General features: G+C 35.5%; 2 protein-coding genes across 2 annotated transcripts in view; both read left to right on the top strand.

The window, feature by feature from the left end:
• LOC136031519 (filamin-A-like) overlaps positions 1-23,827 on the top strand; it is a gene marked incomplete in the record, with an annotated part of 349,909 nt that extends 326,082 nt beyond the window's left edge. The window contains 8 exon segments of the mRNA XM_065711189.1: positions 3,551-3,832; positions 7,366-7,530; positions 10,299-10,538; positions 13,844-14,037; positions 15,271-15,499; positions 17,024-17,239; positions 19,518-19,724; positions 22,723-23,827. Of these exon segments, the coding sequence (XP_065567261.1) occupies positions 3,551-3,832; positions 7,366-7,530; positions 10,299-10,538; positions 13,844-14,037; positions 15,271-15,499; positions 17,024-17,239; positions 19,518-19,724; positions 22,723-22,910 (1,721 nt within the window).
• Positions 23,828-37,779: 13,952 nt separating this feature from the next.
• LOC136031518 (peroxidase-like) lies at positions 37,780-141,940 on the top strand. Its single transcript, XM_065711188.1, has 14 exons — positions 37,780-38,124; positions 55,320-55,527; positions 72,586-72,767; positions 85,627-85,775; positions 90,109-90,320; positions 93,801-93,974; positions 98,893-99,086; positions 100,372-100,561; positions 113,396-113,741; positions 119,298-119,454; positions 123,267-123,437; positions 124,433-124,631; positions 131,691-131,799; positions 141,754-141,940. The coding sequence occupies exons 1-14, from the start codon at positions 38,089-38,091 to the stop codon at positions 141,830-141,832; spliced, it is 2,406 nt and encodes an 801-aa protein (XP_065567260.1). The 5' UTR covers positions 37,780-38,088; the 3' UTR covers positions 141,833-141,940.
• The last annotated feature ends 2,239 nt before the right edge of the window (positions 141,941-144,179 follow it).

Here is a 144,179-nt window from a genome sequence, read left to right as displayed (position 1 = left end):
GAATATCTTTAATCTTCTGAAGTTCAACAGAAATATGGGTGGTAGACTGAAGAACTTTCGCTGCTTTCAGTTGGAGATTATGTAAAGGTGTAAGTACAGATGGAAATGTTGACATCCACACTGACGAGCAGTAGCATAAATAAGGGTAAATAAGAGAGAAATATAATAGACGAAGGATAGAGAAAGGAAAGACTCGCTTCAGCTTTCGAATAATTCCAAGGCCTCGAGAAACCTTTAATCTCATTGACTCAGTATGCCGTTTGAAAGATAGATTTTCATCCAGAAGTATCCCAAGGAATCGAATAAACCGGTCAGCTGGGCGGGATATGGATCCCTTGTATGTTTTAAGCTCTGTCACTGTAGGGCAGCTTTTGCCTATGCGGGAGAATATAAGAAGAAATGATTTTTTTTACATTCAAAGCTAACAAATTTGCATCAAACCAACGATATATATTTTCTGCCATCAATTGTAGCTTGAGGATAAGAGATGATTCATCAGGTGCTGCAGCCCCCAGGGTGGTGTCGTCGGCGAATGCAAAGAGTTCTTCATGTTGACCAGGCGTATCCAAGGCTTCAACCACAGCATCTCCTTTCTGGCACAAATGACAACAGAAATCAGATCGTGGGTTGCTAAATAGTCGATAGAGGTCGTTGACATATATGAGGAAAAGGGATGGCCCAAGAACTGAGCCTTGTGGCACTCCATATTCGACTGGAATATGCTCATCAGAAGCTTCAACAGCAATGAATCGGCCAGTTAGGAATGAAGAAAACCAGGACAGAGCTTCTCGTCGAACACCTTAATGTGATAACTTACCAATAAGTATCTCGTGTGTGAGGCTGTCAGAAGCTTTCTTCACATCAAGGAATATTGCCGCAGGGATAAGGCCGAAGTCTAAAGACTGTCGTACAAAATGAAGAAGCATATTACATGCGTGTTCTGTTGAGCACTTCTCCCGAAAACCAAATTGGTGCCGATGAAAAAACTTCTTCGCGTCTAGGAAACTCAGCAAACGCTTTAGCATAGCCTTTTCAAATATTTTAGAAAAGACAGACAGAAGAGATATAGGCCTATAGTTCCCCGGGTCCTCCCGGTCACCTCCTTTAAATAGTGCTATCACTCGGGCCAACTTGAGACGCTGAGGGAAGAATCTGTTTGATTAATTTGGCAGGAATTTGGTCGAATCCAGATGAAGAATTTTTCAATGACGAAATTATTGTTATCAGTTCCTGCTCCGTAACTGACTCAAGAACCATTGACTTTACACAGGAAGGACCGAGGAACTGCTTCCAAGTTCTAGAACTTGAAGAAGGAACCACACCTAACGCCGTTGTTTTCCCAACCTCAGCAAAAAATTTAGTCATCTGATGTCGTACTTGGTCTTCATCCAAGAAAAGCTGATTCTGAACACTAAGTGATTTAGGGAGCTTTCTAGGTCTTGCCGATGGTTGCGTAACTTCCTTAAATACATCCTAAGTTTTCTTAATATTTTTGCCGCAATCCGCAAACCTTCGGAAAAAATATGTAATTTTAGCTTTTCGAATCAGAGTTTTAAGCATCTTCCGGTATAGTTTAAAAGTCTCTAATTTAGCATCACTTGGTCTGTTCCTATACTCTTTCCAAAGGTTCTGCTTTCTCTTTATTGACTTTAGTATTCCAGCTGTAGTCCATGGGGCTATGGGTGTTGATCTCTTAGAAAGACTTGGTTGGGGTGTTCGGCAATGGTGGATAAATTTCTTCTTTACTGTTTCATAAAAAAAATCAAAAGCCTTATTATAATTTTCTAAGCTCACCCTCTCAGGTATTGTAAACTCCCATGACGTAGTGAATAAATCATCTTTGAGCTTTTCGATGTTTGCTGGTGTATATCGGAATCTTGGTTTATTATCAGGGACTATTCGGCGGGCAGACCGGGGGAGTGGAATTAAAACTCCTACTGGAAAATGATCCGATGTATCTGATAGTAGCACTTCATTTTTTACAGAATGCATAGATGAGAACACATTGTCAATTAAGGTTGCAGATTGGTTTGAAATTCGTGTAGGGATATTTATACAGGGAGTTAACCCAGACGAGATTACTAGTGCCAGTATATCACAAGCCTGACTCGATGACATATCCATCATGTCAGCGTTAAAATCACCCATTAAAATTATTTCTGCCTTTTCAGACAATACTTTCCCAAGAACAATCTCTAATATTTCCATAAATTGTTTCATTGATCCGCTTGGAGATCTGTATATTTCGCTAATTATTATCTTTTCATTGGAGCTAGTAGCCAATTCTATGAACAAAGATTCAAATACCCGTTCAATGTTTATAGACAGATCATCTCTTCTTACAACTGCCAGATTACTCAATATATAAAATCCTAGCCCCCCCTTTTTTGCTATCTTTCTATTTAAAAATATTGAATTATATCCGGGTATATCCATAAGTAGCTGGTTCTTTTCATTTAAAAAAGTTTCACATAAACCAATAATTCCAGGGCGAGAATTCTTACATATAAGCTGTATATCATCCAGGGAAGAATTCAGCCCTTGAGCATTCAAATGCACAACCCGGAGGACATCCTCCCACCGAGCCCCAACATCCCATAGCCCAAACTCCTCCACAAAATTACTATCAATAATATTACCTAAATTTTCATCAAAATTCATATTCGGTGTTCTTCCTATCGGGTTATTCAAAATGTCATTAAAATTTACTCTACGACTTTCATATTCATCTAATTTCCTTTTCGTGAGATTAGCGTCAGTCCTCGATGAAAACTCAATACTTTAAGAAGTGAAAACTCACTTTTTAAGGCAATAACAATTTCAGTGATTTAAATACTATAAAAACTACGCATAAACCAACTAGACACATAATGACTGGAAAATGTAGTTAGGAATAGTGACGATAGTAAAAATTGAATCTCTTTCTCCCGAAAATTCATTTTGTGACCAAAACAGCTTTTCTAGGTCAGAATTGTCATATATATATATATATATATATATATATATATATATATATATATATATATATATATATATATATATATATATATATATATATTTTAAACCGTTTAAGGAATAATAAAGGCAAGTAATTAATGAGGACTTTTTATAGACATTTGGTTGGCTGAAATCATCTTAAGCAAATATTTTGACTGTCCCCACCCAGACCGATCCAACGGCCATCGTAAACAAATAATGAATAAATAAAAAAATACAATTATTGACTATTGAGAATTTGCTTTGAAATATACCAAAAAAAATAACATTGAAAAAAAACTTAGCGTCATTATTCTAGCCGATTTGATAGTTGAACAAGTTTTATATTTCAAATTTGAAACCAATTTTTAATTTTAATTTATTTCATGTTTTTATTTTATGTGTGTTTTTACTTGTGAATAGATTTGCTTGTAAATGCTTGATGTTAGTCATTATCTTTATAGCACCATCATTTCTTATATTCTTACTCTTATATAATTTTTTTTTTTTTTTTTTTTTTTTTTTTTTTTTTTTTTTTTTTTTTAGTTTATACACCGTAATTTTTATTTTCCAGGCTATGGTGGACTTTCTCTTTCAATCGAGGGCCCTTCAAAGGCCGAAATCGACTGTAAAGACAATGAAGATGGCACCCTAGACATTTCGTATAAACCAACCGAGCCTGGCTATTATATTATCAATCTGAAGTTTGCTGACCACCATGTAGATGGCTCTCCATTTACAGTGAAAGTTACTGGTGAAGGTTCAAATAAGCAAACCGAACGAATTAAGAAGCAAAGAGACGCAGTTCCCATTACGGAAGTAGGCAGTAAATGTAGACTTCAGTTCAAACTGCCAGGTATATTGACTGAATATTAAATTTAAAATGTTAGGGGTTTTCTTGAGGAATTTTCTTAAGACAGACTTCTAATGAAAGAACAACTTGTGCAAAAATATGGCGTGATCTTGCTTTCTGTGTCTACACCGAAAGAAGGTTTTGTATGGCTAGGTCACGCTTTACGCATAAAGAATCATAGGCTCCTGAAAATTGGTCTCTTTGGATATTCATACGGGGCTAAACGAAACGCAAGACGTCCTTGGATCGAGTTGGATAATTCCGTCTGGAATGTTTGAAAGGAAGTTGAAACCTTAGGAGAGGGAGTAGAGAGTGAATCTTTGAACTGATTAGGACATAGGGTGGGCGTTTACAGCTGTATCAGCCTCTTGTCGCTTGGGGAATTCGTGGGCTGTAAGTAGTAGTAATATTAGAAGGTTCGGAAAAAAGCCTTTTTTGCCAGAAATGACTGCTATATTTTGGTAAACCAAAGGATTCTGTCATTTTATTGTTGTTTTTTTTTTGGGGGGGGGGGAGGGGAACTGAAAAAAATAAAAAGGCTTCGTCCCAATATTTGAAGTTTGGAGCAGAAACCAACTTCAATTCAAACTGCCAGGTAGAAATAGTGAACGCTAGATCTATTAACATGAAAAAAAATGCTAAAGGTTTTCCGGAAAAATTTTGTGAGGATAAGCTGAATGAACGTTCATCATACAATAGGACGTGCAAAAAAAGGGGGTTTTGGTTCAGTTTCTAGGGTTATACTTAAAGAAACTTTGAAATGGTCTGGTCAAATTTTAAGGAGAAAGTTTGAATGAATTTTCGGAAGAAGGCTACTGAAAATTAGGCTTTTCGGCTATCCATTTAGGACCCAAGGGGGAGTAGGATCCTCTTATTAAAGGAAATTACTTCAAGGAAATTTGAACTTCGTGGGAAGAAGTGAAGAGAGAAACTTTCAACGGATTGGGATGTAGGATGAGGTTTTGCAGCTGCGAGCCCCAGGCTACTTTGGTGCTGCTGCGAATTGTTAATAGTAGTAATATTAAAGGCTTGGAAAAAGCTTTTATACTATAAACAAGTTCATATTTTACCCCCTAATAATACAAATAATCTCACTATTAGTGCCTGGGGGGCTGAATGAATGGAGGAGCAACGAGATGCTGTCCCTACTAAGGAAATGGTAAAAAGATGTAGATTTCAATTCCAACTAGGGGCGTCTTTTGGGGGGGGGCAGTCGCCCCCCCCCCCCACCACAAATAATTTGAGAAACAATTATAATATATACCATGGCCCCTGACTATCCGGATATGGAGCCTTCTTCCCCCTCCCCCCGATAAAAATGCGGGAAATTCGCCCCTGATTTAAACTGCCCGGTAAGTTGAATCAAAGATGAAATACATAAATTATCTTATATCTACCATATGTCACGGGTATAATATATTTTTGACCGAAACAGAAACAACCAGGATATTTGAAGATAAGGACATTTGTTTCTTTGGGTGAAGTGAAATCGCGCTGCTGAAGTGGCAGTCAACTTCAAGCAGAACCTTGAGTAAGAGCAAGTTTGGATGTAAGCTCGAGTAAGGCTACTCTGATTCCCTCCTCTACAAGATAGTTTGAAAAATAAAACAAAAGTAATTCTTAAAATCTTCGAAAAAAATATATGACGATTCTGTTTCCAAAATTCTTTTTGTCAAATCTGTGATTTAATATATATAAAATATGTGGAATCCAAGTAATCCTTTTTAACGCGTGGGAAACTAATTCAAATTTAAATTTGAATCCTCTGGTGACGATATCAATCAAATCTTAATATTAAATCAAAGGAATATAAATTTCTCATATTGAATAAGGAAGTTCATGGACCTCATCTAAGAGAATGGAGAAGTGTAAAAGGAAACTCAAGGACTTTAATAAGGGACTGATGTAAATTAAAATACAGGTCTTCCAGCGCTAGTAATATTCTAGTTCTACCCACCATATCTCGAAAAAATTCAAAACAAGCTTGATTTTAAACTATTGAAATTTTAACTAGATGTCCAAGTTTTTGTGAAAAAGCTTATAAAATAGCATTGTGTTTTTTACTGTAAAGTAGTCAGGCCTTACTTAAAATACAGAACGAAAACAAGCCTATTATTACCTTTTGGCTAAAGTAGCTGTGTTATGTTGGATCAATCGTAAAGCAAAACCCAAAAAGGTATGTAATAAAAAAATGTGCTAGATTTGTGATTAATTGTATGATTTTTCGAGGGTAATGGGCTAGATAAAAGTTTTTTTGTTTTTTTTTACTGATGAAGTTGAGTATCTACTTTTTTCACTCTCCTATAATTTTTGTCTCCAAAAGATAAGAAGTAATTCAATGTCCATTTGATGCTAATCATAAACTTGGTGGTGGCGAACTGTAAGTAAAGAGTGATTCGGTGCAATAGTAACCGAAACTCTAAGAAACGAAATTTGATGACAATTCCAAGTATATAAAATTCATCAAGTTTAATGTTACCTATCGAAAGCTACCATCCTGAGAAAATTTGCCTGATTTACCCTTTTATGGTGGAGACACCTCCAAAAAGTCAAACGGTCTTAATGAAAATTACGCCGTCGGGCTCAGCATATCATAGGATCTCATTATAGAGGTATCAAGCTCCCATCTACATAAATATGGAATTTCGTATTTTTGCCAGAAAAAAATCACGGATGTGTGTTTTTTTGTTATTTTTCAGGAGGGCTGCCCTCTCCTCAACCCTCGCTTTTACGCTAAAGTTTGACTTTGTCGCAGTTCTTTGGGAAAGACTGCTCAAACACAAAGGCTATTGAATTTGAACGAGAAGTGGTTTTAAAGAACTTTAAGACTTTAGCTCACAGGGTGAGAGATGAGGACGGGACAGCCCCTCCCCCTCATATAAGAAATAATTTATGTTGATATTTAGTTTTAATATAATATATAATAAAATTTAATGTATATATATAATGTATATATATATATAATATATATATATATATATATATATATATATATATATAAATTTATGCATATGAGCAGTCTGGCCTCAGTATATGCTCGAATGGCTCATAATAATAAAAAAAACATATAATTTACTTCATCTAAGCATTAACCGCTCAACGTTTTACTGAATGGCAGCCTAAGCGTCACATCACACTTTGTTATTATTATTTTTTTTGTGGAAGCCACGTGGCAAATGCTTGCTTTTTAGCCATTTATCTGGGGGGGGGTAAATAAAAAATATATCCTTGAATGGGATGAGAGTTCAGTTGTAAAGGATTTAAAGGAACGTGGAACTTCGTGGGAGGGAGTAAATAGTAAAATTTTGAATAGGTTGACACGGAGGAAGAGTGTGAGCAACTTTGTTTGCCCCCAATGGGCTTGGTGTGCAAGGAGTGTTTGGGGCATGTTTTATGGTCCAGAAATAACCAGGACTGTTTTTTATCTTTTTCTCCAGGTATTATCATTTATTTATATTTGTTTTTTCAGTCTTCTACTGTTTTAAATTAGTCACTTAGTTTTGGAAAAATAGGGATCGTTTTTATCCGTTTTTCAGGTGTTACTCCAAAAGATTTAAGCGCTACTGTTGCCTCTCCGAAGGGAATTGTCGAGGACTGCTCCATAATGCCAACTGATGACGATGGTTTTGCTGTAGACTTTGTTCCAAAAGAACTTGGTGTCCACACAGTTTCTGTCAAATTCAGGGATGTTCACATACCAGGTTAGAAATTCACTGGTAGACCTATTTACTTCACTTTAAATTAAAGGTCAATTTGTATTATTAATCTCGATCGCGTTTCGATTTCGACTTAACTATATATTTTTCTTTTTTCTTTTTTTTTTTGTATGATTTCAGTGCAGTTAAGATTTGAACTGTAATTACATAATTGTAATTAAATTAATGCAAGGAAAGAAATATTATGACTAAAGCAGAAGAATAGTGGGATGAAAGTAAAATTCAGTTACGGTTAAAAACACAACAATTCTACAATGTAACAATGATAATTAATTAAATGACAATTCCAGTCTAGTGCTTGACTGGAGCTAGTTTTATTTTTCGTAGATATTTGTGCCAGAGTACATTTTCTTCAGGGTGTAATTCCTCAGGGGGATGGGGGGGGGGGGGTATTATTTAGTCTCCATGCTATGGCGTTGGTACTACTAAAAGGACCTATCCCTATTTGGAACTCCTATTTGTTTAACCATGATATGGCCAATTATAGAAATTATTTAGAGGACTAACTTGTAACAAAGTTTTTTAAGGGTTGGAAAAATCCTTGTTAATTTTTTTCGGAACATTAAAATATTGTTGTTTTTTTTTGTTTTGTTTTTTTGTATGTTTACATGCTATGGCCAAATATAGAAATTAGTTAGAGAGGGCTAGCTTGTAACAGATCTTTGAAAGGGAAAATGTTGAAAAAATCTTGGTTAATCTTTTTCAAAAAATAAAAAAAATTGGGTATTTTCTTTTGTATGTTTACGTAGGAGGGACTATAAATGTCTGGTTCAAATTTCTAGTATTTTCAATCTTATTGGTTCTTTAGTAACAAGTGGTTGTTCACTTGTTTTGCATAGTTTCACTAGCTTTAATATTAGTAATGCAATTTTAATAATAGCTGTTTGATTAGAATCGGTAATAAGGAGAAAAATTATCAGTGTAAAAAGTGTACACGAAAATTGGGACGAGAATATATTTTGACTGTATGACTACTCCAGTCTAATAATAAACATGTATTTCCAACCATACGATATTACCTAATTGAAAAGAACAATATTTTATTGTGATAGAACTCTATTATAAGGGGTGTCATTGGGGCGGGGGCAGCTGCCCCTCCAAATAATGAGGAAAGAGTAACTATCATATATCCCATGCCCCTTGACTATCCGGGTATGGACCGTTCTTGCCTCCTTCAGCATAAAAATGCTGGAGATTCGCCCCTGTTTATTACTTACCTAACCAGTGTATTTACCAAAGAAATTAAGAACGTCATCCTAATAATGCAAAGACGCTGTTTTTGCTTATCTTTTGCTCTATTTATGTTAAAAGAACTAATGTTGTAAGTAATTTTCTAAAAAGAATTTACGCCCCCTGGTTGGGATTTCCAAAAAAAAACATATTTATAAAATATTCTAAATAGATGTGTATATCTCGTTAAAAATATCGTGGAGTAGGGTAACAACGGCATCTTGAGTGAGATCCTGTTCCGGAAATCTGACTGTTTATAAACAATCTATACTATATTTACGGAACTATGACGATTTATGTTAAAATCAACATTATTTGTAAACAGTACTGTAAGTTTTTCAAAGTATTAATGATGGAAATTGTCTGATTTTACTATAGCCCTGAAGGGTATGTAAATCTGTTCCTTTTCTTTGTCTTGATTTATGAGTCAGATTGTACTACCGAAATTATTATCCAATAAGCTACTCTTTACCCTTAGCTCCTTTAGATTTTACCTTTTTAGTTTTTCTTCATAATTGCGTTGGTGAGGCCTAGTCATCTGAGTGAGGACCAACGACAATTGAGTTAGGAAACATGCTTGCGTGTTTTCTACTGAACTTTGAACTTTGGATCTGAGTCAAGTGCTACAAAACTTATGTAATGCCCATAGTCATGTACGGCTGTCCTGTCTGGCACCCATCGCTCACAGAGAAACACAGAAGTCAGCTTGAAACAATACAGACAAAAGCCTGCAAAATAATTCTTGGATCAAATTACAAAAACTTGAGCGAACTCAGGCTCCCAACCCTGGATGAAAGGAGGCAGGAAACGCTGATGAAGTTTGGAGCTGACATCCTGAAGTCCCCAACGCACTGAGATATCCTGCCCCAGTTTACTTCAGTGACCCACGCACACAAGACGAGGCTGGCAACTTTTAAAGGGGGAAAAGAACTGTTAGAATGCCCGCCTACACACTCAACGACTAGATTTTTAAACTCCTTCGTTCCATACTACGTGAAGCAATACAACGACAATATCGTCAAATCGAACTGATGGCTCATCATGTGTGTTCTTTATGTTGCGTCTTTTTGCGTTTTTCTCTTTTTTGTTTGACGATACCCATGTTATTGCATTGTGATAAAGGGAAAGAATAAAGATTATTTATTTATTTATTTATTAAATGAAATAAATTATTAAATGAAATAGTGCACGACACAGAAAATAGTGTTATTGTGCAAATAACACTATTAAATGAAATAGATTATTAAATGAAATAGTGCACGACACAAAAAAATAGTGTTATTGTGCAAATAAAAAATAATATTGTGCAAATACCAAGTTATTAGCTGAAATTTGTATCTTTGAAATATAGTTGTTTTTTTTTATTTACTGGTTGAGGTGAAAGATAATTTTAGATGTATTTTGAGTGAGTATCTTTGATTTTACTACAATTAATTAGCAATGTCAATCGAGAATTAAGGAAGCTGTTATCATCAATTAATTTCATGTTTTGTAATCCATATTTTCTAAGTACATCTTTCTAGGATCCCCTTTCCAATTCACTGTTGGCCCACTCAAGGAATCTGGGTCCCATAGGGTCAGGGCTGGAGGTCCGGGTCTTGAGAGAGGAGAAGTAGGTGAATCTTGTGATTTCAACGTATGGACCAGGGAAGCTGGTGCTGGCTCATTAGCCATCTCAGTCGAGGGACCGTCAAAGGCTGAAATCGATTTCAAGGATAGAAAAGATGGCTCTTGCTACGTTAGCTATAAAGTATCCGAACCAGGTATTTTTTTAAAATTCATATTAAGGAGTGTGGGAAACCGGTAAGAGTAACATGTAAGTAAACCTTGGAGAAAAAAAAATGTAAGAAACGTAAGATAACTATTAGATGAAGTCTTTAAATTTTTGAATTTGTGATTATAGAGTAGTTAGCTCCTTCCGACTGCTAAATTTTGACGATGTATTTCTTCTTTTTTTTTATTTCAGCATTGGTGCTTAACTTTTATAGTCTAAACAATCCTAAAATAATCAATCGAAAAAAATCTAGTTTTTTCGAAGGAAAAGGTTAGCGGTAACACCTTTGTTTGTTCAACGATCAGAAAAAAAAACAAAAAAAAACAGAAATCAGTTTGTATTGAAGTCACTATTAGGTCCTAATTAGAAATTAAATAAAAAAACAAGTTTTTTGAAATGAAAGTAAGGAGCGACATTAAAACTTAAAACGAACAGAAGTTACTCCGTATATGAAAGGGGCTTTTCCTCCTCGACACCCCGTTCCTTACGCTAAAGCTTTTATTGTTTTAAAAAGTAGAGTTGCGAGAAAGAATCAAACTTTAGCGCAAGGAGCGGGGTGTCGAGGAGGAATTTTTTTTTGGCTAAATGGCTTTCTCTTAGTTTTGATCAGACGATTTTGAGAAATAAGGGGTGGGGAAGGAGGCCTAGTTGCCCTCCAATTTTTCGGTTACTTAAAAAGGCAACTAGATCTTTTAATTTTTAACGAACATTTTTATTAATAAAAAATATACGTAACTTAAGAATTAATTTACGTAACAAACTTTTATATTCTTATATTTTTGATTATATATATGAGGGGGTTGGTCCCCTCGTTAATACTTCGCTCTTCACACTAAATCTTGTTTTGTCCCAATTCTTTAATAATGACCCCTGAATCAGAAAGGCCGTAAAATAAATAGTTGAAATTACTTAAATTTTTTTTAGCATAAAGAGCGAAGTATTTATCTCCTCCTAAATACCTCGCTCTTTATGCTAAAGTATAGAACCCCTCATATGCGTAATAATATCTGTTCGTTTTAAGTTTTAATGCTTCTCCTTACTTTCAATTGAAAAAAAACTTTTTCATGTTTATATTTTCATATGTTTTTTTTTAATAGTAATGCTAGAAAATCCTGCGCCCTTTTCATTGAATTTCTCTTCCCCCATGAAATATTCCTCCAAGGAAAGATCCTCCCATATAGCCCCCCCCCCCTGAACCTCACACCCAAACCAAAAAAAAACCTGATAACGTCAGTGAACTTCCCAGTAACCATTACTGTATGTAAACATTTGTCAAAGTTTGTAACTTGCAGCCCCTCCCCCAGGGACTGTGGGGGGTAAGTCATCCCCAAAGACATAGTTATTATGGTTTTCGACTATGCGGAACAAAATGGCTATCTCAAAATTTTGATCCGTTGACTTCGGGAAAAAAATAAGCGTGGGAGGGGGCTTAGGTGCCCTCCAATTTTTTTGGTCATTTAAAAAGGGCACTAGAACTTTTCATTTCCGTTAGAATGAGCCCTCTTGAAACACTCTAGGACCACTTGGTCGATACGATGACCCCTAGAAAAAAAAACAAACAAACAAACAAATAAACACGCACCCGTGATTTGTCTTCTGGCAAAAAATTCGAAATCCCACAATTTTGTAGATTGGACCTTGAAATTTTTTTCTGTAGGGTTCTATGATACGCTGAATGCGATGGTGTGATTTTCGTTAAGATCCTGTGACTTTTAGGGGGTATTATCCCCTATTTTCCAAAATAAGGCAAATTTTCTCAGGCTCGTAACTTTTGATGACAAAGACAAAATTTGATGAAACTAATATATTTAAAATCAGCACAAAAATCCGATTCTTTTGATATATCTTTTAGTATCGAAATTCCATTTTTTAGAGTTTCGTTTACTATTGAGCCGGGTCGCTCCTTACTACAGTTCGTTACCACGAACTGTTTGATACATCCTTTAGCTCGTACTATCTACTATTTTTTATTGTGCAATACGTATTTTATAAATCTGTATTTTAAACATTTGCTTGAATTTGCGATTGGTTTTCGTTTCTGTAACTACCAAATTTGTCATCTATACAAAAATATAAGTAAGTTGCCAATATTTTATGAGAGAGTGAAAACAATTAGTAAATTTGACAGAGTTTTTTAGCAAATTAGCCATTGACAATTAGACAATTCAATAACTAAATATAAATTCAAACCCTTTTTGTTGGGACCGTCAAAAAACGTTTTGTGACTATCATTTTTTTTTTTTTTTTTTTTAATACTCTTATTCAGTTTGAAAGGAAATGAAGTTTTTTATTGTAGATGTCATTAAAGCCGAATTGACATTTTTATTTCGTTGATCTTTTTTTTGACCATTTATAGTTTACGAATGTTTTTAAAGAAACGAGGACAGTGCAAATGAAATCTGGTTATGTTCGAATCAATTAAGTGGAAAGGTAAAAATTCGTATTCGTCTTTGATCAATTAAGATAAATCGGGGATTCAATTTTTATTGAGAAGACCTCCATTTGCAGTTTTGGTAGTAAAGGGTGCCAAATTAGGTTGTAACGAAAGTGCATCTGTCTTAACGAATTAGCAGAATTGTTAATGTTCGAATTTTTTCGGACGGCAGTATTTTCAGATTTAGTTAAGTTAGTTTTGCTTATATATCGACACGATTCAACGCTACAACACTGATAAAAATGTGTCACAATTCTTAAAACCTGATAATTAAAAAAAAAGAAGAAAAACTTGAAAAAATCTTAGTTTTCAGGTACGAATAGACATAAGATGACATCAGGAAGGGCTAAAAAAAAAATATTTTGAAGTTCTTTGTACTATAATTTAAGTTTTTATATTTATCAACTGAAACTTTTATGCAAAAAGTTTTATTTTATGACTACTAACTTTATCTACGTAATTTTTTTTTTTCTAATTCAAATTTACTTCATGTTTAGTTAAAATGACATCATTTCAAGATGAATATCAAATGCAATTCAAATTTATTGAGTTTCTTACTGTTATGTTTTCTTTTTCTTGTGATATCATTTCTTGATGTACATCAGGTGAAAATCAAAATAGTTGAATTGAATGTCAACTTTTTCTTAACATAAAAAATTAGTTAGTATCATAATATTTTGTTCTTGTTGGACTGAAGACGAGTTAATCCCTTTTGACATCATTTCTAGCATGAATAGGAACTTTAATTAATTGGATACGATTACTTTTTTTCTTGAATATCCTTAATATAATCGAGCATGCTATTAATTTGCGTTTTGTTAGATTGAAGCCAAGATAACTTTTTATGACATCGTTTCCAGGTGAATACCGAGTTGGAATAAAATTTAATGAGCTGAATATCCCAGATTCGCCTTATCGTGTTTATATAACCCCAGCAACTGGAGACGCTCATAAAGTTGAAATTGGACAGTTTCCAGATCAAGGTGTAAAATCTGGAAAGCCTCAAGCCTTTATCGTTAGGAAATGCGGAGCACGAGGAGAATTTGATGCAAAGGTAGGCTCCAAGCTCATGTTCTTCTTTGAATTACTGAGAAATTTCCATTGAGAATAGTCGCCAAAAATTTATACATAAGACTAAAAATTATTTTACATAGGTATTATTCGGTACATGCATATGCACATTATTATAAAGAATAAATTTATTACAATACCGGATTTTTCTATAAATTATTAATTATTCCCTATTTTAAGTTTATTATAATTCTCTATTATTTCCTGTAATTCTATATTTTCTTTATCTAAGATTATTTTTTAGTCTTCTTTGCTCGTAAATAAATGGTACAAATAAGATTATTTGAAAATGAATGATGCAGATTGGCTGCAGTAACTCAGAAAGCTTTATGTAACGAGAGATAAATTTTACAGGAAAGAGGAGAAACTAATGCTGGCTATATTGACTATATTGACTAAAAAAAAGACGTTTCCGATCTTAAGAGTTTTGTTACACACATTCGTTTCTAAAAAGAGTTTTTGACTAGGGTTCGAAGATACGGTACAAGTCAATAAGACTGCTGGTAAATCAAAAGAATGCTGACCTGAGTCTGATAAAATGTATCCTATAGCGTCGTCTGAAATAGCCCAGCCAAGGTCAGTTCTAAAGTGTAAATTATAAATAAAGAATAAGAGGAAATTTTGTATGTCATAAAACAAAATTGAAAAAAAAAAACCTAAATATCGACAAACATACAAAATACTTAAAGATTCTGAACCCCTGCTGTCAGGGAAAAATTATTTTTTTAAGTACTAAGGATATGAAAAAATTACATCTTAACCTCCATCCCCCCTGGAACCATTTAGGTAAACTTTCACTTGAAAATTGTGATCTTATATGATTTTTCCTTTGGTTGTTTCAAAATTATTAGCAAAGTACCACATGTTGTCAATATAGCCAGGTTGAATCGCGTAAAAAAGTTACGACTTTTCAATGCTTTTGTTTGTTTTTTTTGTTTTGTTGTTTTAACTTGTCATTTGCCGGTTTTTCATCCATTTGTTTTTGAGTTTGGGGCCCTCTATTACTAACAATTTTATAAATGCACTAGAAGGTCTTGTTCGTTAAAAAAAAAGATTCCCGGTTTTTCCAAATTTGAAGATATACATAGTTGTTTAAGTATCTGCTTAACCAATTTTAGAAATCGTATTTTATTGTCATTGTCCTTGGTACTGAAATACTTTTTATTATCGGAATTGCTTTTTATGATAGTTTGTTATATTTATCCGCGATTTTTAGGTTGTTTCACCAACTGGCACTGAAGATGACTGCTTTATTTCGCCTATTGTTGAAGACGAAACCTACTCAGTTCGATTTCTGCCTCATGAGAATGGCATTCATTACATTCATGTAAAGTTTAATGGCATCCATATCCCAGGATCACCCTTCAAACTAAAAGTTGGCGAGGAAGATTGTGACCCTGCGGCTATTAAAGTTAAAGGGGATGGTATCTCTAAAGCAGTCTCAGGTAAGAAGATACTTATTTTTTATCCTACGTTACGCTGTTAAAATCCGTGTTCGACTAGCATTTCATAGCTAAACCTGTTTCTGAACTCACAACTTTCAAAATTGAGTTGATGCTCCTTCTTTTGCATTTTCTTGCAGATTAATTATGGTTGCAGCTGTAGCTAAAACCTATTAGAGAACGAACCACGGCCCATAGTAATCCAAAATAATAAAAAAATGTGTTTAAGAAAAAACTGGCTAGCGAGTAAAAATTGTAATTAGTACCTGTTTTTGGAATAGTAGCCATTATCTCCGTTAGTTTTACATTGTAAAATAGCCTATAACCCCTAAAAATAGTTTCAGACCAAAACAAAAAGTAGGCGATTCGAATCGTCATGGCCAAGAAAATTTTATTAGGCTCTGCCTGTCTTACTGTCATATAGTTTGTTAAAAATAATTTGAATTTGTAGTAGATTATTGATAGAAAATTTCTATTTATTTCATTCTTTATTTTTGACTTGTTCCAAATATTTTTTTTTGTAAGTGCTCTGCATGCATCAAACTTTTTTTTCCTGCTAGTTGAATATTTAAATATTTAAGACTAATTATGGAAGTGGTAGTAGTCAGGACATATTTGGACCTGACATAGGAAGAACTTGTGTCATGCGATTGAGAATCTGGCTCCTCTGAAGTGGCTTTTGACATTTTTTTTAGCTTAAGCATAGAGTGAGTAGTCATAACCAGTAGGTGGTTATATGTAGAATCATCGAATGATGGTGATAGAGTTATAGGTAGTGTGATGTTGCTAGAGGCAGGGTGATTTAAATACAGAGAGTAAAGAGTTGACCGATTCGGAATATGTAGTGGTGATTTAATCTCAGCTCTCTTCCTCAGAAGGAGACCCAATCCATGGCTTCTCCATTATGGCCCCTATTCTAGCTTCTCTGTTCTGGTCCAAGGAATTGGCATTCCTAATCGATAACAAGTAGTATGTTGAGTGATCGGGGGAATATTGAGTTACGTAACTGGTAAAGATAGTATCATGTAGGTGGAGGGAAAATGGTAAATATAAAGTTCTTATTGTTTCTTGAAGACACTCAGAAAACCCAACAAACGGAAAGGAACCTGGATAGAATTTCTTGAAGTGAGTGAAGTAGGGAATTTTATATTTTAATGTTTCCTTAAGAGAGGGACAAAAATTTCACTGTCGCCTTCTGGGTTGTTGGTACTATACTCCTTTTTATCTGTAATTAGAAAATAAGATTTCTATGATCTCAGCAAGATTTTAAGACACATCATGGCTTTCTTTTTCTAAATTTATAAGTACCTTTTTGAACTAATTAAAAATGTATAAATCATGATTTAGCAAAATACACCTCTTAAACCTATAGGTTAAAGACCTATAAACCTATAGGTTTAATATAAGACTATAAGACTATAGGTTAAAGACCTATAGTCTTAAAACCTATAGGTTTAAGACACTTTTTGTAAGCCTCATTTCAACATTTATTTATTTCTAATTGTTGTTCATTTCGTTGAATTTCAGGTCACAAATCTGAATTTATTATTGACACAACTGGAACAGGAACAGGGACGCTGGCTGTGACAATCGATGGACCTAGCAAGGTTTCAGTCAACTGTTCAGAAGTAGACGAAGGGTACAAAGTACGCTACACACCATTGTTGCCTGGAGAGTATTATATTAGTATCAAATATAACGGAGTTCATATTCCTCTATCGCCATTCAAAGTCATATGTACAGGTAGGTTTTGGATGCTGATCTATTTTACCCTGATGAAGGCTAAATTTTATGCTTTGTGCCTCTAAGGAGCAAACTTGAAAAAGGGGGAGGGGAAGATTTCTTTAGGTTCCAGTGTCAAGCATTATATTATTCTCATGGACTTACTCACAAAGTTGAGGGTCAGACCACAAAGAGCCAGTACCTCCATCCCCTATGTCCATCTCCCACCCCCATCTGGGCTACAATAGCCGCTGGGTTAATCTTTCCTCCCAGTTTGATATTTTAAGAAAGAGCTAGCCTATTTTTATTCCTTTGTTGACATGCCTTCCTTGGTAGTATAAAGTTTTCCGCCATAATTTCCTCTCATTCTGAGAACCCCACCCGTCAGCTTCAGACCGGGTTGAGCAGGTAGAACTCGTCTCATGAAAAATAAGGGGAGTGTTCACCACCAACTGCCATCCATTTTTGGCAAGCGGCACTAGACCCTCAGAATCAGTACTACCAAATTAACTTATTTCTCCCATCTCGAATCTCTCTTTAAGGATCTGTTCCCTGAGTATTTTGCTCCCTTCAACGATCTTGCGCCAAGGGTGGCGCTTCATATGTCCAGGGCTCTCTTACATTATTTTTGCAGCAATCACTGTCTTCACTTCTTCCAATCTCTGTATCGGTACTCCACAAAATGCTCTTCCTTGTGGTCAGGTACTGGGCAGGACGAACAGCGGCTGGTTTGTAGCTAGAATTTTTCGTAATTGTGTCTATTGCTGTGAAGAGCGACACGAGAAGTGCGTCATTGTTACCCCCGTCGAGTGCTTTATGAAGTTATAACCTGGTATGAAAAGTTAAAATCATCCTAGACGTAGATTGTGCGGATGATTTGACAGTCCTTGATAAAAATGTTACAAAAGGAAAGAATTTAGAGTATCTGAAGTCCTGGGCTTAAGAATAGGTTTAAAAATTAATTTTTTAAAGACTAAGTTGCTTAGGCTAGAAATAAATGATGGTGAAAAGACGCCTTAAGATGACGAGAAAATTACTCAAGTGTATCGCTTCACTTCCCTGGATAGTATTATTAGTAAAGATGGTGAAGACGTATCGTGTACAATAGCCAAGGCAGTGTGCTTTTTTCTCAGTTGAAATTTTTTTGGAAGAATAGAGAAATAGATCTACTCACTAAGTTTATAATTTTGGAAGCCAAAGGTTTTGGAAGATGTGTTAAATATTTTCAAGAAGAATTGTCTAAGAATAATTTCAAGTAGTCGTTTAACTGACCTTTTATCAAAAGCGTAGCCTGCACGAAAAATTTAGTTCGGTTCTACCCGCTGTGTCTAGTCTAAGAAAAAACCACTAAAGCTAGGCCATATCTTGTTGATGAAAGATAACCGATTGTCAAAGATTGTGCATCTTCACCATCTGGGGCCAAATCGATAGGCTCATCTGGGGCCAATGTGCATCTGGTACTGATAAAAGATCACCGATTGTCAAAGATTGTGCATCTTCACCATTTACCTGGGGTTAAACGATAAGCAGGTCATCTCCAAATATGGTTTGAAGAGGTCAAAAGAAAGGATTTAAAGGAAAATTGAAATTTCGTGGTAGGAAGTTGATTTACTCAGCTGTGTTGGTTTCAGGCCCATTGGGCATACAGGTACCTGTAGCTTTATCCAGGTAGTTGTAAGATATACAGGTATTTGTTGGCCTTCATATCTGGCAAGCTGCCAAGGGATAGGATCTTCACTATGTTCATCTTGTCTAAGTGACTAAGTCCTCCTAATATTACTTTACGAACCTTTTCTTACACACTTAACTTTGAAAATCTTCAAAATTCATCTGCTTTTCTTATGCAGAGAAATGGGTAGAAAATTATCTTTTGATTTCAAAATTTTTGCTATATCTTTGGTTTTTTCCTTTAAATCCTGTGTCTATTCAGGGTGGCCTACTGGAAATCTTCTATGTTTCTGTCCAACGCTTATCTTTGATACCTGTAAATCTTCTGCTGTTCTGTTTGATTTCTATCTTTGATGCCCATAAAATTTTCTTTGGGTAAAAAATTATTTGTTGATAAAACTAAAACAAACCCGAAAAGAATTTGTTAGGTTTATTCATCTCTAGTAAATTTATGTCTTGTGCCTTAACGCCTTTCGAATTAGTGCAACCGATATTCGGATTCAAATGAGAAAAAAAATAGAAATAAAAATAAAAAAGAAAGAACGAAAAGCAATAAGACAGAAATGAATAAATGATTGAAGAAACGTTGAGAAAATAAATACAACTTTTGAAATTCTTTACTCTGTTACAGGAGATAAACTCGCCGAACCTGGAGTTCAAGAGACTTCAAGCGTCGTAGTTGAAACTGTGAAAAAGTATGCCAAGGGTCAAGCGGCCCCCAAGAGTATATTGCCTGTTTTCAAATCCGATGCTTCTAAAGTGGCTTGCAAAGGCATGGGATTGAAGAAGGCCTATCTGAATAAGCAGAATACATTTTCCGTTCAAGGTGCTGAAGCAGGTAATATACCAGCTTACTTCTTTGATGTTATTGATATTGTAAAGGCAAGTTAGCGATGAAGTTGGGGTTCAAAATTTAAATCTGGTTGTTTAAGGCAGAACGGGCTCTCAAGGAATCTTCCTATACCTCACATCTTAAACATTGGGAGTTTGTCTGACGTTCCTGGATTAGTGATTTTGGCGGTTTTAGTTTAACAGATAGAAAAAAATCTGGTGAATATTTTGACCTAATATAATCTTAAAGCCGACAATTATTTTTTTTATAATTCCGAAATAATTATAAAACTTCTTTCAGGTTTGCATTCTAAACTTGAAACTGTTGTTGTGGGGTATCAAAAAATAGAGCAAAAAATATTCCATTCAACAATCAGAAACTTATTTCTATAATATATACTTGCTGGCTACAGTCCCTTCAAATACTTTACATATTTGTGTTCCGAAGTCAAAAATTCCCCTCAAAAGACTAGATGCAGCTGTAATCGGAGCGTGTGAGAATGCATAAATTAGACCAAGGGACTAATCACCCGGATTGTTCTTGAACGATTCAGTGAAATATTAGTTAGTTGTAACCGGTTTAAACAGAGTCTGGAGAATAACTAGCGTACAGACACCAAACTGCCGGCTAATGAATATGCATTAAAAAAATTACATTGTATAAATAATTACAAGAAGAATTGTTAAGGATAACCTGCGCCTAATCGTAATTAAGAGTGAGAAACCTCTTAAGTTCAACCTTCTCATGTTTTTTTAGTTGAAGCGACGAAGAAAACTGATAACTTTGTCTTTGACCGAGTTGCTGCCTCTGAAAAAGAATTGACTAGAGAGTAAAATGCTTGGACTTCCGCTAGGCCTTAAATTGGTTAGAAACTTAGACAACCATATATGTGTTACGAAAAATTTGGAATTCAGTTTTAATGAAAGAATAGTTCCATAAGCTGTTTTGCAGTTTTTGGTAGTAGCACGCACAAGTTTCAAAAAGAAGAAATGTGAGTGAAAAATCAGTAAAAAAAAAAGTAAGCAAAAACCATTTAGCACTAAACAGTTTAAGAAAGCGTAGCATACCTTGGAAAATGTAGCTCTCATTTGGGAAGTTTAACCAGGACTCAAGTGTTTTTATGTGGATGGCCCTTGGATATAGGTTTGAAATATTTATTTAAGGTTAAACATCCATTGTCGTGCGAACAAAAATTCTCTACTGTTCTATGTGTTGTTTGTATTTATGTAGTGAAGGTCTCCTGTCATTGAAGCCATCATGTGGCGTTCAAAGAGAGGCCAAAGGACCATCTGTTTGACCTTTAATTCGTTACGATTCTAGCTCGCATCCCTAAGTTGTGTGTTTCTATGCAAGATTAGAACCTTTCAAAGCTTTTGGTTGAACCTAGACCTTAGACCAAATGTTGTTGTTTAAACCTGTCTGAAACGACGTGAAAATCAAATAGTAATCACCAGCACAATGAAATGCATCCTACTCTACTCCTGAGTGGCCCCCTTCACAAATCCTTTAACTTAACTTTTTAATAAAATAAATAAATAGAGATAACATGGTTTATCTTGAATATGAAATGGAATTATACCTTAAGATTGTGAGTCAAAAGAGCACTTTCTAACTTTTTAAGATTGTTGAACTGTTGCAATCAAAAATAAAAGATACAAACAAGGGAGAAAAAGAAAAGATAGTCCTTTTTCTATTATTATGGAAGAGTTGAAGAGACAGGGAGTAGGAGTGTGGGAGCTTCAAAGAGTTACAGTATGAGCTTTAATAGGAGAGAAAGGGACAGAGGGAGTGATACCGATTGAAAATGACGGATAAAAGCTACAGAACAGGGTTGTCAATTCTTAAGATTCTGTGACAAGATGCTGAAATTTCAGTCGGAATATTTTGGTTTGGCAGTTGTGGCCCTGTTTAAAGCGTTTCCACTGTTTGGTAAGCAGCATACATAGCAAACTATTGAAAAATTATAAAAAGACTTTTTATTAAACTTGAATTTGGAATTTGTTACTTTCATGCACAGGCAGAATGGAATCTTTGGTGTAAATAGTAAATTGAGTAGCTATAGATAAAAAAGTAAGGAATGGAGAGAAAAACAAATAGGCTTTTCTTTAGGTTTCAATCTTCATTACATACGATCGAGAACGGCTGGAATTAGCGTCATGATAGGACCTCAAATCACTCAGTTATTCGAGCTTCTCAAATCCTAGTAGAAATTTTTGACAACATTAACCTTCAACTAAATTAATAGCTTTCATATGTGCTGCAAACAAGCTTGTCACGAACCCCAAACATTGTTTTCAAAGACTACATTCATAGCTAGGTCCTCGAGATCCCTCTCCTGAGAGGTGGGAGGTATTTTTACGAGGCATTGCTTTCTAGACTTTTTCTACTCTGCATAGAATTTTGGCAGATTTAGAAGGCGCGGACAGGTCCTAATGAAGAAAATATGCCTCTAGACGACCTTTGAGGAACGGTTGATACTCATGTTAATAGGTCTTTCTTTCATTGAAATATATTGATTCAATATACCTTCTTTTTTTTTCAGAATGTGTGGTTGCAACAAAAATACGCTATTAGTTAATTTTCTTTTTTTTTGTGTTGTTGAGTTTACACATTCAACAAAGTCAAATATGTTTATGCTTTGTGGAAGACTGAGGAATTGCAAATTAGAAATAATAATCTTCTTCGAGAAGTCAATTCTAGTCATCTCCTTTGGGAAGTGGTAAATGGAAATTTCTTCTGTGTTCATTGGTTTGCAAAAATTTTTATCACAACTGTTGAGTTGAATTGACGCATTTTTGTTTCTTAGAATATTGATGTAAGAAGCACTTGCGTGAATATTTTAATTGTAAGATAAAACTTGGGAATGAACATTTAGTCGTCTATAATATGTCCAGGTTGTTTGTTTACACATAGTTGTAAAAACACAATTATCTCTTAATTATAATATTTATGAAATGCATGTCTTGTCACAACAATTATATATTTAATTTCTATAAAATTCTAGGAAATAACATGCTATTCTGTAGTGTCTATGGTCCCAAAGGTCCTTGCGAAGAAGTTTTCATCAAACACATCGGAAGAAATAACTACAACGTTAATTATGTTGCTCGGGATAGAGGCGAGTATATCATTGTTCTCAAATGGGGAGAAGACCATGTTCCTGGCTCCCCTTTCAGAGCCGAAGTGTTTTAAGCGTTTCTTTTCTTCAATAATTTATTAACTTCAACAATACTATCAGCCGATAGTGACTCAAATGTGATAAGTTACTGTTAGTTTGTTGAAGATGAAGGAAGCCGAGATAAAAAGTAGAATAGGTAGTAAGAGTTGTATGTTTTCTAAGCTTTGTGTGGGTGACAGGACGCTTCGTAAATTTTGCCATCTAATGTCTGAGTTTTCAAGTAGATATTTAACGGAGCTAGATTTTTTTTTCTGTTTATTAGTGTTGATTTTGAGAAGTTAATTTATGTTGTTTCGGTTTTTTGTCTTTTGACTGCCAGTGAATTTATTTTTTCGTTCTTTTTTCAAAAATTATATAAGACAAATCTTTTCAAATTATATGAATCAATATAAAAAATAGACGTAATGCCACTTTGGGATGGATGTTTGCAATAAAAATAATATATAATAACTATATGTTACTTGGTATTAATGTCAACTTGGCAACATGTATTTTGACATAAGTTTCAGTATCTTATTTTGTATGTTTTTCAAATGGGTGATTTTTCGATCCCCTGTAGAAAGTTGACCTATGTTGCTGTCTCATTGTGGCAAAACGAGTTTATTTGTTGTGTACGCTAGTTTTCAAATCTCAAGTTTATGTCTTATAATCTATTCAGATAAACTTTTGCCTTTGCTTTATGTTAGAAAGCCCATGTTTCTTGGAAGTTTGTGTCAATCATTTTTTTCTGTATGCTATAAATCGAAGTATTACATACATGGTAACCAGTGAATTATAAGAGAGTGCCTATGAATTCTTGTCCAACCTGCTTTTAGTTTCATTGTAACTGCTTTCTGTAGGCTGTAGGATTCCTAATTTATTTAAACTAACCTATGCATTAAAGCCTGTTTGCATCTATTACTGTTTTCAATAAAGAAATTGCTTAAATAAACCGCTTTAGGTGTACGGAGATTTTGTTTTCTCTATAGTGAGTTTGATTTAAGGTGAAACAGACGAATGCTCGGGGGATTATATCGAACCTTAGGTCCAAGGTTACCGGAAACAGACGTTGTCTAAACAAAATCTGAAGATATAGTGCCATTTTGGGTAATTCTATTGATACTGCGTCATTGCAACCCACGTCATCAGACAGTTCTACTATAACATCACTTATAATTATAGCCTATGATTATGACGTCACTCATCTTGCATACGAAAATGCAGGTTTTTTGGTCAAAAAGCGATTTATTTTTTAACATTATGTTTTGTTAATTTCAACAGCAAGAAATGTAACAATTTTCTTTAAAATTAGCCCTTAAACATCTCTCTATGAATTTTCAGTACCCCAATGGCAGTAGAGAAAAAGAAAAAAGACACATCAGTGCTACACATGTAAAAAAGAAATTTCCCTTGTAGCTCAAGCCAGGGGACTGAAGGTTTTCAGCCACGAGAATTCCGGGGCTATTTTTTCAAATTCTTTAGATTTGTTTTCAAAATAACATTTCGCTATTAACACTAATTTAAATAGTGGTTACGATTCCTGAATCAGCTATAGATGGCCCTTTTTCACTCACTTGCCATTTTTCTTTTAAACTGCGTTTTTGATTTTTGGTTACCATGGTCCTTGGTTCGTCCCATAACAGAAGAGGTTTTGTCCCAAAAAAGTGACGATATTTTTTTATATGTTCCGCAAAGCAACAATTATAGAGTCAAAATGCAAATTGAATTAGAATTATTGATAACATTTTTCTGTTGCGTCCCAGTCTGAGGGGCCATACTGACCAGAGATATGCCATTTCTCCCTAAACTTATATGTGTTTCTAAACAAAAGAAACCGTTATTTCACACCATTTATCCAAGAGCAACTAAGATTTAGAATATTGCATAGTTGCGAACCAGTTAAAAGTCTGGAGGTCAATGGATTCTCGTGTGAAATTGGAGGGGAACCTTAAGTATCAAAAGTATATTTTAAGGCTTCTTTTTTATTTCACTGAGAGGTAAATTTGGTGAATATGATTTTTACTCTGTATGATTTATAATCTAGCATATATTGTGGTGCTTTTCACATTTGTCTGAATAAATAGTGGAACCACTTCATGTACATACTTTGTAACTGCTTGAAAGTATAAGGATCTTCACTGATAACATAATGTCGTCTTCTTGTCTCCTTGTGGAAACACTTGAGGTTCATGATATGTTTGTATCCTCAACTCAGCTGTTGAATTTAGAGGCTGAAGCAGAAATTTGGTAAAAAGTGAACCATAGTCATGAAATATGCGCTATACCCTGATGATAGGAGCGTGTACCTGAGCTATAGTATGAACTCTGGCGGTCAAAGACGCCCTAAAAACCATTGTCTCTCAAGAAAAATAGGAAAGTACCAGCTTCGTCATGAAACATGTCGCAATCTTTGGTCGATCGTTTACGGGCACAATGCTAAAAAATCTAATCACATATCGTTGAAATCTGCAGCAAATGTGACGCTGTGTGCCTCAAAAAGAACTTTAACGTTGGAGCATTATTGGTAGCTTAAGGTTCAGGCGGAGAAAAGATCTTTTTATCCACGAAACGACCGTCGTTACTCTCGTTGTAGGCCCTCGGAGGGATCAGCTATTATTGCTAGTGCAGTTTTCGGTTTTCAAAAAGTTGAGCCTTGCGAATACCGTAGCTAAGATTCCAGGAGCTAACAAATCTGTCCTGGTAAATTTTTTATCTTGCCACAAATGTGAACCCTGTGCCCTCTGGACAAACTATGTGTTAATCTGATTAATTCTTCAATACGTTCAGTTTCTTGAAAAAAAAATTAAATCTAAAGTTTTAGTCTACAGAATTTGCTAGTATTGATAATAGGAAGGAGTTAGCCCACTTGACCAAAACAATCAGCAGTGGGGGGGGGAGGCTGACATCGTCTAGGATTGACTGGAAGATTTACTGCTGATAGCAATTATCTTCACGACTGGGTATTCGGTTTAAACGGTAATAGTAAAAGTAATTTGCAAAGGACTAGAATCATACGCAGTACAATTGCGCTGCCTAAGTAAAGAACGATGAGGGCACAGTGTATTTTTTTCTTTTTTGTCATAGACAAGGGCACTTTGTATCGAAGGAGTTGTCGTAGAAGCTTCGAAAGGGGCTTATTAAATTTGTAATTGAAAGGGATAGTGCCCTTTTCGATATTCGAAAATGATTGGAGGGTAACTAGGCCCCCTCCTACGCCCACAATTTCCACAAAAATCCAATCAAAATTTTTGAGATATCCATTTTGTTCAGTGTATTGAAAGATCCGGGAATTATGTCTTTGAGGATGTCAACCCCACAGCCCTCAGGGCAAGGGCTGTAAGTTATACCCTGGAGGAAGAATAAAGTTTGGAAGGGGTTCGTTGGATTGGTAATCAGAAGCTCTAGTTACTTTTTTAAGATTCAGAGTGATCGGATGGTGGAGGGTAAATATTAAAAGTAGAATAGCCAAGGCCCGGATGCTTTTTTTTAGTTGGAATGCTTTTGGAAGAAAAGTGTGCCAACCAAGATCAAATTACTGGAAGCTGTTGTGATGACAGTGGTCGAGTAAAGAGAGCTGCTCAAGGCAAACGACTGTCAGAAAAGCCCTCCTGTCTCAATCTGGCCAAACCTGATGTGAAATCAATAAATACAAATTTTGTCCGGAGGGATAAATCTTGAGATTTTCGAAGAAAAATTAAGAGCTACACTTAAACAGAATTTTCGTGACAGCAGAATTAAAACTGTGGACGAACATAATTTATTCTGTTGAACTTCCGAATTAATTTTATCGTTTCTTCTCCCCAAATGTCTGTATATAGCCCCAGGTTGTATATATAATATCTCTGATCTCGTAAAGTTCCTAAAATATTGCACACCAAGAGTTGATTCACAATGGCGATCAATGTCATTTGAAAAGTCCAATAAAATCGGCAAGTTTTCAATAATTCCTTGAAATGCTGGGGAGGGGGCTCTTAAATCAAGATATACTTTAAGGGATTCTGAATATCCACAAACCTGACGTAATAAACCCAAATAAAAAAGTTTGCGTCAATTTTTTTCCACATTAACGTCCTCTTTATACAACTTTCACAAGCAAATAATTAAGTTTATAAGCCGATTTGATGCAGAAATCTTTGATTCTTTTTGGTCTTGGTGGCAATAATAGACAGTCAAGAGAGGTTTCTTTCAAACCACATACAAAACTAAATTTTGGCTCTAAAATACGTCAAATGAGAAAAGTTTTTCTTACACAGACAACATTAAGATTTTTCTAACCTGTGTGCAGTCTTTGGTGCATCCCCAAACTGTCCGAGTGAGAAAAGCATTTCTAACATAGATCATACCTAAACGGTTTCTCACCTGTATGCACTCTTTGATGTGTGTTCAAATTTGCTGGTTGAGAAAAGGTCTTGTCACATACATCACATTTAAACAGTATATTACCAGTATGCAGTGTTTGATGTGCGTTAAAACTGCTTTTTTTGCGAAAAACTCTGCAAATGTAGAACATTTAACGGCTTCTCACCAGTATGCACTCTTTGATATGTATTCAAACCGCCCATTTGCAGAAAATCCTTTTCACGTACAGAATATTTAAAAGGCATTTCATCTGTATGTACTCTTTGATGTGGGCTCAGATTTGCTGGTAGAGAAAAGGTTCTGTCACATACATCACATTTTTTCCCCTGTATGTAGTTTTTGATGTGCATTGAAACTGCTCTTTTGCGAAAAACAGTTTCGCACATGCAAAACATTTAACCGGCTTCTCACCTGTATGCACTCTTCGATGGTTGTTTCAATCTTGATCTCGAGAAAACGTTTTATCACATACATCACATTTCAGCAGTTTCTCACCTGTAGGCAGTCTTTGATGATTGTTCAAACTGCTCCTAAGCAAAAATCTTTTCTCACATACAGAACATTTAACGGCAGCTCACCTGTGTGGACTCTTTGATGTACGTTCAAATCTTGCATATGAGAAAAGGTCTTATCACCTACCTCACATTTATATGCTTTTTTCCCTTTATGCGTTCTTATATATCTTTCCAATTTTCCATGCTTTTTACTTTACAGGCGGTTTTTCAAACATGTTTCCTGATTTTCTAGGTCTTTAGCTTCAGATTCCGATGTAAATGAATTTGAGGAACCACTCGTAGAGCTAGTGACGCATCTCCCTGTAAGTGCAGTCCAGACATGTGTGGTGAAAAGTTACCTAAAAATGTTAGAAGCTTCCAGAGCTAAAAAAAAATGACGTAATATTTTTTTGTAGGTTTTAACATATAATTTTACTTTTGATCTTTCTTTTCTCACTCTTGGTGACACTTGTATTAGATTTTAAAATTAATTATTCTAAGTAAAATGAGAACGATCAAAGAGCAGATATTGTCTAGGATTCATCTGCCCATTTTTACCCTAAACATCAACCTTTTAGAGACAGGGCTAGTTCAAACAAACATAAAATGTTCGAGTTAACTCTCAGCTGTCATGTCTGGCCCACTCTCAACCCCTTTTCAATAGGTAGCACCTAAACGTGTGCTCTGAAATCATCCTGTATAAGCTGCCTTTTTCCTAAAAAAAAATCTATTCCAAATCCAGCAGCCTTGGTCACTCTGTTAAGTTCAAAACAGAGATTCTTGAATTTTTTTCATTTTAAACATTTTTTCCTAAGTAGGGATCAAACGGTTAGACGCATCTACATCCCAACTAGCAGTATAATAGGGTTATAGATAGTGCAGCTATCTTGATTTTTAAGAATTTCTGCTAAAACTCTAAGGGCTCATACTTGACTGTCAAGATCAACCCCGTGTCCGGTTCAACCCCGATCTTGCCTAAATTTGAACTTCATACTAAATTAGAATTTCTCGGTTAGTTCGTTCGGAATACGAAGTAGATTCGTATGAAGTTAAAATTCCCTACTGTAACGTATCGAAAGTATATGTCATTAGTTATTTCATACAAAACTCGTTTGTGCCTGCACCATTAAAAAGAATTCAAAGTTGGCACCATCAGTGTTGTAGAACAATAAAACGAAATAAAATTTGACACTTTGAGAAAATGGAGGACCAGTAAGTAACAATTCACAGTTATGTTTTTGTCATTTTTATGATGAGAAGTTGCCAGCTTTTGCTAGCTAGTATGCTATTACTAGCCCCTGTAGTAGCATAATATTTGTAGGCATGAATATATAATGAGTCGGAAGTACTAGACATGGGACTGCCTGTGCAGAATTTCGACTCTTGTTGACGGAAGAGCATCGCCAAGTGCTGAAAACCATGTTGTAACCAAGATGGGCCCAGGATTGCACACAGCCTCCATTCATGCTGGAGGTCCCAGGGACTTCTTGCTGTGCAGTTCTAAGCCGGCTTAAGCGCTTCGGCGTAGACTTGAGAAGATATGTAGATCCCCGTCCTGCACTGGTATCCGGGATCATTGCTTTTCCTGATGCCAAAATAATTTCAGTGATTTAAAGAACATGAAAATTGGAACTTAGGATGTTACGACGTTAAAAAAATGACAATCCTATTACCATTTTGACTGACGAATTCAGACAGTTCGAACTGGACTTATTAGGAGTTTCAGAAGCTTATATCCCAGGGGTAGGAAGCATGAAATTAGAAGACACAGAATTTGTTTACTCAGAAGGAAGGATGGGGTAAATAGACAGGGAGTAGGGTTCATGATGAATAAGAAAGCTGCTAAGTCTTGTTTAGGCTGGGAATGTATTAATAATAGAATACTAATTGCTCGTTTTATGACAAAATAGTTCAGGGTATCAGTTATAGTAGTATATGCCCCTGTTGAATCGACTGACGGAGACACTAGTGACTCAGATGAATTTTACTTAGAGTTACGGGAGCAAATAGACAGGGTCCCAGGTAGACATATGGTGTTTTTACTAGAAGATTTCAACGCTCAGTTGGTTAGAAATAGAAATAGATGGTATCGTAGCCTAGGTAAATTTAGTATAGGAAAAGAAAACAGTAATAGCTACAGACTTTTGCAATTTTGTGGGTATAACAAAATAGTTAGAACCAATACGGTGTTTGGTCATAAATTGACATGGTACTCACATGATGGTAAGACAGCAAACCTTATTGATTATGCTATAGTAAATTATTCTATAGGATCAATACAAAATACTAGGGTATATAGGAGTGCTGTTATTGATGTTAAAAAGTAAAGATCACCATCTAGTAGTATCTAGGGCTATTTAAAGCTGAAATTTCGGAAGGGAAACTACCTCTCAGGAAGTTATGATGTTGACAGACTCCAGGATGAGGATTGGTGAGAAACTTTCCAAAAACAGTTGAATACTAAACTTGATAATTTAAAATTTGACAATATGGAAGATGGTTGGAATAATTTTATGGAATATAGTATGGTAGTAGAATATAGTAGAATATAGTGGAATATAGTGGAATATAGTGTCTTAGGGAAGGAGGTTAAGACTGTAGCTAGGAATATTAGTGAAAAAGTTTTATGTTTAATAGAGAAGAGAAGGGGTTTGTACAAGAATTATCTGAGTGATAGATCGTATGAAAATAATAGGAATGCAAAGAAAGTAGAGAAAGTATTTTAATACTTTCTCTGCCACTGGAATTTCAAACCTGAGTTTCTTCGTTACTTTTTAAATCCAATGGGACTCGTTATATTCTTCTAGCTGTATAGTTAATATGAATTGTTCTACAGAAAAAGATTAAAACTTTTGACTGAAGCTGCACAATTTGAATTCCATATTTTTGTTTGAATCTACTGTTTTAGTAAATTAATAAGTAATAGTAAAAATTTCTAGTCGGCTGCTCAGTTTATAAGAACTAATTTTCGGCTTGTTTCAAATTTAACTAGAAATCAAAATAACAGACGTATTTATGTATTAATTTATGTAGATTTATGTATTATAAATGTAAATAGTAAAAACTATATTGAGCTCTATAGTTTTAAGGCCTATTGTGATGATTTTTCAAAAACAATATTTGACAAACCACTTTCAATTGAACATTTGAAAACGTTCATATAGGACAATGATTCCCAAACTTAATTAACCTACCTCCCCCTTTCCAGCAAAATATTACTCAGGGCCCCTTGGATTTTTTTTATTCTAATAGCAGTTAATAAGGGATATAAATATTATTGTATCTTGTGAGAAGAGGAATTGGCAAGTAAAAGACTAATTTTGATAAAGATCCATTATTCTAACAAATAAATCATCAAACTTTTCGGGAAAAACTTTTTCCATCGTCAGTGGTGTTCTAATTTTCTGGGACTGCAAGTCAGTATATTGAATTTCCATTTATGTATAAGTAAAATATAACATGTCTTTAAAATTCGATATGCGACTTGTGGTTTTCGCAATTAGTATATCACTGATGATGGGAAGATGTTTTCCCAACACGTTTGATGGTTTATTTATTAAATAGTGATTATTTTCAAAATTTATCTCTTACTCGTTAGTTCCTCTTCAGTCTTTACTTTACATTACATTACTAATAAAAAAATTCGTAAAATAAAAACATGCATTACTTCAAAAACGTTCAGAAATTAAATAAAAAAAAAAAAAGTTTTTTTTAACTACAAGTAAGGAGCGACAGTAAAACTTAAAACGAAAAGAAATTACTCCGTATATGAAATGGGTAGTCCCCTCCACAATCCTTCGCTCTTTACGCTAAAGCTTTTAATTGTTTTAAAAAGTAGAATTGTGGCAAAGAGTCAAACTTTAGTGTAAAGAGCGAAGGATTGCGGAGGGGACTACCCATTTCATATACGGAGTAATTTCTGTTCGTTTTAAGTTTTACTGTCGCTCCTTACTTGTAGTTAAAAAAACTTGTTTTTTTTATTTAATTATTTAAATAAAATAATTAGTATATCACTGATGATGGGAAGATGTTTTCCCAACACGTTTGATGGTTTATTTATTAAATAGTGATTATTTTCAAAATTTATCTCTTACTCGTTAGTTCCTCTTCAGTCTTTACATTCTGTGCAAGAATGCTAAATTATTTTACATCATTGTTGGATGTACGTTTTTCGTATAATATAGTAAAGAAAATTGTAACTTAAGAACATCAAAGTTTGAAATTATGAAAATATTTATTAAATTCAGAATAAGGGTGATACAAAGAAGTATCTTAGATTGTAAGACCACAAAAACGGTTTGGCAAATATCTGAGCATGGGAACAAGTAAAAAAAATTTAAACTTAGTCCCTATATCTTATTTTTGGTCACTGAAATATTATCCTGTACATTTTATTCTAAAAAAAAAAACTGTTCGAGATATACCTTCCTTGTCAGAACCTGAGGATCCCGATTCCTGGGTACCATATTCAAATTTAAATTGTCCTGAAATGGTGGGTAAAGTAATCAAAGGGATATCTTCAAGTTTCGGAGTCAAAAACTGGTTTGGAATATAAAAAAGCTTCTCACTGTCACAAGGTAAACCATCTTCATCTTATAGAAACCAAGTTAAATTAAACGGACATAAAAAAAATTTTTAGCTGTAAAGTTTGCTAAACAAATCCAAGTGCCCTTTCTTTTTAGTCATTCAAAAAATATAAATATATAGATGTTTTATATACATCGTATGTATACTATTTTTTTTTAATCGTTTTCAAAGTCTGCTTTTTACAAAGCAAAAAAACTATAAATTCATGGAAATTCATGAAAATTAAATATCTTGGATAAGGGTAAATTGAGGATAACTTATTGAATAAGAAAAAATTGAATATTGAATAGAAAAATGACAACAGAATGAACATTTTAAAGTTTTGCAGTAATAAAAATACACGAATATAGAAGTTCGTTAAGAAAGTTAATTCGGAAGTTAGGTATTTTATTAATAAAAACGTTTGTAAAAAAAAGCAAAAGTTCTAGTTGTTTTTTGAAGTAACCAAAAGATTGAAGGGCAACTAGGCCTCCTCCCCACTCCTTTTTTCCCAAAGTCGTCCAATCAAAACTAAGAAAAAAGCCATTTAGCAAAAAAAAAACAATATGCAAATTTCGTTCTAAGTATTCATGTGCGGAGAGCCAAAACCAAGACATGCATTAATTCAAAAACGTTCAGAAATTAAATAAAAAACAAGGATTTTTAACTGAAAGTAAGGAGCGACATTAAAACTTAAAACGAACAGAAATTCCCCAGTATATGAAAGGGGCTGTTCCATCCTCAACGCCCCGCTCTTTACGCTAAAGTTTTTCACTGTTTTAAAAAGTAGATTTGAGAGAAAGAGTCAAACTTTAGCGGAAAGAGCGGGGCGTTGAGGAGGGAACAGCCCCTTTCATATACAGAGGAATTTCTGTTCGTTTTAAGTTTTAATGTCGCTCCTTACTTTCAGTTAAAATCCTTGCTTTTTTTTTATTTAATTACGTAAGGAGCGACCCGGCTCAATAATAACCGAAAATCTAAAAAACGGAATTTTAATATCAATAGTAACATCAAAACAATTGCATTTATTGCTGATTTTAAATATATAATTTTCATCAAGTTTAGTTTTACCCATCAAAAGTTACGAGCTTGAGAAAAATTTGCCTTATTTTAGAAAATAAGGGAAAACACCCCCTAAAAGTCATGGAATTGAAAATCACATCATTAGATTCAGCCTATCAAAGAACCTCACTATAGAAGTTTTAATTTCCTATGTACAAAAATGTGGAATTTTGTATTTTTTGCCAGAGGACAGATCACGGATGCATTTTTTTTTATGGGTGATTGTATCGACCCTGTGATCCTAAAATGTCGCAAGAGTGCTCATTCTAACGGAAATTAAAAGTTTTAGTTCCTTTTTTAAGTGACCAAAAATTGAAGGGCACCTAAGCCCCCTCCAACGCTTATTTTTTCCCCAAAGTCACCGGATCAAAATTCCGAGACAGCCATTTTATTCAGCATAGTCAAAAAACCTATTAACTATGTCTTTGGAGAAGACTTACTCCCCCACAGTCCCCGTGGGAGGGACTGCAAGTTACGAACTTTGACCATTCTTACATATAGTAATGGTTGAAAATAAGCACATTGGAAATTAGCTTATTTATTAACTTTTTAGCTTATTTTTTTTTTATTATTATTATTTTTAGCTTAATTTAGCTTATGCGTCCGAATTTATCAGCACACCTGACGATTTTAATGGCATATTCTTTATATCCTCCCTCCAAACTCAAAACCTTAGCTGCACCCCTGTTATGTAGTTCTTTTCGATTCCTGTTTAGAAACAAGAATGGTTACATTCTTGCAGAGTTAAATCATTTGGTCACTGTTTTTACCCTGTTTTTAATTGTAATGTCACTCTTTTGGTACAGCAATCAAGAAAGTTAAACTGTCAAGGTGTTATACCTTGCTATGAGGTGTTATACTACTACAACTACTAACAACTCACCGCAGCACCTATCCACCTGAGGCCAACATATCTACGCACGCTTCTCCTTCTTCCGAGTATATTCAAAGCCTCCCTCTTTACACCCTCTCAGGAAGTTCCTATTTCCTTTAAATCTTTCTTTGTGGCATCTTACCATCCCAAACGAGGACGACCTGCTTTCCGTTTAGCCCTAGACGGTTGGCCAAAAAGAATTTGTATTTTTGTGTATCATGACCTAGATTTGCGCTTTGCTTATACAGAACGATTCTATGTACAGGGTGATGGCTAAGGCACAACAAAAAAGAGGCAGTTTTTCAAGGAGTTTGAAGAATAGGGTAGAAGAGAGAAAGATCTAGAGTTGGGTGGAGATAAAAATGTAGCGACTACATTATTGTCATAAGAATTGGCCATTATTAACAGGAATAATTTCTTCAGGTAAAGATACCTGTTATGGGGTAAATTATCAACAAGAGGGTCTTGGGCTAGATCATCACCTATATTTATTGAATTTAATATTTTACTCAAATCAGTAGAGTATCTCTCAAACCGTTTCAATCTATCAGACATATCAAAAACATTACTTAACAAAATAATTTTCTTTTTTTACTACTTGCCAAATAGTATCCAAAAGCATGAGACATAGTGAAAAGCGCGCAACATACCGGATCCTCTGGTGATGGACATAAATTCGAAAAGATCAAAGGCTCGATACCAAACAATGGTGCTGTAAAAGGAGAAGCAGCAGAACAAGAATTTTGCATTTTTAAAGATAGATAAAAAAGAAAACGGAAAAAGAAAGTACACTGAAACAAAAAGAGAAACAGCGGAATAGGGCACATGGAAAACAAAATAATAATTCGCGTAGATAAACAATAAACTTTACTAGTCCAATGCAATTAACTGAAGATACTAAAACAAATAGACACTAATTAAACAAGAGATCAAGAAGATGCAGTAGAAACTTTTGTTTCAAACCAAACATCAGTCCCTTTGTGGCGCACTCTGGAAGATACGATTTCACCTTTTGATTTCATTTCTTTAGCCGCCCCAAGCAATTCAATTCTTCGAGAATTCAATACGGGCGGCAGGTCCGTACATATAACAATACCGCTAGATTTAAGCTTGCCAACTTTCGACACAATCAACTCCAGTTCTCTCTCACAGCCGACCGAGATAAAAACAGACAGGCTTCGTTTGCTGTTTAGACTCGTTACCGCGTTGACGCGAATCAGTAACATTTAACGACCGAGGAGTGATGCGATAGCATTTCTTCAGATTGATAGGTTCTGTGACTTCAAGTTTGTTTCTAATAAAGTTTTAAACTGAAACTTCAATTTTTTCGGAAACTTTTTCTTCGGGAAGCCCGTGAATGAGTAGATTAAGCTTTCTTTCTTTTACTTCAAAGGCTAGCAGTCGCTCTTCCAACGATTCTGATTGGGTCTTTTGGTCATCTAGGGCTAACTCAAGCTCAGAAATTTTAAGGTCTCGCAACACAGCCTTATCCTTTAGAATTTTAATTTCTGCCGAAATTGAGTCAAGCTGTGTAGAAACTTGAGCTTGTGCCGTTAGGATTTTGTCCAACTTCTCATTGATCAGCTTCTTGAATTGCTCAAAGGACGACTGGGTGACTGCTGACATTGTAAAATTTCAGCTATAATCTGCGAAGAATGAACAGTATTAGTCTTCCATTATTCTCTTCCGTACGCAAAATAACAAACACTTTTCTTGAATATGGGCAGGCCCACGATAGAAGTGGCAATCACAGTTGGAAAGGTGGCCCAGTGGAACGGGAATTGCGGGACACGGTACACCTTTATAATTATGGTCCAATGCCACTGAATTAAAGCCAAAGTTTGTTCAAATAAATCGTAAAAAGTTGACGATTTTCAAAAATGGAAATAAATTTTGTGTGGTCACCAGTGTTGACGCTTGTGATGGGGGAACTGCCCCTCTCCTGCTTGCAAATTAGGGTTACATTAATGTTTTATTATACCGCTTAACGTCTACACTCTTTGAATGCTCAAAGATAATAATATTTCTTAATCTCTTACTGTACTCAATGTCACTAGTTGCGCAATTCAATTAGATTTGGAGTTAAATCCAGTTTATGTCCTCACAGTTCAAAGACCAAATCAATACTGACAAGTTACGAACTTAGCCTATTGTTGACATGTAGGCTAGTAATAGTTATTGGGAAGCCTACAAACTTTTCGGGAGGGATTTTTTCTAGTGGGAGGTCAGGAAGAGGGGGTTACGTTGGAGGAAATTCAATGGACGAACTTTATATGGGGGAAAGTTATTTTCTATGAAATGGGCACCGGAATTCCCAGCATTATTTAAAACCCAAGCAAAAATTAAATAAAAAACAAGTTTTTTCAATTGCAAGCAAGGAGCAAAATTAAAACTTAAAAATGACAGAAATTATTACGTATATGGGGGTGTTTGCCTCCTCGTCAATACCTCGTTCTTTACGCTAAAGTTTTCTTAGTACTTTCTAAAGAGATATTTATTCAAATTAAACTTCTGATTCAGGGACCATTTATAAAGAATCGGAACAAAATTCGAACTATAGCGTAAAGAGCGCGGTGTTGACAAGGGGGCTGAGATCCTCTTATACGTAATACTCTCTTATTTTTAAGTTTTAATGGTGCTCCTTATTTTCGGTAAAATAAAAACGTGTTTTTTTTATTATTTAATTTATTTAAAAAGCGGCCTGATTCAACTGTACACTGATTACAGCCCACTTATTCAGTAATAGTAATACAATCGAAGGCAAATGCAGTTGAACACTGCAATCGATCATTGCAAATTCAACAGTAGCAATATTATCAAAATCAATTGCAGTTAAACATTGAAATCAAATATAACTAACCATCTGGTTGTTAGTAGCTTGTATAATTGCAGCTTTGTGAATGACAATAGTAGGCCGATGTGTGTCACCAGCTTTTTTCGGTAGAAAGTGTTTATTAACGGCTTATAAACAAAATGTATTTGTAAAATAAATTATTTTAGGTGGAAATAAACATTTGTTTCAACTAATGACAAAAAAAAAGAAAAATGCGTAATATTAAGTGATGATGGGACTTGATGTAGCCCCTTACTTAAATTAGATTAATATTTTAGATTTATGTGCAAAATTTATAGATATTGATTTTAGATATTTCCAAAAAGAAAACCATTAATTTTTGTATGCAAAAATAATTTTCCTCATAATGAACAAAATGCAAAAGTGTATTTCGGTGTCTAAATAAAATTGTCTGCTCTAAGAAAATAAGAATTTTTCTATACAAAAAGCTTTTAGTGACAGATTTTGCAAAATAAAAAGTAAACCAATGGCTTTGATAACGAGTTTCTTATTAACGTGATTACATGATACTATGATTTACTCAAATTATATCTTTGCCTGATTTTGCCTGGTTAGAACACCCCCTCCTACCGTGACAAATATCCTTGTTTGCATCTCCTCCTACTGAGAGAACCTAAATGCAAAGCCCCTTTTATGAAATTGATCGGTTTTAGAAACATTTTGCTTTGCGAACATTTGCCAAAAAAAATTTTCGTGACTTCGGTTCTGTTGGTTTGAGCTGTTAGGCTGCTTTTTTGTATAGATGTATATAATAGTTTTGAATATAAATAATTAGATAGAACAATGCACTAATACTTGGAGACCAATCTTGCACATTCGAAGATTCCTTAATATGATCTAATCGTAAAAAAACTAGTTACAAAAGTAACTACCGGGAATAAACCATTGTCTTGCTTGGTTGAGCATCTTTAGAGAACCACGAGTTTTCGTGATTAAGAGTTCAGATCTCACTCCTTTAAAAAATTAGTGATAGGATTTCATTAGTAAAGCATAAACCTTTTACCATGATTCTACGCATTTGGCTCTTATTATGTTTCAGCGTAAGTTTACTATTTATTTTAATTACTATCTTTTGTCGAGGTGTAGTCATATTTTGTTCGGAAGGGATCCTTTACCTTTTTGTAGGGATCCTTTATCGAAGGGGTCGAGGCAAAATAGTGTATCTTATAAACAAATTTTACTTTCACTATTCTTTTTTTATCCTCTAACTGGGATATGTAATTATTTGTCCTAAAAGCTGCTAGAACACTTTTGCATAGTTTATATTTTAATAACGAATTGTATAGAATAGACGTGAAAAATAAAATCAAAAGGAAGCTGTAATTTTTTTTTGTAAATAATATAAGGGAAACTAGTTTTAAAGTTTGAAACGTTAAAAAAAAATTCTGGAATAAATTTTAAAAACTGAAAAATAGATTTGGTGTGGTAATAGCGTAAACCACAGAATTTTAAAAGGTATGCACAATACAATTTCCGTTTAGGAAATTTATTCGTGTTTAGGAGATTAATTGACTCCATTATTTTAGTTCCTTTCCAGCTCGTGAAGAAACGGGCCAAAACTTTTTCTAAGACCATTACGACCAAAATTATTTTTAAAATTTTGTATGTACACACATACAAACATACACACACATATTGTTCACACATGAAAAGAAAGGGTCCTAACCCATCCCCAAGCTGCCGCATAGTGGACAAGTTAACACTCTTCTTTGAAAATCAAAATTAATTTATGCTATGGCTATCTAGTAGGCACTTGACCCGCTCCTAAATCCTAATTCTGATATATTCAACTGGTAATTTTAACAAAGAAAATGTTGCTCGCCTAAACTCTGTCTTGTAACACTTCTTATGACAATAATGTAGTCGCTACATTATTATCTCTACCCCAACTCTAGATCTTTCTCTCTTCTACCCTATTCTTCATACTCCTTGAAAAACTGCCTCTTTTTTGTTGTGCTTTAGCCATCACCATGTACATAGAATCATTCTATACAAGCAAAGCGCAAATCTAGGTCATGATACACAAAAATACAAAATTTATAGTGATAAGTATTGCACAAGTATGAGGGTGGGTGCAGATGTGAACAGTTCTAGAACTCTTTACCAATTTCAGAAAGTCATACCGAAAGTAGATTAAAATGTGAGCTTTACAACCCTGTTTGTACTTAGATAGATTGGCACTAGCAAACAGTTCTAGTTTCTCAACTTGGATTTTTAGCTAGATTCTTATGTGAATACCGCTTATGACAGAGCAAAAGGATAACTAAATCCTTTAGAGGATTTAAAACCAAAAGGTTTTAAGCATACGAAAAGATATTAGTATGCATAGTTAAGCATGGGGCGAAATCTTTGACACCAAATAGAAAAGAGATAATATGCTAAGTGTTCCACTCTTTGATAAGAATATACTGTGGTTTTGTCCTATTTTCATCACGCCTTCAATTTCATCAAGGTTCAAAGAGATGTTTAAGATCTAATGACTAAACTGTGCATACGGCTATAACCTAATCAGGCTATTGATGTAGGCCTACCTGCAACCCGGATCGTGCCTGCAAAACAGAGGTCTGCCAGTAGTTTTAAAGGAACATTCTAGAAATATGGTTTAGGTAAGAGGTGCCAAACGCAACCCATTACAAACGGAACTCATCAAGCCTGCTCAGTTTAAGTATCAGAGGATTGCTACTCTCGTTAGAATAGTTTTACTGAACAGTTCTTCGAAACGTGGAATTCCGATCTCTTTGATTGAACTTGGTTCAATGGGAGCCGACAAAAGCATGGAAGGGTGGAAGAAGTTTTTTTGCCAGTGTGATGGCCTGATGGCTTAAAGCTGCGGTGACTTTCCAATACCAATAGCTACTTTAAATGACGGGTAGAATTTTCTGAATGATTCAACGAAAAAAAGGAAATTTCATTTTTTTTGCCATTCTGGAATGAATTTTACAAAAATATTGGGGAGTGATGGGAATATGTTTGTACATACTTTGGACTAAGGTTTATTTTATCTGAGCAACCATCGTAAAATCGCTTCCAGCATTCCTTAAAACCTAGGGGGGGGGAGTATGTTTGAAAAATAGATTTTTAAGGAAACCAAGTTGTCACATGGAAAAAGATGTGTTTTTGAAAGGCCTAAGTGACGCTTGAGAAGATATAAGCATTTGTGATTCCGATCAAAATTACCAAAGATTGAAATCACAAATCTGAATAAAACCAACACATTTGTTCAAATATATTGGTTTAAATTACATAAGATACGTAGTGTGAATCATTGTGTGGTTAAAGTAAACATGGCCCATCACTATCTCCGTCACAATCTTCTGAATTGCAATGGAAATTGTGATGGGCCGGACAGATTAACAGTTGGTCAGAACTCGATTTAAATTATGTAAGATGCTTAGTGTGAATCATTGTCTGGTTACAGTAAACGTGACCCATCTAATACAAACCCAAGTGCGTTTTTGTTTTTAATTGGCGAGTGTGTAGGAGAGAGGGTCCGGGTCCAGTTCCTACCTGAAATCACATAGGTTACACCATTTAATCTATAACGTCAATGTGTTTCAATATCTTCCTGTTCTGTGTATTTTTCCCCAGAAAAAAACATCTGGCTACGTACCACCAGATTAATCATCGTCTATTTAGAGCCCTTTGTTAGGCGGACAGAATTGGTTAAACCGGTGATTACCAAATGATAAATCATGATCTCACTCGAATAAGCAGTGTGTGTCAATGACCGCTTTTGTAATTAAAGCTAATCATCCTAATCCCTATTCAAGGCTTTATCGAATGCCAAGAAATGGCAAATAACAGCAGGGATTTAAGTGGTCTGAGTTTTTTTTTCTGGTACTTTATCAATAATAAAGGAAAAGGAATTTATTTATATTAATTTGTTTCTTTTTTTAGTATTTGGTAAAAAATTAAACTTATCTCAGTTTTTTGAGTAAAAATGTAATACATTAGGACATGAAAGTCAAATTTTTCGTCACTTCCATGGATTTTTTGGGAAAGTGTTGTTCCTAGAATTCCTGTGCTTACACATTACAAGGAGTTTCCGTTTGGGTTTAGCTTTCAACATTCACAAACAGACTTTTTTTTTAAGGAAAGATAGTAGCCAGATTCATCAACTTTAATACAATAATAATTAATATAGAAAAAAGAAACAAAAGAAGCAAATAACTAACCGGAATCTATCAACAAAATCCCTTCCACTACGCACTCACACCACAAGCCTTCTACCCCTTACCGCCCTTTCTTCCTGTCACCCCACCTACCTACCAGTCTTCCTTCCTACACCCTAAATCATTAAAAAAAAATATATATCAACAATCAAAATTCCGCTTCCAATCAACAAAAATACTCTTTTAATTTTCCCTTAAAAACTAAAAGATGTTCAGCTGCTTTAATGCTCATCGATAACGGATTCTGCACCAAAGTTCAAGAAACTGTAATGTAAATGCGGACCGCGAGCTGCTCTTATGATCAACCGCCTAATTATCGCTAAATATTAGGTTAAATATTAAATATCACTAAATAAAACAACATCGCTTACGGATCTTCCATGAAGGTCATTTTCAAATCACTGTAATGAGCATCACAGTTTCCTATACACTTAAGTCGATACAATAAATCCTAAAACATATGGTTTCAGATACTTTTCTTATGTCTTAAATATCCGATACAGTAAATACAAATTTAGTTCCTGATAATTTGAAAAAAAAATCAGATACTTTAACTTTTAAAGTATTGGACTATTGAAGTTAAGTGATTAAAGCCTTGAGCATATTCAATCATGTCTAAGTAATATACTCTAGTTACAGTCCAAATTATAAGAAGCGTTAACCATTACTGTGTCTCATTAGTACTACTACTTACGACTCACCGCAGCACCAAGCCACCTGAGGCCAACACAGCTACGCAAGCCCCTCCTCATCCCAATCTATTCAAAGCCTCCCTCTTTACACCCTCCCAGGAATGTCTCATTCCCTTTAAATCTTTCTTTATGACATCCTCCCGCCCAACTGCGCAAGACCTTATTTCCGTTTAGCCCTAGATGGTTGACCGAAAAGGACAATCTTCGGCAATTTGTCACCCTTCATCGAAAATATCATTACCCAGAATGTGCCCTAGGCATCTCAACCTTTTTCACATAGCCCTAGAAAGCGGGGTTAAGCTAAACTTTTTGTATAGCATACTCTTTAAAATACGGCGAGTCAGCCGGGTACCCAGGACAATCCGAAGGCAACTTATCTGGAAAACATCGAGGAAATCTTCGTCCGCTTTTCGGAGCACCCACGCTTCGGAACCATATTTGACCACTGTCATCACTGTAGCTTCCAAAATTCTAATATTTGTTTATGGACTTATAATCTTTTTCTTCCTAAAATTTTTGACTGTAAAAAAAAAATTCCCTGAGCCTTAGCTATTCTACTTTTAAAATCTTCACTGCTCACACCGTTTTAACTAATAATGTTACCAAGGTAATTGAAGCTGTCCACCTGATCAATGTTTTCGTTACCCAGCGTTACCTTTTCATCTTTACTTATTCCTAGCCTTAGTGACTTAGTCTTCTTAAAATGAATTTTAGATCTATTTTAGCACCCTGAACTCGCAAAACCTCTAGAAGTTCATTTATTTTGCTCACACTTTCACCTAGGATACTTAAATCCTCAGCATAATCTAAGTCCAGGAAAGCTTTTCCTCCGCACTGGACTCCGTTGTCTTCCATTGCCTTTCCTGCGATCTTTAAGACAAAAAGGGGGATAGAACACAACCCTGCTTAACTCCTGATTTAATATGAAACCAGATGCTAACCTCATTTACTACCTTAACCGCAGCAGTGTTATTCTCGTACACAGCACTAATCATTTTAATGTATTGTTCTGGTATAAAATACTAGAATAAGATCTTCGCTAAAGCTCTATCAACAGAATCAAACTCTTGCTTATAATCTATAAAACTGAGGACCAATGGTGTTTGATAACTCAGCCACTTCTCAATTACTAACCTAAGAGTAAAAATTTGGTCTACACACCCTCTATCTTTTCTAAAACTGCACTGGTCTTCTCTTTGAACTTTGTCTTCAGCATCTCTCAGTCTAAAAAATTTCATATTACTAAGTAATTTGCTACCTACAAATACCAGACTAATACCTTGATAATTAACACACTTACTCTTGTCAACTTTCTAATACAGTGGTTTAATTAAGGTTTTCCCAAAATCACTTGGTACTTCCCTGTTTCAAAATTCACATTCATAATTTTCCGTATCTTATTTACAATGGAACTCATTTAACATGCTATCAGCACCTGGAGCCTTATTATATTTTAATCCTTTTAGTACTATGGCTAGTTCCTCCTCACAAAACAAATATTTTTTCGCATTCAAGGTATTAAAACTTTTTGATTTTCCTCTATATTTTTCCCTGCAGCTCTTTCTCGGTTTAAAACAACCTCAAAATGTTCTGACCATCTCTCCTTAATTCTTTCTTTATCACTAGTTGTGGACATGTTTAACTGGGACAATTCCAAATTAACTACTAGTACCTCTCTTGATTAAAATGCCAGTACAATATTTTGCTATTATGCCGTCTAGCTGCATCTTCTGGATACTCGGAAATTTTATCCATGGACTCCACTTCACGCATTCTTAGTTCATTACAATGCCTCTAATAACTATTAGGGGCATGAATGAGTGTAGGAATAAACTCCCAGGGCCCGCTAGTCAAGTGGGGAGACCTCCGGTTATAAAAAGACCTTAGGCCAATGTTCACTTGCTGACATATTTTTTTTTCATGGTACACAAGCCTTTGTTTAGAATTTTATTTTCAATGCTGCTAACATAGACAAAGGAGTTCTGTTACGTATTGACTTCCAACAAGAACAAAGGAGCCCTTTATACTGTCTAGACACCTACGGGCCCAAACGTAGAAATTCATCAGTCTAACTTTCGACGTGGCTAGTACACAACGATTTTTAAAAGGAATTTTTCCCGAGCCTATTTGCAGGTAAGATTCTATGCATATTAAAGGATGGTCACCCCTTCTCCACCAAAAATAGAGTATAATCCGGCTCGAATTAGAGCAGATATAATGTTTTGTATGAAAATAACAAATAAAACCCTAATCCTTCCCATATTAAACGATTTATCGGTGATAGAATAGTTTTATTTTCTCACGTCATAGACATATTTTCTGTCTGCTATTTCAAGAGTGCCTTTCGATATTTGAGATTTATTCTGACAGGAATACAATTATCATCAGTCCCCGGTTTCCGTCAAGCCTAAATTATACCATCCCGTCAGGTATAGGGTGACTAACATTCCATGAGCGACTAACTTTATGCAAAGGATTAAATAATTTGGTAAAAATGCTTGCTTTTTAAAATCTGTCTGCTAAATTTATAGCCAAATTTTATCAGAAAGGCAATTGTGAAAAGAAAGGATTGTTCAAAGAAAAAATAATATTTATTTCTCATTAAAATTAAGAGATGTTTGTTAAATTATTTAATTTTTTTGTGACAATTCCTTGTGAGAAATTCGACATGCGTGTTTTTGAGTATAATAATGAATTAGTTTGTGAGAGTCCCTCTACCCTAAAAGCATGAAGGGATATACAGTCATTTTTAAGCAATATTTTTTGTATTCTCATGGCCTATTAAACTCGTATTTAATGGAGGAGGGGGATGGTGAAACCATTAGATGAGAAAACTACATTTTTTATTCTTGATTACAACAAGGATGATGATTTGCTTGGCACGTAGGCTATTAGAAGCGAATTTAACGGGGGGAGGCATGTTAAAATTAGGATCAAATTATTTAAAAAAATTAAATTTAATTTGTATTTCATAAAGTTGGACGATACGCTTGGGGACATGGGTGACTCTGCACTGCGTTACTAGAAGTGAATTTAAGTGGGGACATACTAAAATTAGGCTCAGATTATTATGAAAACTAAGATATTTCTTTTCTTATTTCATAAATTTTGATGATGCACTTGGCGCTTGTATTATTAGAAGCAAATTTCACGGGTGGGGGGACATGTTGAAATTAGGCTCAAGTTGTTAGGAAACCTAAAAAAAATTTCTTTATTACAAGAAGTTTATACAATTATAATGCAATCACCCCTGCCCTACGAAGTCAGTAAATGGGACATCCTATCCGCCTACATTGCGAGAATGTGGAGACTTAACTGCCACCTGCACAATAGAACACCGATAATACCAGCCATTACGTAAATGCAATTATTTGAGACCCATAGATAGTGATTTTTCTCAAGAAGCTTATTAAATATTTTAGCGTGTAGATAGTAGAACATTAAGAGATCTTTAGTTTGATACTGTTGTTGCCATTCAAAGAAATAGCTAAAATAACAAATTCTTTTCAGCTTACTAACGGGGAAAAAGACGGAACTGTCGAAGGGCCCTGTCAACAGTTCTGAGGGCTTTAAGAGCTACTGGCCTTCAGATTAATAATATATTCCTTTTCAGCTTAATAATATGTTTCTTTTCAGGATGGAATCATAAATCTTTCAATAGAAATTAACTTCTTATCCTCTATTTCCAGGTCGCATCCGAAATGCCAGCAATTGAGGATAACATTGTGGATCCAAGCTTGCTCTAACCGGGGTGGTCGAGTAGTTACTGCTGGAATTCTTTGGTGAGGGAGCAGCAAAATAGAAAAAAATAGTACCACACGTTACTTTAAAGATTAATAATTTATTCCATTTCAGCCTAATATATATTATTTTTCAGGATGAAAACAAAAATACTTCAAAGGGGGAATACTAAATTTTATTTGTAGGTTCACCTAACAACCTTATTAGCAATTCAAGGGCCCAACAATCTCCACGATGATATCGAATCACTAATACAGATAGAAAATGCTCCAAAGAAAAGTGAGCGGGAGGAGGGCTTTCCTGCGGGGTTGAGTCCTATTAATGTAGTTCCTCTAACTTTAATTTAGATTGATTTATAGCTGACCTCGGACTCGGCAAGGACTATGAGTAGGAGCAGGACCACTTACCACCAAGCGAGGCTCAAAAAGTGCAAGCAGACCAGGGAGCGACCATTCTACACAATACCAGTGAGGAGGGGAGAAAGACAAAGTGGAAGCAGCCAACCGCCTGTATTACCAGATTATTTATGTGGTTTTGCCTGGCGTAATATTTATGTGTTTAAAACTGAGTTTGGAAACCCCTTCAATGCTCTTACAGTTGGTAGTATCCATTTGGATCCAGTTGACATAGTACACTCCTATGACGGCAAGATTCGAGCCCTTCTTTAAAAACAGATTCGGGAGGCGCGAAGGTGGGATAGTATTTAAGCATCCATCGCATAATTTGTTTTTAATGAGAAACCGGGTGAGATGTACTCACGTTAAGTACAGACAAAAAGGCAGACACTTCATCCGGACTTGCATAATTTTGGGGGTGTGTTTTCAGATTGGGTCGTTAACATTTTTAATGAGGTAGACATTTATAGTGAAAATTGAAGTGGATCAATAATTTTACTTACTGAAAGTTTGGATTCAAATGTAACTAAATCTAAAAGGAATTCTTTTTAAGAGGCAGGAGGGGGAAGGAGGGTGTAATATATAATGAAGATTTGAAGGGTTGTAAAGGTGTAAAACGCTATAGTTTCGATACGAGCCTAGAGTGCTTCAAGTATGCAGTCCTTGTCGCAACCCATAAGCCCCAGCCAAAGGACGCTAATAAGGCATATTTAGATGATTTGGCAGTTAATGGGAGAGGGAAGTTGCAGAGTTTCCTAAAGTAGACTTTAAATGTCTAAAGAGGCAATATCCTGTAACACTCAGGGGGATAGATTTGTTTGAGAAAGTCAAGGAACATCTAAAGATTAGTTTTACAGTGTTAGAGTTCGATACAGAATTTGAGGAGGGGAAACGTAGAGAAAAAAGGGGTAAGTATTCAATGATAGCTCCATCCATTGAATCAATGAAAGTTTTATCAGGGGGGGGGAGTGACTTTTATAGACCGACACAAAAATCTTGTAATCAAAATGTTAAGTATGAGTATTTTATACCAGTTTTACAATTATGAATTCCATCTATGATTTTAAATTTATATTACCAGCGTTGCAACGTTTTCAAAAAGGTGAAGTTGTAGGTAGCGCATGGGTAGATTGTATTTTTTCTTTTAACATCATACCCAAATAACCCGAGAAGCTGCTGATCATAGGATTCGAATAGAGAACAATTGAAAATGGTAACATGCAGTTGAATTAAAATCTGTTTTTTATATTCCTATAGTTTTTTCCCAAATCCCTAAGCCAATTACGTCAAGAACAGAAAAGTGACGATTTTAATGGTTTCACCCTCTTTAAATAGCACTTTGCAGATGAAGAAATGTATTATTTATTGACATGTAAAGGCATAAGCCCGTATGAGTACCACAGCTCCCCCTTGAGGCTAAGTGAGGAAAAATTGCCACCCTTTGCAGCGAATTATAATTCACTTCACGAGCATCAATACACCACTGGCGACAAAGAACTTGCTAATAAGTTTGGGCCAAGGTTATTGCAAAATGCACCTGGTAAGTGATGTATAGACGTTGTTGCATTTTATAAGCAAAAACATGGATAAATCTGTGAGGAATTTGGGTTAGATTTGGGTTATTTTTCTCAAATCCTCATACGGTGATGAATTTAATTCTTATAATCAGTAAAGAGAAAGTAGGGTTAATCACTGACGTGGATCAGCACTTATTTGTAGAGACATCCATGCCGGGAGGGTATGTTTATCACGGAGATTGTATCCTGAAAACCGACCCGACTGTACAACGCACCAGTGAAAAGTTGGGTACGATTTTTCTAGATATGAACTCCTTTCGTCCGTTGGCCATGTTTCACTACTCTTTGCAGTGTGGAAATTACAGATGGATTTACAATACTCATGATTCAACTTTCCCCGACATTGCCACTGTTGAGGAGAATGGACCGTAAAGATGGTTTTTCGAAACGGATGGTGAAATACCAATTGAACTTCATGACTCAGGAAAGGATTTGGTTTTCCTTTGCGTAAACAAACCGGTGCCTAGGGATAGTCCCAATAATATTTCTATGGTTGAGGATGGGGGTATGCAAAGGACACCTTCAAAACAAAAGCTAATTGCCGACCTTCATCCGAAACAGAATATTGTTCTACACCACGTATTTTTGTGATGGATGCTATTCATTGGTCTTAGGGTCAGAAAGATTCATGAAGACCTCCAATTTAATCAAAAGCCATATATGGAGACGTTTATTGATACCTTTGTCTGTAAACGTCCTGACTTAAAAAAGAAGGTTGGAAAATAAATCTTCCAAATCATTTTAAATTCAGCCTTCGGTTAGATGTGCGAGAACTTACGCAATAGGTGTCGTTGTGAACGACCCAAAAGAATGTGCTTGAATCATTGCCGGTTCAAATTTCACATCTCCCACCATCATAGATTCCAATATGGCCTTTTAAATCGAAAAAATTATAGGGTTAAATAAAAATATTGCCGCTGGTAGCACAATTTTAGAAATTTCCAAATAACTCACGATGGAATTTTATTACAATTTGTGTAAGCTCCAATGGCCGGGGGAGGGGCAATTTCAAGTTTATTACAGAAATGCCGTTTCGCTTTTGTTAAAAGTTAAGAATAACAATTTACGATAAGATTTGAAAAATGGTGAAAAAACTACCTCTCAAATGGTCTACACCAGCTGGGATGAATCCATTCACCTAGATCTAGTGAAGCGTCAGGCTCAATTATTGATAAAATCCATAACGAGGAGCAACTTGATTTCCATTGATAGGCTTACAGGTCCTTACATGTACTGTGTAGGAACACATAATGAGGAAATCAAAAAAGTCTGCAAGGTGTGCGTACACACTTTTTAAAAGAGAATTTCGACATGAGTGTTTATAGAAACTATGTAGAAAATAATTTAATTCCAAGAGTGAAGATCATGGTGATTCTCTTTTTGAAATTTAAAAACTATACAATTACAATTTAAAAAAAATAACATGTCAGCTATATCTGACAGGGTCTATGTATGCGCGGACGGAGTTAAGGTACTACCACTCGGTCAATTATCACACTTCGAACCAGGATGAATGCGTGGAGAATAGACATCGTCTCGGTCTGGAGAAAATTCAATAATTGGCGGGGAGAAGATCAATTTTTCTAACCCAAAAGTTTTTCTCAGTCTCCAGCTCATCAGTGCTTTTTTATATTTAGTGTTTTTACATGTAATATTTATATAAGTTCGTCCCGTGTTTGTGCAAAGTGGAACCGTTGTTGTATTTTAAATAAGTATTTAATATTATACTATTTTTCTTAAACCACCACCGGTCTGGCCAAATCCCAGCCTTTGGCCACCACAACGGCTTCCGCACCTTTAGGCCACATCTGGAAGGCTACCCTTACCTTTTGGGGAGGGGTGTAAAAGTGCTTTTTTAACATTCATATGTTTTTAGTGTTTTTTATTCCCAAGTGCTTATGTAAATACGTTGTTTCTTAAAAACATTTAGTGCGTTTGTTTTTTGTCTTTTGAACATAGATATATATTCAGTAGACTGAAGTTACGTTTGGTTAGTTACATTTTGACAGCAAGAAGAGTAATATTTATCAATTTAAAACTTCTTTCAGATCATTTTTGTGAACCATTAATATCTGGCAAAACGTCAGTTTTAATAAAAATAATTCAAAATCGTAGTAATTTTTTGGAATATCCAAAAAAACATCTGCTATTGCATTAGCATATGATAAGAGTCCTGTGATAAAATAAAGATTATTGCACCACACCTAAAATTCATATGGGAACCTGACGTCTGTAATATTACTGAACAAAACTCGTGGTTGATTATTGATGAATTATCTGAATTCATTGAAGAATAGCCTCAGGAAATGTTGCGACTATTGACGGTCCGATCTCATTAAGAAAAATTTTAGTTACTGTTGTCCATCGCAATCATAAGAGCATATCTATGAGATCACTTGCTTTGAATTATACGTGCTATATCATCTACAGAGTGGATCGTGATTCAAGATCCTTCATAACTTTAAACCAACAGATATATTCCGGTGAACCAACATTTCTAATCTCAGCATACAATCAGCCTAAAATTAAAGCCTAAGGTTATATTCTATTTGATTTTAGTCAAAACACATCCGAGGATTTACGTGTAGTCACTTAAAGTTTTGACAATGACATTTTCGTATATTTACCGGTGAACACTAAAAATATCACTAGTTGCTGTTGCTGATGAAACGCTGATGAAACTACATGAAAACAAACATTTATTTTCTGTGCTAAGTAATTCAAAACCACATCTTAGGAAGGCTATGCTCAGATTTGCATTGGCAATGAATAAATTAATCTCTTTTCAGAGCTGTGTTTAAATTTAATTGAAAGCAATGTTCAACTACCGGAAGTAGCTGAGCAACAGACTAAGCAAACTCGTTCTTTTGTACGGGCCCTAGTTGGCAAAAATAAGGGAAAAGATTTCAAAGAAAAACGGCTTCTCCAACGGGGTGGTAGCCTCTTTTCACTGTTACTGTCAATAATCGTAAGACTTATAAGCAGTATTCTCTAGAAAAATGGCTAAACCCTACAAGCTGACACCAATCCTACTTGCCCTTTCATGAAAACAGCACTTTGATGATAATCTTAGTAAATTTATTAACAATGAGACAATTACCAAACAATGAAAAACTGATTTCGCTTCGAGAGGCCCTTCGACGGGTGGGTAGGCATAAACCCTACAGTGAAAAACCGTTTAAAGTAAATTTCATTGATCACAATCAACCACAAAATTCACCAACATCACCACCACCACAAAAACAGGAAAAAAAATTGTTTAAAGAATTAGCAAGTGTTTGACATCGGATTTGACATCGGATTTGATTTCAAATCATAAAGTTTTGGAATCACTTGACAGTCACTAATATAAATTATTGTAGTTATCAAACTTACCAAAACATTTTATTGAGAATAAAATAGATTAAGCGAATATGCTCAAATATCAAAAGATGATCTTTAATCATTTTCGGTAAATACTTGTACACTAAGTAGGGGTGATAATTCACTATTAAAAGGTACCAAGTGAAGGCGTATTAATATCAGTGCATCACCTGTTAGTATAAAAAGTGTAGTGGGCACTTCACAACATGTTTATGTCTAAAATGGCTCAAAATTTGAAACGTGTTTATTAGATTATTGGCAAAACAGGAAATTCTAGCTCCCCGAAATCACTTTTTCGAGTCACTAGAATTGGAAAGAAGCTAGCGACGGAGTATTTTGGAGTTAACTAAGTTACATTATTCATCGAAATCATAGATTTCGTGGTAGTCATTATTAAAACACTAAAGCATTTTTCCCAATGCATATATTACAAGCAGATGTTTTGACTCTAGAAGAGATTCAAAGGCGTCACAATAGTCCATACAAGCTTATTTTACTTGCAATCAGTGTTTTTAGTCGCTATGAATATGAAGATTGTTATACGAAAATTCAAACAGACCGAGGTAGTTAATTTGTTAATCCGTATTTTAAAAAAAAGGTTTATTTAGAATCTAATACAGTGCTCTATCTTAGTCGTAGTCCAATTAATGCTTCATTGGTTGAACGACTGATAAAAACTATTTGACTTTTAATCTCAAATTATTTTACTTTGAAAAATACTCCTACTTTTATTCAAGATTTGGGTTAAAACATGCTGATTAATAATTAACACCTCATCGATCCCTGTTCAATCTTAGGCCTTTTAAAGTTCATCGCGGGGACCATGATACACTCGACATTTTTCTTAAACAATGTTTCAATGTAAGGCATGGAAAGATAAGAGATTAAATGCTGATTACATAGTTAAAATCAATAGAACAAGTAATATTTTTGAAAAGGGGAATTAATTGTGGTCCACTGAACTTTTTAAACTTTCAAAATTCTTAGATACTAAACCTGTCTATACCTGTAGACAGATTCATCTTCATACGAAGATGAAGAGATTCTTGGCGGTTTTTATGAGTGGGAATTACAAAAGTAAAAAAAAGTAGAATTTATCAAATTGAAAAGATATTAAAGAGTCGAATTCACAAGGATAAGAGAGAATTGCTTGTTCGTTGGCTAGGATACAACTCTTTGCCGCTGAAGACGTCAGAATGCCTAATAATTTCTATGAGACATTCATGTCCAATATCTCTGACCCCCTCCCATGATGATTTGAATAAAACAATCAATTTTTGGACTCAATTAAATCAATTTAAATACATGTTTTGTTCTGAAAAAAGATCGTACATATGATATAAAAGTTAGACTAAACGATTTGCCAGTGTATTACGAGAAAGAGGAATGAATACAATCACTTATATCTGATGTATATCTACATCCCACCCTATAATACAAAGAATTAGAATGAAAGATTTTTATCGTGCAATCAATAGAATGATCTCTAATCGTAATAATGCTTCTTTCCCACTTTAACTATTCAATGGAACATGATAGGGTTTACATTAGCCCTCCGATCAAGAATGAAATGGCTGAAAGTAGTTCGTACTTTATCAGCGGAATGAAATGTAGTATTTTTGCAGACTATCTACCCGGCTTGTCATCGGATAATTTTATATTTCTTTATGCATACTTTATTGAGATATCGAAAGTTTTTAATACCAATGTCCACCTTCTACGTGTTCTTGAACAAAAACCACTCACGAGCCCATTCACCCTTACAATATAAATCCCCTTCAATATATTCCTGTTAACACTTCATATTTGGAACTCCATCAGTTAACATTAAGAAGTGAATTAGGCGATCCTTTAGCAATAAAAAAAAAGGTTTGGCTGTATTTACATGCCATTTTCCACCCATTCAGGTAGATGGCTCATAGAAAGAGTACTTCCGATTGTCCTGATATTGATGTCTGTGTTGCTACTCTTAGAGAACGACGATTGGGTAATGAATTGGACTATTACAAGGTCCTCGGTCAATGACAGGCTATGGTCTGGGGAATTTGTTTGCTAAGTTATTTTGCTCTTGACTACCTCTGGCTAAAAATTATATTGCTCGAATTTGCCGAATTTACTTAATCTCAAAGAAGACAAAAATTAAGACTTAATTCAAACTATAAACTGTTTAGTCGGAAAAAGTGGACTGAATATATTGTTTGCAAGTAATTTTAGGCGAATTTAGTAATCTCTGAAGATTTTGTAACAGAAAAGGATCAGGAAAACGTTGAAGATTTATTCGTGAGAGGTTGAAAACGAAAACCATCAATGCTGTATACTTCTCGAAGCTATTTTGATACCCCTAAGATCATAAGATTAATTTGTAATTATTTTGCATTTTTCAAGTGTTCTAATCCATGATATTGTTAGAATCAGACAAAATCAGGCATCTGACTTAAAAAAGATAAATTTCTTAACTATTTTAATCATGCTACAAAGGGTCATGGATTTTTACTTGTTTATTTTAAACCAAATGAAGAATCTTTAAAATATAGAAAGAACTTTACATACCGTTACGAAATAATAAAATTGGTTAATAAATTTATTTGTATAATAAATGAATAAGTTTAGAAGTTTAGGAAATAAAACCAGTAAAGACAACAGTGAAAGTAGATTACTCAATGATAATGGTAGTCTTGATTTACAGGTTAAGTGCTTAATTAACTTAGGTGATACAAAATCAAACAATGATGCTATTACTTTACAAAATATAAAACTTATTTTAAACATTTTAAAGGGTAAAGTTGTTAACCAGCAAATTCTTACAAATGAGTATTCAAGTGAGGATATTAATAGATTAACCGAAATTTATCAATCCCTTGATAATATGTTGACTAGAGTCGATGGTGAAGGATTATTTGTACAAAATAATTTAAAATAACAAAAGAAGATGTAAATGTGGAAAATAGAAGAATTACAAATGTTGCAAACCCAGAAAATGGTGCAGATGCAGTTAACCTTTCTACGTTAAACAAGAAATTATAAAAGATCAAATCCTTCAACAATCTGAAATTAAACGAAGATACTAGCAAGTATACTAAAATTTATCAATCACCTGACAATACATTGACTAGAGCTGATGACAAAGGACTATTAATATAAAATGCCTTAAAAGTAACAAAGAAGATATTAATGCAGAAAACAGAAGAATTAGAAATTTTGCAAACCAAAAAAATGGTGCAGATGCTGTTAATCTTACAACGCTATTGGTGTACTCAAAGGAATTTATGCTGTTGTCTGGACCTTTAGACGATTCAGAAAACGTTTTAGTAAATATACTTGAAAAAGATCCCTATGTAGCTTTTCAAAAGAGAATGAAAAAAAAGTTGAGGTAAAGTAAATATAATTGGATGTTTATCAAATAAATTAATTTACTAATAAATGACAAATTTTGTCGGGTATACAATTTATCTACGCCTTTTCAAAGAAGAAAAACAAAACAATTATTTAAAGCAAACAAAATATCAATATCGTGCAAGTCACAGCAGAAAAAATGATAGATAACCTTTAAAATGTCTTTTAAACCAAAGGCAATTGAATAAAATAGAAGAATTTAAAAATATGATTAATTTATCCAAACGAACCTTATTTTGTCATTTTCCAAAAATGCATTTGAGATTTGGTTCTTCATTAAGTTCAGTTGTTTTTAATGCTATTAAAAAAATGTTAGAGTTAAGTTTTAGATAAAACTTTTATATTATTTTCGACTGTTTAACTTGAACCTATGCTCCACTATCTGCTCTAATTCTAACCGTCCTCAATACTAGAATTAGCTTCCGGAACGAGTAAAACTAACTTATGAAGACAGTCCAAAATCCTATTATGAAAATAATTATGATTGAATGATAAATAACTAACTAAAAACATATTAAAAAGTTATCTTCTAGATTTAAGGGTTCGCTACATCCTTCAACCAAATGAGAAAAGGTAGGCTACTGGCCCATATATACCTCCATACTGGACCACACACTAAATAATATGGTTTAATGTCTGAATTGTTTATTTTTTCTGAGTTGTTTCTCATAAACCAGTCCTATTTTTCCCTAAGTGTATTATAGAAAGGGTAAGCTGTTATTGTCTTTATCCCTGGTACTACTTCAAATTTCAAGCCAGTAAAACGAACACAAGACTTGATTGGCTTTTGTTATATGTACTGTTTAGCTAGTACAAAGAACAAAAAGTTTTTGAATCACAATATTTCTTAACATTAAACTTTTTTCTTCTCTGTGCTATAACAAATAGTTTTCATTTTCTAGTTACTAATATCACCTCAAGAAATAATCTTTGGGGAAGATGAGAACACTAACTTGAGAGGATCCACATTGTGTTCAGGAGATGGTGATTTGTGTACAGCTCTTGCTCAGTGCCAAACAGACTTTGGGACTGGGCTAGAAATTGCATTAGAACCTTGCACATTATCGGATGGTGTTTTTGGAATCTGCTGTCCGAAAGTGTCTATGGATGGTAAGACTTTTTTAAACTATGAATGTTTTCATGGTTGAGTTTCATGACAATCGTCAAACGCAGCAGCAACACAAAACGGGTATTTGAGTATTATAACCACCGCGAGGGAATCTCCTAAAAGGGGAATGTGTTACTAGGAGTCCTAGTAACACATTCCCTTTTGGGAAATGGGACCTTTCCTATTCCCTTCCATTTCTTCTTATTTTTATATATTTTTTAATATCTTCCAGTTTTGACGGGATACCCAATTGCTCCCTCCCCTCCTCGGTAGACATACATTCGTCGTTCTATATATTACAAAAAAAGTAGTTTATTCAAAAGAAAGCAAAAGGAGACTGCAAACTCGAGACAGGCAGAAATATCCTATACATGACTCCCCTATGTACCCTGCTCTTTCCGATAAATGTTAACTTATGCTTTATTGGGGAAATGATAGACATCTTTAACATAAAGAGCGGGGGAGGGAGCCATGAAAGGACAACTTTTTAAATACAGGATAATATTGGTTCATTGCAAGTAGTGACGTCATATGTTAACTTTATTTGAAAACTTGTTTTTTAACAGTTTTATATCTGTTTTGGCTAAATCAGTTTTATTTATATTATATTTGTATTGTCATGTTCTAAAAAAAGTATACATGTAATGGAAAATTCATTAAGAGAGCTTGTCGGGGGTGGGGAGGGGGCAAGTTCAAAATGACCACACTGATTTTTCAAATGTAATTGTTTGATTTACAACGGAAGGGGGCATCAGACAAATCTTGTTCCCAGGATTTAGTATCCCGCTACTTCCTCCATTTTTGTGCAGATTAGCAGATGTATGTTTTACCAAACAGTTCGCCGTAACGAAATGTATGTAAGAAGCGACCTGGCTCAATAGTAACAAGTACTCTAAAAAGACGAGATTTTGATATCAATAGATCAAACAGTTCGTGGTAACGAACTGTAGTAAGGAGCGACCCGGCTCAATAGTAACCAAAAAATTGAATTTTGATATCAATAGCTACATCAAAAGAATCGCATTTTAATGCTGATTTTAAATATATAAGTTTCATCAAGTTTAGTCTTACCCATCAAAAGTTACGAGCCTGAGAAAATTTGCCTTATTTAAGAAAATAGGAAGAAACACCCCCTAAAAGTCGTAGGATCTTAACGAAAATGACACCATCAGATTCAGCGTATCAGAGAACCCTACTATAGAAGTTTCAAGCTCCTATCTACAAAAATGTGGAATTTTGTATTTTTTGCCAGAAGACAAATCACGGGTGCGTGTTTATTTGTTTGTTTTTTTTTTTTGTTTTTTTTTTCTTTTCCCCAGGGGTCATCGTATCGACCAAGTGGTCGACTTGGAAATGAAAAGTTCTAGTACCCTTTTTAAGTGACCAAAAAAATTGGAGGGCATCTAGGCCCCCTCCCACGCTCATTTTTTTTCCAAAGTCAACGGATCAAAATTTTGAGATAGCCATTTTGTTCATCATAGTCGAAAACCATATTAACTATGTCTTTGGGGATTACTTACTCCCCCACAATCCCTGGGGGAGGGGCTGCAAGTTACAAACTTTGACCAGTGTTTACATATAGTAATGGTTATTGGGAAGTGTACAGACGTTTTCAGGGGGATTTTATTTTGTTTGGGGGTGGGGCTGAGGAGAGGGGGCTGTTTTGGAGGATCTTTCCTTGGAGGAATCTGTCATGGGGGAAGAAAAATTCAATGAAAAGGGCGCAGGGTTCTCTAGCATTACTATAAGAAAACAATGAAAAATAAACATGAAAACGTATTTTCAAATGAAAGGAAGAAGTAGCGTTGAAACTTAAAACGAACAGAGATAATTACGCATATGAGGGGTTCTAAAAATACTTTAGCATAAAGAGCGAGGTATTTAGGAGGAGATAAATACCTTGCTCTTTATGCTAAAGTATTTTTAGTAATTTCAACTATTTATTCTACGGCCTTTCTGATTCCGGGGTCATTCTTAAAGAATTGGGACAAAACTTACGATTTAGTGTAAAGAGCGAGGTATTAACGAGGGTACAAACCCCCTCGTATACATAATAAAAATATAAGGTTATGAAAGTTTGTTACGTAAGTTAATTCTTAAGTTACGTGTATTTTTTACTAATAAAAACGTTCATTAAAAATTAAAAGCTCTAGTTGCCTTTTTGAGTAACCAAAAACTGGAGGGCAACTAGGCCTCCTTCTCCACCCCTTATTTCTCAAAATCGTCTGATCAAAACTAAGAGAAAGCCATTTAGCCAAAAAAAGAATTAATATACAAGTTTCATTTTAATAATTTATGTGCGGAGAGCCAAAACCAAACATGCATTAATTCAAAAACGTTCAGAAATTAAATAAAAAAAAAAATTTTTTAGCTGAAAGTAAGGAGCGACATTAAAACTTAAAACGAGCAGAAATTACTCCGTATATGAAATGGGTTGTCCCCTCCGCAATCCCTCGCTCTTTACGCTGAAGTTTGACTCTTTGCCACAATTCTACTTTTTAAAACAATTAAAAGCTTTGGCGTAAAGAGCGAGGGATTGCGGAGGGGACAACATTTGCCAATGTCCGTGATTTGCACAAAATCCAAACAGATATGAACTGTCATCGGTGGATGCTAACGAACAACTGAGAAATTAAAGAAAAAAGTCATTCACTCAAACAACAGCAGCAAATGAATAAATTGGAGAACCAGGTCACCTGATTTCTGATTTTAACCATTGCATATCTTGCAGACACCCTTTGAGACCTAAGGGGTTGATGACGTATTTGATTATATGATTGGGGAATTTTTCTCGAATATTCCATAGCCTCCAGTTCGATACGACTATCCGATATGATAAAAAAAAGAGATCCGTGATCCGCAACCATTCTTTTTTGCATTCTCTTGAACCTTCCAGTTCTGGTAATGGGGCTTAAAATCTCTGGTAGAGAATTTTTAAATGTGTTGGACTTGAAGATAAAATTTTTACTAGGATTAAACCCCTCCCTCTTTTATTGGGCACTTATGCTTGCTTCTAAAATCAAGTAAATTCACATATTTGGAATCAGCATAAAAAGCAATTTTTTGGGTGTGTGAAGCTTCGGTTTTTATGGCACTTGGTATTAACCAAGTGACATATAATGATCGCAAATTCTGTCGGTCTGTCGGTCTTCCGGTCCCGGTTTTGCTACTTTAGGCACTTAACTTTGCTACTTAGGTAAGCTAGGGCGATGAAATTTGGCAGGCGTATCAGGAACCAGACCAAATTAAATTAAAAATTGTCGTTTCCCCGATTCGACCATCTGGGGGGAGGGGGGAGTTGGGGGACGGTTAAATCGGAAACATTCGAAAAAAAGGAGGTATTTTTAACTTACGAACGAGTGATTGGATCTTAAAGAAATTTAATTTTGGGACGGATATCGTGTCTTGGAGCTCTTACTTTAAATCCCGACCGGATTAGGTGACATTGGGGAAGTTGGGGTGGGGAAACCTAAAATCTTCGAAAACGCTTAGAGTGGATAAAACTTGGTGGAAAAAATATGCACATGTTCTAGATACGTAATTGACATAACCGAAACGGATCTCCTTGGGGGAGTTGGGGGAGGGTTAATTCTGAAAAATTAAACAATGATGTATTTTTAACTTATGAAAGAGTGATGGATCTTATTAAAATTTGATGTTTCGAAGGATATCGTGTCTCAGAGCTATAATTTTAAATCATGACCGTATCCGGTGACATTGGGGGAGTTTGGGGGGAGCCTAAAATCTTGGAAAACGCAAAGAGCCGAGGGATCGGGATGAAACTTGGTGGGGAAAATAATCACAAGTCCTAGATACGTGATTGACATAAATGGAACAGATCCGCTCTCTTTGGGGGAGTTGGGGGGGAAGGGTAAATTCTAAAACATTAAAAAAATGAGGTATTTTTAACTTACGAAGAAATGATAAGATCTTCATGAAATTTCATATTTAGGAGGATCTCGTAACTCAGATCTCTTATTTTTAATCCCAAACGGATCCAGTGTCATTGGAGGGGGGCGGAAATCTTGGAAAACGCTTAAAGCGGAGAGATCAGGATGAAACTTGGTGGGAAAAATAAGCACAAGTCCAAGATAAGTGACTGACATAACCGAACCGTATCTGCTCTCTTTTGTGGAGTTGGGGGGGGGGGGAGGAATTCGGAAAAACTAGAAAAAAATGTGGTATTTGTAACTTACCAACGGGTAATCTGATCTCAATGAAATTCGATATTTAGAAGGATCTTGTGCTTTAAAATTCCCATTTTAAATCCCGACCAAATCATGTGATATTCGGAGGAGTTGGAGGGGAAACTAGAGATCTTGGAAACCGAAAATATTGGAAAACGCTTAGAGTGGAGAGATCGGGATGAAACTTGATGGGAAGAATAAGAACAAGTTATAGATACGTGACTGACATAATTGGAACGGATCCGTTCTCTTTGGGGGATCTGCGGGTTGTTAATTTGGAAAAAAATAGAAACATTGAGCTATTTTTAACTTAAGAACAGGTGACCGGATCTTAATGAAATTTTATATTTTGAAGGAATTCATATCTCAGAGCTCTTATTCCAAATCCCGACCAGATCTGTTGAGATTGGAGGGAGTCGGAGGGGGAAACCGGAAATCTTGGAAGACGCTTATAAATGTCTTAGATTCGTGATTGACATAACCGGCCTGGATGCGCTCTCTTTGGGTGAGTTAGGGGGTGAGATTCAGTGTTTTGGCGAGTTTGGTGTTTCTGGACGTGCTAGGACGATAAAAATAGGTAGGTGTGTCAGGGAGCTGCACAAATTGACTTGATAAAGTTGTTTTCCCTGATTCGACCATCTGGGGGAGCTGAATGGAGAGGAAAAATTAGAAAAATTAAGGTATTTTTAACTTACGAGTGGGTGATCGGATCTATGGATTTTGACATTTAGAATGACCTCGTGACTCAGAGCTCTTTTTTTTAATCTCGACCGGCATTAAGCCTCTGATTTTCCTTTTAAAGCAATCTATTGATTCTTAAAATTTTGCTACAGCTCATGGAATATGAGCTCTTGGCTCTTGGATCTTCCGACCTCGTCACAAGTGCCATATGAGCTCTTGCCTCTTGTTTAGGGTGTCGGCTACCGTTGGATTACCGTTGATAATTTTGAAAGAGAGAAACACAAGGGTTCCTAAATAACCCAACCACCATCAGGTCATCCACCATAACTTAACGACCCTGGACTTGACTATCAAATAACTCAACTAACTTAAATTCAACCACCAAACAACTCAACCACCATCAATTCATTCACCGCATAGTTCACCACCTCATGACTCAACCGCCCTCAACTCAATCACCTCATAACTTAGATCTGTTCTAGTTTTTGTCTTTTGAAGGATTTTCGCATATTTATTTAAAAAAAGGATCAAAAACAAAATATTGCGATTGATGCCATTTTCTGAAGAGTAATACATGATTCAGACAGAGAAAAACGACTCCAGAGAGCAAAATCCGTTGAAGCATATTTATTTTTATGCCATTTCCCCATAAAATCTTTAAACATTGTAAATGTTTTATCGTCTAAATTTATTTAAGCTCCGATCTGAACACAAGCACTGGGGGACACACAATCAGTGGAAGAAAAGGATTCTACATTCCTAAAGTCAACAATATTCTTTTTTTGGGGGGGACTACAAAAATTTAAGGAAAAACACTTCTTTACGCGTATTTGTCCATTCAAATCATCTTTTTACCATTGCTTAGGAGCAAATACTATCAGGTATCTCACTTTGTTTTCTTCCCGAAGGTATGTTTGAACGTGCCTTGAAAGTCATTGATGCATTGAGCAACTATTTTATTCTGAGATTCTCTGGACCTGCTGTTGAGCGCTTTAGTATCAGGGCTGCCAAATTTTTTTTAAGGAGTGTGTCATATTTTTTCCGAAAATGTGCTTTTTGTGTCATCTCAGATTCCATAATGTGCCACAAAATGTGTCATATTTTTTGCTACAAGTGGTATCATATTTAATTGTCAAATCTTTATTTAGAGTTTTGAATACATAATCTTTTCCAAATCCGTTCAAAAAGGAGTAAACTGAACCTTAAACTATTATCTTGGGACCGAGACGTTTTTATGACGTCATGAAAGTAATAGGAACATTCGGTTAGATTAATGTTAAACACTATTTGTGTCTGGGCGGCCAACGAGGCAAGTTTACATTTATAAAAGTTTTATGGGAAAATCAATTTCCACATTAAATTAGAGACTTTTCGCAATGACTTCGTAATCGTAATCGGCTAAGCTTTAGTTGAAACCTTCGAAAATGGAAAAATACAAGACCACAGTAGGTGCGTTTGAGCTTTTTAGTTTGCGAGCATAAAACTTGTCCGAGACCTGAATTCAATCGAGAAGAAATTCGTAAAAATGAAGTATAACGCCTGAACACGCTTCTTTATGTTTGAACATGCTTTGTCACTACTTTTCTTCTCTTGTACAGTGTGTCACTTTGACTCGGCAATCGGATCTTAGTACCCAGCAAAAACAGTTCCAACTATCTGTCTATCAACTTGTCTGTGGTTCATTGGGCCCTCATTGAAGCTTAGCTTGAACCAACAATACTACTAAGCCGTCTTCCTTTCTTAATGGTTATAATCGTACTTCTAATTGACCTAGAGGCCGAGGAAAAATGTAAGCCAAAATCAATCGCATATTTGTACTACAAAATACAGATGAATATCAGATATATAAGCACTGAACAACTTGGTAAACTCTCACACACAAACCCCTCTCCCCCGAACTTCAAGTATATTCGACCCTGGCTATATCTAGGGCTCATTGGTCTCTTCTTCCTTCTCCTTGTACCAGGCCATAAAATTCTTCCGCATATCAGAAGGAATTTCGAAGTCGTGCGCGGTTACTGAGGTACGAGAGACCAGCTGCTTTGCATGTATCAGGGAGTCTATCGTGTCGAGAAGTAGACTGTTTCTGAGTTTCGTTTTTATATTTAATAGAACTGAAAATTTACGTTCTGCAGCTGCACTGGAATGCGGAAGAGCACACAGATTTAGCATGCAATGGGACAGCTCTTTGAACTGTGGCTTGCCTTGAGTATCTTTCATACTCAATAACGACTTCCAAAAGATCGAAGGACACATTTCAGTTCCCATGGTTCTGATAATCTCATCCCTGTGCTCACTCATCAACATCCACTGAGTCTCTATTACGTTCCTTGACCTTTCCGCTTAATCTTCATGTTTCCCAAGTAATCTGCTGAACCGACCAGTCAGTCCTACTAGAGTGTCAATTTTTCCGCTCAAAGCAGTCACTGGGTGACTGGGAGCTTTTAAAGTGGGATCAGAATGATCAATTAATTTCCTCATTTGTTTGATAACATCTACAAGGAAGTTCGGGCAGTTCAACCTAAACTGTTTGAGATCATTTGAGGATATCACATCCTTGTATTTAAGAACGTATATTTCGGTATTTGGACCAAAAGAAATCTTGGAAATTTCCTTGAAACAGCCTAAGATCATGGGTATGACAAAATCATCATCATTCTCTAAGATGTCAGTTTTGACAATAGACTTCATGGTTGCCCTTGAGCTGAAAAGGAGTTTGTGAATGCGAGTGTCACTGCTCTGGAACTCCAAATTCAAGCAATTGATCTTGTTGACCTTTTTCATCATTTTTAGGTGAAAGAAGGTAAGGTTAGAATGATGTTATCTTGTTTGGAAATAGAAGTATGTTCAGTTAGAAATTTTAAAATTATATTTATTTACTCAATATATAAGCCATTCAATTAGCTTTGGATAAAGCCTGGATAAAGGAGGAGGGTTTGGCGGCAGACTAGCAGCCTGCCCCTGGAAAAAAGATTTGCCATAGAACCGTCTAATTGAGAGCCAACATGATACCGACTATTCAACCTGCCGACGACTATGGACCGCCCCCGGACTCCTTGACGACGAACTCGGACCGCCCCCGGACACGATTTTTGAAAACGAATTGCGAAATTAAATTTGGTTTTTGGAACGTAAGGACCATGGTTCAACTTTCTAAAACAGAACAGGTTGTGAATGAGATGGACAATTATGGCCTTGACATCCTAGCTCTGTCGGAAGTCCGTTGGACTGGTGCAGGTAGCCAAACCCTCAAGAAGGGATCCACAATCCTGCACAGTGGCACAGAAAAAAAGAAAGAAGCAGGCGTCGCCATAATGCTGTCGAAATCTGCGTCCAGAGCCCTAACGAAATGGACGCCTATAAATGAGAGGATCATCGTGGCACGGTACACAGGTCGCCAAGCTAAGTTAACAGTAGTCGCATGTTACGCACCAACTAATGAGGCAGACGATACCACAAAAGATAACTTCTACAACACCCTACAAGCTTTCGCCAAGGATATCCCCAGCCACGATCTCGTCTGCTTTGTTGGTGACTTCAACGCCAAGGTGGGGAGCGACAAGTCCTATTGTCCTGAGGTTCTTGGGAGCCAAGGCCTCGGCGAAATAAATGAGAATGGGATACTGTGAGTTGACTTCGCACTAACAAATGACTTTATCATCGGAGGAACCCAGTTTCAGCATAAAACTATCCACAAATACTCATGGAACTCGCCTGATGGTCGAACCCACAACCAGATTGACCATATCTTGATCAACAAAAAGTGGAAGTCAAGCCTTCAAGATGTAAGAGCCTACAGAGGAGCCGACGTAGCCTCAGACCACGCCTTGATGATTGCAAAGCTGTCCCTCAAACTGAAAGCCACAAAAAAATCCCAAACCAAAGAGAAACCTGCCTACGACTCTGAAAAGCTCTCAAACGCAGCAGTTCGTCATAGGTTCAACATACAGCTTACAAACAGGTTTGAGAGCTTGGCCCTAGATTTGGATAGAGAAGCCACTGTGGAGACAACCTGGGCCACCCTAAAAGAAGCCTACAACCAGACAGCAATAAAAACAATTGGGCACAAAAAAAGACCCAAAGACGAGTGGTTATCCGATAAGACATGGACCCTTATCGAAGAGTGTCAGAAACTAAAACAACGTCTTCTAAATGATGGAGATAACAGCGACACAGTCTTGAGTAACCAGCTGTATCGATACCAAGACAAGCTGGTGAAAAAGAGCGCAAGAAGAGATAAACGGAACTTTCTAGAACAAAAGGCAGCTATGGCAGAAGAAGCGGCCAAGCGCGGCGATTCCAGAGTCGTCTATAAAATCACCAATGAAATCATCGGGAAACGTCGCAACCTAAATGGACCAGTAAAAGACGGAAACGGGAAGACAGTCACAGCCCCCGATGAAATCTCTGAAGTTTGGGCCCAACACTTCGAGAAAGTTCTCAACCGACCTAGTCCTCCGAACACAGCAGATATCCCCACAACCCCTTTCCTGGAACTTCAAATCAATACGGAAGAACCGTCAACCGAAGAACTGGTACAAGCCGCTCGCAAACTGAAGAACGGCAGAGCACCAGGAAGCGACAGGATATCAGCAGAAATGATTAAAGCCTCTTTAGGCGCTTGCATAACTGTGTGGATCACATTCTTTGCATGTATATGGAAATCGGAGAAAGTCCCCGAAGAATGGAGAAAAAGCACACTCATCAAGCTTTTTAAGAAAGGAGATGCAGCAAAATGCGATAACTGGAGGGACATCAGTCTCCTTTCTATCCCGGGGAAACTATTCTCACAGATAATCCTTCGTCGCATCCAGACAGCCTTAGATAAGCACTTGCGAGACGAGCAACATGGCTTCCGCCCATCCCGCTCCTGCTCCGACCTTATATATGTCCTACGCATGATGATCGAGGAATGCAATGAATGGAGGCAAAAGATGTACCTTGTCTTTGCGGATTTCGAAAAAGCCTTCGATTCAATACACCGAGATTCGCTGTGGAATATCCTCCGATATTACGGCATTCCAGAAAAACTTGTATCCTTGATCATTGCCCTATATGAAAACACCGAGTGCTGCGTTCGGACCCACGAAGGAAATACAAGGTATTTCCATATCATGTCTGGTGTCAAACAGGGGTGTGTCCTCTCCCCCTTGCTTTTTGTCCTTGTAATCGATTATGTGCTCCGAGACTGCACGGGGTTTGGTATCCAAATCTGCGACAACAAACGACTAGCAGATCTTGATTTCGCCGACGACATCACCCTGATGGAAGCAAACAAGGAAAGGCTCCAGGATCTTCTCGAAGTAATCCGAGAGAAAGCGAGTCTTTTGGGACTAAAGATCAACTCGGACAAAACAAAAAGCATGGCAACGAGCGACTCACCACTGGGCTTAAAGTGCGGGGACAATACAGTAGAGCAGGTAGTGGATTTTAGATACCTTGGAAGTACAGTCGAACGAACTGGATCCAGCGAAAAGGAGGTGCAGTCTAGGATTGGACAAGCCAGTGGAGCTTTTAATCGACTAAAGCCAGTGTGGCGATCGAAAAAGTACTCCCTGAAACTGAAAATGAGGCTGTTCAACAGTAACGTCATCTCCGCCCTCCTTTATAGCTGTGAATGTTGGAAACTAAACCAACACCAAGAAAAGAGGATTCTTGCCTTCGAGAACAACTGTCTTCGCAGAATACTGAACATTAACTGGAGAGACCACATAACCAACCAGACTGTTCGGTCTATCTCGCGCCAGCCCCTGGTAACAGATGTCATACGCCAACGAAGATGGCGCTACCTGGGGCATGTTATCCGTATGGCGGGAGATAGACTCCCCAGAACTGTACTGGAGTGGCAACCAGAGGGAACCCGAAGAAGAGGGAAGCCGAAGAATACACTTCGTCGTACGTACAAGCGGGACCTAAAACACATCAATGCGATAGTCCAAACCCAGTGGGAAGACGTCTGGGCAGCAGCACATATGAGGGACGACTGGCGGCTCTTTTTGGATGCCCTGGGTGCCTCTGGCGGCACAGGAGGAACTAAGGTCTAAATTAGCTTTAATCTAGCATTTTTTTCATATTTATTGGTGCCTTTTTAAGCCAGATGGATTATTTGGATGGAAAGACTTCTTTGGAAATTTTTCATCTTGTCCGAGGTGGGATACCCCTCCTGCACTTTTAAAAATGTGAGTTGCTGCTTATGTATACAGCTTTGGTAAACTGCACGCTGTTTACTTTTTACTATAAAGTACGTACCAGTTGGCTACATCACATACTCAATCAAGCAGCCAATTAGGTTCAGATATTCAACGTGCATTTTGATTTGAAATTTCCACCTATGGCTGTTTTCTTCTCGTGGTTTAAATTTTAATTATGGTGATGACATCTGTCCTGTATTCCGCACTGTTTGTGTACTACTGCCACCGTTAGGTAGCGCTATTCCCCTCTGTTAATTTGTAGCTTTCTGGAGGTAGAAAACTGAAATTTTACTTTTCTTTTATTACCATTTAAAAAACAAGACTTGGATGACCAAATTGTGTCATTTTTTTTTTCATTTTCGTCGATTGTGTCATTTTTTACCGAAAAATGTGTCATTTGCGTCGATTGTGTCATCATTTCGACCGAATGTGCCATTGTGTCACGCAACATCGAATTGTGTCATTTTGACACAAAATGTGTCAATTTGGCAGCCTAGTTTAGTATGCCACCAGACGTTGAACAGTAATGTCACGCTTTAGTCCATCAAAGAACTTCTATTAAGGGCGTTGTGGAAACCCTCCGTTGAATTCGTAGACTAAGAATCGTAGTTTTTGCCAAGCAACTCAATGCACTTTCAGTGTGGTTCCATAGGACTGGTAAAAATCTTGGCAATGCAAACCCTTGATTTGTCTATTGAAAGCCATGAAAGTAGGTATCATTGAAATAGCTCAAGAGAGAATTGTAATTATCACCTTGGGGAAATGACCACAGAGTTCATCAAACACTTTCAATATCTTGAACAAAATCGAACAAAAGCTAAGGCCGAGATGCTTTCGGCGAGGATATTAAAATTGGGTCATTATCGAACTCTTGCTTGAGGCTGAGCGATTGTAATTTTCTGTGAAAATATTTCAAAATCTGTGAAAATTCTAAGTCTGTCAGAATTTTAGTGACTTTTTCCACAAAATAAGTTTTTCAAAGAAAAGTAAAGAACTCCGACCAAAAATGATATATTCCAATCGTAAAACTACCACAAGTCAGTATCGTTAAATAAATGAAACCCAAAACAAACAGAAATTGCAATAATTAACCGACTCAAACTCAAAACGAGTAGAAATTAACACGAGTCAAGCTCAAAACCCCTGTGCTTTCCCAAGGCCAGAACATAATTTGCACTTTACTGAAACAAAATATAAATGAATGTGTATTCAGAGGTGTCATTTGGGCCAAATCTTGGGGTGGGCATGGGGCATTTGACAGAACTTGAGACTTTTATTATGAATCTAACCTACTTTCAAAGTTTACAACGATTAATAGCAAATAGCGTAATTATCCCAAGGGTCGTCAGGTTATTACGCTCTTTGGCTAATATGCGTGCAGTTAGTTCAAATCATTTGAACAGAACGGATTATGTTGGACATAATGAATAATTACGGCCAGAAAAGGGCCCTTTGTGGTGGAAGCTTGGGCCCCCCTGGAAAATCTGGGGTGGGCATTTGCCCACCCCTGACCCCCTCCCCAAATGGCGCCTCTGTGTGTATTGCCAGTTTAATATGCATATAATGATATTTATTAATCAAAATGTTAATAATATTTGATTTATTAAAGTTATAAAAATAAAAGCATTTATATTTTTTATAATTTTTTTTATAGGCACTGCCTATGATATCACCTATATGCCCTTTTAATGCTTGCATGTGTATAGTTTTTTCGTTTAATTAAAACTCCCCCAAAACGTTTCAACTAAATTCCCTTAGTGTCATTAGTTAAAATAACCGCAGAAGTATCAAAAGTATACACATAGTGTCTTCTGGCTAGTTCAAAATCTGTCACAACTTACCCTGAAAGGTTTAACTTAATAATATTATTGTAATATTGCTTTACTTTACTTTTTTTTGACTTACTTCAGCATCCACCTAAATATTCCTTGAAAGCTTCATCTTAATACCCTTTGCTTGTGTAGTAGCAATAGTTGTAACAGAAGCAGTAGCATTAGTAGCAGGATGACATAGCACCTTTTTTTTACAACATCCCATTCAATATACGACAGAAATTTTAAATTAACACTATCAAACGGTCCTCAAGCATTGCTGATACGTCCTCTTGACAACCTATGTGAGCATAGTGTATTTCGATTTATTTCAATACAGTTACAGTATTGCCCAAAAATTTTCGCCTTAATACCCCTAGATTTCTTAGTAGTATTAGCAGCACCAGTAGTTACAGTAGTAGCAGTAGGAGTAGAGTTAATAGTAGCAGTCTTAGATTTACTAGCAGTAGTAGTAGTAGTAGCAATAAGTAGTATAGTTTTAGTGATAGCGCTATAGTAGTATTAGTTTTCGTGATAGTAATGGTAATAGTAATAGTACTGTTGCTAGCAGTAGTAGTTGTAGTGACAGTAGCGTGCAAATATCGCCTATTCGTTAATTGATCATTTCCCTTATCATTCCCTAAAAATTACAAATTAACATACTCAGTCATTCCTGAGGGACACCCTTTTGAAAATTCATGTACACATAACATGTTATGATGTAGTTCAAAACTCCCCTTAACTTCCCTCAAAGACTCATCTTAAAACCCTTTGTATTTTGGGAAATTAGAAGTCAAACATACATACCTTTTCTCAATAACATATACTACATGTAAATAATGAACAAATTGCATAACTTGCAGCCCTTTCCCTGAGGGCTCGGGGGGGGGGGGTAGGATTGAAATCCCCAAACACATAATTACCGAGCTTTTCAACATTGAATTTGATTCAAAATCAAATGAGATACATCTGAATTTAATGTGACCACCCATTTTATAAGAACCTAATATGCCCCGGGGCACAACTTAAAGCACTTGCCCAAGGGCTCTGGGGGGATGTTCCAACCTTGGAGGCATTGATACATGTTCTTAAAAGCCTTAACATCAACCTTAAAAGCCTTTTTTATGATCTTTGAACTATTTTGAATAAATAGCCAGTCTAAAAAAATCCATTGGATGCATCTCGGGAAAACACGACTTGTTTGTCTTGTTTGTGTGTGTGTGGGGGGGGGGGGGTAGCTGCGCTCTGATCTTTTTGAATCTAAGAAAAGGCACTAGAACTTCTTATTGCCAATCCAATGAGTCCCCTCCAAAGCGTATACGACCACCCGTTCTATAAGAACCTTATATGCCCTTAGGGCACAACTTACAACCCTTGCCCTGAGAGCTGTAGGGGAGGAGTTCTTCCAAACAGACATAATTTCAGGATCCTTCAACTACGATGAAGAGATAGCTTCCTACGTCATATTTTCTACGAGGAACAAAATTGTGATCTCTAAATTATGATTTGAGATTATAAGGGAAATAATGAGCGTGGAGGGGGGGTTGCTCTGAAATCAATTTGACTCTAAATAAGGGCACTATAAATTCCAATTTCAAGTCAAATGGGCCCAATCTGAAGTTCATACAACCGTCCATTCCATAAAAACTTTATATACCCCAATGGTATAACTTACAACCATACCCCCAGGGTGCTGGGGGGCTGTGTAAATTCTAGAGGCATTATTATATGTTCTTGGGACTATTTTGAACAAAATCGCTATCTCATAGTTTCAATCAGATACGTTAGTGAAAAGAGGGGTTGTTAGGGAAGGGGGTGGCTAAATGCCCTTCGTCATTTTCAATGCTTACAAAAGAACCAGAAGCTCTAATTCTCAACCAAATGAGTCTCTTCTAAAGTTAAAGAGCCGTCCCTTCCTTAAAAGTTTTAAATGCCCCGCGGCATAGCTTAAGACTCTCATCCCCAGGCTCTGGTGGTTTGTATCAACCCCAAAAGCCTTTTTATTTCATCTTTGGACTATTTTGAATAAAATTGACTGTCTCAAAATTTTTATTGGATGTATTTCGGGAAGAATGACGTGTTGAGGGGGGGGGATAGCTACCCTCATATCACTTTGAATCTTAAAAAAGGTACTAGAAATTCATATTACCAGTCCAATGAGTCCCCTCTGAAGTATATACGACCACCCCTATTCTATAAGAACCTTATATGCCCCTGGGGCATAACTTACAACCCTTGCCCTGAGAGCTGTTGGGGCGGGATTGTCTTCTAGAAAGATACAAGTTTTGGACCCTTCGACTACAAAGAACAATTTTGCTATCTCCAAATTTTTAGTCAGACGTCTTTGGGGAAATGATGAGTTTGGGTGGGGGCTGGTTGCTCTCAAATCACTTTTGACTTTTAAAAAGAGTACCGTAACTTTCGCTTCAAATCAAGTGAGTCTCATTTGAATTTTGTACGACCACTCATTCCATAAAAACCGTATATACCCCAGGGCATGACTTATAACCTTATCCCCAGGGAACTGGGGGCTATGCCAACCATAGATGTACTGATGCATGTTCTTTGAACTATTTTGACAAAATCGCTATCTCAGAATTTTAATCAGATTCGTTCAGTGAAGGGGATTAGTTGGGTAGGGGGGTAATTTGCTGGCTTCCATCACTGTTATGTCTTAAAAGGGAACTACAATTTCTCATTTTCAACCAAATGAGCCTCTTCTAAAGTTTATGCAACAATCCCTTCCATAAAACCTTAAATGCCCCTGGGCAAAGCTTATACCTCTTGTCCCCAGGCTCTGGGGGTTTGATTCAACCCCAAAAGCCTTGTTATATGATATTTAGACTATTTTGAATAAAATGGCTGAATAGAAATTTTGAATAGAAATCTGAAAATTTCTATTAGATGCATTTGGGAACAATACTGCGTGTATGTGCTATGCAGTGCTATTGCGCTGCCTATGATCAGTTAGCACCAATTCTCTAAGTGCTTGTAGCATGCCTCGATATGTGCTTTCTGTCGTTACAGGCAAAAAATATAAATTCATGGTGGATATGGATCCCCAATCTTTGCATGTATTGTTAATAGGTGCAAAAAATCTGGGCAAAACCTTGAATGTACCATCCCCTAAAAATAATTCTGATCTCTCAAGATACTACACCACATCGCTATGGCCCAAAGCCAAAATTATTTAAGGAGTATCTGTCCGGAATTGTAAAGGACAAGGCATTCTTTGCAGGCATTCTAACAATTGCGTCCTCATTTTAAATTTGAAACTGTTCCCCCTAAAAGGTTTCTAGTTGACACGGAGGAAGTGGTTCTTGCTCTTTTAAAGTTATTCTTTATTTGAGAAGTCTTCGCACTGATCGGATCACCAGGGTGTGAATGCTTGGTAGTTGGCCTTGGTAGTTGATCTACAGATCTGAATTTAAACAGATCTAAGTTATGTGGTGGTTGAGTTAATCCTAAAAACTACAAAATTTATTGCCCTTGCCTACAAAATTACAAAATTTAAAAACTACAAAAGGTTAAAATCCTTTTTAGGATCTCCGATTTCCTCAAATAGCTCAAAGAACTGATGCACTATTTGAATTACTCTTATTCTATGCCTATCAACCTTAGTTCTACCCTAAGATGGATGATGGACTATCGTCAACAAGTGAAATTAATCATTTCAACTCTGAAAAATTTAAAGCCAGCTTTACCTCCCACAGAGACTATTGTCTAATTACCGTTTCATCAAGTCTTTCATCACTTCTACCAAGTTGATAATTCCACAACTTTAAAAGGAGAGTTAAGCCTGTATTTTTAGATAAAGTTCAATTGTAATAACGTGTATCTGATTGTTTTAAGGCTCTGTAAACTCATTTCTAAAGATAACAATTTATAGGTACTGCCCACAATTCAGTTTTATTTAACTATTTTATTTTATTGTCGTATTATGCTGATGATTCACTATTCTGCATATTATTTTTTTGGCTATCTGCAAGTTTTAGTCCTTTGGCTTTAAATCCATAACAGAAATTATACCACCCGTGAATTTTCTTTGAATGAGTCAACTTCTTTCTTCCTCCAAATTTTTGTTTTTTAAACTATTTCCTGGACTTGACTTAGTGAACTGTACCAAATTTTCCTTGCGCTTGTCGAAAATCTTTAAATTGAAGCAATTACTCCTTGTAATAATTTTATAGATTTGGCTCCCTCTGTTATTGGAGACATTTTTCAGCTTACAGAAAGGGGAAAAGTAAATCGCCCACTTCTTCCGGATATAGGAGCTGCAGAATTGGATTTAGCCATTCGAACGGTGCCGGAGAGAGTGAAAAAAATAAGGGACGAAGAAGACTTTTTATTGACAAAAATAAACACAGTACTGGTAAGTGCATTTATTACCAAACTGATAATATTTCTTATTTTTATATTTTTCATTACAACAGGCGTAAATCAGTCAAATCCAGAGGGAAACAAAGCACCTGATTCTTAGGGATATGTGTCAAAGATTACGAATGGGTATTAAGCAGCCTTTATTAGAGATAAAACAATTTTTCAAATGAAAATCAAGCGTCTGAACTGAAATTTTTTAAAGATTTAAGATAATGAGCATCAATACACCCTTCCATTCTGGAGACATTGCGGAAAAGATTTTTAAGCCATTCCCAATGCGATTGTGTTAGAGCAATCGTTCTTGAAGTAGAGAAGAAAGAAGTTAAACTTTAAAGTAAAGGGCGAAGATTGAGAGGGTAGGGAAATCCCATTCATATGAAAGATTATTTTCTGTCCGTTTTAATTTTACTCTTCACTTTCGTTAGAGGAAACTTGTTTTTATTAAATTCCTATTTGTTTTAATACTATATCTAAGGTTATTCTCAATATGAGAGGGACTATTAACATCTCAACCTCCCTCTTGACGTTAAAGTTTTAATTTCTATTTAGCAATGCTTCAGCGAAGATGTTCATTTAGAAATAACTGAGGGGTTGTTTCAAAAGTAACGGAAGAACCCCAGATATACTATTATCTTTGCTATCAGACGGGAGTGATTCCCCTCCAGCCCCCATAGCGCTTCCTTTTATCATATACTGCTCCGTATCTTGAAGTATAAATTATTTTAAGTGAAGTCATATCAGTGGATAAATCAATACTTATCTGAAGCTCCTCTTATATTATATTTGAAGATGTGGGCTTCTGAACACTTCTTTGGAGGTTTAAGGTCCCCCACTTCCCATAAAATATTCCAATGATATTCACACTTATAGTTGTTGCACTAACACATGATATTCTACGACCGTTAGTTTTATTTGATAATAGAGGTTCATTTTTTAAGGACTGCATGATGTTTAATGACGAATGTTGCATCGTTCATAAGTATGCTTTCCGAGAAAAGAAGGCCAAAATTTCGCTTTGCGAGTTAAAATACCAGACCTCAGCACTTTGCTGTAGTTTAACCTCTTAATTTACTTAAAAAGGGTGGCAATCTTTTAGTTTTTGTTCGAATGAGTCCTTCTTCGATAATCGACCACTTCTCTGATACAACTGCCAACGGTAAAAAAAAAACATGCACACGCGACAATCCTTCTCTGGAGAAACATGATGTTTTCTATTTTTTAGACAGTAGTCTTAATTATTTTCGTGGATGTTGAATTTCAAAGTATCCACTTGGTTAATTACGCAAATATGATATTCTGATAGCTTTTGATTAGCAGACACAAAATTGGTAAATTTTCAAAATTTAAAATTTTTATAGGTAATAGGTTCATTTGTTCCATATATTCGATCAAAACTCATTTTTAGAGTTTTTGTTTCTATCAATAGTTCCGATTATTTAGGGGAGAAAAGCTCTTCTGTATTTTTCTATGGAAAATTTTACTGGGGTAAAAATAAGCATTTTTGGTAAAGTAAAATAAAGAAAGTGATATCTATGGGTGTACATTGACTGGGAAACACTGAATTTACCAAGGGGTTTATGGAGAGTGAATTTTTGTAACGCCATAGGATACGAAATTTTTTATCTTTCAAAATAAACGAATAATCAAAGGAGATGGATCTAAAAAAGTATCACAGCTTTGGATGGCACATATCCAGGGCTGTATAGCTAGTAATATGTTGACGCTTTAAAACCTGAATGTTTGAAAAGATACAGAAAACATTCCCAGAAAACTCGTTTGCTAGGGCTCGTATCAAGGGCACCGGCAGACAAATTTACAGGGGGGAGGGGGCAGACACCAAAATAGCAGCGGTGGCTTGGTGACAGGGAATACATTTCAGGATGTTTTTTAGTAAGAATAAATTTATTTTGAAATACTTTTAGGAAAAAACTTTCCAATAAAAAGAGCAATTAAATTGCATGCAAAATGAAACAAATTACAGTAAATTTTAAACGACGAGGATTCCTGGGTAAGGGATCAATTTATTAAATAAATAGTATATTTAATTATCATGCATTTAATCTTAAAAGAAAATCAAACTCGAACCAACATTAGAGGAACAATTATTGCTTCCGTATATTATAGCAAATGTAGATTTGTCTTCATGCAATTTCCTACGTCTCAGAATAGTTTACAGAATAAGTAGATACTCAAAATAATCCAGCCTACATAGATACCACGATTTGATTTTGTTCTGGCCATGTAAAATGTTCCTTTTTAATAACAGGACAATTCTCCCCCTCGAACTTAAATCCCTTACATATTCAGACTTAAAAAAAAGAACAGCGAAAGAAAAACAAAATCCAAACTTACTATCGAGGTGTCAAATTGACCCTCTTTCTTTTCATTTTCCTATTCAACTAAATAAAATATACAATTCCAAAAAATTTCGTCACAAGAGAATCTTATCAAATAGCTTGTGATAAAAAACTGGAAGTAAAAAGTGACTTGGACCAGTATTCCCCAAAACTAAAAATGGATTTCTAATGCCAATCGCTAGACCGGCAGTATTGGCTTTTTATGCTGATTCTAAATATAAAATACACTTTCAGTTTATTGTTACACACCCAAAATCAAAAATTTGAGTAAGTTTCCCTGATTATTGAAAAAAGGGTAAACACCACCAAAGAATAATCGACCTTATTGAAAATCACTTTATTAGATACGTCATGTCAGAGAGCCCTACCGTAGAGGTTTCAAGATTCAATCTTCAAAATGTGGAATTTCGCTTTTTTTCAGAAGAAACATCGTCGATGCATTTACATGCTTTGTATTTTTCCCTGGGATCTTTGTATCAAACCGGAGGTCTAAGATAATTAGGAGGGAGCTCATACAAACGTAAATTTAAAGCTCTTTTTCAAGTGACCATACAGATTGGGCCAGGGGAAAGTCTTGTCTTCTGCTATTTTAGGGCACCAAACTCCGACTTTACGCCGAAGAAGACGAATTTGCAATCAATTTAAAATTCTGAGGAGCTAATTGATTTAAAAGTATAAATAACTACATTTTAGGCTTTCCAGTTGCAAAATCAGTAATGGCACACGGGAGCAGTACTGAATTAAACCAAGCTGATTCACTTTATTTGTAAATAAATTACTCTACGTTCGGTGATCTGTAATTGCGTGCGAGCTATATTAAGGGTGGTGAGTCATTCTTTAAGTGAGGGTAGGGTAGATTCCTAAGCAAGTATGTTTTAATCGCCAAACTGCTTACTCTTATGAGACTTTAGATAAATGTTTAAAGAGAAAGGGGAGAATAGGAATTAATTAAACTATTTCTGTATACAGCTAAATTGTCGCACTCCCATATCTACCAGGACAGAGGTCCAAAAGGTAGGGCAGGTCATCATCAGCCCCGCCAGAAAATTTCTTTGGGGTGGCAAATACTGCTAGGAACTTAGTTTTCAGCAATTTTAAATGGTAATATTTTTCTCTTTCTATTTATAAGAATTACTTTAATGTATTTAAAGAAATGCATGTAACGTATTTATCAATAAGAAAATCCTACTGTAGAGGTTGTGATGGCTTCAGCTAAGTAGAAGATCAAAAGTCTCCCAGAATTTTCTCCATACAAACAATAATGCTCCTTTTCATCCAACGGAAATTCTTAAGTAGTAAGATTAACAAGGATTTTTTTTTACTAAAATTACTATTCATCGCCAATTTTCTAAGTATGTTCAAATTATATCCAAAAACTGAAATTGCAAATGTAAACGTAGGACGGTACTAATCAGCGTACAATTGTGCGTTGGTATTATTGAGTTTTTTGTAACGCAGAAAAAGTGATCAATATTTCAATGATATCTGTTTATATTTTGGGGTAATCAAACAGTTTGTGGTAACGAAGTTTAAGTAAGGAGCGACCCGACTCAATAGTAACCGAAACCCTAAAAAACGTAATTTTAGTATCAATAGATATATCAAAAGAATTGGCTTATTATGCTGATTACAAGTATAAAAGTCTCTTAAGTTTAGTATTACCCATCAAGAGCTACGAGCCTGAGAAAATTTGTTTGATTTTCAAAAAAGGGGAAAGACCCCCTTGACCCCCTTGAAGTCATAGAGTTTTAATGAAAATTACACCATCAAAATCAGCGTATCAAAGAACCCTACCGTAGAGATTTCAAATCTGCAAAAAAGTGGAATTTCGAAATTTTTGCTAGAAGAAAGATCACTGATGCGTGTTTATTTGTTTTGTTTTTGTTTTTTGTTTTCCAGGGGTGATCGTATCGACCCAGTCGGCCTAGAACGTCGAGAAAGGCCTCATTCTAACGTAAATAAAGAGATTCAGCACCCTTTTTAAGTAACCAAAAACATTGGAGGGCAATTAGCCCCCCTTCCACGCCGCTTTTTTCCCAAAATCGTCCTGTCAAAATTTTGAGATATTTTTTTGTTCAGCATAGTTGAAAGGCCCAATAACTATGTCTTTGGAGATAAAATGACCCACTACAGCCTCTTTTGAGAGGTTTTAAATTTATAAAACTTTCCCATTGTTTACGTATAGTGTTTTTTATTAGGAAGTATGCATGCATTTTTGGGTGGGAAGGAGAGGACGGATTTTCTGTCGGGGGGATTTTGCACGGGGAGAATTTATCATGGAGGGGAAGTTTCCAGAGGTGAACTTTTCAGGGAAAATTTTACACTGGGTGAATTTGCTAGAATTCCTCTATGAAATGTCTTTATCTTTACCGATTAAATTTTACGCGTGGAGATATTAAGGGTAATTGTTCGGGGTAAAGTTTCACCAGGATTAAATTATCCAGAGGATATTTCATTTGGGAGGAGTATTTTTACGTGGAAGTGAAGCCAGCTTTCCTGGCGTTATTTAAACAACGATCCCAAATCAAAAAAAAAAAGTTTTTTTAAACTGAAAGCAAGGAGCCACATTAAAACTTAAAACGAACAGAAATTATTACGTATATGAGGGTGATTATCCCCCCCCCTAAACACCTCACTCTATACGCTAAAGTTTAAATTGTGTCCCAACTCTTTAAAAACGACTCCTGAAACACAAGGATCTTTTAATTAGAACAATACGAAACTTTCTTTAAAGCGCTGGAAAACTGTAGTGTGAAGAGCGAGGTGTTGAGGAGGGACAACCCCCCTTATATACGCAATAATTTCTGTTCATTTTAAGTTTTAATGTTGGTCATTACTTTCAGCTAACAAAAAAAACTATTTTTTTCTTTTTTTAAAGAAAGCTTAGAGACAAACATTTTTCTAAAGGCAATGGAACAAGTATGTCAATTAAAGTAAGAGTATATAAAAATGAAAAAATAATTAATTTAAAAAAAAATATTAATAGTCTACTTACAAAAACTAGGATATAAACTCCCAGTACTCACTTCTGTTTAGCAATGCCGAAGCAATGGACGGATATTTTTTAACAATACCGTCAGTTTTGAATTTGGTTATCAAACACAAAAATATTAATGTCTATAAACTAAGTGTTGATAGAAAGTTACGCATTATCAAAGAAGTTTGTTCAAAGTAAAATATTAAAACTAAGATTAAGAAAATCAAATAAAAATTTTTTAATTCAATATTTTTAATTTAATTTTGAATATCAAAAACCAATATATTTGAGACCTTTTTACTTCATAACTGTTAAAAATCAAATATTTATCAAAGTGACAACCAGATGAATACAATCACTCCTAAAAAAATGATAATAAAACACAAAAACCTATCCGTTCAGGGGAGGGGAATACAGAAACTCCCAGCATTCTGTTCAGGGAAATATTTCTGATTATAGTGGCTTCATATATCAGCTCATGGGTGCTCTTGTAATGCAAGCAAAAGCTGACGGCATATTTTTACCGAAATTGCCCCTTATTAAGTTATTTTCCTTGTGTTTTCAATAACTATTTGAACTTTCTCGTGCACACCATAAAAAGCTGATTCTTTGACTGAATGTTATCAATAGTAAGGCTCATATACTTTCGTTATTGACTAGGAGCGTTATTTATCTACCATTCATTACTAAGAAGAATTTTTTTTTTTTTTTTTTTTTTTTTTTTTTTTTTTTTTTTTTTTTTTTTTTTTTTTTTTTTTTACTCCAGCCAAATCATTTAGGAAAAAGGTTTCTGGAAAACTGGAAAGAGATCACCCATTCACAAATTAGAGTTTATATCTTCCCTATTAATGGTCAAAATCTATTGGCAGGCAGTCAACAATGGAGCAACAAATATTTTTTTTCCATGGTTTTTCCCTGTTCTCCCCTCTTTCCTTTGGTTTCCTTATAATTACTTTATAGTCCCAAATTTCCAGGGGGCAAATTCCCCGCCCCCTCCTACCGGCGCCCATGGCTTGTATGTAGTTTTTGGTATAAACTTTGACAGCTCCGTAAGAGAGGCATTGAGCCAAAATTAGTGAAAGATTTTTCTTCCCCCACGAATAGGAATGGTGACAATACTGTTTGATAATATGACTTCTTGGAAGTATCTAGGAAAGAATTAGTAGTTAAATTTATTCAACATCCTGTTTTGTGCCAAAGTATCAGAGATCTGATTAGTTTTTTTCAGTAACTGACCATGTAGCATGTCAGATAAATGGTATAGTGAATATGTCCGTAATATAAGCCACAAGCATGTTTGCTATAAAGTCACGCTTTAATGGGCTAATAAAAAAAAGTATAATCATTCCTGTTACAGTCTTTATAGATAGTAATGGTTGGTTTTTCCACTGAGTTCATTTCCCTCTCGAGACATAATTCAATAAAAAGGAAAAAAAAAAATCCCAAAGGAAATGTTTTGGGCAGGTTCATGGCAATCGCATAATTATTGTGACGCTAAAATGATTATTGTAGCATAGTAATACATAATAATTAGCATAATAGCTATAATTTTATAGCATTAATAATATTAATATTAATTTCAGTATAATACACTATTTTAATGATAGAAGTTACACTACAATAAGTCTGATTTTTCCGTTTTAAATCCAAAAATCAAATAAAAAGTATTATTTTGATGCCATGAGATTACGACAGAATAAGAAGAACCATAATTGTAGGTCAATAATATGGCTGAACTAAAAAGGGATGGACAGGGACACAATTTCAATGCGGGGTTCAAAATTTTCGATGAACCGTAGTTTTGTTGAATTAGTTTTTGATACAATTTGTACTACAGAATCTTAGGATGACGGAGAGGGGTATTATAATATACGAAAATTCTGCATGACTTTTGATCTTTTAGTTGGCTGAAGCCAATTTCGCCTCTAATATGGTGTTTTATGATCTTTAAACACATTGTATACACACGTTTCAATCATTGGCAGTGCAATTGCGCTGCTTATAAAGCGCGAGATTGAGGAAGATTTTATTTCTCGTCAAAGCAATTTGTATGGAAGGAATTGTCGTAGAAACTTCCGAGGGGGCTCACTCAACTTAGATTAAAAGTTTTAGTGCTCTTTTTTAAGATCCAAAAGTAATTGGGGGCAAGGGCAGTAAGTTAAACAAATTGCCCATTAATTACATAACTATTTGTTATTGGGAAGGGAGAGCATGTTTGATCCTTGGTTTCCAAAAATGCTAAGGACATTAGTATGAAGCTATCAAAAAATACTGAGAGGAGGTTTACTAAAATCAAAATGCTCTATTTGCATACAGGTTGTCAAATGACGTAACAACAATATCTTAAGAACAGCGTAAACTTTAAGTTGTTCCTTAATACTTTCAACTTAACACTATAAAGTAATATGTAATGCAACTTAATGTAATAAGTTGAAACTTAGAGGCTATGCTGAGGGGGATGTTAAACTAATCGAAAGGCAATATGTACGTGCTACTGCTGCAACTTTTATTACTTCTACGGCTACTGCACTACTACCACTACCACTGCTACTGCCACCACTGTTAATGCTGCAGATTCTACTATTTCTAACGCTGAGAGGTAAAGGTGGATATTTCAGGGAGTGTCGAGGGAATGTTGAATTAAATCAAAACATGCTACATGCATGTATGTTGTCAAAAAGGTGTATCAGCAATATCTCACGAACGGCATAAGGTATCAAGTTGAACAAATCAGGACACGATAAGGGGGGATATTTAACTGACCAAAAGGCAATATGTTCATACTACTATTGCTACTATTACTATTACTAACTACTACGACTACTACTACTACAACTACTTTTGCTTTTATTAGATAAAAAAAGACTATTTTTTTTAACTGAAAGTAAGGTGCGACATTAAAACTTAAAAAGAACAGAAATTATTCCATGCATAAAAGAGGCTGTTCCCTTCTCAATGACCCCTCTTTACGCTAAAGTTTGACTCTTTCTCTCAATTCTACTTTATTAAACAGTAAAAAACTTTAGCGTAAAGAGCGGGGCGTTGAGAAGGTAACAGCCCCTTTCATACACGGGAGTAATTTCTGTTAGCGTTAAGTTTTAATGTCGCTCCTTACTTTCAGTTAAAAAACTAGTTTTTTTAAATTTAATTTCTGAACGTTTTTGAATTAATGCATGTTTGATTTTGGTTCTTCGAACATAAATTATTAAAATGAAATTTGCACATCAATTCTTTTTTTTTGGCTAAATGGCTTTCTCTTACTTTTGATCAGACGATTTTGAGAAAATGGGGTGGGGAGGAGGTCTAGTTTCCCTCCAATTTTCCGGTTACTTGAAAAGGCAACTAGAATTTTTAATTTTTAACGAATGTTTTTATTAGTAAAAATATACGTAACTTAAGAATTAACTTACGTAACGAACGTTTATATTCTTATATTTTTACTATGTATATGAGGGGGTTTGTCCTCTCGTTAATACATCACTCTTTACACCAAAACTTAAATTTTGTCCCAACTCTTTCTGAATGACCCCTGAATAAGAAAGGCCGTAGAATAAATAGTTGAAATTGCTAAAAAAGACTTTAGCGTAAAGAGCGAGGTATTTAGGAGGAGTTGAACTCCTCATATGTGCAACAATCTCTGTTTGTTTTAAGTTTTAATACTGCTCCTTACTTTCAGTTGAAAAAACTTTTTCATGTTTATGTTTTCATTGTTTTTTTTATAATAATGCTAGAAAATCCTGCGCCCCTTCATTGAATTTCTCTTCCCCCATGACACATTCATCCAAGGAAAGATCCTCCCACATAGCCCCCTACCATCAACCCCCCCAAACCAAATTAATCCCCCTAAAAAAGGTTTTTATACTTCCCAGTAACGATTACTGCATGTAAACACTGGTCAAAGTTTATAACTTGCAGCCCCTCCCCCAGAGACTGTGGGGGAGTAAGTCATCCCAAAGACATAGTTATTATGGTTTTCGACTACACTAAAAAAAATGGCTATCTCAGAATTTTGATCCGTTGACTTTGGGTAAGAAATGAGCGTGGGAGGGGGCCTAGGTGCCCCCCATTTTTTCGGCCACTTAAAAAGGGCACTAGAACTTTCCATTTCCATTATAATGAGCCCTCTCACGAAATTCTAGGACCTCTCGGGCGACACGATGACTCCTGGAAAAAAACAACAAAAATAAAAAAAATAAACACGCACCCGTGATCGGTCTTCTGGCAAAAAATACGAACTTCCACATTTTAGTAGATAAGAGCTTGAAACTTTTACAATTGGCTTCTCTGGTACGCTGAATGCGATGGTGTGATTTTTGTTATGACTTTTGGGGGGTGTTTCCCCCTATTTTCCAAAATAAGGCAAATTTTCTCAGACTCGTAACTTTCGATGACAAAGACTAAATTTGATGAAACTTATATATTTAATATCAGCATAAAAATCCGATTATTTTGATGTATCTTTTAGTATCAAAGTTCCGTTTTTTAGAGTTTCGTTTACTATTGAGCCGGGTCGCTCCTTACTACAGTTCGTTACCACGAACTGTTTGACTACTAGGCCTACTACTATTACTACTACTTCTACTGCTACTACTGCTACTACTGCAACGTTTACCACTACTACTACTATGGGCATGCACTACTGGCAATAGTATATACAATATACGTCCAACTGGCTGAAAAATCACCTTCGTTTCTCTTTGCTATCCTAATTATTTGTATATTTTTTTCGTTTTGTAATGGAAAATCAGCAATAGCTCAAAAACAGTTTAAAATAAAAACTGAAACTTTAAGAGCATGTTGAGGAATGCTGAACTAACCAAAAGACACTATGTTCACGCTGGTGCTACTGCTTCCATTACTAGTCCACTACTTCTACTAAGGGTAAAGGTATTAAGATTGAATATTTCAGGAAATTTTTATGGTGATTTTGAACTAATCAAAACACATTGTGTACGTGCAGGTTGTCAAAAAGACGTGTCAGCAATACCCTGAGACTGGCTTAGCTGTTTAGTTGAAATTTTAAGGGCATATTGAGGTGGGTGTTGACATAACAAAAAGGCACTGTGGTTATAGTGTTTCTTCTACTAATACTGATACTAACGTACTCCTCCTTCTTCTACTCAAGCTACGCCTATTAAAATATAAGAGATACATGTTGAAATAAATAAAAAAAAACGAATATGTGCATGCAGGTTTCCAAAAGGGCGAATAAATAATATCTCAGGATTAAAATACAGTATTAAGGTGAAATGTCTAGGGAGTGTTTAGGGGGATGTTAAACTAAACCAAAGCAATATATGCATGTTACTACTACTGCTACGACCAACGCTGCGTTTACTGTAGAACTACTACTATTAAGAAGGCTAAGAGTATTAAGGTGAAACTTTCAGGGAATCCTGAGGTGGATGTTGAACTAAGTCAAAACTCACTATATGCAGGCATGCAGGTAGTCAAAAGTCCGTGTTTGCAATATCTAAGGATTGGCTAAGGGTATTAAGCTGGAACTTTTAATGCATGTTGAGGGGGTTGTTAAACTAACCTCTTTCATCTCAATCTCACCTTCATCTCAACTGTCCCTCCTTCATCATAGTATATGCTCCATTATACAACACTCAACATAATTTCAGGAAAAATTAAGCGAGTCAACTTAGTTAAATTTAGCATTAAGGTAAATGCCCATATTCAATATTTATTGTGTATAGATTAGGTGGTGTTTTTGGACAGGGTTGTCCCCCATCTTTTCCAAAAATCAGGCATATTTTCTCAGGCTCGTAGCTCATGATAGATAACATTAGACTTAGTGAATTTTACGTATTTAGAACCAACATAGAAATTCAATTCTTTTGATATATAAGTTGTTGTCCAAATTCCTTTTTTAGACTTCTGGTTGCTATTGTACCGAGTTGCTCCTTGCTTGCAGTTCGTTACTATGAACTGTTTAGTTTGTTGGCTTTCCTAAGATCTTCAGAATCATAGTTAACCTATACGGCAAATACCTAAAAATTGTATAGTTGAACTAGGAATACACAGAGCAGCGTCATCTGCTTTCTTTTGGCAAAAGTGTTATTCCTGTCAAAAAAAAAAAAAAAAATAGAGTCTGCTATACAGATCAATAAAATATTCATAATGTTCTTCTCTTAGCTTCAAAATCATTTCCTTTGACTTGTCCGATAGAAACCACACTTGGAAAATACACAGTTGAGTGTTAAATATATTATTTAAACAAATACGAAAGGGCATGTCTTGCACTTTCAAAAATGAGCTAGAAAGAGAGAAAAATCATCCGGATGGGCTTATGTTGACTGGCCACATTTGAAGAGACGTATTTAACATTTGAAGAGATGAAAATGAATGCTCTGAGACTCTTAAAAAGTTTGAATTTATTAACTATTTTATGATATAATCCAGTGGCTGTAAGAATGGATAACCGCGAAAGCTTATACTCGAAAATACCAACAAAGGGCATATTTGTCACTATTTCCCCATTTTTCTGAAAATATGGGGCCTTTTGATCCAAGCATAGGGAAAAGTTTTTAAGTATATTTTTTCTCTTTAATTTATTTAGGTCTCTAACATTGTTTAATTTTTTTAATTTTGTGAACTTTCCCAAGATTCGAGTAAGTTAGATACCTGCTAATTCGATAGTAATTTCAATCTTACTTATGAACAGTTGAACTTCGACAGTATATAGTATGGACTGTATTTTGACCATTTTATCACGCAGAAGGATCATACTTCAAGATTATTGGGGCTTAGACTAGATTTTTGGAACAAATGGGTCAGTGTAGTATTCATGGATAGGGTAGGGATGGAATTATTCTTTACCTTGGCTAAAGTTTATTTTTGTGCGGTTTCTACTAACATGAGATTTTGTAGAGTCAAAAAACGCATGAAAAATCAATTGTGGCTAAAATAGATTATAAAAATTCTATAAAGTCTTCTCACATATTTTTCAAATGAATAAAAGGGTGTAGAGTAGAAAAATAATATATATATATATATATATATATATATATATATATATATATATATATATATATATATATATATATATATATATATATATATATATATATATATATATATACTAATTTTAGCCAGCCACCCCTACCCATTTCCCGAAATCCAGGCTCACCCTTGAAATAGGCACTTTCCTTAATGTTTGAATCTGATCTAATGGATGATCAATTCTAAGAATTTAAACTATTCCACTTATTTGTGTATTATTGAAGTCATTATGTACATAAAGCTTTGAAGTAGCTTCCCTCTCCAGCATTTCCCTGTTAAAATAATTATTATTTTCTATTTACACGTAATTACTTCATAAACTATAGTCTGTTTTTTTGGCCTCTCCCCAACATAGGAACCTTATAAAAACTTACTTGGGCACTTGTTTTACTAAAAAATTACTACAAAAAGGGCTCATGTCTCAATGAGCCGTTTCAGAATTGAATCCAATGTGGTTGAATCCATATAGGCAGTGTCTACTAAATAAATACTTACTCAGTTTTTTTCAGGGAGGTGATTTAGGCACTTTTTCAGTTATCTCCCTGCGTCAGACATCGTCTTTTGCACACTTCTCTCTGTTTGGAGGTTTAAGAGAAACATTGAGTATATCCTCTGAAGCACTTCAGGTCGCTCAAGCATCGAAACAACTGCAAGAAAGGTGCGAGCTTTTATTATTTCATAATTTCAATATTTTTAAAGCCTCATTTCTTAAGATATGCGCAATGTGTCAGTTTTGCAATCTAGAGGAAAACAAATCTGATTTTCTGAGCTTGCCCAAATTTTTATTTTTTTTTACATTTCGATTGTAGCGTATACAAGATAGGTGCAGGTGAAAGCTTTGACCATAAACACCTGTGCAGGGCCAGTTTCAAAATGTTCTAATGTTTATTTTTACCTGGAAAGTCTGGCAATAAGTTTGAATTTAAATCAAGTTGCTATCAAGCCATGGTTAATTGGAGAAAAAGTCAAGACAGATTGTCTGAATGAGAGGCATCTCCGGTCTCAAAATAGTTAAGATGCCTCTCTGGTGTACAATTAAATTGAAAAAAAAACAACAAGTTTTTCAACTAGAAATAAGGAGCAACATTAGTCCTTAAAAGTTCGACTTTTTGGTCCAGTTGTTTAAGAATAACTCCCCCTCCATGGAAAATTCCCTTCCCCCACCAACAATTCTTCCATGGGAGGAGGGGAATGTACTCTTCAAATTCTAGGGGGTTGAAGGCTTTCCATTTTTTCAGTTAATATACCAAAAATGGTATTTTCTAATGAGAAGGCTAAAAAAGGTATTTTTCCTCTTCCCACTCCCAATTGAATTCCTGGACTCAAATAGAAATCTTCTTATGATCTATGCAGAATAAACTCAGTAGATTAAAAACAAGGGAAAAAACGCAAGCTAAACGCCTTGCAATTGCCGATCATTACATCATATACTTGTGGTGATGTTAGAATGGAATGATGTCAACTCATAGGGCATAATTGGTAATGAAACTAGGAAATGGCTATTCAAGTGCCTTAAAATACACGGGTAAGAGGTCGTCTTTTTCCCTAACTAAATAAAAAAAGTTTAAAAGTCTAAAAAGTTTTTTTTAACTGAAAGTAAGGAGCGACATGAAAACTTAAAACAAACAGAAATTACTCCGTATATGGAAGGGACTGTTCCCTCCTCAACGCCCCGCTCTTTGCGCTAAAGTTTGACTCTTTCTCTCAAATTTACTTTTTAAAACGGTGAAAAACTTTAGCGTAAAGAGCGGGGCGTTGAGGAGGGAATAGCCCCTTTCATATACGGAGTAATTCCTGTTCGTTTTAAGTTTTAATGTCGCTCCTTACTTTCAATTAAAAAATTGTTTTTTTATTTAATTTCTGAATGTTTTTGAATTATGCAGGTTTTGATTTTGGCTCTCCGCACATGAATACTTAGAACGAAATTTGCATATTTTTGTTTGGCTAAATGGCTTTTTCTCAGTTTTGGTCGGACGATTTTCAGAAAAAAGGAGTGGGGAAGGAGGCTTATCAATCATCTGGTTACTTAAAAAGGCAACTAAAACTTTTAATTTCTTACGAACATTTTTATTAATAAGAAATATACGTAACTTCCGAATTAACTGTCGTAACGAACTTCTATATTCGTAAATTTTATTACGTATATGAGGGGGTTTGTCTCCTCTTTAATACCTTGCTCTTTACACTAAAGCTTAAATTTTGTCCCAGTTTTTTAAGAATGACCCTGAATCACAAAGGCTGTAGGAGAAATAGTTGAAATTACTAAAAATACTTTAGCGTAAAGAGGAGGTATTTAGGAGGAGATGAACCCCTCATATGCGTAATAATTTCCGTTCGTTTTGTTTTAATGCTGCTCCTTACTTTCAGTTGAAAAAAACTTTTTCTTATTTATCTTTTCATTGTTTTTTGTTCTAAACAATATTAGAAAATCTTGCGCCACCTTTAGGGAAATTCTCTCCTCCCATGACAAATGCCTCCGTGGAAGCATTTTCCCATGTAAGCCCCTCCCCTCAACCCCCCCCCCTATCCAATAAAATGCAAATTCTTTTTTATCCAATAAAATTGGATATGGATATCCTATCCATATCCATTTTTTCTCTTTTATTATTTTTGTTTTTTTAGTTTTTTCCCATTTTTTTTTCTTTAGTTTTTGTCTTCGTCTTTTAGTTTTTTTTCTTTAGTTTTTTCTTTTTTTCTTTTTTTGGTTTTTCCTTATTATTTTTCTTTCTTAGTTTTTTTTTAAGTTTCTTCTTTTCTTTAATTTTTTCTTTTTTAGTTGTTTTCTCTATTTTAGTTTTTCTTGTATTTTTTGTTTTTAGTTTTATTAGTTTTTTTTTCTTTTTTAAATTTTTTTTCTTTTTTTTATTTATAGAAGATAGTTTTTAATTATTTTAAGTTTTTTTTAGTTAGTTTTTTTTTATATATTGACGTCATACTTAGCGACAGACAGACGGACGGACAGACGGACACTTTATTTTTATACATATAGATATACCGATCGCTTATGCAGTGAAAGATAAAATCCTATTTTGATCTTCGTTTGCAAGATGATGCTAATAACATTTATTACTCAAATGTTATACGAAAATGCAATTTTCTTAAAAAATTATTTTATTTTTTTAAAAATTATTTTAACTACTAATGGCACTTGATGTAGTAATTTCCTTTGTAATGAACCATTAAACAGCTCTCTATGAGGTTCCAGTGCCTCACTAACTGCAGAAGAAAAACGGAGAAAAGATACCTTCGATGCAGAATATCGTGGTTTTACCCGCTTTTCTTGTTTTCAAGCCATTAGGTTTTCCTTGTAGTTAAAGCCAAAGGACGGTAAGTTTCCTATAGAGGGGTTTCAGATAAGGCGGTTCTATTAGTGCCCTTCATTTTTTTTACCTGACTCTACTTTTAAGAGTTATTGGTTATTGTAGTTCTTAGTATGGGAGGTGATCGTCTCGTAAAAGGTTGCTAGCTACCGCTGCAGCCCTGATTCCAAACATAGAAGTTTCGATAGAGTTACCCATCAAAGGCTACGAGCCTGAGAAAATTTGTTTGATTTTTGAAAAAGGGGGAACACACCCTTAGAGCCAAAGGATCTCAATGAAAGCGCGCCATCAGTTTCAGCGTATCAGAGATTGTAACTGTAGAGGTTTCATGCTCCTATCTGCAAAATTGGAATTTTGTGTTTTTGCCAGAAGAAAGATCACGGATATGTGTTTATTTGTTTTTTTCTTGGAGTCACTGTTTAGACGAAGTAGGCCTAGAACATTGAAAGAGAGCTCATTCTAAAGGAAATTAAAAGTTTTAGTGCCCCTTTTAAATGATCAAAAACATTAGAGAGCTACTAGACCCCCTTCTATGCTACTTTTTTCCCAAAATCGTCTGATCAAAATTTTGTGTTAGCTATTTTGTTCAGCATAGTTGAAAGGCTCAATAACTGTCTTTGGAGATAATATGGCAACCCAAAGGCCCTGGGGAAAGGCATTTAAGCTATAAAATTTGCCCACTGTTTACGCATGTTTATTGGGAAGCATGCATAAATTTTCCGGTTGGGGAGGGAAGGACGAATTTTCTGGTGGATAGATTTCGCACGGGAAGAATTTGTAATGGAAAGGGAAGTTTCCAGGGGTGATCTTTCGGGGGAAATTTTACATTGGAGAAATTTTTTTGAATTCCTATGCAAAATTTTTTTGTATGTCTTCCTTTCTCTTATTTACTCAATTTTACACGCGGGGGTGTTAAGGGTAATTACCCGGAGTAAATTTTCATGGGATTAAATTGTCAAGAGCATATTTCCGTGGGGAGGAGATTTTCCCGTAGAGGTGGAGCCAGATTTTCAGGCTTTAATTACAAAACGAACAGAAATTAAATAAATAAAAAAAACACATTTTTCAACTGAAAGTAAGAAGCAACATTAAAAATTAAAAAGAACAGAAATTACTACATGTATGAGGGGGATTTCTCCATCCTCAAAACTTCACCCTTTAGGCTAAAGTTTAAATTTTGTCCTAATTCTTTAAAGACGACTCCTGAAACAAAAGGTTGGTTTAATTACAACAATAAGAAAATTTTTTAAAGTACCGAAAAATTGTACCGTGAAGAGCAAGGAGTTGAACAATTTCTGTTCGTTTTAAGTTTATATTTTGCTCCTTACTTTTAGTTGAAAAAAGGTTTTTTTTATTTAATCAATCAAGAGAATGCTACATGAATAAAAAGTTATTTAGAAGCTTAATGTCGTTAGCATAACGTAGCTATTGGATTTGAGGGAAAATATCCTTTCAGCGATTTTGCTGCCAAGCGACGATATACAAAAAGAATTTTTTTTTTTGAAGGGTAGCATGAACCCTAACTCCTGATTCCAAGTAAAATCTTTGTTATTACCGTTAGACATGTATACATGGTATTTATGCATGTTGTTACTGTTAGACGTCTAACTACTTTCTCTTCTTCTTTTCCTTCTTAAAAATGTTAAAATAAAACTGGAAATTATTTTTCAGCCTAAGACTGACTCCTCAGCAAGCAGGAATAGGGTTATCAAGGTTCTCATTAACAGAAACTCAGCTTGGTTCAACATGCCTGATGCAACCACGGTGCAACTTTCGATCAAAGTATCGAACAATAGACGGGTCTTGCAACAATTTGAGAATCCCTTTACTTGGAAGATCTCAAACTACCTTTAACAGGCTCCTTGATGCTCAATATGGTGATGGTAAGCATAGCATCATTCTAAACTTCAAAAGACTTTGAAAACGGATTTTTTTTTTCAAATGAAAGTCAAAAGTGATGTCAAAACTTCAAACCCACAAAAGACGTTGTATGAAATTTATATGACAAACTCTGTTCATTTTAAGTTTTAATTTTGGTTGTACGCTTCTTTACTCTCATAGTTCAAGGGAGCATTGGTTAAACTAAAATTTGACCAATGATGTGCTGAACAAAGTTTAGAATATAACACGTATTGTCACTTCGTAATTACAAGTACTACATTTAAAAACTAACCAAAAAGCCGGCCTTTACCTGTCTCTACTCACTCAAGCATTCGATCCTTACGTATGTAAATTTAGACTCTGACGTTTTTGTGTATAACAAATGTTTAACTAGAACACAGTTAAAACAACAAACAAAAACATAAAGAAGAGTTAACGAGGATAAAACCGACAGTGAAGAAAGCGCAGACAATGATGCCAATATTTCGGTCAAGATTTCTGCTTAATCGTACTCAGCACAGAATAACAAAAACAACACTGATAAAAATCCAAAATTAATATAAAAAACCATACCTTAAAACGAACGCAAAAAATAAAACGGGACGGCCCTCTCGAAGTCACGGTGAAAGGGTAACTGAATAAAAATACTATACTGAAGGATAATTTAATCTTCTAATTTATGTGGAGCATTTTTGAAAGCCAATCGCTCCCTAGGTAAGATATTATCATAGATTAAATAAAAAAAAACAAGCTTTTATTTAATCTGTGATTGAATAAAATGACTCCTTTTTTTACGCATGGAGTGTGGTTGGAAGACAAATGCGAATACCCACCATTATGTGCAGGTTTTCTATAAATCATAAATTGAAGGCTGAGGGATTTGTTTAAGATTAAGACATCTAGAAAAGACAGTTTGTGATTATCTTCTAGTTCTATGGTGAACTGAAGGCTAAAAGCTGAAAGGTGTTAAGATGAGTTAAAAGGTGTAAAGTGACATCTCTCCATGATCCAACACAGAACTAACGTCATCGCCATATCGACCGCTGAAATGGTGTTTCAGAGGAAAGGTATTCAAAGTGGAGGTTTCAGTAAATTCCATGATATAAGTGGCCAAAAAAGGTGAAAGATTCGTACCCATTGGAACACTCATTATTTGGGTGAAAAATTTATTATTTTAACGGAAATATAAAGAAGATCCATTGCAAACGCGAATAAGACGCTTAATGGTTTCGATATATTTTGTTTTATAGTCCATCTGGTCAATGTTATCTTCTAGTTTCTTTTGAAGAGCAATTTCACACTTTCTAATATCTCAAGGAGTGTACATAGAAATTGCATCGAAACTAGCCAAAATTGTATGATTATTTCTTATATATATCAAGGTCTTTTAATTTTTCATCAAAATGAACTGAATATATAATGTAAAAAGTTTGCGCTGACATAGGAGGATGAAAAATTGTGGATAACCATTTTCCTAGTTTAGCAGTTGGAGAACTATAAGAAGCCACAATTGGGCACAGAAGAATTCCATCTTTGTAGATTTTCGGCAGACTATAGAATTAGGGGCGGAGTACCCTTTAGGATGAAATTTTTGTACATTTGTGGAGTAATGAGTCCTTCAGTGTGTCAACTCCCAACTCCCACTTGTCGACGGGGTCTGAGTCTACAGATTTATAAGTGTAAGTATCATATAAAATATCCGTTACTTTTTTATTACATTATATTTTATCAAGGATGACAAATTATTCCCTTTGTTAGCCAGGTGATAATGATGTCTGGGTCTTTTGTTAAATTTTTGAAAATTTGTTTTTCTCGTTTTTTTTAGTTTGAGGAATACGGAGTAAAATCAAGAAGATCCTTAACAACCTCTCCTCGAAGTAAATCTGGGTTTTACACAATACCTCTTGAACCAAATATACCCGCTTCAACACTGAAGACTATCTCTGAGAAAACCCTTCAGTTTACCTTAGAACTAGAAGATAATCATAAACTGCCTTTTCTATTCATCTTAATCTACAATAAATCTCTCAGCCTTGGTTTTTCGATTTATAGAAAACCTACATATAATGATAGGTATTAGCATTTCTCTTCCAACCACGCTCCTTGCGTAAAAAGAGGAGTAGTTATATCATTGGTTGATCGTGTAATAAGAATATGCTCAGAAGGTCATACAATAATAGAACTGAATTATTTGAAGGACATTTTATTGTGCAATAGGTATTCCTCAAAAGTATTGGAATCCATCATAAAAAACAGACAAAAAGAAAAAGACAGAAAAGGATGCATCAACTCCCTAACCCCAAACGCATATCATCCCTTTGGTAGGTGATAAGAAGGTATTCACTGTTTTACCCTATATTTCAACATTGAGTGACAAAATGAGAAGAATTCTAAAAAAAAATAATTATAATGTCAGCTTTAAAAATTCTAACAAAATACAAAGCTATTCAACAGTGGCAAAGATAAAACCTGTCCCATTTTGGAGAGTGGTGTTTATAGGGTTCCCTGTTCTTATGGTTGTTACTGTGATGGCAGAACCCACCAACAATTGGGGGAGAGGTTGTCGCAACACAGGTCTTCAATCGAAAAAGCTATGGGGTTAAGCCAAAGGCCTGAGACTTTTTATTCTCCCTTTGCTCAACATATCTATGAGAGTCCACACCATTTCATTTTATTTGATAACACCTCTATTATAACGCTATTTGCCGTTTCTGCACTGAAAAAGCTAGAAGAAGCTTGATGCTTACAATCTACCTTTTGTATACTCTACCTCCAAGCCTCTCTTAGTATATGGGAACTAAAAAACGTACCCTGAAAAAAATACCAAATGAAAATCATTACAATTGGTTTTGGAATCCCAACTGTTAATTGTGTTTATATTTTTATGATGAAATTATGTCCTGCTACAATCACATATATACTGTAATCACAACAGTTATTTATGTTCAGATTCTTATTCTGTAATTATGTCCTATGCGTCCAACAAAAACACTAACACATATATACAGACATACAAACACGTACGGACACAAAAGTGAACTTGAAAGGCAAAAATTTTCTGGGAAAGCTGAGGGAAGGGTAAAAAATAAATCAAATGGTACTAAGCGTATCCAAATTGTCCGAAGGGTCCAATATCCTAGGAACAGCTAAGGGTATCACGTTGGATGATTCATGGCATATTGTTGGGGATGTTGAGAACTAAATCAAAAGACACTTTTGCATCCAACCTTGCCTGAAGAGCTCATCTGTGGCGCATAGGGAGCGGCTAAGAATGTTAAGTTGAAACTTCCAGGACGTGTTGAGCATGTTGTCTGATAAATTTTTTTTATCAGATCTTATGTGGGGTCTTGAGGTCAAGACTTGTTGCCTCCTATTAGTTTCATCCATTGCATCGAATCAGTATCAAGCTGTCAGCATTACCTTATAAATACGTAATTCCATTGTAAGTTTCATTCATCTAGATAATAAATTGCTTTATCCAGGAATTTGGAGTGAGCGTAGAAGTAAAGATGGAACCAAGCTACCATCGGCCCGGTTTGTCAGCGCTAGTATTGCTTCGGATGCAGAAGTTCCAAGACCTGAGTTATCTGTGGCCATTGCACACTGGGGTCAATTTATTGATCACGACATAACACTTACTCCTACCTTCACTTTAAGTAAGTATTTCCATTAGATTATCAATTACTACTTAATTTCAATTGACAAAACTTAATTAACCACCAAACAAATTTAATAAATAAATGCATACATTTTTAAAATGTAACTATTATAGTAATGTTGGGTGCTTTTCAGTCTAGTTATCCGCTTCAAACAGGTAGCCTCCACAATTTATGCGAAGGCCTGTTTTAATGAGGATCGCAAATATATCTGGTTAGTTCTGAGAGACTGGCAACTCTGTTAGATACGCTAAGCTTTTTAAGACCCACGTGGTCTGCCGTGGTCTATACTTCCTATGAAGTGTTTCATTCCTTTTTAAGTGCTTGCTGAATATACAGGTGAGTTTTTGATAGTATATGCTGGGGCCCGTGCCTCTTTATTATCAAACCAATCTTCTCTTACGCGTAGATTTACCCACAATATAGTTTTATTTACAAGTTAAATTCTCGTAGAGGTTAGCCTCTTTCCAATATTTTCGCAAGAGGGAAGAAAATAGCTTATATGGAAGTTCTATTGTTATCTAGCTAGCACAGGTTGTGGCATCTTTTCCCAAATAATATGGCACTTATCTGCCAACAGGTATACGCTTGTTGTACCCACATTATATCAATCGGCACGTAGAAGCCGTGGAACTGCTTGACCACGATATCATACCCTAGTGGAGAATGGTAGTGGCACTGATGGTGCTGGACCACGTACCCTGGCATCGCCAGACTAATGCTAGTGGATTTAGAACTAATACTGGTGGGTTTAGGGTAAGAATAGTATATGTATACAAACCTATAGTTTACACGATATTCGCTTTTTAAGTTTTACACTATCTGTTGGATGATTTTGGAGATTAAGATGTGAGTTTTATTTATTTGTCTTTTTTTGTTTATTTTTGTTTGTTCTTTTCTTCATTTGTGCGTTTAATTTAACTTAATTTTGATTTTTTTTTTCTTATTGATAAAGGCTTCCGGAAGTAGAGTCAAAACATTACGATTTCTATTATTTGAAGTATGTTGGTTTTTTTGTTCCACTTTTTATTTAAATTGTACCCGTTTTTCTCTGTTAAATTCTATATTTGAGATTGGTGAGGTGTTCTTGACTAGGCTTAACTTCCGCTTGGTCATACCTCCCCTAATCCCCCTCGTCTATCCAAAGTCCAATCTGTTCAAATATATCACCCTTTATCCCTTATAGTGAAGTTTCAATCTCCCTTAAATAATGCCTTAGGACCTCTTCCCAACCCTTTCGGGGACGACCTGCTCTTCGAAGGCCCCATACGTGTGATGAAAAGGCCTAATCTTGGGTGATCTTCATCCGTTAAACCTGATCTAGTCAACTCAGTCTCTCTATGATTATAACAATAGAAAGTAGGATCAAACATAAGACTATCCTTCGTGAATTCCTCCCAAAAACTTTTTAACAAATCTTCCTCAGCCTTTCGAAGCACCATCGTTTCAGGGCCATACTTAACAGCTGTCAGGTCCGTTGCTTCCAATGTTCTAATATTAATTCTCAGATGATTTTTTGTCCTGATCTTACAAACTGTTTTAATAAGAAAAAAAATTCGCGCCTTGGCTATCATGCTTTTTACATCTTCACAGCATCCACAATCTTTACTAATAATACTTCCTGAATAAAATCAACCTAACCACTCAAACAATTTTATCTTTATCTAGCATCACTTTTCGACCTCATTTATGCCTAGTCTCAGCGACTTAGTTGTCTTAGCATTTATCTCAGACCTATTCGGTGGTTATCTCAAACACTTTGTTTTCTCTAAACATCCCAAAATTCATTAATAATATCTATAAAACTAAGACAATTTGTAAGCTATTGAAAGGTGCACCCCGTCGCCACAATGAAGCCTCGCAAGCAAGATTTCTCTTCCAAAGATAGGGGCGGATAAAAGTGCCAATGACGGAGTAGATGCCAGATAAAAGCATAAAAATAAGTCAAACAGTTCATGGTAACGAACTGTAGTAAGGAGCAACCCAGCTCAATAGTAACCGAAACTGCTAATAGAAACTGAAACTGATGCTAATAGTTTCATCAAAAGAACGGCATTTTAATGCTGATTTTAAATATATAAGTTTCATCAAGTTTAGTCTTACCCATCAAAAGTTACGAGCCTGAGAAAAATTTGCCTTATTTTAGAAAATAGGGGGAAACACCCCTTAAAAGTAAAATAATCTTAACGAAAATCATACCATCAGATTCAGCGTATCCGAGAACTGTGTTGTAGAAGTTTCAAGCTCCTATCTACACAAAGGTGGAATCACGGATGCGTGTTTATTTGATTTTTTGTTTGTTTGTTTTTTTTCCAGGGGCGATCGTATCGAAACAGTGGTCCTGGAATATCGTAAGAGGGCTCATTTTAACGGAAATTAAAGGTTCTAGTGCCCTTTTTAAGTGACAAAAATACTAGAGAGCACCTAGGCTCCCTCCCACGCTCATTTTTTCCCCAAAGTCACCGGATCAAAATTCTGGGATACCCATTTTATTCAGCGTATTCGAAAAACCTAATAACTATGTCTTTTGGGATGACTTACTCCCCACAGTCTCCGTGGGAGGGGCTGCAAGTAACAAACTTTGACCGTTGTTGACATATACTAATGGCTATTGGGAAATGTACAGACGTTTTCAGTTTTTTTTTGGTTTGTGGGGGGGTTGAAGTTGGGGGGTACGTGGGAGGATCTTTCCATGAAGGAATTTGTCATGGGGGAAGAGAATTTCAATGAAGGGGGCACAGGACTTTCCAGCATTATTTAAAAAAAACAATGAAAAAATAAATATGAAAAGTTTTTTCAACTGATAGTAAGGAGCAGCATTAAAACTTAAAACGAACAGAAATTATTATGCATATTACGCATACGTTATTTTACGACCTTTGTGATTCAGGGGTCATCCTTAAGGAATTGCGACAAAATTCAAGTTTTAGTGAAAAGAGCGAGGTACTGATGAGGGGGGAACCCCCTCATCACTACCTAATAAAACATACGTATATTTCAAAACCTAATAAAAACATACGAATATAGAAGTTCGTTACGTAAGTTAATTCGTAAGTTACGTATATTTTTTACTAATGAAAACGGTCGTAAAAAATTAAAAGTTCTAGTTGCTTTTTTAAGTAATCAAAAATTGAAAGGCAGCTAGGCCTCCTCCCCCACTCTTTTTTTCTCAAAATCTTCTGATTAAAACTATGAGAAAGCCATTTAGCCAAAAAAAAAAATAATATGCAAATATCGTTTTAATTATTTATGTGCGGAGAGCCAAAATCAAAACATACATTAATTCAAAAAGGTTCACAAATTAAAAAAAAACAAGTTTTTTCAACTGAAAGTAAGGAGCGACGTTAAAACTTAAAGCGAACAGAAATTATTCTGTATATGGAAGAGGATTTCCTCCTCAACACCCCGCTCTTTACGCTAAAGTTTTTTTTTAGTGTTTTAAAAAGTAGAGTTCAGAGAAAGAGTTAAACTTTAGCGTAAAGAGCGGGGTGTTGAGGAGGGTTGCAGAGCTAGAGATCAAAGTGTAACAGATGAGGAAATAATATAGGGACAAAGTTAAGTCTTAAAGCAAAAAATCTTGTTAAATAGTGATGGTAACAATTTTGATATATTGAAGGACAAATGACTTCAACTTGACTATTTATATGAAAAAAAGTTTACTATGACTAGTTCTTACTTTGAAATATATTTTCACCAATGTGGTATCAAAGTCTGAGATTAAATAAAAAAACAAGTTTTCTTTAACTGAAAGTAAGGAGCGACATTAAACCCTAAAACGAACAGAAATTACTCCGTATATGGAAGGGGATTTTCCTACTCAACGCCCTGCTCTTTAAGCTAAAGTTTTTTTACTGTTTTAAAAAGTAGACTTAGAGAAAGATTTAAACTTTAGCGTAAAGAGCTGGGCGTTGAGGAGGAAAATCCGGAGTAATACGGAGAAAAATACGGAGTAATTTCTGTTTGTTTTAAGTTTTAATGTTGCTCCTTACTTTCAGTTAAAAAAAACTTGTTTTTTTATTTATTTTTTTACTGTTTTAAAAAGTAGACTTAGAGAAAGATTTAAACTTTAGCGTAAAGAGCTGGGCGTTGAGGAGGAAAATCCGGAGTAATACGGAGAAAAATACGGAGTAATTTCTGTTTGTTTTAAGTTTTAATGTTGCTCCTTACTTTCAGTTAAAAAAAACTTGTTTTTTTATTTATTTTTTCAGAAAGAAGTCACCTTTAAATGGTGCTTCTGGCACCTCAGAAAAAGTTTGAAATAGACATTTTCATAAATTGCTCAAAATGTACTTTAATTTACCCTGAATATAATCCAAGTTATCAACCTTACTCATATTTATCACGACTTAAAATGCCTAAATTCAAACGTATTACATTGGAAAATCGTTGCAAACTTCCGAAATCCTCACAGTTTTCACTAAAAAAAAAAAAAAAAAAAAAAAAAAAAAAAAAAAAAAATCCATCGGGCTTGGCTTGGGATGATTTTTGTCTTCAAATTGAAGTTAAATTGAAATTTTGTCGATTTTATTTCTTAAATGTCTAATTTCAAAATTTTTTTTACATGCATAAACTTTTATAAGAGTTTTAATAAAATTAAAGTGCATTTTGCCTACAGTTATGTATCATCAAGAGGATTGTTCATTGCTTTTTTTTTGTTAAAAACTGTAAAAGCTTCTAAATTAGATTTTATAAAAAATTTTTATTCTTTTTTTTTTTTTAGTTGTCATTCCTTTTTCCTTGTCTTTCCATTGATAAAGATTCACAGATATGAAATCTAAATATTTAGGCTTTGTTATTTTTAATTAGTTTACTTCCTAAGTTGAATATTTACCCGTTGTTATTTATTTCTACATTGTAGTTCTTATTAATTAAGAAATTATTTATTTATAAGCGAATAAAATTAAACTAAATTTTATAGGAAATGGATCTGGAATAGAATGTTGTTCATCTAACGGAAGGATGCTGCCCCCCAGCTTTCTTCATCCACAATGCCTACCGATTGAAATACCAAACAATGATAGGTTTTATTCAAGATTTAGACGTACTTGCATGAACTTTGTAAGATCCATGATCGGGCAAAGAATGGACTGCAACTTTGGATATACAGAACAGGTACATACTTGCTTAAAAATTGCTCCCATTCTGCAACTTATTCACACGTTTAACCTTGAGAAACTATGAAAAGCGACCTTTTTTTCATAATCTGCACATCACAGTTGGTTTGTACAGAATGTAAGAGGGCAATCATGGTTTCTGAGATCCTAAAGCTATGTAGGCTCTCGTATCGGTTGATGATATGATTTAAAATAACACAATCTGTTTACTTACAAGCTTACTACAAGTCTGCCTTAGACTGGAGGGCAAGGCCGTATCCACGGGGTGAGGTCTAGCTGGTTTGAACCTCACCCCCGAAATGTCTGTCCTACTTGTAAAAACGTAACAAAAAGGAATGAACAGATTTCTTATGCGATTTTGAAGTTTTTTGTTGTAAACCCCCCTTCAAAAAATTCCTATTGTGACCCCTCCTCCACCGAAAAAAATCCTGGATATGACCCTGATGGAGGGGTTTAAAATAGACAAAAAGATGTGTACTGGTCCCTAGGGGGTATTAAAGGTGCAGAAGAAACCAAAGAACCAAAAAGATTTTTAGTCTTGGAATTATCCTGAAGATGGAAACTATAAAATACCCACAAAATACCGTCAAAACCAATAAAACCACTTAGAATGTGTAAAGGGATGTTTTGAGCAATCATGGCCAGACAGGTTTTCGATATCATGACTATTATAATTCTAGAAATGTTGTATTTGATAATGAATGAGTAAGAGGGCCTGAATTTGAAGGTGAAATGCATGGGCATCTTGGCATATACGACCAGGAAGGAAATAAAGATGTCTTAATGAAGTATATTAGCAATATCTCAAAGGAATTGAGCTGGGCTCCGGTCACCTTTACCTGTTTCTTTATAAGCAGTGTCTGCTCTTAATTATAATTAGTGAATTGAAACACAGTATTTGAATTTAGAATATCTGGCTAGCTCCTCTTTTTAGCTTGGTATACAGTATATTTAATATAACGCTAAGTATTTCATAGGTATATCATATTTTAGAATGCTTATTTGTCTGTATGCACTTAAGTATGTCTTAGATTAACGATGCTGCTTGACTGCTGAGGTCCTTATGGCGACTGTGGTTATTTGACTAACCTTAGATGACGTTGAAATATGTCTTTGTGCGCTTTGGTTATCTAGGTCATAGTTTTTTTTTCAATAAAATCTATCATTCTCACCATTTTGTAAAGATGTGCCTTTCATAAAGCTATTTATGAAAATGAATCCTTTAATAGTATAGTTGGCATTGTTGGAAGATACCATGATTTAAACAGTAATGTTATTTCTAGATAAACGAGATCACACACTGGATGGATGGCTCAATGGTATATGGTAGTACACCTGAACAAGCGAGGTCAGTAAGAGCTTTTCAAGGTGGACGACTCAGAACTTCCTTTCAAAGAAGTGGTCGAAAATCAACACTTCCAATAGAGTCTCAAAGAACAGAGAACTGCGGCGCTGATGTTTGCTATATTGCTGGTAATTGTTTATCTTACGCGGACTGAGCTCTTTTGGCTCACCCAGATATAAAGTTTCGCATCAAACAGTTCGTGGTAAATTGTATGTTAGGAGCGTCTCAGTCTGATAGTTACCAAAACTTAAAAAAAGAAGTTTTGATAACAATTGCTACATCAAAAGAACCGGATTTTTATGTTGATTCAAAAACTCAAAATATATTAGGCTTGAGACAACCCATTGAAGGCTACGAGCCTGAGAAAAAATTTCCTGATTTTTAAGAAAGGGGGGTAATAGCCCTAAAAAGGCAAGTGATCTTGATGATACTTGCTCTATCTATAGAACCCTGTTGTAGAGTTATAAGCTCCTATCCATACAATGTTGGATTTTACAATCCTTCCGTAAGAAAGATTTTCTTTTTTTCAAGGGTGACCATACCAAACTAGTAGTCTTAAAAAAACAAACAAACAGGAAAGTGCTTATTCGAAATAATAAATGTTACAGTTTCCTTTTCGGAGATACCTAAAAGGCTGCGCCACAGGGTATTGTCGTTTTCTACCAATTTTGGGAACAAAACTACAATTATATCCAAAAGAGGGTCAAGCTGCTGCTGGCTGAAAATTCTGAAGTATCTCATTTATTTAAAAATTACGGGAACTATATATTGAGCTTCCCAGCTTCTGAAGCTGTAAAACCGTGTGGCGGCGCATTTGTTCTCTAAACGTCAAATGGTCCATACGAGATATTACATAAAAAAAAAACAAGATCTAAGAGCTCATATGGCACTTGTGACGAGGCGAGAAGAGCCAAGAGATCATATGGTATGAGCTCTAACAAAATTCTATGAATCAATAAATTGATTTAAAAAGGAAATGAAGAGGCTTAATGCCGGTCAGGATTTAAAATAAGAGCTATGAGTCACGATGTCCTTCTAAATATCAAAATTCATTAAGATCCAATCACCCACTCGTAAGTTATAAATACCTAATTTTTTCCAATTTTTTCTCTCCCTTTAGCCCCCCAGATGGTCGAATCTGGGAAAACGACTTTATCAAGTCAAATTGTGCAGCTCCCTGACACGCCTACCAATTTTCATCGTCCTAGCACGTCCAGAAGCACCAAACTCGCCAAATCACTGAACCCCTCCCCCCAACTCCTCCAAAGAGAGCAAATCCAGTACGATTCTGTCAATCACGTATCAAGGACATTTGTTTATTCTATCCACCAAGCTTCATCCCGATTCCTCTACTCCAAGTGTTTTTCCAAGATTTCCCCCTCCAACTCCCCCCAATGTCAAAAGATCTGGTCGGGATTTGAAATAAGAGCTCTGAGACATGAATTCCTTCTAAAAATCAAATTTCATTAAGATCCAATCATCTATTCCTAAGATAAAAATACCCCAATTTTCACGTTTTCCAAGAATTCCGGTTTCCCCCTCCAACTCCCCCCAATGTCACAGGATCTGGTCGGAATTTAAATTTAGTACTTTAAAGCACAAGATCCTTCTAAATATCAAATTTCATTAAGATCTGGTCACTTTTCCGTAAGTTACAAATACCTCAATTTTCAAAATTACCCCCCCCCAATTCCACCAAAGAGAGCAGATCCGGTCCGGTTATGTCAGTCACGTATCTTAGCAAGGTTTCTATTCTTCCCATCCAGTTTCATCCTGATCTCACCGCTTCAAGTATTTTCTAAGATTTCGGGTCCCCCCAACTGCCCCCCCCAATTACGCTTGATCCGGTTGAGATTTAAAATAAGATATCTGAGTTACGAGGTCCTTCTAAATATGAAGTTTCATGAAGATCCGATCACTCCTTCGTAAGTTAAAAATACGTAATTTTTTCTTATTTTTCAGAATTAACCCCCCCCCCCCAATAGAGTGGATCCGTTCCAATTATGTAAATCACGTATGTAAAAATTCTGCTTATTTTTCCCTCCAAGTTTCATCCTGATCCCTCCAATCTAGGCGTTTTCAATGATTTTAGGTTCTCCCACCCAAAACTTCCCCCAATGTCACCAGATCCGGTCAGGATTTAAAAAAAGAGCTTTGAGACACGATATCCTTCTAAATATCAAATTTCTTTAAGATCTGGTCACCTTTTCGTAAGTTACAAATACCTCAATTTTCAAAATTACCCCCCCCCCCCCAATTCCACCAAAGAGAGCAGATCCGGTCCGGTTATGTCAGTCACGTATCTTAGCAAGGTTTCTATTCTTCCCATCTAGTTTCATCCTGATCTCACCGCTTCAAGTATTTTCTAAGATTTTCGGTCCCCCCAACTGCCTCCCCCCAATTACGCTTGGTCCGGTTGAGATTTAAAATAAGAGATCTGAGTTACGAGGTCCTTCTAGATATGAAGTTTCATGAAGATCCGATCACTCCTTCGTAAGCTAAAAATACGTAATTTTTTCTTATTTTTCAGAATTAACCCCCCCCCCCCCCAATAGAGTGGATCCGTTCCAATTATGTAAATCACGTATGTAAGAATTCTGCTTATTTTTCCCTCCAAGTTTCATCCTGATCCCTCCAATCTAGGCGTTTTAAATGATTTTAGGTTCCCCCACCCAAAACTTCCCCCAATGTCACCAGATCCGGTCAGGATTTAAAAAAAGAGCTTTGAGACACGATATCCTTCTAAATATCAAATTTCATTGAGATCCGATTACCCGTTCGTAAGTTAAAAATACCTCATTTTTTCTAATTTTTCGGAATTAAACCCTCCCCCAACTACCCCAAAGAGAGCGGATCCGTTCCGGTTATGTCAATCATATATCTAGGACGTGTGCTTATTTTTCCCACTAAGTTTCATTCCGATCCCTCCACTCTAAGTGTTTTCCAAGTTTTAGCTTTCCCCCTCCCAAATCCTCCCCCAACGTCACCAGATCCGGTCGGGATTTAAAATAAGAGCTCTAAGGCACGATATCCTTCTAAACATCAAATTTCATTGAGATCCGATCAGCCGTTCGTAACTTAAAAATACCTCATGTTTTCTAATTTTTCAGAATTACCCTCCCCCCACCAACTACCCCAAAGAGAGCGGATCCTTTCCGATTATGTCAATCATGTATCTGGGACTTGTGCTTATTTTTCCCATCAAGTTTCATCCCGATCCCTCCACTCTAAGTGTTTTCCAAGATTTTAGGTCCCCCCCTCCAACTACCCCCAATGTCATCAGATCCGGTCAGGATTTAAAATAAGAGCTCTGAGACACAATATCATTCCAAACATCAAATTTCATTAAGATCCCATTACCCAATCATAAGTTAAAAATACTTCATTTTTTCTATTTTTTCCGAATTAACCGGCCCCCACTTCCCCCCTCCAGATGGTCAAATCGGAATAACAACTATTTCTAATTTAATCTGGTCCGGTCCCAGATACGCTTGCCAAATTTCATCGTCCTAGCTTACCTGGAAGTGCCTAAAGTAGCAAAACCGGGACCGACAGACAGACCGACAGACCAACAGAATTTGCGATTGCTATATGTCACTTGGTTAATACCAAGTGCTATAAAAACTAGTTTTTTAACTGAAAGTAAGGAGCGACATTAAAACTTAAAACGAACAGAAATTACTCCGTATATGAAATGGGTTGTCCCCTCCGCAGTCCCTTGCTCTTTACGCTAAATTTTTTAATTGTTTTAAAAAGCAGAATTGTGGTAAAGAGTCAAACTTCAGCGTAAAGAGCAAGGGATTGCGGAGGGGACAACCCATTTCATATACGGAGTAATTTCTGTTCGTTTTAAGTTTTAATGTCGCTCCTTACTTTCAGTTAAAAAACTAGTTTTTTTATGTAATTCCTGAACGTTTTTGAATAAATGCATGTTTGATTTTGGCTCTCCACACATAAACTATTAAAATGAAATTTGCATATTAATTCCTTTTTTGGCTAAATGGTTTTCTCTTAGTTTTGATCAGACGATTTTGAAAAATAAGGGGCGGGAAAAGCCTAGTTGCCCTGCAATTTTTCGGTTACATAAAAAGGCAACCATAAACTTTAATTTTTAACGAATGTTTTTATTAGTAAAAAATATATGTAGCTTAAGAATTAGCTTACGTAACAAACTTTTATAATCTTAAATTTCTATTATGTATATGAGGGGGTTTGTACCCTCGTTAATACCTCGCTCTTTTTGCACTAAATCGTAAGTTTTGTCCCAATTCTTTAGGAATGACCCCTGAACCCGAAAGGCCGTAGAATAAATAGTTGAAATTTACTAAAAATATTATAGCATAAAGAGCGATGTATTTATCACCTCCTAAATACCTCGCTCTTTATGCTAAAGTATTTTTAGAACCCCTCATATGCTTAATAATCTCTGTTCAATTTAAGTTTCAATGCTACTCCTTACTTTGAATTGAAAAAACTTTTCCATGTTTATTTTTTTTTGTTTTTTTTTATAGTAATTTTAGAAAACCCTGCGCCCTTTTCATTGAATTTCTGTTCCCCCATGACACATTTCTCCAAGGAAATATCCTTCCAACTAGCTCCCTCCCCTCAAGCCCACCACCAGAACCAAAAAAAATCCCCTGAAAACGCTGTACACTTCCCAGTAACCATTATTATATGTAAACACTGGCCGAAATTTGTAACTTACAGCCCCTCCCCCAGGGACTGTGGGGGAGTAGCTTGAAACTTCCATAATAGGGTTTTCTGATACGTTGAATCTGATGGTTTGATTTTCGTTAAGATTCTATGACTTTTAGGGGTTGTTTCCCCCTATTTTTTAAAATAAGGCAAATTTTCTCAGGCTCGTAACTTTTGATGGGTAAGACTAAACTTGATTAAACTTATATATTTAAAATCAGCATTAAAATGCGATTCTTTTGATGTAGCTCCTTACTAGCTCCGGGTCGCTTCTTATTACAGTTCGTTACAACGAACTGTTTGAAATGGTTAATATAACATTTATTTTAAAGCTTCATTTAACTATGTTGATTCGCCTAATGTTATATAAAATTACGCACAGAAATATATAATTGCGCACCAGCTATTTTTAAGCAGAGCTTGTGGGTCATTGCGTAAGTGAGAGGGGGCTTGGAAACTTTGTTTTGTCTCATGTCTAAAAAAGTACATCTTTATGCTAAAATTGTGTAACTCTCCATGAGTCCTTAGATAAACAGAAATGGGGTCCTGGGGGAGATGTTGAAATTAATGTGTTATCTCCCTTTATTTGTACTAAGTCAGAATAAGTGTGCTACACGGTGATACCTCCCGTCTTATTGCAGAAAAAATGTTAGCTTTTGTAGCATAAAGAATTTCATTCATATTCTCATCGGCACAGAAGGTGAAGAGGTGGGGGTTGTAATTCATGACCACTGTCAAGGAGAACCACCTGGACACTTCTATTTTCAACTTAATACCCTTAGTCGTTTCTTATACATTGCTGATATACCCTTTTTGACAAACAGCATGACCATAGTATGTTTTGATTGGGTACAGTATTCCTCTCCAAATCTGCGGAGGATCATGTTACTTCCATAGGCATAATTATTTGACCTGTAGACTATGTTGAACAAGATAGCTATTTCAAAATTTTGATTGAATGTTTTTAGAGATAAGGCAGCTAGAGATGGCATGGGAGGGGGATAATAGCCCTCTAACCATTTTAAACATCCCCCTCAACATGTCCTGAGAGTTTCAATTCAACACCATCAGCCGTTTTTAAGGTATTGCTAATCCGCTTTTTAATTAACTAGATGTATATAGTGGCTTTTGACTCTTGGCCTTTTCGGATACACCCAGAATCAAAACTTTCCCTTTTCCAAATGGTAAATCCTACATGTAAACATATTAAAATCCTTGGCTCAGGGCTGTGGGGGTATGACATAGCTATTATACCTTTTGACTAGCTTGAACAAAATGATAGTCAAAAAATTTCGACTATTTTTGAGGAGAGGAGGCACATAAAAAGGGTAAGGAAAGGGTTGGTCGAACTCTTATTCTCTCTTCAATATTCCCCACATATATTGAAAGTTTCAACATAATACCCTCAGCCGTTCCTTCGACATTGCTAGCATTCACTTTCCACAACCAGCAAGGACAAAGAGTGTTTGGCACCCCTCCCAATATATCCTTAAAGTTTTGCCGTAGTACTATAAGTTTTTTTGGAGATCCAGGATCAAACATGCCCTCTTTTCTTAATAAAATGTTTTATATGTCAGGTCTAACAAGGGGCAACTTGCATAGCTTACAACCTTGAAGTGGGGGCTGGGGAGGGGGCTTGTTAGCCTATTTTGAATAAAATGGCCATCTGAAAATTTAGATCTGACTTATTTGGGCAAAAAGGCCGTGGGGAGGGGCTCTCACTGATCACTTTTGATGCTTAAAAAGGACACTAGAACTTTTGATTTCCAACTGAATGAGATTGTAAGACCACTCTTTACACAAAATTAAAATGGGCAACTTGTATAACTTGCAGCCCTTGCTTTGTGCTGTGGGGGTTTTATCAACCCTGGAGGCATAGCTATTTAACTTTAGGACTTTTTTAAACAATATGAAAATTCCAAAATTATGATCATGTTTGAGCAGAGAAGGCATCTGAAATGACAAGGAGGAGGGGGATGTCTTCAACATCTCCTCAGCATGCTTTGAAAGTTTCAACTTAATACCCTTAGTCGTTCTTTAGATATTACTTATATTCCCATTTCGCAACAAGCAATCACATAGTGTTTTTTTTATTGTGTTTTGAATACGACTCAATACTTCCTTAATGTTTCACCTTAATACCCTAAACCTATTTTGAGACCAGGGGATCAAACGTACCCTGTTTTTCCAATAATAATCCTTATTATGTTAAAAATGGGCAAATTGCACTACTTATAGTCCTTATCCCCGAGCTTCGGAGTTTTTTTTCAACCTCAGGGACACAATTATTCGACCTTCGGATCTTTTTGAACAAAATTGCTATCTCAAAATTTTTATAGGATCCATTTGGAAAAAAGAGGGCAGCGGGGGGGGCTATTTGCCCTTCGGTCACTTTTGAATATTAAAATGGGCATTGGGAATCCTAGTTTCCAACTCAATGAGTCCCCTTCCAAATGTATTTGACCATCCCTTCCATAATAACATTATTGGTTAACAATGAGCAACTTGCGTAACTTATAGCCCTTGCCCTGAGGGTTGGGGGGGTATCAAACCCAAGAAACCTACCCAAAAATATAGTTGTTTGACCTTTGAACTATTTTGACCAAAAATTTGGTCAGAGCTATTTGGGGAAAAAAGGGCGGTGCGTGCTAGTTGCCCTCCGATTACTTTGCACTCTTAAAAGAGGCACTAGAACTTCCTATTTCCAATCCAATGAGCCTCCTCCAAAGCTTATACTACCACCCCTTCCTTCAAAACTCAATGTGCACCCGAACATAACTTTCAACACGTGCCCTTGGGCTCTGGAGGGGTTTGTATCGACCCCGGAATTTTTGTTATCTGATTTTTGAACTATTTTGAACAAAATGGCTAACTAAAGGTTTTGATCGGAGGCATTTGAGGAAACACGGCGCGGAGGGGGGGATAGTTGCCCTCCGTTCACTTTTGAATCTTAAAAGACACCCGAACCCCCGATTTTTAATAAGATGAGCCCACTCCAAATTTACACGATTGCCCCTTAGATATGAAGTGCCCCTAGGGAAAAACCGAATCAACGCTATAGCGTTGGTTATAGTAAAGAGCCACAAAGTTTCAATGTTTTATATTATTTTTTTCCTAGAGCTACTTCATATGGAAAGGGTGGTTGCATAAACTTCGGAGGATGCTCATTCGATTGGATATCGGAAGTTCGAGTGTCCTTTATAAGAGCCAAAAGTGATCGAAGGGCGGCTAGACCCCCTCCCCCACCTACGTCAAATGACTATGCCCATGAGAATGACGTAATCTTCAGCACCTTTATAGAGGAGTGCCTTAAACAAACTTAAACATTTTCGCATGCTGACCCATGGTCTTCGTTGTGCAGGTACCGATCTCCTGATCCAATGCCGGGAGTGCAATGCGTGGTTGGGGGCAAATTATCCTACGAAATCGGATTCCCTCCTGAGAGGAATGCCAACTACAATCAAGACATACTATGTGCATGCCAGTTGTCAAAAGGTTTCAGCAATGTCTAAGGAATAGTTAAGGGTAATAAGCTGAAACTGACAGGATATCTTGAGAGGGATGTTGAAAAGTGATTGAAGGGCTACAAGCCCCTCCCTTGTCTTTTTTAGAGGGATCTTCCCCTCAACACTGATCAAAGTTTTCGGAAAAGATTTTAATCAAAATAGGCAAAAGCGCTAGTAACTATGCCTCAAACAAATATAAAGTTGAACCAATAGGGAAAATCTTTCCAAGACATAGGAGATCAATTCTGTGAATATTTCGGCCGTATGTCCAAGGGCCGTCTTCAGCACAATACAAGAAAGAGAGAGAAAGAAAAACATGTATATATAAATAAACTTACATTAAAATGCGAGAATTAAAACTAATAATGTTTTTTTTAAACTTTTTTAAAACAGCCCTAGCATCGTTACTTCAACGAAGTCCAACCAGGACTGACAAAAAGGGTGAAGTGAGATGATAAATTCATTCAAACAAAACAGAACAATGTGATTAAATGCAATTTCTCAGAGCCAACCTTGCATTTGTAGCAGCCTGCCTCAAAGGCCTTTTCGTAACTGGTTCAATACTATTATAAATCGGTTTGGTAAAATATTTTGTTAGATCATTTTTATTTAAATTTGAGCATAAAGAATTTAGTGAGTACTCCCCCAAGTCTCTGTTCAATGAAATATAATTATTTATTTTGAGACTTATTTTGATTGATTCCCAAACCACCTGTTTTATCCCCAAATCATTACTGATGAGTGAAGATTTTTCAAAAAGTATCATGTGGGAAGGATTATTAAATATATGCCAACCTAGAGCAGAATCAAAGGAGTTGTTGGAACTATTTGAAATTAATGCCATGTCTATGTCTTTTTTATGCTGTTGTAGCCGTTTTTCTAGATTCTGACGGGTCCTGCCAACGTATGTTGGCAGGACCCATCAGAATTTAGAAACTTTGTTCTGTTTTGTTTGAATGGATTTATTATCTCACTTCACTCTTTTTGTCAGTCCTGGTTGAACTTCATTGAAGTAAGGATGGTAGGGCTGTTTTAAAAAGTTAAAAAAACATAATTAGTTTTGATTCTCGCATTTTACTGTAAGTTTATTTATGCATACATTTTTTTTTCTCTCTCTTACTAGGATTGTGGTGAAGACGGCCCTTGGACATAGGGCCGAAATATTCACAGAATTGATTTCCACTGTCTTGAAAAGATTTTTCCTATTGTTTCAACTTTATATTTGTTTATTATGGAAAGACAGTGTGGTCTTCGTCGCTATTTTCAACTATGCCTCAGGGAATACAATCTCTTCCAAAGCCCCCAGGTCAATTTTTAAAAATTATACAATTTACCCTTCTCAATTATAGGATTTATTTTTAAGACGAAACTTCGGGGAATGTTGAGAAGCATATTTAACTAATCTAAAGGTACTATGTGCTTCCAATTTTCAAAAAAACGTATCTCCAACATTTGAGAATGGCTGAGGGTATTAAGTATAAACTTTATGGGAATGTTGAGGGCAATGTTGAAAAAATGGCTGAAGGGTAACCAGTCCCCCTCACATGGCCTTTTTAGCTGCAATTTCCCCAACGATATCTGATCAACATTTCTGAATAACCGTCTGGTTTCGAAAATTCAAATTACTATAATTCCCGGGATGAACCTCCCCTGCCCCTGTGTCAAGTGTTGTATGTTATATAAGTTGTCCATTCTTTAGATATGAGGTTTGTTATTTGGAAAAGGGGACATGATTACTATTAAGGTAAAATCTTTAGAAAATGTTGAGGGAAATGTTGAGGAAATATCTTATGTCCAACAGAGTCAAAACATACTAAATTCAGGAGGGCAGTCTAAAGGGTACAATAGTAATATCTAAGGAATGGCTAAGGACATTAAGTTGGAACTTTAGAATCATATTGAGAGGGAAGTTGAAAAAGGAAAGGAGAGTGACCAGTCCCCTCCTCCTTTCTTTGAAGAAGGACCCATTAAATCACTAGCTAGAAGAAAGTCACTAGGCAACATAAAAAATCACTAGAAATAGTGATAAATTACTAGGAGTGGCAAACTTGCTAATATATGACTGAACAAAGACCAAAATACTGTCTGTAACGTGTAGTGTAATCTCGATTTGTTTGCTTAGCATCACAAGAGAAGAATCGAAGAATGAAAATGTTAGTATATTATGAATTAAAACCTGTTGCGCAAATGCTTGTCAACAAGGCCAGAAAAAGTTACTTTTTTACGGGGAAACAGATTGCTAATAAGCAAGTTGATTTCTTGCACCTTAGATTTAAGATAGGCACTATTTCTACTGAAATTATTAAAAAATAACTTTTGCTAAAAAGTAATGAGAAGTACTAATTTCACATAAAGTATAAAGTACTACTTTGATCAAGAAGTACTAAAATAGTACTTTGGTACTATCTGCGGCAATCCCGCACCCAAGGCTTATGTAGATCACCCACTTCTCTTCCACTCTATCTTGTTCCAGGTTTCATTTATTACTCCCTCTCATGGACTGTTTAGGAATAAATCTTTTCTTATGACCTCTCAACTCTTCCTTGTGAATATTTTCTTATTACCATTCTCATTTAAAGACTTTCTGTTTTCGACTGGCCCCAGGTGGATTGTCAAAAATGTGATATTTGCCCTTCAACCAAAAAGTGTGACATTTTCCTCCTAGCCTTTCATTTATTGTAGGCCTGGACGGTTATTTAAAAATGCATTTTTCGTATAGCTAGTTGTTTTAAATTAAATAAAAAAAACAAGTTTTTTCAACTGAAAGTAAGGAGTGACATCAAAACTTAAAACGCACAGAAATTACTTCGTATATGAAAGAGGCTGCTTCCTCATCAACGCCCCGCTCTTTACGCTAAAGTTTGACTCTTTCTCTCAATTCTTCTTTCTAAAACAATAAAAAACTTTAGCGTAAAGAGCGGGGCGTTGATGAGGAAGCAGCCTCTTTCATATACGAAGTAATTTCTGTGCGTTTTAAGTTTTGATGTCACTCCTTACTTTCAGCTAAAAAAACTTGTTTTTTTTTATTTAATTTCTGAACGTTTTTGAATCAATGCATGTTTTGATTTTGGCTCTCCGCAGAGGAATAATCAAAACGAAATTTGCATATTTTTTTTTTTGGCTCAATGGCTTTCTCATAATTTTGATCGAATCATTTTGAGAAAAAAAGAGCGGGGGACGAAGCCTAGTTGCCCCCCGATTTTTTGGTTAATTAAAAAGGCAACTAGAACTTTTAATTTTTTACGAATCTTTTTATTGGTAAAAGATTTACGTAACTTATAAATTAGCTTACGTAAAGAACTTTTGTATTCTCATGTTTTTATTACATATATGAGGGGATTCGCCCCATCGTCAGTACCTTGCTCTTTGCACTAAAGCTTAAATTTTATCCCAATTCATTAAGAATGACCCCCTGAATCACAAAAGCCGTAGAATAAGTAGTTGAAATTACCGAAAATACTTTAGCGTAAAGAGCGAGGTATTAGAAGGAGGTGAGCCCCTCATATGGGTAATAATTTCTGTTTGTTTTAAGTTTTATTGCTGTTCCTTACTTCCAGCTGAAAAAGCTTTTTCACTTTTATTTTTTAATTGTTTTTTTTTTTAAATAATGCTAGTAAATCCTGCTCTCCCTTCATGGAAATTTTCTTCTCCCATTACAAATTCTCGAAGGAAAGTTCCCCCAGCATATCCCCCTCTTCTCAACCCCTCTCAAAAAACAAAAAAATCCTCCTGAAAACGCCTGTATACTTCCCAATAACCATTACTATATGTAAGCACAGGTCAAAGTTTGTAACTTGTTGCCCCTCCCACGGGGACTGTGGGGGAGTAAGTCGTCCCCAAAGACATAGTTATAAGGTTTTTCGACTACGCTGAATAAAATGGCTATCTCAGAATTTTGATCCGTTGACTTTGGGAAAATAATTAGCGTGGGAGGGGGCCTAGGTGCCCTCACGCATCCGTGATCTGCCTTCTGGCAAAAAATGCAAAATTCCACATTTTTGTAGATAGGAGCTCGAAACTTCTACAGTAGGGTTCTCTGATACGCTGAATCTGATGGTGTGATTTTCGTTAAGATTCTATGACTTTTAGGGGGCGTTTCCCCCTATTTTCTAAAATAACGCAAATTTTCTCAGGCTCGTAACTTTTGATGGGTAAGACTAAACTTGATGAAACTTATATATTTAAAACCAGCATTAAAATGCAATTCTTTTGATGTAGCTATTGGTATCAAAATTCCATTTTTTAGAGTTTTGGTTACTATTGAGCCGGGTCGCTCCTTACTACAGTTCGTTACCACGAACTGTTTGATAAATTTATTTTAATGAATAATAAATAAAATCATTCTTAAGCAATCCCTTACATAGAAGTTTAGCATATCCTGCTCAGGTTTCAGGAGTGCCTAATTCTTAGATTAAAGAACCGAAATATATTTTCCGTCAGTAGCGGCTTTAGGCCTAATCTGGTTTTTCACCCCCATAATCTGGGGGTGGGTGAAAGGTATACCATAGGAGTGTAAAAATATAAGATAAAAGGAATTTAATGTCAGAAAAATTGAGAGGGAGGGACGGGGCAGGTGGCCCCCCACTCAGGCCTAGAACCTCCACTGCTTTCTGCCGAGATCATTTCTTATATACAATTGTTTCAATGAGTATGAAAAACTGTCCTTACATGTTTACTCTCAAAAACGTCAAAGTACCCACATCTTAGAGTCATACTTTGCAACTGTCATTGCCCTGGCTTAAACTGAACGATTTTTTCAAGGGGATAAGCGTGTAAATGAGCAGACAATGCTTGCAGCCTTTCATACCATCTTTGTGCGAGAACATAACCGTATTGCTACATCATTGCAACAACTGAATCCACTCTGGAGCGATGAGCAACTCTACCAAGAAAGCCGCAGGATAGTCGCTGCTGAAATCCAGCATATAACCTATAATGAATGGCTCCCAAATATAGTGGGTCAAAAGTTTATGAAGGCTTATAGCCTTTGGCCACGAAGAAATGGCTATTTTCTGCAGTATGATGAAAAAATTGATGCCAGAATAAATAACGAATTCTCCACGGCTGCTTTTCGATTCGGACATTCGCTTCTTCCTAGTTTGATCCAGTAAGTGCCCTTTTTTCTCTTTCTATCGATCTTTTCTTCGAATTTGCTTCTTTTTAACTGATTTTATTGGAGTATTTCAAGCCAGAGCTGCCACCTCTTGGGGTTTTTCCCATGAGCTTGGTATCATGGAAAAAGTACATAAAACAAGCACTATCCTTAGAACGTGTGCAATATTTTTTTTTCTTTTTTTTTCGAACCGTGAGAGTTTCGCATAGGAATCTTGAAAATTCTTAAATTCTCAGTGGCAGCCTTATTTCAAGTCCTTACGACAGATAGATAAGTGTATTTCAAAAGCCAAAGGGCCATATACACAAAAATATAAATAAATAACATGCAAGCAAGGAAAATTAAACAACAGTACCAATTACAAAGACGCGCAAAAACAGAATACAACGCGAAAATATCTAATCAAACAAAAAAAAATTAATGATATAAGACTTTTTCTTCTTACTAAGGATTTATCTATATACACTCCCACTCGAAATATTGTGGTTGGGTAACTATTTTGCAGAATACAAGGAAGCATCAAATTTATCCCATGCGAAAAAAAAAATTCCGTAAATCAAAGAGCACCGGGCATTTCCGGTGAAAATGATCCAAGTCTTCATCCTCATCTTTATATGTCAGTAATACAAACTTCAAATGAGTCAAATAAAAAAAAATACGCATGGCTGAAAGCAAGAACATATCCAAGTCATCTGGTGTAAGGCAAGGGGGTTTGAGGGCTAAAGAAAATGTTTCGCTATTATTTTAGTCTTCCCTTGTCATTCTTTTTTTGAGAAAAATTAAAGAACTTTTTACGACAATGCCCATATTTGAACACGAATTTAAAATTTTTAGTAGTTCTTCTTCAGACGTGTTGAAAAGATTTTCCAATGCGTTCTATCACAGGTTGAGAATTTGATTGAGCCCCATAGCCCTCCCCCAAATAGCTACGGTATTGTTTGAAATCAAACATGATAATGCTGTTGGATAATTGAGGAGATTCTTAAGAGTAAGAAATGAGGGAAATTGAAAATACGATAAAATCATAGCCCCTTCTCGTGCTCTTTTTCTGTCCCTGGGTACGCCTGCAACCCAGTGGAGCCAGAGTAAAATCCAAATTAACCATTTTTCCAAAAATAGTTAAGAAGTTAAACAAAGTTCCTCCGGGGATCGATTGACCCATGCAGTCTTTCGTGGGCTCGATTAGCTAGAAACTTGCAGCTGCAAATTCAGGGACAAGGGAACCCTTATATACAAAACAAGATTATCCTGGGAGCATGGGCCCATAAAACAGGACCCAAACAAAAAGTAAAAAATAAATGGATTCCTTGAAAACAAAGCCCAAAAATGGATCAAAAAGGTTGTTTTTTTCAAGACCGAAAACAAACATCAGAAAATAAAACTCATTTTAAAACATCAAAATAAAACATCAGAAAAAGAGTGGAAACCTTATCTATTTAATGCTTGCATTCAAAATATGTTATCAGGAATTAGCCCTTCGTATTTATATAATTTATCTGCTGTGTCTTATATTCCGCATTCGGACGACCTGCTAGTTTTAAGCCGGAGTTTTAAGTCTATTTTGACATTATCTCTGCAACGTATTTCTATAATGTTTTGGAATGTTGGTCTGTCTTTGAATCTTGATAGATTCGAATGTAACACTCCCTTTTTTGTGACTCAAGGTTTTGGGAGATTTTAAAGAAAATTTGAAGGTTTGATATGCAAAAATTGTTCCTAACCGTTGAAAATATTCACGCCAGGTTGCAGCTAAAATGTATTCCACATACTGTGATCATTCCGCCTTGTTTTTAAGTGGTATGTATTCGATATTGAACAAAAAATATTTGTGCCAGATACATATTGCTTATTTTAGATAATGCGAATTTTTGCTGTACTTCCCACTTCATAGCGTAATACACATATTAAAAAGTGTGGTGCTACCGACATTCTTCAATCGTTTAAGTTGCTTGGTGCCAATTTAGCAAGACATGCCTTTGTGTCCCTTTGCCCAAACCATAATATTGTACGTGTGTTTTTGTCTGAGATATGGGTACAAATTGTCTATGTGTCTCTCTATTTGGCTTTTCTTTCTTTTACTACACTTTTACTTTACTTTTCTTTTCTTTTACTTTACTACACAAGTGTAATTTACTCCACTTGTTTTGTTTATAAGTAGATTTTAAATAAATTATTATTATTAAGTAGATATCAAGCTTACGCTAGGTCTGATAGCAAAAATATATTTAACGAGATGTCATGAATACTTGCAGAAGACTTGCTCAATTATAGCCTTTTCCTTGGTTAGACCCCGGACTTGACTAATAATTATTATGAAAATATTTTTTTTATTCAATTTATCATCTCATTTATCTGGTCATCCTTTCCTTAGTAGTAGCTCCCTGTCGGAGAAGGTGCTATTTTCCCCAGCACAACTGAGCAAAACTACCAGATTAATTTGTAAAATCTTCCTTTCATTCTCCTTCCTCTCCATGGCTTGGTTGCCCCCTTTCTTAGGACTTGCTACCAAATAAATGACACTGGAGATGAATATCATCCCTTCTCTTACCAATTTAACCCTGTTGCACCTCCCTGTCTCTCAGTTTATTTTTCTTTTGAAATTGCTATAGCCTTTCTCTATCAAACAGTTCGTGGTAACGAACTGTAGTAAGGAGCGACCCGGCTCAATAGTAACCAAAACTCTAAAAAATGGAATTTTGATACCAATAGCTACATCAAAAGAATCGCATTTTAATGCTGGTTTTAAATATATAAGTTTCATCAAGTTTAGTTTTACCCATCAAAAGTTACGAGCCTGAGAAAATTTGCGTTATTTTAGAAAATAGGGGGAAACGCCCCCTAAAAGTCATAGAATCTTAACGAAAATCACACCATCAGATTCAGCGTATCAGAGAACCCTACTATAGAAGTTTCGAGCTCCTATCTACAAAAATGTGGAATTTTGCTTTTTAATTGCCAGAAGGCAGATCACGGATGCGTGTTTATTTGTTTTTTTGTTTTTTTGTGTTTTTTTTTTTTCCCAGGGGTGATCGTATCGACCCAGTTGTCCTAGAATGTTGCAAGAGGGCTCATTCTAACGGAAATGAAAAGTTCTAGTGCCCTTTTTAAGTGACCAAAAAAATTGGAGGACACCTAGGCCCCATCCTACGCTAATTATTTTCCCAAAGTCAACGGATCAAAATTCTGAGATAGCCATTTTATTCAGTGTAGCCGAAAAACCTTATAAATATGTCTTTGGGGACGACTTAATCCCCCACAGTCCCCGTGGGAGGGGCAACAAGTTACAAACTTTGACCTGTGCTTACATATAGTAATGGTTATTGGGAAGTATACAGGCGTTTTCAGGAGGATTTTTTTGGTTTGGGGGAGGGGTTGAGAAGAGGGGGATATGCTGGGGGAACTTTCCTTCGAGAATTTGTAATGGGAGAAGAAAATTTCCATGAAGGGAGGGCAGGATTTACTAGCATTATTTAAAAAAAAACAATTAAAAAATAAAAGTGAAAAAGCTTTTTCAGCTGGAAGTAAGGAACAGCAATAAAACTTAAAACAAACAGAAATTATTACCCATATGAGGGGCTCACCTCCTTCTAATACCTCGCTCTTTACGCTAAAGTATTTTCAGTAATTTCAACTACTTATTCTACGGCTTTTGTGATTCAGGGGGTCATTCTTAATGAATTGGGATAAAATTTAAGCTTTAGTGTAAAGAGCGAGGTACTGACGATGGGGCGAATCCCCTCATATATGTAATAAAAACATGAGAATACAAAAGTTCTTTACGTAAGCTAATTTATAAGTTACGTAAATCTTTTACCAATAAAAAGATTCGTAAAAAAGTAAAAGTTCTAGTTGCCTTTTTAATTAACCAAAAAATCGGGGGGCAACTAGGCTTCGTCCCCCGCTCTTTTTTTCTCAAAATCATTCGATCAAAATTATGAGAAAGCCATTGAGCCAAAAAAAAAAAAAATATGCAAATTTCGTTTTGATTATTCCTCTGCGGAGAGCCAAAATCAAAACATGCATTGATTCAAAAATGTTCAGAAATTAAATAAAAAAAACAAGTTTTTTTAACTGAAAGTAAGGAGCGACATTAAAACTTAAAACGCACAGAAATTACTTGGTATATGAAAGAGGCTGCTTCTCCATCAACGCCCCGCTCTTTACGCTAAAGTTTTTTACTGTTTTAAAAAGAAGAATTGAGAGAAAGAGTCAAACTTTAGCGTAAAGAGCCGGGTGTTGATGGAGAAGCAGCCTCTTTCATATACGAAGTAATTTCTGTGCGTTTTAAGTTTTAATGTCGCTCCTTACTTTCAGTTAAAAAAACTTGTTTTTTTTATTTAATTACATAAAGAATGTCTTCCCTATACAGTTACACAGTGCTAAATGTAAGGTCAAAATACATATACGAGAGCTTTCAAACCGTTCGTGGTTCATCCAGTATATTCTTACCCATTAACAGTTACGACCCTGAGAAAATTTGCCTACTTTTTGAAACGAGGGGGGAATATCCCCCAAGTCACATAATTTTAAGGAAAATCACTAAATTAGATTCAACGTATCAGAGCCCTACTATAGAGGTTTCAAACTTCTATCTGCAAAACTGTGGAATTTTGTATTTTTTTTTTCCAGGAGGAAGGTCACAGATGCGTGCTTATTTGTTGTTGTTTTTCAGGTGTGACTGTATCGACCCTGTGGTCCTAGAACATCGCGAGAGGGCCCGTTCGAACGGAAATTAAAAGTTTTAGTGTCCTTTTTAATTAAAAGAAATTGGAAGGCAACTAGGTTCCCTCCCATGCTTATTTTTCCCCAAAGTCACCCGATCAAAACTTTGAGATCGTCTTTTTGTTCAGCATAGTCGAAAATCTAACAACTATGTCTTTGAGGATGACTTAATCCCCGACATTACCCGGAGGACGGGCTGCAAGTTATTAACTTTGCTCATAGTTTACATATACTGTTGGTTATTAAGAAGTATACAGACGTTTTCAGGGGGGATTTTTTTGGTGAGGGAGAAGTGGGATTTTTTTTGTGAGGGGGAGTGGGATTCTTTGGGCCATGTTTCGTGGAAGGATCTTTCCATAGACTGAAAGCTACAACTGAAAGTACGGAGCAACATTAAAGCTTAAAACGAACAGAAATTATTTCGTATATGAGGGGGTTCGCTCTCTCGTCAATACCTCTATCTTTACGCAAATTTTTTTTTAGTACTTTCAAAATAGCCATTTATTCTAAATGAACGGCCTTTGTGATTCAGGGGTCATTCTTAAGGAATTGGAACAAAATTCGAACTTTAGCGTAAAGAACGAGGGGGAGAACCCCTCATTTACGTAATAATTTCTATTCGTTTTAAGCTTTAATGTTGCTCCTTACTTTCAGTTGAAAAAACGTGTTTTTTATTTAATTCTTAGTAAAGATTAGGCTAGTAATAATTAGCCGAAAGGGTGTACAGTCTTAGGAAGAACAAAAGTGAAAGGTGGAAACGAATATACGGGTAGAAGTAAATTCAATGATTTTTATATTTGTCCAAATCATGCCTTATTTCCCATTTAGGGTGGTTGATGGCTTTGGCAGAAGAGACCAGAGTTCGGAGCTAAGCATGTTCTTCGATGATGGAGGAAAGCTGACAAGCCCTTCTTATTTGGACTCAATCATTAGAGGAATGTTGACTTCCCCGTCTCAAAATTTTGATAATGCCTTTACGCCAGAGGTATGAGCTTCATCATTCATAAAAAGTGCAAATGAGCTTTTCAGTAAATTTACATATTTAACAAATAATAGTCAAAATAGACTCGTTTTTTTACGGTTTCGTCGTAACCTTGTCAGTATTCGCTCTGGAAACGTTTATGGACAAGCGTTTTAAACAGCGTATAGAATGGCGTACTCACAATTTCTTGGAATTTCTTTTTTTTTGCATTTTATGGTACAAAAATACTGTCATATCAAACATTTCGTGGTAACGAACAGTAGTAAGGAGCCACGCGGCCTTATAGTAACCGGATTTCTAAAAAACGGAATTTTTGTGTCAATAGATGTATGAAAGGAATTGGCTGATGATGCTGATCCCAAATATATGATCCATTGAGTTTAGTGTTAACCATCAAACAATACGGTCCTGACAAAATCTGCTTTTTTCAAAAGAGGGGGGAAACAAACCCTAAAAGTCAAAGAATCTTGACGAAAGTCACATCACAAGATTCAGCGTATTAGAGAAACACACTGTAGTGGTTTCAAGCCTTTTCTACAAAATGTAAAATTTTGTATTTTGTGAATCACAAATGAGTGTTTGGTTTGTATCGAACCAAGGTCCTAGAAAATCGGCAAAGGGAAAATTCGAATGAAAATGAAAAGTTCTAGTTACCTTTTTAAGTGACCACGAATATTGGGGTGCAGCTAGTCCCCCTCCCCAAGTAGTGCGACCAAAATTTTGAGATAATCATTTTTTCAGCAAAGTTCAAAGGTCCAATAACTATACTTTAGGTGATAATATAGCCCCCCATAGCCCTAGAAAGGAAAGGGGTGTAAGTTACGCAATTATGGTAATATATAAGGGGAATCGTATCGAACCAACGGTCCTAGAAGATCAGCGGAGGGTTCATTCAAACTGAATTAAAAGTTCTAGTGCCCTTTTTAAGAAACCAAAAAGGCTGGAGGGCAGTTACCCTACCTCCCCGGCCTATTTCTTCCAAAGTCGTCTGATCAAAATTTTGAGATGGCTATTTTGTTCAGAATAAATGTTTGGTCCAATGAATAGGATTTTAGAGGTAACATGACCTCCCAGAGCCTATGGGGAAAGGGCCTTAAGCTGTTAAATTTACCGATATTGTTTACCAGTAGTATTTGTAATTGCAGCATACATCTCATAGCCTTGTTGTAGAGCATTGCGTAGAAATCGAGAGATTACCAGTTAAAAATATTTTATTCTCTAAATTTTTTTCAGAAAAAAATGAAGAGTTATGACTTTAATTTTGAAACAAAATAATACACTGGAGGTGCTGGCATTTTCGGGAAAAGTATTCCAAGGAGCAGGATTTTTGATTTGATTTGAAAACGTCCGCAAGAAATTTCCTAGAGGATTTTCAACGAGTATGCTGTATGAATTGTCCGTGGGGTATCATCCAGGTGGGTGGGTGGGGGGTATTTTATGTGAGAAGAGCTGTACTTTGAGAAATTTTCTATGGAGGAGGAAATTTCCGTGGAGGGAAGCTTGATTTTCCGGTATTATTTGAACGGAAATTGAATAGGAAAACGAGTTTTTTTCAACTGAAATTAAGGACAACATTAAAACTTAAAACGAACAGAAATTATTTCGTATATAGGGGGGGGTGTCCCTTCCTCAATATCTCTCTCTTTTCGCCAAAGTTTGTCTTTTTGTCCCGATTCTTTAAGAACGATTCTTGAAACACAAGGACCGTTTAATTAGAACAAGAAGCTCTTTTAAAAGTACTAAATAGCTTTAGCGTGAAGAGCGATGTATTGAGGAGGGGGGAGCCCCCCTAATATAAAAAATAGTACATATATATAGGTCAGGATAGCAAATCCTGACCTATGTATATTTGGTCAGGTATATTTGGTCTATGTATATTTTGGTATGTATATAGGTCATTGTAGCAAATGCAATGATTAGGCATGTTATATTTGAAAAGAAAATTAAGTTAGAAATCAAATGGTATAATTATTTAATTTTTATCTAATTTATGTCCTCTGAATAACAAGATTTCTGCTACTGTCCCAATATAAAATAAGCAGTGTGGTAACAAAAGAGTAGCTTTATTTGATTCCAGATTCAGCGTTGTTTCAAAATATAATTTTCACTTCCCTGGAAATTCATTAATAGGCCAGGCAATGCCTAAGACTATATTTAAATTTTCTTTTTTTTTCAAATTTTCCGAATCAATAGTATCAGCAAAGAACTGGGGCTATTGAGAAGGAGACATGTTAGGAAAATAATTTTTACGGTTTAATATGTAAAAAAAAAAATGTTTTTAAGGACATTTTGAAGGCCCTTCGTCTATAATTTATCCCTCCCCTCTTTTGTGTAGAAATATATTGCCCACATTATATATTTCTTGTTTGTTTTTCTGTTTCTTGATTTTGTCTTCATTGATTCAATTTATGGGTACACAGTGAAAACAAGAGTAAGACATGGGACAAACACATGGGGGCTGGGGGGTAAAGTATAGTGAAAGGTGAAGTTATTCTTCAAAATTTATTTAGTTAATTGAAAGGCTAAGGCTGCTTCCCCAAAATTTATTAGGTTGGTTTAACCTTGACCGATGTTTAACTACGTTATGGTGTCAACTTTAAAAATTAACCAAGTCATGTTTGAATATTTAAAAGCAGTTTGTGTAATCCAACAAACAGCAAATAATGAAAAATGTATCACGTAATAGAATTTTACTGTCTTTGACTGCATAAAAAGGAAAAGAAAAACCAAAGGCACATAGAAAATTTGGAAATTCAAGAACAAAAGTTAATTTGTATTGTCAACATCTTCAAAAATAGTTTTATTTATTGCTCCTTCATGGTTTAGTTCTGCCACAGGGTGTTTAAGATCGTGAACACCGTTTCGTGTCTCATGGATTTCCCACCATTATTTCGAAAACGAACCGAAATTAAATAGAAAACTTTTTTTTTAATGAAAGTAAGGAGCGACATTAAAACTTAAAACGAGCAGAAATTATTCCGTATATGAAAGAAGTTGCTCCCTTGACAAACAGTCAAACTATAGGGCAAAGAGCGAGGGATCGAGTCAGCCGCTTTCATATACGGAATATTTTCTGCTCGTTTTAAGTTTTAATAAATCTTTTTTTTTATTTAATCAGGATCAGCAACGGAGATGTAAACCCCAACTCAACTTTGAAAGTCTTAGGAGGTCTATGATACAGTTTAATTATGGAGCATAAAAATGTCATTGAGGATTAACACAGGTGGAGGGGCTAGATACTTGAGCAGCATGGGGCACATTAAAACAAAAGTCTATCCTTGATCTCGATAGCCAATCAATTCAAAATATCTGCTGTGAGTTTATGTGATTCTAGGATGTATTAAACAAAATGAGTTGAAAATTTAGCGGGAGCGTAGGAGGCTTTGCATAAAGTTGGACGGAGAGGAGGGCTGGCAAACGAACTAACCAGCGGCAATTATCGAATACAAGTAGATAAAATGTTTTAAACACAGTCAAGAAGTCCAGTTGTTATTTTTTGGCCGTGAAAAGTATTACCGTTAAAAAACCTCCAGTCTGGTTTACTATCATACATAGCGAAATGACTCAGGGATCTAGAAGGAAGTGATGAACGTGGACGAAACCTTATATAGAGTTGGATGAAAGGAAGCGCAGGTTCTAAGGTGATTGACAGAAAGCAAGGTTATGGTAATTATCAAATATATATGCTCACCATTCTTCAGAAAAAGTAAAGAAGTCCTTACGATTCCAATCTATAAAACCTGTCGATATAAAGACACAATGAACCAAATAAAATGACTCGAGGTGCTAAACTAACAACTCTGTTTCTAACATAGATAACAACAAAGTTATTCAGAGGGAACTTACCATTTGGAATGGACTTGATTGCTTTGAATACCCAAAGAGGACGCGACCATGGACTGCCAGGCTATATTCAGTATCGTTCCGTGTGTGGGTTACCATCTGTAAGAACATTCGAAGATTTGATTGGAACAATACCAGCAGCAGTAAGTACCATGTTTGAATGATCTTCATTTTCTTATTTATTTTTTGAACAGCCAATTCAACATCAGTCCGAAAATTGAGGATGGAAAGAACATTAAATATGAAACACCCAACACCAGACAGAAAAAAAGAAACATAATATATACTTATTGTAATTATTCCTTGCTGTTAGATTTGCCTAATCATTTTTAAAATTCATCAGAGTAGGGTTTTACTCGGGGATGGACGTGGAGATTTCCTCGAGTGGTGCTGATTAAGTATCTCCAAATATTTCATATTCTTCGCCAATGTTAAAATTTCGGAAAATTGATTCGCTTACTTTAAATAATTCATCTGAAAGCTCCTATTTAAATGTTGACTCCTATTTAAAACTGTGCATGTTTTTAGCTTTTCATAACCAATATTTTTGTTCTAACCTCCTGGTGGTTCTAACAAAGGCGGTCGACTTACCCACTAGAGCTACCTATGAAGACATAGTCTGTAGATTATTTGCTTTTCCTTCCCCCCCCCCTATTTATAAGGGATTTTTCAATGTATATCAAGTTTTTGTTGATGGATAATACAATGAAACGTAGTACAGGCAGTACCAGTAGTACAAAGTATGTACGTAGGAATTTACTTCCTAGGTGGGGATGACAAAAAAATGAAAATATTTCAAAAGAGTATGGCACTGCTTCTGCAGACGGGCCTGTATAGAGCCTGCGCTAAAAAAAAAAATGTGGCAAGGGTATTGATGGAGAAATGATATCATTAAAAGCCAAATAAAATTACGTATACACGTAATGCATAGTTTTTGTTTGGTTTAAGCTATAGTTTCTCTCTTTACTCTTACCTGTAAAAACTTTTTCTTATATTTTTTTATAAACAGCAACAAATTGCTATACAATTTTCCAAGTATTTTCTTATCTGTGTTTTTTCTCGTTTTCTTTGTTTCTCGGTGAAATTAATGTAAGGTTTATTAGAAATTGACCCAATCCAATTCCAATTTCTCTTTTAGACTGCTCAAGCGCTAAGCCGTATTTATCGTCACGTGGATGACATTGACCTGTTTATTGGTGGCATATCGGAAATCGCAGCTCCAGGCTCCTTATTAGGTCCAACGTTTACTTGCATAGTAGCAGATCAGTTCGCTCGTCTCCGAGCTGGTGACAGATTTTTCTATGACATTGGGAATCAGCTTCATTCATTCAGTCAAGGTAACGTGCATTGACACAAGATCAATAAAAAAGGGCTAAAACACACTATTTTCTGGATTAGACCGTTCTTAGTAAGTAATCACGAGTAAAGAGCAACAATTATCATTAGACAGTGAAACTCTATAAAATGAAACTTTGAGAACAGTGTGCATATGGACCAAATCTAAATTTGATATTGTTTCCAAATATAGGAAATCGCTTTGTTTTAAATTTATTCATCAAAGACTATTTACAAAAGATAATTGTTTCAGAATAAGGGGAGAACACAAAAACTATAGGAGGTTAAAGGATCCAACCTTTATTAGCAATTTTTCTTAGCGAAACGAGCAAAAAAGAAAAACCGTTGGATGCCTCTTATCTATTAGAAAGAAAACAACCAAAGAAAAAAATTTCAGTGGAAGTACAGAAGCCAGGAGAACTAGAAAATACTAAATAGGTTTGGCTCTTAAAATCTGGCCATAATTTATATAACTGGTCTCAAAAGTAGTTCTGTTGATGAGTGTTTTGTTCTTCGTTACGACTTCTTTTCAGAGGTACCAATTTTTGAAAAAAAACGCATTTTTCGTTTTTTCATTGGAAAGTTGAAAATAACAAGGGTCATGTCGATGTTTCAGAATAAGGGAGAACATAAAAATTCTATGATCATAATGAAAATTATACCATGAAATTCGACATATTTCAAAGCCTTAGAGCGGTAATTCAAGCTTCTGTCTATAATAACGCGAACTATTACAGTTTGCCGAAGAAGGATTCCTGAGATACATTTTTTTTCTTTTTTAGATGATCGTAACGAATCATTGGTCTTACAATACTGAGAGGGCCCAATTGCACGAAAACTGCAGTTCTAACACATTTTTTAAGCTGCTAAAGAGACAAAGATATAATATTTTTTTTAGCAACTAAAGAGATCACGTTTCAGCAAAATTCTCATTTCTGTCATTTTGTGCCATAAACAATAATATTGTCCCAAATAAGGAAAGAAGTAGTTGGTCAAAAGTTCTGAGATTACTAATCGGTTCAAAACTATCGAGAACCCAAATATATATTCCCCCAGTGTCAAAAGGCTTACTGCCACGAAGTGGCACGTATTCTCCCAAGCATATAATTGTGCAGTCTTAATAGAATGAACGGTTCTTCCAGTGGTCAGCAACTTGCGGCTTGGGAGCCGTATGCAGCTTTTTCGTCGTCAAAGTGCGATTCTTGAGAGTCTCTGTCATTCTGATTATGATATTACACAATTTGCAAGCCGCAAAAAAAGAAACAGACGCTTTAAAACTTTTGTTCATGGAAACGGTAGGCATGAATAATTGGAAATCAAAGGTAGTCCACATAATTCATATACACATTTTCACCTCCACGTATTTTAAGTTTTGTTATTGGTTCATTTCAAAGTAAATTTGGTGTAAAATCCGTGAGCAACATTGCTGTTTATTCTCGCACACACCACATCCCGTCCTATTATTAAATTATATAAAAAGTTTTTTTTAACTGAAAGTAAGGAGCGACATTAAAACTTAAAACGAACAGAAATTCCATAGTAAATGAAAGGGGCTGCTTCCTCGTCAACGCTCCGCTCTTTACGCTAAAGTGTGACTCTTTCTCTAAACTCTTCTTTTTAAAACAGTAAAAAACTTTAGCGTAAAGAGCGTGGCGTTGATGAGGAAGCAGCCCCTTTCATATACTAAGTAATTTCTGTTCGTTTTAAGTTTTAATGTCGCTCCTTACTTTCAGTTAAAAAAAAGTTTTTTTAATTTAATTTCTGAACGTTTTTGAATCAATACATGTTTTAATTTTGGCTCTCTGCAGAGGAACAATTAAAACAAAATTTGCATATTTATTTTTTTGGCTACAGGGCTTTCTCATAGTTTTTTGATCGAATATTTTGAGAAAAAAGAGCGAAGGAGGAAGTCTAATTACCCTCCGATTTTTTTGTTACTTAAAAAGGCAACTGGAACTTTTAATTTTTTACAAATGTTTTTATTAGTAAAAGTTATACATAACTTAATAATTAGCTTACCTAATGAACTTTTGTATTCTCATGTTTTTTACACATATGAGGGGGTTCGCCCCCTCGTCAGTACCTTGCTCTTTACGCTAAAGCTTAAATTTTGTCCCAATTCATTAAGAATGACCCCTGAATCACAAAAGCTGTAGAATATGTAGTTGAAATTACTAAAAATACTTTAACGTAAAGAGCGAGGTATTAGGAGGAGGTGAGCCCCTCATATGTGTAATAATTTCTATTCATTTTAAGTTTTAATGCTGCTCCTTACTTCAAGTTGAAAAAACTTCTTCATATTTATTTTTTCATTGTTTTTTTAAAATAATGCTAGAAAATCCTGCTTTCCCTTCATGAAAATTTTCTTTTCCCATGACATATTCCTCGATGGAAAGTTCCTCGAACATATCCCCCTCTTCTCAACCCCTTCCCCTACCAGAAAAATCCTCGTAAAAACGTCTGTACACTTCCCAATAATCATCTATATGCAAGCACTGGTCAAAGTTTGCAACTTGCAGTCCCTCCCACGGGGACTCTGGGGGAGTACGTCGTCCCCAAAGACATAGTTATAAGGTTTTCGACTACGCTGAATAAAATGGGTTATCTCAGAATATTGATCTGTTGACTTTGGGAAATTAGTTAGCGTGGGAGGGGGCCTAGGTGCCTTCCAATTTTTTTGGTCACTTAAAAAGGGCACTAGAACTTTTTATTTCTGTTAGAATGAGCCCTTTTGCAATATTCTAAGACCACTTGGTCGATATGATCACCCCTGGGAAATAAAACAAAGAAAAAAACAAAACAAACAAACAAACAAATAAACACGCATCCGTGATCTGGCTTGTAAAAAATACAAATTTCCATATTTTAGTAGATAGGAGCTTGAAACTTATACAATATGGGTTCTCTGATATGCTGAATCAAATAGTGTGATTTTCGTTAAGATCTTGTGACTTTTATATGGTATTTCACCCTATTTTCTAAAATAATGCAAAATTTCTCAGGCTCATTACTTTTGATGGGTAAGACTAAACTTGATGAAACTTATATATCTAAGATCTGCATTAAAATGCAATTCTTTTGATGTAGCTATTGCTATCAAAATTCCATTTTTTTAGTTTTGGTTACTATTGAGCCGGGTCGCTCCTTACTACAATTAAATAAAAAAAAACTAGTTTTTAAACTGAAAGTAAGGAGCGATATTAAAACTTAAAACGAACAGAAATTACTTCGTATATGAAATGGGTTGTCCCCTCCGCAGTCCCGCGCTCTTTACGCTAAAGTCTTGAATCGTTTTAAAAAGTAGAATTGTGGCAAAGAGTCAAACTTTAGCGTAAAGAGCGAGGAATTGCGGAGGGGACAACCCATTTCATATACGGAGTAATTTCTGTTCGTTTTAAGTTTTAATTTCGCTCCTTACTTTCAGTTTCAAAAACTAGTTTTTTTTTTATTTAATTTTTGAACGTTTTTGAATTAATGCATTTTTGATTTTGGCTAAATCTTAAGTTCTGTCCCAATTCTTTAAGAATGACCCCTGAATCAGAAAGGCAGTAGAATAAATAGTTGAAAATACTAAAAATACTTTAGCATAAAGAGCAAGGTATTTATCTCCTCCTAAATACCTCGCTCTTTATGCTAAAGTATTTTTAGAACCCTCATATACGTAATAATCTCTGTTCGTTTTCAGTTTTAATGCTACTCCTTACTTTCAGTTGAAAAAACTTTTTCATGTTTATTTTTTCATTGTTTTTTTCATAGTAATGCTAGAAAATCCCGTTCCCTTTTCATTGAATTTCTCTTCCCCCATGTTATATTCCTCCAAGAGAATATACTCAAACATAGCCCCCTCCCCTCAACCCCAACCGAAACCAAAAAACAATCCCCCTGAAAACGTCTGTACACTTCCCAATAACCATTACTGTGTATAAACACTGATCAAAGTTTGTAACTTGCAGCCCCTCCCCCGGGGACTGTGGGGGAGTGGGTCATTCCAAAGACATAGTTAATATGGTTTTCGACTACGCTGAATAAAATGGCTAGCTCAAAATTTGGATTCGTTGACTTTGGGAAAAAATGAGCTTGGGAGGGGGCCTAGGTGCCCTCCAATTTTCTGGTCACTTAAAAAGGGCACTAGAACTTTTATTTCCGTTAGAATGAGCCCTCTTGCGAGATTCTAGGACCACTTGGTCGACACGATGACCCCTGGGGAAAAAAACAAAAAAACAACAACAAATAAACACGCACCCATGATCTGTCTTCTGGCAAAAAATACTGAATTCCATATTTTTGTAGATAGGAGCTTGAAATTTTTTGCTAAATTTGCTTTTAGGGGGTGTTTCCCTATTTTCCAAAATAAGGCAAATTTTTTCAGGCTCATAACTTTTGATGACAAAGATTAAATTTGATGAAACTTATTTTTAGAATCACCATGAAAATTCAATTCTTTTGATATATCTTTTAGCATCAAAATTATGTTTTTTAGAATTTCGTTTACTATTGAGCCGGGTTGCTCCTTACTACAGTTCGTTACCGCGAACTGTTTGATTCGTTACCACGAACTGTTCGATTACTTGTGAGAGGATTTGTACTTGTAGCTTGCCGGGCAAAAAATGAGAAAAAAACAGCTCGATGACGAGAGAAGTTACATCAGGCCTGAAATGTCCTGCAGTGAAATATTTTATTTGCCATATATATATATATATATATATATATATATATATATATATATATATATATATATATATATATATATATATATATATATATATATATATATATATATATATATATATATATATATATATATATATATATATATAGTATATATATATCAGTAATCCGAATAGACTAGGAAAAAGTAACTTAACGATAAATTATTGGTGGTTTAATTAAACATTAGATGTTTCATTTTGACTAGATGATTTTAAATAAAGTTATGGTTAATAAGTAAACAATGCACATGTTTTTATTGATAATATTTCACAACCAACTGTGCCCCTTCCTTATATTTTTCACATTCATAGAAGATTTGGCTGTTTACAACAGAAAAGGTTTCCGATCACTAGGCGTTTTTCCAGCAATACTAACCAATATGTACCATTTTTTATGCAAGTTATTGATTAAAAAAAAAAAATCTAAAAGGACGACTCGGCCCAATAGTAACCAAAACCAAAAGAACAGGAATTTTGATAACTACTAATGTGCCAAAAGAATTAGCTGCTTATGTTCATTCCATATTTATAAAATTCGTTACTTTAGTATTACCCAAAGTTACCATTCAGAGAAGATTTGTATGATTCTCGATAAAGGGAGGAAACACACCCGAAAAGTCAAGCAATCTTAACGAAAATCGCACTAGAGAACTCTACCATACACGTTTCCAGGTCTTTTCTGCAAAACTGTGGAGTTTTTTATTTTTTGCCACGAAGAAAGATGACAGATGTGTTTGTTTTTTTTTTTTTTTTTTTTTCAGGGGTGATCGGAGTGAGCCAATGGTCCTAGAAGAATGAATGAAAATTATTCTAACTGAAATTAAAGATTTGTGTTCTTTTTTCTAGAGAACAAAAAATTGGAGGGCAACCATCCCCCCATCCCCACGTCAATTTCTCCCCAAAGACATCCGATCAAAACTTGAGATAACCATTTGGACCAGCATAGTTGAAAGGTCAAACAACGTTGCCTCTGGGGATCAAATGACCTACAACCAAGGCCGTATCCAGGGAGGATTAGGGGGTTTGAACCCCCCCCCCCCCACTAAATGTTTGTTTTACTCTTAAAACCGTAGCAAAAATAACACAAATAAGCTTTGATGCGTTTTTAAAGTTTTTTTTAGAAAACCCCTCTCCCCAAAAAAATACTTCTGCAGCCCTCCACCCCGAAAAAATACTGGATGCAACCCTGCCCACCCTATCCCCTGGGGAAAGGACTATAAGCTAAGTAATTTTCACTTTGTTTATATATAGTATTTGTTATTAGGAAATATTCAGAATTTTTAAGGGGGATTTTTTGTGAAGTGGGGAGGAATCTTCTGCGGGTGGGTGTTTTCCAGGGAGAGAGTTTTTCATGGGGAGGAAAGGTTCCAGGGGAACTCCAAAGGAAAAATTTAAACAGGGGAGGGGGGATCTCCTGGCATGATTTGAGAAATGGTCAGGAATTAAATAAAAACACAAGTGTTTTCAACTGAAAGCAAGGACTACTATTGCTGCTACAAACAACTCACTGCATTATCAATCGGCCTGAGGCTAACTCAGCTCCACATGCCCATTAAAGCTTATTGGGAGCAAAATTAAAACTTAAAGCGAACACAAATTAATTTTTATATTAGGGAGGCTACCCTTCACCATCCCTCGCTCTTCACGCTTAAGTTTGTCTTTTTGTTCCAATTCCTTAAGAACGACTCCTCAAACACAAGGCCCCTTTAGTTTGGATGGGAAATATTTTCAAAGAACTTAAAGACTTCAGCTTAAATAGCGAGGGATAAGGAAGGGACAGCCTCCCTCATCAAGAGAATAATTTTTATTCTTTTTAACTTTAATGTTGCTCCTTATTTATAGATGAAAAAAATTTAGTTTCTATGTTTGCTCTTCAGGCTATTCGAATATCTATTAATAGCTTCTATATTTTTCATGTTAAAGCTGGCCAAAAAAAGGAGAAAGGGAAAGAAAAAGAGAGAGAGGAGAGGGAAGATGGCAAATTTCAGAGAATGTAAGACAAGGAAGCACATCAGCAGAAGTAATACCAAAAAGGGAATTCTTTCAATTTGGTATTCTCCTGGAGATCAGCAAAGATATATACAGTAGAGCAAAACAAAAGGATTCCAAAAGTAGAATTTTGGATATAATTTTGGTTTCATACAACATTATCAAGATTGTAACGCAATTAAAGTGATAAATTACTATATGCTCACCTGAAATTCCAGACGGTCGAAACATTCGTAAAACCAGCTCGTTATCTAATGCTATAATTTCCAGATTTATTAAATGTATTCTAGTTTCTAAAACAAATTTATTATCTAAGGGTAAAGCTGGTTTTTTCGCCATTTTTTGTAAATATTTATTTTGCAGCACAACTTCAAGAAATCCAAAAAGTCAGCTTGGCCCGTATACTTTGTGACAATTCGGACGGAACATTATTTTCTACACAACCTTTGGTCTTTCGACTCGTAAGTAGAGTGTAAGTGAAAATTGAACTTTTTTTCATAGTAGCTAAGAAATAATTCTCTCTCAAATTGATTTTTTTTTGCAAAAAAGAGTGCTACCTTTTTATCAATTTCCAAACTTCGTCCTGACAGAAATAGTCAAAAACGGTAGATGTGGCTGCTTTCTCGGAGTTTATCTATGCTAGATTGACAATTTTGGCATTTTTAAAACTAAAAATTACCAATGAATGTCCCAAACATTTGTTTAAAGTGTTAAGCTACTCCTTATTACTTTGTTATTATTGTTAATAACTAACAGGGCATCGTTTTCAAATACGTTTTACCAAAATTGTAGTTGAAAGATTAACTAGTGAGGAAATGAACGTACGACAAAATACAAAACGGAAATAAAAAACAACTTCCGTTTAAAGTGAGGAAAGATTGTAAAACAGAAACACCTGACAATTGGATTAAGTTATACCCAAAAATTAAAAAAGTTTTGGGGTTTTTGGGCGGTTTATGCTCAGGCTAATGAAAAAAGCTCCTCCTCCTCTCCCCCCTACTCCATGCGTTTGTTCCTAAAAAAAACTCGTTACATATTTGTCTTGAATAAAAAAAATGAGTACTGGTCTAGTTTATGCATCATTCTGAACTAAATACTGTTTAGATATTAAATTGAAATATTGAGTTCCTTTATTAACTACTAATTACAAAAACTATATATACACAAAACCGCTCGGGGAAGGCTCAAACAGCCTGATGTTGAACGGCTGCAATCCTCTGATTCTCTTCGTATTTATTTAAAATACAATAAATAAAGAAGAATAACAATACTCTCACTCAATTACCCTTTAATACCAAATATACATAAATAAAGGCCAACACTAATAAAAAAAAATATCTCCCCACTCCCAATAAATGTTTTTAATTTTACTTCAAATGACCCAATGTGTTCAGCCGCACTAAAGCCAGCTGGGATAATATTCCAAATAGCCGGAGCTAAATACCTAATTCCGAATGCTGCACGTGTTGTGTCTCGGTACTCAACAATAAATTTATCTGCCTCTCTAGTCTCATTGAACGATTTAGTCGAAAAAAATCAGGAAGTTGGAGGACATACATCATTGCAACATCGATACGCAAAAACAGCAACTTGATAATCTCGAATCGGACCAAATGAATGAATTCTAATTCCTTAACATTCACGATACTTGTATTTATTGATGTTTTAAAGTTACATACCGTTTAACTGCTCCCCCCTTTCAATGTCTGGAAGTGGTGTCAATTCACAACAATACAATCAATTAAACAAAATGTATTTTTAAGATTTGCCGTTTCGCAGTATTTTCAGGAACACAAAAAACGTTTCTTCAATAAAGATAAAGACAACCCCCCCCCTAAGAAACCCAAGAATCTGGAGGGACAGTCCATTCCTACATTTCTGTCATTGATGCCTCGATAGCGGCTTTTTTAGAAGCAAAAATTGACTCATTTCGACAGCTTCTACTTTATTTTTTTTATTATCTTATTTCTTATTAACAGCCAGTGGCGTAACAGGGAGGGAAGTGCTAAAGAGGACAGCTATTCTGGGTAAAGTCTCAAAGAGGCACTTAATTAATTTTTCTCTCATTATTAGACGAGAGAAAAATTCGAAAACTGTAAGACTTATTTTTCAAATAGAAGAATAACTGCATCTTACATTACATATGGCATCAAATTCGATAATGAGCTTTTCCGAGTGGAACGTGATCGTATTCAGCCTAGGCGTTGCATTAAATGTCAAAGTTTTAACTATGGTCAAAATCAATGTAAATCTGAATGTTTCAAATTTGCCCGATGTAGCGGTAATCACATTTCGACTAAAGACTCCCCATGTCAAGCGCCAGTTAAATGCGCCAGTTGTGGCTCGAATGATCACCCAGTTTACAGCTTTTGGTGTCCGATTGTAAAGAAATTTTGTAAATGAATGTATTACGTCGTGTTTCGTCTCTTAATTCAAATGGTGTGTTCGGGAAATTACCTGTACTTCATGGTCTTTTGAATGAAAAATTATCGTTATTATGTCTTCAAGAACACCACCTCCTTGATCATTCGTTGAATCTGATTTCTAGTTTGTCTACTCAGCATGATATTTTTGCTGTAGCGGCTACACCGACTGGTGGGCGTCCCTCCGATGGTTTAGCTACTATTTTACCCAAGTCTCTTAATGCAACTATTCTAGCAACTGATACAAATTTTTTAGCTTGTAGTTTTCCAAACGTAGTTATAATTAATTGTTATTTTCCGACTGATTACCTTGATGAAATTTCTTTTGATGTGTTTACTCAACGCTGTTTTAATCTTAGTCAATTTGTCTCTAGTTTACAGTCGAATTTTCGTACTTATATTTAGGTGATTTTAACTGTGATCCAAATATAGCGAATGAACGGCGTACAATTCTATCGTATTATCTTCCTAGTTTTTCTATTTTACCGAAGTCCCAGGATTTTACTTATATTCGTTAAAGTGGTAGTACAACTAATATTGATCAAGTTTTTTCTTCTAACCCAAGTGATCCTTTGCCTGTGGTTACTGTAATCGAAGATTTCCCCGTTAGTGACCACATGCCGCTTCAGTTCCTTTTACCCCCTTTGCCTTCTCGTCCTTCCCCAGTTCGTATTTCAGGTAATAAGCTTCCTAAATTTTTTGATTGGGTTGATTGGAATCCAAATTTTTAATCCATCTTTGGCTATTAATTTTATTTATTTTGAAGTAATCCATTGCTTAAAGTACGGTGCTGCGGAAGCTTTTCCTACTAATAGGATAAGATTGGGCGCGCAGAAACCTTTTTGGAGCCTCAATCCTTTTTGGTTAATTCTAATAAGGTGGCAAAACAAGCGTATTGGGAATGGTGAGCACTTGGTAAACCTAGAGACTCGCATCCAGCTTTTTTGCTAATGTAAAAGAGTGAGGCCAAATTCCAAGCGGAACTCCGCCGTCATAATAACCTGATCATAGAAGAAGCTTCTTCAAATGTTGATAACGACAAGAACAAGAATCTCCCTTGGAAAGTTTTCTTAGGCAATAGGCGGACTAACATGCCTGATATTAATTCCACGCCATCGCTAAAAGAGTGGAACAATTATTTTTCTAAGTTGTCGACTTCGCATTATTCTAATAGTACTGTGTTGAAATTAGATGAATTGTTGAAGAATTGTTCAACTGATTACAGGATATCTGAAGATATGTTATACAAAGCTATCAAAACATTAAAGAGGCAGTCGACTAAGGATCATGATGGCGTATTTGCTAATCACCTCAAACTTGCTCCTTCTTCTTTTCTTGTTACTCTACTGGCATTTTTCAACCTTTTACTTATTACTGGTTTAGGACCATCGTCATTCTATATTGGCACAGTTACGCCTATTCCTAAGAGCGGGAAGAAAGACTTGTCATCTTGTAGTTCCTGGAGGCCAATTACTAGGGGTTCTAGGATTGAGAAAGTGTTCGAGGTGTGTTTGAAGGATCATCTTGAGATTATCGAAGTTGGTTCTTATCAAGTTGGTTTCAAGAGAGGTTTGGGATGTGACCACGCCCATGCATCTTTCAGCAAAGTTATCGAAGAAGCGAGAATTTCTGGTCAACCGTAATACACCCTCTTAGTTGATATCAAAGGCGCCTTCGATAATATTTCTCATGCATCTGCACTGCTCCCTTTAATCCATGCTGGATTGCCCCTAGCTGTCATTCGAGTCCATCACTTTTGGTATTCTGTTTAAGATCCGTATTTGTCTGAGTTCGTCTTCCTCTCAGTCCAAGGTAATTCAAGTGGGTAGAGGAATTAGACAAGGGGGAATTATTTCTCCTTATATATTCAACTCATGTTTTGCTACTGCCCTTAATTTTCTTTCTTGTTCTCTTGCTTCATTATCTCGAAATCTATCTTACGTTGCATATGCTGATGACATTATCCTTCTAAGCCGGTCCAAGTCTAGTCTTGTTTCTAATTTTGATATTTTTTTAATTGTTTAGAAGATTTGGGCCTTTCTATCAGTTTTGAAAAATGTCAATTTTTTGTTGTAAATTGTTTAGAGGATGATGTCAGGGCGACTCTCGATTGCGGCAATGGTGTTATTTTCCAGTCGTCGCCAATAGTCACTTACTTGGGATTACCTTGTGCTGCTTCGAAAAGAGATTTTAAACCAGTTCTGGTTCAGCATATTCAGATGAAACTACATTGGTCTTTTAATTCGAGTTCGGGGTCTTTACCGTCGGGACGTCCTTGGCCGTATGCATAGCGCTGTTGCTGTGCCTAACGTATTGTTCCCATCCATCCTCTTCCGTAATTTCTGACCTTCTGAACTTTCGCCCATTAAAGTTTCTTATTTTAAATTTTGTACATTTTTACTTTGTTTCCCCTTTCTTTTAGTAACACTGAGATTGTTTTAAAGCTTAAAGTGAAGGATCCCGTAGTCTGTATAAGGAAAAAATATAAAACATTTGAAGGCAAGGCGAAAATAGTCCTTTTAGGCCACAATGTATCTCCGTCTTTTAGTAACAGTTCTGGCTCTTAATGATTTATAGGTTAAATTATTTAGCAAGTGTTTTTTGCATCTTTTATTTTCTTTTAAGTGCTTGATCAATATTTGATATTTTTTTTTATTCTAAGCGTTATCATTTGTCTTTTCTTTATATTTATATTGTAGCCTACTAAATTAATTTAAAAAAAATAAATTTAAATTTAATTTTTTTAAATTTAAATCTAAAAAAATAAAAAAAATAATGAAAAAAAAATAAATTACTATGACGTCACTTATATTTTGGTAATTATGTGAGGGAGGAGGTAAAAAAACGGACCCAAGTATTATGGTATGGATGTAGTACACAGTTAACTGATAAGGATTCAGAAAATCTATTAAAAGAAAAACTTAGAGAAGATCATTTCCTGAATTAATAGAGTAATAATTTTATTCCTATAGTGCTCTAAGCATAACATTCAATTCTGTCACCCAAATATCAATGCATTGCCCATCTTATAATCCCACATTTGGAAAATAACTTCTAACAATGTTTACAATGATGTTTACCAGTTTGTACAATAAAATTTACATGTTTTTTTTTTATTTTATTTTTACCCAATTATTATTTCTTCCTGAGTTTCCGTTGCATAATGTATGACTGAAAAAATTCAACTGTCAACTTCAACCTGTTCTTTATTCATCTTAAAAAATACAAAAACAACATTATTTCCCAACAGAGAGCAGAGCTCGTAAGGCTGGGTCAGTGCAAAAACATAGAAAAAAATCAACATACCATCATACTAATAATTCCAAAATTTAACACGGCAAAAGACTAATAAAATAGAAAAAAACTCATAAAAGAGAAGTAGCAAGGATAAGTAAATAAATAAATATCGGGCAGGAGGGGCGTGGGAGGCCATACCAGACACAGGGACACAAAAACAAAACACACAAATAAGAAGATCGAATAATTTAATTTTCCATCATCAATGGTGAACAATCAAAATTTTAGCAAACAATCTTTAATATTTGCTTTTTTAAATTTAGTTGAGATTTTTGGGATGGATCAAACAGAATTTTATCAGTCAGCTTATAATTGTTAGCAATGAAGGGTATTTGGTACCTAATCGAAAACCTTGAACTTTCAGAACTTACAACAGGAATTCAGTACATCCCAGACCTCTGACAATCCGAACGAGAAAGTAAAATTAACAGAGATTTGTCATAGAAATAATTTTTAGAATTTTGGATTTGAAAATACCAGCGAAGTACTCTTATTGCCCTATTTTGTAGTACCTGTAAGGGTTTCATGTGCTTCCAAAATGTACTAAGATATACAACTGAGCAGTAATTCAAACAAGAAGTGATTAGCGAGTGATAAATTATTTTTAGAAAGGTAAAAGGAAAAATATTCTTCACACGATTCATCGACCCAATATTTAGAGCAAGTTTTAATCTTCAATACTCAATATGATTATGAAATGACAAAAGGGGATCAAGAAAAACTCCTAAATAACGATTTGATTGGACTCTACAAATTTTTTTTTATCACCAACCTCCTGACATCACCAGCTCCTGACAAGAAATCTCTCGAGTGGCACGTTTTGAACGACCAAAAACCATAAAATTAGTTTTGGTAAAATTTGGTACTAGATTATTGGAAACAAACTATCGATTTACTGAGGTAACACTTATAGTCAGATTTTCGATCAATGTCGATGAATTCCTAGCTTTAACTGTTATAGCTGTATCATCTGCAAATAGAATTGCATGGCTAATATTCTCATGCAAACCTCGTGGAAGATCATTAATATAAATCAAAAATAAAAGTGGACCTAATACTGAGCTTTGGTGGACACCAATATCAATAAGACTTTTTAAATTAGTCATTTTTCAACCAACGTCTACTGTGATTTTGCGCCCGCACAGGTATGATTTAATAATTTGTAATCCTTTCCCTCTTATGTCAGAATGTATTATTTTGTTAAGAAGAATTTCATGATTCAAAGTGTCAAATGCTTTTTTTATATCATAGAAAACAGTAGCCACATGGAAATCATCATCTAAACAATCATTTATTTCTAATAAAAGAGCTGCAACCGCGTGTTCTGTCGAACGGTTTGCCCTAAATCCAAATTGATATTTGATAAAGAAATTTATTTTATGTAAATAGCTAGAAATCCTTTCTTTTAATTTTTTTTTGCAGCACTTCATATAATGGTGATAAAATTGCAATTGGACAATAATTGCTTACATCAGATTTATCGCCTTGTTTATACAACGGAACTACTCGGGCAATTTCCATCTACTAGGAAATATACCTGAATTGATACTCAAATTTAAAATGTGGATAAGTAGTTCAAAAATAACTCCGGCAATACTCTTTAACAAATTTGTTGATAATTCATCATATCTCACTGAATTACTGTTTTTTATATTTTTGATAATCTTATGGGATTCTGCAAAACTAACAGGGGTCAGAAACATGCTCGTACATTCATTAGGGGGTAAATATTCTTTATGCCACCTGCAAGGGGACTATTCCTGCTGAAACAATTGCTTGACCAACACCAGCAAAATAATCACTAAACATATTAGCAACATCTTGTGGTTCTCTAACTTCTACACCATTTATATTAATTAATACCTCACGATGTGATACCTTTTTATTTTTTCCAATTTTATCCTTAATTAAATTCCAAGTTTTTTGAGGAGAATCAGAATTTTTTAATGAATTAAATAATTCCATATGATGATATTATTTTCTAACTTGGCAGCCTCCAATTTCACAATCCGACACATTGAATCTTCATTTTTTCTTTTTAACTTTGTTAAGTGCAAATTGAGGCAGGACGTATCATTTTCAATTTTTCCAATTTTCAATTCACTTTTAACCATCTTATTTTTAAGAAGCGAATGTTATTTATCCTGATTATCGACCCTTGTAGTAAGAGTACCTAATTGATTGCATAAGTTGTCTAATTTATTACATTTCTTTTACGATTTCAAGAATTTGCTTTAAATCTGCAGCTAGCATTGATATTTCCAGTCTCGAGCTAGAGCTATCATCTGAGGTGTCTAATGAAATATTCATACCTTCTCGTTTCAGATTTTCCCTTTTACGTCCCATTGTACATTAATATTGTACTAATATCCAAATATTAATACGTATTACTAAATATCCAACAGTTCTTGAAATAATGTTTTCAGCATTGAATGAGTATCGAAAAGTTCTTGAAATAATATTTTCACATAAATCCACACAGGGGTCTCAAATACGTCTTACTCTGATGAGAGCATTGAATGAACTGACTAGAGCATTGAACTGAACAACAAAATAAAAACACTTAAAGATTTGTTTCTCTTCAAAGCATCGGAAATGAAAATTTGGTAAATAAAAGTACTATTCTCACCTGAACAATACGATGCAAAATATATTATATGTTTCCTCATAATTGAAGATGCTGTGAATATAAGAGCCTAGTATTCGGTGCTGGGTAAACGAAACACCCCTATGACCCAAACCATATACAGTTGGCTTTTCGTGGGGGAAACCCAAATTGTTAATGAGCAAGTTTTTGTAAATGTCATTTCAGCAACCATTGAGCCTTTTGCGTTAAAACCTGAGACTTTCTACCATTTTGTGGCCAAAATATGTGAATTTGTGACCATAAAAAACCTGCAAAATTTCACAGAAAATCAGTGACGGGGGCAACACTGTCCACTCACTTATTCTCTTGTGATCTATCACTTGAATACTTTTTGTGCAACAACGGCTTATAGCGTTTTCACTCGTATTCCTAGCTGCCCTTCTAACTTTCTTCCCTAAGACACCACCTACTGCTTCACAAACGATTTTCCTAAAATTATTCCATCCATCTTCTACATTGTCAAATTTTATACTCCGGTTTCATATTCAACTGTTCCTGGAAATTTCTCATTCTGAAGTCTACCAACGTCACAACTTCCCTTAAGATAGTTGTCCTTCCTAAATTTCAGCTTTAGGCAAACTCTTGACATTACTAGATGGTTATCCTAACTATAAACATCAATAACAGCACTCCTATAAACCCTAGTATCTTGTATCGATCCTGCCAGTCTTTGATTTACAATAAATCAAGGTTAGCCGTCTTACCATCATACGAATACCATGTTAGCTTATGGGCCATTTTATGACCAAACAACACACAGAAAAAGCTCTGTTTCTTATTTTTGGTCGATTATGATTACAGCGGTTACTGCAACCTAGTAAGGAACGAACCACGGCCCATAGTAACTAGTAAAGAACGAGCCCCTGGGAATCAGACAGCAGATAACTCAAATATCACATTATGACCAATATAACATCATCCTGTACACAAAGATGCAGTTTTTTGACAAAAATAGTATTTTATTTTTAACATTTCCCAATTTTTACGATATGACAATTTTACAATAGTTTTACGTTTTCCCAATTCAAAAAGACACTAGACATAGCAATTTCCTTTAAAATGAGCCCTTAGACAGCTCTATCTAATGTTCCAGTGCACCGCTAGCACTGGAGGAAAAAAAGGAAGAGAAACTGGACGCATCAGTGCTGTCCATACAGAGAACTAATTTTCCTTTTTGCTCAAGCCAGGGAACTGTGAGTTTAGTGAATAGCGTTTTTCACCATTACAATTCCAATGGTGTACTTTTTGTTCAATTTGAGGCAATTTCTTAGGGGTTTCCGGATATTTTTTTTTAATTTCCATAAATCCGTTTCTGAAATAACATTTCACCATTAAGACCAATCTAGATAATAGTTACAACTCCTGAATCATCTAAAACTGGCAATTTTTCTCACTAATCATTTTTTGAAACGCGTATTTTAATTTTTGGTTACTATGAGCTGCGGTTTGTTCTTTGCTAGGTTGCAACTACCATCTGCAACCATGATAAGTGAACTACAAGGAAAGTCTTTTAACGGAAGGCTTTTCTTTAACAAAGAAGGTTTTTTTCGATGATAAGTTTCTGTTTTGGAGCATAATAGCATTGAAGAGCTTTCCTTTAGAAAGTGAAGAGACTTCCACTGAAGAGACAGTCTCACAGATGAGACTTCCTTTAGAAATATTTTTGAGCAAATTCCTTGTTTTTGAGTGCATGTGTTATCATCCACTTAGACATGGGAAAGAATTTACATCTTTCTATCCCAGAAATGGGTCAAGGCGTACTTAAGAGGCTATATGTAAATATATTAATTATACTTGATATCTTATTTGGGCTATTCCAGAGGTTGGTGGCACAGGGGCAAAATTGACCTCTGCAATTCCTCCCCCCAACTTGTTTTATGGGAACTAGCGATGGATTAACGGCTCAAAATAGTTAGTTTCAGCCTCTCCTCCAGTCATGGCATCTGGGGCAGCGTCTCCCGGTCGCTTCCCCCCTTTGAGCAGCCCTGTATCTTATCCACCAGCATTAATAACAGATTAAGTCTAGAAGATATAAATTTCAATGTCTTTCTCTTTCCAGTAACAGAAAAGTGTTGTGTGGAAGCTTAGCCATCCCAATCATGGATCTACGAGTCTGGGCCCGTGAACCAGTCCAATAATCAAAATAGCAAATGGAAAAAAGAGCCTGTCATTTGGAAACATGCAGATACCGATAAACATCATAAGTGATTATGTCAATTTCCAAATAAACTCCGAACAATTATAAATGTCTTCATATCTATTGGAAAGCGATTGTCCATATTTGACCAAAAACTAATAGCAAAAGATAGATAAAGAGAGAAAAAAGTCTATTATTATATTTAACCAAATAGTTTACTTTTGTTAGAGAAAAAAAAATCCAAAAAGGAAACAAAACTGCTTCTTTATTGATACCACCACAAACATTCACCTCGACGAGGGAGTACCTCAATACTTCCACTTTCCCCGAAACTAAATTGAGTTATCCAAAATCCTTCCGAAAATAAATGTTAGCAAAAACAATTTGTGTAACGTGCCGAAGTTCGTATATTTGCAAACGTCAAATTTCGTGGAGATTTCAGAGAACATCATCTCCTTTTGGGGAAATTGGCAAGCCCAAAACAGTTCGGAGGATTGTTGAAGCACTGGCTTTTCCTTACATAACTGTCCAGCACCTAGAAAAACAGCCTAAAACAAATACAATATCCACAGAAGAACCGGCAAGGTCGTGAAGAATCTGAGTAAATAGGACGGAAAAGATTCTGAATAGTCGCTGCATATCTCGAATAAAAAAAAAGTATAGCACCTAAACAAAAAATGTTCCAGAATAAGAAACAATTTGTTACAAATTGGGAATCATCAGAGAAGTTCCGTCAGCCTACATTGTTTTCAGTGCTTTGAATTATATTGAAAAACCGCACCCTAGGAGTCCCCTTCGACTCAGCAAAAAAAGTGGTTTTAGACTAAACAATTTTAATATCTCAATTCCTTGTAACAGGAAGCCAGTACAGTATATAGGGATGTTTGAATCTATAAATAACCCAGTACGTGAGCAGGTTTTTTTTAGAGAGTCAGGGGCTAGGGGACTTTAGTAATAATAAAAAAAGTATAATTTGAATATGAACTGCCTGAAAATTCAAGAAAATTTACGACTTCAGGAAAGGGCGGGAAAGATTTTCCCGCCCCTTTGCGGAAATCCTTACAACAACAGTCTTCAGTACAATGCAATAGAAACCTAAATAAAAAACTATCAAAATAGCTCACAATCAAAAATCCTGAAGCAAAAAAAAAACTAAAACATCAATTATAGCAGCACTACTTCCCAGAAGTTCACCTAAAACTTATATAAGAAGGCTTAATAAAACCTATGAAATCAGTATTTAATGAAAAACTTTTGACTGTGGATCATTCCTCTTCTATTTTAAAGGGGAAAATATTTTAGTTATATAACGAAAAAAAGTGTGTATACATTAGTTTACTGGTCACTGTCTTGGAAAACTCCTCATTTATTGGGATTGTTTAGTCAATTTGTCAAAAACAACTAAAAATAAAACAAATTCTGTAGAAAAAAAAAACAAGTGCTGAGTGATCAAATATGTTAGTCATCAGATTTCATGGGATGGGACAGTATATATTGAGCCCTGATCATCAACAACGGAATCATATAGTTCCATCAAGAACCTGGTTTGCTCAGAAATCTGAATTAAACGATTAACTTGAGATACTTACTTGAGTAAATTCCCCTGCCGACTTGATACCAGCGTCGAGATAGCAAACACTATCCTTCTCCAGGACACCCGTCTTCAGCAGCCATGGGGGCATCTTCAATTCTCATTCCTGCCTTGCTTAAGAACTGGTGTATACTATCAGATCATCTTATTCTTAGGGAACAACGTGATCGTTTCCATCTAGGATCTTGAAATCATAGGCGACATGACATGGAGTTATTTCTGGCATTCGGAGGAGATGGCCGAACCCTCTCAACACACGCTGCACTACTTGCAGGGGAAATGGAGCCTGCTTCGTAAGAGTCATGAGGTTGACGTTGCTGATAAAATCATTTCAGCGGAATCCCTATATCTTTTGGAATTCTTTGGTTTGAGTAAGATCCACCTTCTCCAAAGTTGTGCTGGTGTTGGCCAAGTTTCTGTGCTGTATAAGTAGGACTGATCCTAGAATGAATTACGTATCTGCATCTTTGTGAGGCGGCTGGGAACAGGGTTACAGCAGATTTTGCTGAGTCTCCTTTCGACGAGAAGTCTTGGTGATTTGTGCGTTGACATCACTCTTAACTTAACCATCACTTGACATATTGGAATCAAGGTAAGTGAAATCATTCACGACTAATTCTTGGTTTTGACATGCTTCGACTGCGGGGGGGGGGGGGTGATTGTGGATCAATGGGAAGAGTGTCACTTTGGTCCAACTGATGTCAAGCTCAACTTCGCTTCCTCCCTAATGACTGTCAGTGCCGCAATAAATTCTCCA

This window comes from Artemia franciscana, chromosome 9, assembly GCF_032884065.1.
Source record: "Artemia franciscana chromosome 9, ASM3288406v1, whole genome shotgun sequence".
Lineage (NCBI taxonomy): Eukaryota > Metazoa > Arthropoda > Branchiopoda > Anostraca > Artemiidae > Artemia > Artemia franciscana.
This window is presented reverse-complemented; position numbering and strand designations above follow the sequence as displayed.

Bases quoted from the DNA above. Each gene is read 5' to 3' on its own strand.
- LOC136031518 (XM_065711188.1), top strand. From the start codon at position 38,089: ATGATTCTACGCATTTGGCTCTTATTATGTTTCAGC. The intron at 38,125-55,319 runs GTAAGTTTACTA...TTCATTTTCTAG, and splicing joins GGCTCTTATTATGTTTCAGC to TTACTAATATCACCTCAAGA. The intron at 124,632-131,690 runs GTAACGTGCATT...TTTATTTTGCAG, and splicing joins GCTTCATTCATTCAGTCAAG to CACAACTTCAAGAAATCCAA.